The sequence below is a fragment of the Netta rufina genome (genome assembly GCF_964035555.1).
Source record: "Netta rufina genome assembly, chromosome: 1".
NCBI classification, from domain to species: Eukaryota; Metazoa; Chordata; class Aves; order Anseriformes; family Anatidae; genus Netta; species Netta rufina.
In genome coordinates this window covers 122,022,828-122,163,731 of record NC_140123.1, presented here as the reverse complement: position 1 = coordinate 122,163,731, position 140,904 = coordinate 122,022,828, and the positions used below count along the sequence as shown (strand labels likewise).

General features: G+C 47.1%; 5 protein-coding genes across 7 annotated transcripts in view; 2 read left to right on the top strand and 3 right to left on the bottom strand.

Moving 5' to 3' along the window:
• Positions 1 to 28,450, top strand: part of CASQ2 (calsequestrin 2) — a 28,541-nt gene extending 91 nt beyond the window's left edge. Inside the window, exons 1-11 of the mRNA XM_084304084.1 lie at positions 1 to 539; positions 12,857 to 12,941; positions 14,147 to 14,247; positions 15,891 to 16,002; positions 16,499 to 16,572; positions 17,381 to 17,511; positions 20,447 to 20,492; positions 22,926 to 22,980; positions 23,501 to 23,601; positions 23,866 to 23,940; positions 26,406 to 28,450. The exon at positions 1 to 539 is cut by the window's left edge and continues 91 nt beyond it. Coding sequence (XP_084160210.1) covers positions 306 to 539; positions 12,857 to 12,941; positions 14,147 to 14,247; positions 15,891 to 16,002; positions 16,499 to 16,572; positions 17,381 to 17,511; positions 20,447 to 20,492; positions 22,926 to 22,980; positions 23,501 to 23,601; positions 23,866 to 23,940; positions 26,406 to 26,609 — 1,218 coding nt within the window. The 5' untranslated portion in view covers positions 1 to 305 and the 3' untranslated portion in view covers positions 26,610 to 28,450. The remainder of the gene's footprint in view (positions 540 to 12,856; positions 12,942 to 14,146; positions 14,248 to 15,890; positions 16,003 to 16,498; positions 16,573 to 17,380; positions 17,512 to 20,446; positions 20,493 to 22,925; positions 22,981 to 23,500; positions 23,602 to 23,865; positions 23,941 to 26,405) is intronic.
• A 5,549-nt stretch (positions 28,451 to 33,999) lies between these two features.
• Positions 34,000 to 72,668, bottom strand: VANGL1 (VANGL planar cell polarity protein 1). The gene is made up of 8 exons (XM_084296029.1): positions 72,607 to 72,668; positions 66,843 to 67,136; positions 65,158 to 65,284; positions 61,804 to 62,411; positions 46,741 to 46,874; positions 43,661 to 43,793; positions 41,386 to 41,620; positions 34,000 to 41,013 (listed from the first exon to the last, which is right to left on the bottom strand). The coding sequence occupies exons 2-8, from the start codon at positions 66,923 to 66,925 to the stop codon at positions 40,753 to 40,755; spliced, it is 1,581 nt and encodes a 526-aa protein (XP_084152155.1). The 5' UTR covers positions 66,926 to 67,136; positions 72,607 to 72,668; the 3' UTR covers positions 34,000 to 40,752.
• A 6,299-nt stretch (positions 72,669 to 78,967) lies between these two features.
• CHD1L (chromodomain helicase DNA binding protein 1 like) lies at positions 78,968 to 100,772 on the bottom strand. Of its 2 annotated transcripts, XM_084306344.1 has the most exons (23): positions 100,657 to 100,772; positions 99,795 to 99,907; positions 98,897 to 99,003; positions 97,506 to 97,620; positions 96,015 to 96,046; positions 94,389 to 94,470; positions 92,949 to 93,111; positions 92,459 to 92,614; positions 91,284 to 91,376; positions 90,721 to 90,817; positions 89,287 to 89,360; positions 88,117 to 88,227; positions 86,542 to 86,656; positions 85,932 to 86,085; positions 84,682 to 84,847; positions 83,255 to 83,400; positions 82,746 to 82,909; positions 82,215 to 82,423; positions 81,519 to 81,617; positions 80,701 to 80,771; positions 80,330 to 80,444; positions 79,975 to 80,083; positions 78,968 to 79,322 (listed from the first exon to the last, which is right to left on the bottom strand). In XM_084306344.1, the coding sequence occupies exons 2-23, from the start codon at positions 99,816 to 99,818 to the stop codon at positions 79,244 to 79,246; spliced, it is 2,481 nt and encodes an 826-aa protein (XP_084162470.1). In that variant the 5' UTR covers positions 99,819 to 99,907; positions 100,657 to 100,772; the 3' UTR covers positions 78,968 to 79,243. The 2 variants fall into 2 exon arrangements, 1 of the variants encoding a protein (XP_084162470.1); XR_014619341.1 differs by lacking the exons at positions 78,968 to 79,322; positions 79,975 to 80,083; positions 80,330 to 80,444 and having other exon boundaries at positions 80,751 to 80,771; positions 82,147 to 82,423.
• A 97-nt stretch (positions 100,773 to 100,869) lies between these two features.
• LOC311212106 (uncharacterized protein) lies at positions 100,870 to 115,835 on the top strand. The gene is made up of 20 exons (XM_084291236.1): positions 100,870 to 101,038; positions 101,132 to 101,188; positions 102,603 to 102,640; positions 103,908 to 104,048; positions 104,934 to 104,996; positions 106,144 to 106,264; positions 106,703 to 106,795; positions 107,642 to 107,802; positions 108,411 to 108,496; positions 108,701 to 108,784; positions 109,441 to 109,503; positions 109,645 to 109,722; positions 109,814 to 109,902; positions 110,599 to 110,635; positions 111,459 to 111,607; positions 112,068 to 112,130; positions 112,439 to 112,514; positions 113,106 to 113,190; positions 113,360 to 113,447; positions 113,953 to 115,835. Exons 1-20 carry the CDS (start codon positions 100,886 to 100,888, stop codon positions 114,061 to 114,063), a joined length of 1,836 nt encoding a protein of 611 aa, XP_084147362.1. The 5' UTR covers positions 100,870 to 100,885; the 3' UTR covers positions 114,064 to 115,835.
• A 533-nt stretch (positions 115,836 to 116,368) lies between these two features.
• Positions 116,369 to 135,175, bottom strand: TMEM39A (transmembrane protein 39A). Of its 2 annotated transcripts, none has more exons than XM_084286921.1 (9): positions 134,837 to 135,175; positions 124,432 to 124,622; positions 122,914 to 123,136; positions 121,428 to 121,511; positions 119,935 to 120,077; positions 119,136 to 119,484; positions 118,144 to 118,331; positions 117,501 to 117,621; positions 116,369 to 117,011 (listed from the first exon to the last, which is right to left on the bottom strand). In XM_084286921.1, the coding sequence occupies exons 2-9, from the start codon at positions 124,542 to 124,544 to the stop codon at positions 116,778 to 116,780; spliced, it is 1,455 nt and encodes a 484-aa protein (XP_084143047.1). In that variant the 5' UTR covers positions 124,545 to 124,622; positions 134,837 to 135,175; the 3' UTR covers positions 116,369 to 116,777. The 2 variants fall into 2 exon arrangements, with proteins under 2 accessions (XP_084143047.1, XP_084143048.1); XM_084286922.1 differs by lacking the exon at positions 134,837 to 135,175 and adding an exon at positions 126,935 to 127,056.
• Between the last annotated feature and the right edge of the window lie 5,729 nt (positions 135,176 to 140,904).

The following is a 140,904-nucleotide window of genomic DNA, read 5'->3' as shown; positions in this document are numbered from 1 at the left end:
ATTTTTAGCCTGAAACAACTGCTTCCTAAAAATGGAGTTCCTAATGACACGGGAGCCGGACACAGCTATGTAAGGTATCCAGGGCTTGGCCTGACAGCTTCTCCTGTCTGTCTTTGTTGTGAGCCCAGGACAGCAAAGTTTGCTGCTTCCCAACTGCCTTGCAGAGTTTGGACTGAACACTAGGAAGGCAGCAGAAAGAGAAACTCGGTTCAAACTTCCCCTGGAGCCCTCGGCCTCCTTCTCTTTCCAAAGGAAGAAGGAGAGAGACCTTTGCCTGCCCTCCGCTGCACTCCCAGGGCTCCCCCATGAAGGCGACTTGCTGGATTTTGGCAGGCTTTTGCCTGCTTTTCTGCTGCAAGGCAGAAGAGGGACTGAATTTCCCCACCTATGATGGGAAAGACCGAGTGATCGACCTGAACGAGAAGAACTACAAGCAGGCCCTGAAGAAGTACGACATGCTCTGCCTGCTCTTCCACGAGCCCGTGAGCTCCGACAAGGTCTCCCAGAAGCAGTTCCAGATGACGGAGATGGTCCTGGAGGTAAGCACCGCTGCGTGTCCCCCAAGGGTCAATGCCACAGCGTGCTCTGAGCTGTGGAGAGGAGCCACGGGACAGGGCAGTTGGAGAGTCTGGGGGGGGTCACCCAAAGCTCTGGGTTTGAGTTAGCCCCTGAGCTCTGTGAAGCACAGGGAAAAGCCTCTGTTGTGCTCTTCTGAGTTGTTTGCTGGGAAATAGACTTTCTGAATCGTGCGTCAGAAACCCACAAAAATCGAGTAACCTTGCAAACCTCAGCAGCATGAACTCAGCCCAGCTGAGCTTTTCCAAATCTCAGCACAGGTCTGGGTACACAGCAAGAAATGTTTAGGTCCTTTCTCCTTCTATGCAAGCTAGAAATCCCCTTGCTTTCTGGATGCATTCCTGTTTCCTATCCCACCAGGAACGATCAGCCAAGAAGCCCTGCCAAACTGTGCTGCAAATGGGTGTCCCAGCTCCCCATCTCATAAGCTCCCCATTGGCGCAGCATTAAATTGCTTTTTGTTTTTCTGACACTTGGTTGCCTGCTTGGAATAAGTCTGTGGCTGCTTGTTAATACAGCCATTCACTTCTGTGCTGGAGAAGGAGAAAAAAAAACAAGAAAAAAAAAAGTTGTTAATTCTTTGGTGAAAGAACGATTAATTATCCCCAGTAAAATAAATCACATTAAAAATACAAAATAGATTCATAGCATTCTTTCTTGTAGTGTGGCTGTAATCTAGGGAATTACACAGCAGTAAACCTAGATGGCTAGGTGTTGATTTCCTACCAGGAGCTTAGAAATATTCCCTCAGCTAAAAGGCACATTTGAGAAGAAAGTGAGAACTGCAGAAGAAACACATGAGCATTGTCAGACCCAGAGAAAAAATGCATTGCTCCCCTGTAATTATAGTAAACGTGAATTAGATAATATGCCCTCTGAGAGCTAGGACCTGAGAAAGTCCGAGGCAAAGTTCAAGGTCTACTGACCTCCTGAGCAAGCTTCACAGCAAGAAAGATTCAGAAACTAACCAGGTTTTACTCACCTGTCAGGAAACAGTTACTTGCTCCAGGTGAGTGATCAAATAACACTTGGCAAAGAAAAAATAACCCTGGAACTCCAGCTGAAAAGTTCACAGTTGGTGGTATAACCACATTGTTATTTAATAGGATAGCTATTTTGTGCGAGAGGGATGGCAAGCATTTACTAAGTGCATATTTATAGAAACCTGACAGAAGCAGGTATTGACTGTGCACTGCTGGCTGTACTCCCCGTGACACCTACAGCCCAGTTCACAATCGACCATATCAAGGGTGCAATGGCCACAACACAACATAGGTTAAAGCCTTTATTTTGCTGGGTTTGATTCAGCAGTGAATACATTGACTTAGGACTCTGGTGATTTGGTTTCCAATCGCCTCTCTGCCGTGGGCTTCTTATGTGACCTTGGGCAAGAGATAGAGGATTAGATCCGCAGCAGACTTTGTGTAATTGTAGTGCTGCTGTCCACTAATGCTCAGCTACGAGCTAACTGTGGCACAGAACACCCTGCACTTGTGGCTCTGACCTCAAAACTTCCCCAGCACTTGCGGTGCTGATTCAGTGCATGTCTCAAAGTTTCAGTTTCCCCTGGACAGGGAACAGCTGCAGCAATCTCATAGCCTGCTATGCAGAGAAAATCCAGCACAGGACACAGCCCAGCGAGGTGTTGGTGCTCCCAATTTCTGTATTAACTCAGCCATGGCAGCAAGCTGGGTTTTAACCTGTTCCTTCTCTGAGAGCATTCAAACCTTACCTCCCTCACCTCAAACCATAAGTTTTGTGCAGTGGGGATCACTCTCCATCTCCCCTGCCTGTGGTAGGATGTCTTTCTGGAGCATCTCATGTGTTTTCACCTTATTATATTAAGGATTTAATGTCTGACTGACAGCAAGATGTGCTGCTTCCACAGCCTGGAAAACTCTATGTCCTTAGCTTCCCTGCCATAAAATGTCACTGATCTCCATCATTAGGAATAATAGGGACCCTTCATCCAACACACAGCCAGGTGTGGAGCTGGGCAAAGATCTGAGTTAGGTGTCTAAGAGTTGTGACCTCCTATTGCCTGATGCACACAGGTATGTGTGTACACAGGAGAGAATGGACTTCACGGACGTTAAATCCTGTAAACTCCAAAATTGTCCAACCTCTCTGTTTCTCCCACACGCACTTTATAAGAAAATCAAAATTCAAAAGACCAAAGGCCTTAAAAAAATATCTTAATGCCAAAAAAAGAACAGGAGAGATCCAGCGCCCAGGTCCCTCCACATTTGCTAGGAGAAACTCTCAGATGTGCCCGGATAGTAGACAACATGGTACGTTGTCAAAGCAAGCAGGATTCCCAGCAGTGCCTGCCAGTTCCTTCACTCTAGACCAAGACACTGGTTTAGGCTTCAGCACATGAAAAAAAGCCCCAGCTACAAAGCACCCAGGAAGGGATGGGCATAGATAACACCCTTTCAAACCAGGAACAAACTGTTCCTTGACCATGAGCATGGTTTCATTAAAATATGTGGCTCGTGGTCAGCAACAAGGCCTGACGGGGGCTTCTTGCATGCATGAGGAGTCCCTGGGTCTCTGGTAGCTAACAGGGCTTGAGCTCACATGGCAGACTTTCCTTATTTTAGGGCACTGCAGTCTCTTCCCTTCCAAGTCCCCGCTCTTCATGAAGCTTGCAATTATTTAATTACGTCAGAGATCCACACCTCTGGAAAACTTGGCTGGAAAGAGCCAAGAGCTTGAAAAATCATTCAGGAAGGCAAACCAGGAAGGCAGAGAGAAGAGAATCACAAGGGTCTCATTTTCTTAGGGAAACTGGCTGAAAACCTGACAGCACATGAGTTAAGCACATGCTTAAGGACTCAATCAAGCCTTATCTATGAGCAGCAGGATGAGGAGAAAGCGATACAGTAGGAAACATTTCCTTCCCATGACAAAAGCCCAGTGTGCAGGACTGACTGACACTGTCAAAAGGTCTGGGTGCACAGCAGATATCCCCAGAAAAAGGGATGTCATCGTTACACTGATGTTAGGGCAGGACAGCACACGACATCTTCAGCTCCCCGCACCCAGTCATACTGGGATCCATCACTGGATTCCTGCACAGCCCAGGTTGCCTTTCCAGTTTGGAAAGGCAGTGAAGATGAAGACCATCAGCTGGCCTGGCAGCTCCTGCTGGATATTTCCTGGTGAGGACAGGGCTTGGGGATAACCAAGCCCCTGTGAGAGCACCACCAGTAGCTTTTTTGGACCATCCTTTGCAAATGGCAGCAGCTCCACAGATGGCAGTGTCAGCCCCTCAGGCCCAGGTGGGAAGGCTGGGGCTGTTGGGTTAGTCCACCAGGAAAACAGTCAAAGCAATGGCTGGAGATGCAGCTGCCTACTGCTGAGTAGCCAGGGCAGAAAAATGTTGGGAAGGGATTGTAATACACCAGCAATCTAGGACAGAGATGCGTGAGCATGGCTGTTTCACAGCTCAGGCTAAGGAGCTCTTATCCTCCTTTGCCTTCCTTTCTCCTGCCCCACTCCCCGTCCCACTCAGGACAATGCCAGAGGTTGGATCAGGCAGTCCTGAAGCTAGCAGTAGCTGTTCCTACTTTGTGGCAATGTTTCTAAGAGTCCTGCATGCCTGTGAGGTGAGCACAGTGAAGAAGCAGATGACACACAGACAGACACAAAGCTTCATAATGAAGATATAACAGACAATTGAGAAAGAAACAAACAAAAATACTAATTGTCCTAAAATCTCTCAGCTTTAATAGATGGCAAAAGAGGACAAGAACAAAGGAGTGTAGCTTAGAAATACCCGTTCTGCTATTATTCTTCTCTGTAGCTCTCCTACCATAATTCCTCCTGCCCCATACCACCACTTCTCAGACCTTCTCCCCTCTCCCTCTCATCTCTGAACCCTTCCTAAATACTAGCATAGCTTTACTTTCCAGTGGGCCAGATTCAGCCTCTAGGAGTCATGTAACGAGAATAATGAGCACCATGCTTAGGGGCTTTCCTTTTGCATATGAGAAGCTCTCTCCAGTAACTGAGGTCGTCTTAGGGCATAGCAGGCTGCATGTGATGCAGGATGCCATCCCCATTACACTCTCCTCCACTGAAACTTGCTCAGATCTTGCTCCCCTGGATCGTTCTTCCCTTGTCATGTGTATGCATATATACATCCTTTAAGAAAAACGAAATCAGTCAAGCCCAAATATTTTAGGCCCATCCATTGAAATAGTGTCCCTGGGCTGAAATGCCATGGGGAATTGCCCTAGCACAAATCAGTCTGCTCAGAGGTAGGACAAGAGGGATGTGGTGTTTCCCCATCCAGATCAGCTCTAGCAGCTGCCTGACCTCTGGCGATAAATGGCAGAACAAAGTGAAACCCCATAATGTATTTGGCCAATTCTGTAATACAAAAAAATCCTCCTGTGAGCCTGGTGATATGAGTCCATGAGGTTGCATTGCATCCCTCTCCCAGTGCCCAAGAAGGGTCAGTAACTACTTGTGTTGTGAGAGGGACAGATAGATTCTGAATTCAATAAAAGACCAGGGTTAGAGTGGGTATGAGGTCTAATTCACTTAAATTCAATTTCTTTGAAAACGCTTATGTTCATGAGACAATCAATGCCTAACTACAGTTTTCTGGGCTGGTTAGACACTTTACACAGGACATGCTCATTGAGTGCCACAGAGTGCCTGTGTCCCGATAGAGCAAGTCCTCAGGGTGAGGGATGAGACACACCTGGGTGGAGAAATACATGCAGGAGCCTACAGCACGAGTACCTTGTACATACCTGTAATAAAAGAGGTGCTTTGGTTTCCATAGCTACTAAAGCACTGGTTTCCACTGCAGATAATCTAATGCAAAAAATAAGGGAGGAAGAGAGAGAAAAGGAAAAAGTGTTCACTGATTACTTTGCCCTTTGAGACTATAAAAGTAGGTCTCGGTTCATCAGCCGAGAAAGGGAGCTGATTTTTAGCAGCAGCACTAGGAGGATTTCACTCACTGACATGCCAGTCACAGAAGTGAGTTACAGAGAGCTCCCCATTTTGTAGATGGGCACATTGACAGCCAAGGGCAAGTAGGTGACTTGGTCTTTCTGTAAAACAGTGGTAGAAACAATTTTGAAGACTACTTTACCTGTTATTGCTTCGTTTCGTTCCTTAAAGGCCCTCCATCAGTTCTCATCAGTGAGTTTGGACTGGCTGTACGAGCAGCTTCTAGCATAAGACCTCATAAGTGGCCATGCCACTCTTTGGAAGTCACTATTCATAGCCACAGTGATCAAAGCTATACAAATACCACCTGGAGGCATGGCAGACCCCTGTGAGCTTGGGCTCACCTGCTGACACAACGCAAAGCCAAGTCTGCCATGCAAGTCCTTAAGCCATTTGGAGACTCCTTCCAGGTCAGCCCTCCATTCAGAAACACAAGTGCTCAAGAGATGAGGAAAAACTTTGAAAAACCCATCATCCTAGGTCTCAGTCATCCTGCCACACCAGTCAAGTTCCCCCCAAAAAAGTGCCTGTGGGGGTTTCCAGTGCGTTTCTGATTCCCAGGAGGCAGGATCCCACTCCTATATAATAAGGCACCTTTGTCCTATCCTTGTGTGTTGTAAGTGGGGGCCTCAAAAGGCCTAGCCTGAGCTCACATTCACCCACACAGTGGGTGTGTGGTGTTTATTGTCATCATTTCACGTTGTCTGCCCCAGACCTTGACATTTCTCAGGAGCCCACCTGTGGCTGGGGCAGCTGCTGCCCTGCAAGGCAAAGCGGGTGCCCTGATCCACGCTGCTCTGGCTCACACTGGCCTCTCTCCACAGCTCGGTCTGCCAGTGCCCTTCATCTAAAACCAAGCTAATCAGAGCCTGCAACTGCCCTTCATTCATGCCTGAGGTTCACTGGTGGGGAGAATGGAAAGGAGATAGGATAATTTTCTTTAATGTCCCAAGAGGGAGGAGAGCTATTTCAGCACAAAGCCCGAGGACAAATGGTCTATGAATAAACTAAGTCTGGAAACTAGGAAGCTCCTAATCACTAGGGGAAGGAGCCAAGGGGATAACAGCCCTGTGAATTTTAAGAGGACATTGACCAGTTTATGACAGAGATTGGGTAAGCTGGTCCAAGGTCTGGTGACTACAGGTGTCCTGTCGAGGCCTCTGTCCTTAAATAACAGGCACCCAGGTAAAGAATTGGTGGTGGCCTAGGAAAGAACTGACTTAGCAAGGTCCAAGTCCTCCTTTCTTTATTTCCTTCGCACTCTGGGATTTACCTAGATAGAAAACCTTGCCCGAGGAAATGGAGCAAGCAGCAGCACTGCAGATCCGAGGCTGTCCCCCCCTGTCGTAGCGCTCTGGGACAGGCAGTGCAGGCTCTGCTGATGGGGCTCATTCCTCTGCGCTTGCTGGCACGGGCCAGCTGCAGTACATGATACCTCCTCTTTCTGGGAACTCAGTCCTGCCCTGGCAGCAGCCAGCTAGCAGATCCCTGACACCAGGTGACGTCCCGGGGAGGGGAAGGGGCTGCGCATTGAGCACGCTTCCCTCCTGCAGCACCCGCTGGAAGGAGCTGTTTGGTGCCCTGCATATGCCTGATGAACCCAACCCTCACTTTCAGAGCAGCCTCTCTGACAACAAGGCAGTCACCGCCTCACTTTTGTGACAGACAGCCCCCAAATTGCCCCTCCTGTCTCTGTTTTGCCACAGGGGGCTTGGTGGGGTGGCCCCCGGGCGCTGATCCAGGCCCACCAGCAGGAGAGCCGGGGTCACCACATGCACGCCCGCACACTCAGGGCTGTCCTCGGCGTGCAAAGCTGCCCAGCCGAGTCGGCAAAGCACCTGTGAAGCGGTGCCAGCAGCGCTGGCTGGCAGCAGAGGCAGGTGGCCCCTGCCCCGTGGGTGCTCGGTGCCGCCGGCATCGTCCCCGGGTATCTCGGGGGGCTGCGCTGCGGCCTACAGCCGGCTAAAATTAGGGATGCCCGGGTGCGGATAAAAATACAGCCCTCGCTATGTGAAACCTTCAGGGAGGCGGCCAAAGAGCACATCATATGCCTGGCCGGGCTGAGTGGCCGCGTGGCAATTAAAGGCCTGGGGCAGCGTTCTTGGAGCGCTACCTGCGAAGGCCACCTCCCGTGCAGGGCCTCTGCAGGAATGACCTTTGGGTGATCCATATTTGGGGACTTGCCTTTTAGTCGGAGAAGCAGCGACCCCCTGAGAGGGATGGTTTGGCAATAAACAGCCTCCACAGGCTGCCCTGGTGGTGGAAAAGGGCAAGAAGGTGGCACACACTCACTCTCTCACAGCCCTGCTGCCATTTCCTGCAGCAGCAATTTCTCAGGAGTCTTCTGCCCCTCCTCTTTGACCACCACGATGCTCCAGGACCTGTCATTCACCAGCCTGAATTTTGCAGGGACCTGAAATTTTGCTGCTGAGGGATGCAGGGTGATGCTGCAGGGAACAACACAGCATTAGGAAGGAGGGAGATCCCTCTGCTTTCTTTCAGAGTGCCCACTGGCTTGCACAACTGGGAAGCCAACCATAACATGAAGGTGTGAGTCCTGCATAAGACATCCAAGCCACTGCAGACATACCCTAGATTCTTGCCATCTCCTCCTGTTTCTGAGAACAGAAGTATTACTGTTTTGAGATATAAAGTCATCAGCAGCCTCAGCACCAGCATCTTCACATCAACCAGGTTCTTCACATCAACATAAACTGCAGCTTTAAAGAGAACAGGGGAGAAAGAGCAGAAAGTGGAAAGGAGGATGCATTGCTTGAGGGACCTTCCCTCATCATCTCCTGTTCCTTTCCTCCTTGCATTGTTGGAATTTATCTTTTCCACCACTGCCAGCTTGGGAAACAGAAATCTCCCAGTGCTTAGGAGAAGCTTACTCCCAACAGCTCTCATAGATACCCAGATCTGTGTGCCTGGGCTGCTGGGGAAGGTCAGCCTTGCTTCTTGTGGGAGCACCAGACATGTGCTTTTAAAGTTAGAATGAAAATCCAGGCCAGAAAGACATAATGTCATTCCATAATGAAAAACTGTCCATGCTGGGACACCAATCCCTTCTACTTGTATTTGTAACCCTCTCTGACGGATTTTTTCTGCCATTTGACAGCCAAAACCAACACCAAATGCAAGGTTCGGCACAATCCCTGTTGTCTGCAGATGAAAGAGGATCGTGGCCAGACAACCTGTCACATTTATAGTGGTGGCACTTCTGCTGCTCTGTAGCCAAAAATTTCAGAAGGACCCTGTGAGCCTAATTAAATCTTCTGAAAGCTTCCCATCACCATACACCTAAGTTCAGATGGATGTTGTAGGTATGAAGCTGAGATGTTAAAGTGGGGAGTTGTTTCTTTCCAACCCCATTATTCAGACTGACAGTCCCTGCTGACACTAGCCAAGACAAGGTGCTGCTTGCTTACTTGGTGGTCCTCAGGCATCAAGTAGGGCTGGCACCTCTCAAAGATCCCAAAGAGCTGTGCCGTCCCTTATGCTTACCCAAATGAAGGCTGCCTGTTACCTGAGGGAAGCAGGAGAAAGGAAGAGTGCTCTCAAATTCACACCTCCTATTCCTGAGGATGCACGGGACAGAGCTTGTGGTCCCATGGCTAGAAAGTGTGCATTGCACAGGCTTCATGCACATGAGAGAAAGTCTGCAAAATGCGTGGAATATGAGCTTACAAACCCCTGCCATCCTTACTGATGCTCTAAGCCAGGTTTGCTTTCCCCAAAACTCCTGCTGTACCTCAGGGACTGTATAACCAGTTAGGTCCAGCTCTTCTGGGGCAGTTTCTCCCTTCCACCTCCCCATGCAGCTGTTGAAACTACGTTACTCGCTGTAGAGACTGACACAAAGGCAGGGGCTCTGGCTGGACAAGACTTCAAGCAACATGGATTTAAAAGGAGGAGAAGGAAAGGGAGAAGGAGGAGGAGGGGGAGGAGGAGGTGGTGGTGGAGGAGGAGCTGTGTTCTTACATTACAGCCACCTCCCTCCCACGGTTCCGAGCCAAAAGGATTGTCAAGATTAGAAACATTATCTGCATTCAAATCCCACTAGCATTATGGAATCAGAAAATACTGTAAGGGGATACATAAATGCTTGATACTGTAATGAGGAGGGGGCAACCAGCCAAGCTGCTGTGCCTCTGGCACACTCTCTATTTTGCTGCCTGATGAGGTTCAAATGTAGGTATGAGAATGCACACACACCTAGGCACTGGTCAGACTTCCCTGCCCCACTGGAAAGCAGCAAGGGCAGGAGCGAGGTCCTGCCCCCATGTAGCTGGCACTTGAAAATGCCACCGTAGGCACTGGCACCCTGCAAAGGTCCCCTGCCTCCAGGCGCTGCCACAGTGGAAAGAGCTGCAGCGAGTCTCATGTTGCAAAAAGATTTCCCCAGTGCAGGACCCCAGCACTCCGCGGATGAGCACAGCCTGTACCGCTTTGCCTCCTTATCTCGTTAGCACAAAAGCCCAAACGAAGGGGGCAGGCTGCCCGCAGAGCTCGCAGCTCCCTCCCCGCAGCCACACGTACGCACTGCACACTCTGATCTATGCACACCCATCTTCTCTTGGGGTGAGCCTCCTCAGAGGGACACCTCCAAACGTGCCTACAGAAGAGTCGTCCTGTCATCCACATTTTCTAGACACATTTCCCCTTCCCAGCAAGCTCACATACATGCCCCTGAAGAGCCACCTTGCATACGCTGCACGTTTGCATACGCTGCTCCTGATCCAAGATTCCTCTTTTGCAAACATGCCTCACTCCCCACTCATGCCTGACCACTTGTCTGTAGCAGGTGTTGCAGCCTCACATGATGAAGGCACATATCTGAGCTTCTTCAAACACCCCCAAGAAACTCTAACCATCTCCTGCTTGCAGCAGTCAAGAGCTATCGGGATCAAACTGCTTGTACGAACATAGATATAAGTAAGTAGCCAGTGAGCTTGGAGCTAGATCAAGTGTGTTTAATGACTAGACAGTTTTCTTTCCTTGGTCCTTCCCTATTTTACTTCTGATCACAGCATGGCCAGAGACTCAAGCTTTGACTGAGGAACCTCTTGCTGCTCTACACAACTGCTTCAGCACAGAGAGTGACTGACAATGTCCCCTAAAGCTGCTGGCTCCATCCCTTTTTCCAGTAAAGGCACAAATACCCATAAAAGAGAACAAAAAGCAACTTCTCCCACTACTACCTGCTTGCATATATCTAGAGAGCTCACAAGAGGGGTCCATCTCTTGCTGCTTTATCAGGTTATCTGCTGCTCCCAGGTGTTGTAACACGTCAGGCCACGGCCTGAGCCAGGAGGTGGGGCACCAGAACTGGTAAGACCAATGTTTTGGTGCATGAAATACAGACTCTGCTCTGTAGAGATCAAGAGCCCTGAACATGCAAGCCTCACCTTTATTTCAACCTGGTAAAGCTGTGTGCTTCCTCCATAACGCGGAGCACCCCCTAAAGACAACAGGCCACGTGGCTACAGGGAGATAAAGGCTGCGGTAATTGCATGTTGCTGTTCCTTGATGAAGATCTGAAAGGAAGATGTGGGTATCCACTGCTGCAGGGGACATCCTCTGGAGAAAGAGGCTGTGATGCTCTAATTGATGGCTGATGGAGAACGTCTTTCTGGAGGGCTTTGGAAGAGGCCTGAGGACGTGTATTTGTTGAATGTTTGTTGAACCATGTTCTCCACATAAAGGTTGTCTCCCTTCACATGAGCAAAGTCCCTGAGCCTAGAGTGTCTGTTGTCTTCCCCAGAATTTTGGTGAAGGGCTGAGCACTGCCAGCGTGGGGAGCTGCCCCGTGGCTTTTGCTCCTTGATGCACTGGATCGCTGCTCACTCTTGCCACAGCCGGCTGCAGGCAGGGGTTATTTATAGTGGGGGAGCCAAGGGGACACGTGGCCACAGGTGCTGTGGCACCAGGTGACATTCAGATCAGCTTTGAGGCCAGAGGGGAGTACCAAAATGGCCCCTGGAGGAGGGCACTGCTCATAAATCAGCCTGCCACCTCTCTGGGAGCCACTTTTCTGCTGCCATCTCCAGCTTTCTGTGGCTGAGAAGAGGTAGAGACATTCCAGAGGCTTCCGACCCCTCTTCCCCATCCCCAAATCCAGCAGGGTTTTGTGAGGGTGATGGGGCAGCAGCATGCTCCCCAAGGTAGGAGACATAGTGGGGATGGCAAGGAAGGCCGTCAGCATCGGAGGCATCAACGGAGAGGCAGGGGAAGAGGAGGAGGGGGTGCTACAGCTGCTTGGTGGTCTCAGGATGATGTTACCACCCTGGCAGGTGCCTGTGGCAGGGCTAAAGGAGCCATCCACTCGCTTCCCAGGGCGGCCACATGTCCCAGGAGCCTGGGTGGAATTCGCAGGGTCCTGCCGCGGGGCACTTGCAGCGCTTCTCTCCTTTCCTCAGATATCTATTTTCACGAATCAGGCAGGAACTTGATATCGTCGAGAGGCCCCTTCATCAAAAATGATGGGAGCAGAGCAGCAGTTTCCAAAGCTGCGAGGAGACAAACACGAGTGTGGCTGGGATTAGCCTGGTTTCCTAAGGAAACCGGGCAAAAATAGGGACCTGGCACAGGGGGCTGGCTGAAGCCAGGGCAGGAGATGTGGCTTAGGGTATTTCACAGCAGAATGGACTGCCTTGGCTGGCAGCTCAGCCATGCTGCTTTATTGCTCTGCTCTTACCCTCTGACTTGCCCACAGGTCAACACAAGCCAGAGCATTTAAACACCACTGGGTTTGGGTTTCTTTGCAGGGGGATAGCAAGAAAAGCAATATGGGACTGACATGGGGAGAAAGGAGATGTGGGGTAAGGCCATGAGCACCTGGCAGTGCAGCACCACTTTGTTTTTGCAAGGCCAGGGAGTATTTACCACCAAATCATGCACAATCATTGCAGTGCCCTGGCTTGGAGCACTCCCAGAGCTAAAATAATCTGCAGTGCCCATGTGTCATGGGTGCAGGTTTTTCTCCCAGCCATGCCCACTGCTTTGGTGTCCCCATTGCAGCTGGTAGCACTTTCCCAATGCCCAAGCGTGAAAGAGCAGCTGGCAGCACGTGGTCTCACCAGCAAGCTCGGTGCTGCGACACAGTGGGAAGAAATCCAACCCGTGTGACCTCCAGGCAGCCTTATCTCAGCAAAGAGGCAGCATGTGATGCATGCCACCCATCGGCACCGCCTGGAAGCAAAATATGGGTCACTTGTGCCTGCTGTGCCACTCTGGCAGGGCACAATGCCCTTTAGCTACCCTGTGGTGTTCATGCTGCTAATGCTGGGCTCTGGTTCCTCTCCCACAGCTGGCAGCTCAGGTCCTGGAGCCCAGGAGCATTGGGTTTGGGATGGTGGACTCCAAGAAGGATGCCAAACTTGCCAAAAAGCTAGGTGAGTCCCATGTTTGATATGTCTGGAACAGCTTGGGAAGAGTACAGGAGGGATGCCTGCTGGGAGAGGAATGGTTGGAGAGCTGCCAGGCAGAGAAGGACCTGGGAGTGATGGTGGATAGTCGGCTGAATATGAGCCAGCAGTGTGCTCAGGTGGCCAAGAAGGCCAACGGCATCCTGGCTTGTATCAGGAACAGCGTGACCAGCAGGGCTAGGGAGGTGATCGTCCCCCTGTACTCAGCTCTGGTGAGGCTGCACCTCGAGTACTGTGTTCAGTTTTGGGCCCCTCGCTACAAGAAGGACATCGAGGTGCTTGAGCGGGTGCAGAGAAGGGCGACGAAGCTGGTGAGGGGCCTGGAGAACAAGTCCTACGAGGAGCGGCTGAGGGAGCTGGGCTTGTTCAGCCTGGAGAAGAGGAGGCTCAGGGGCGACCTTATCGCTCTCTATAGGTACCTCAAGGGAGGCTGTAGCGAGGTGGGGGTTGGTCTGTTCTCTCACGTGCCTGGTGACAGGACAAGGGGGAATGGGCTTAAGTTGCGCCAGGGGAGTTTTAGGTTAGATGTTAGGAAGAACTTCTTTACCGAAAGGGTTGTTAGGCATTGGAACAGGCTGCCCAGGGAAGTGGTGGAGTCACCATCCCTGGAAGTCTTTAAAAGACGTTTAGATGTAGAGCTTAGGGATATGGTTTAGTGGGGACTGTTAGCGTTAGGTCAGAGGTTGGACTCGATGATCTTGAGGTCTCTTCCAACCTAGAAATTCTGTAATTCTGTGATATGCCAGCCTGAGAAGCCAGCCCAATCCTTGTCACCAAGATGGAGAGGGTGATGGTGGCAACTGCATAATACCTGGGGAGGATTTTTTGAGTTTAAAACCCTATTTGGCTTCCTGGTCACTTTTTACATTCACAGAGTTGAGTCTTCTCTAGGCAGAGAGCACGGCCCACACAGAGATCCATTTTCTGTGTAGTGACAGGTTGGTCAAATTTGGGGTGGTAGAGCAAGCTCAGGCTGAGGTCTGTCCCTCATGCCATGACCCACCAGCCAGGAAATTGCCAGGATTATTTCTGACTGGACCAGCTCAGACATCAGGCAACTGCATTTTCCCAGGAGGGGTTGCCAGAGTAATCAGCAAGATGCTCCATGGTAAAAAGAGTGATGTTGTTAGTGATGTGTTGTCCTCATGACGTTTTCTGTCTCCTTCTTTCAGGCTTGGTTGAAGAGGGAAGCCTCTACGTCTTTAAGGAGGAGCGGTTGATTGAATTTGATGGGGAGCTGGCCACAGATGTCTTGGTGGAATTCCTCTTGGATGTAAGCACAGATAAGCTCAGAGCTAGACAAAGCTTCTCAAAGAAGACCTTGAAAATACTCAACTTTGCTAAAAAACAGAGGTTATTTTTATTTGAAACTCCATCCCTGTATGCTGCACACTGGCATACAAATTATATTCGCCAACTTCCCAAATAATCATCCAACCATGAGTTGCCAGAAAAGCCAATATCTTTATACCCCACCAACCACTTACATCTTAAAGACACTTTGCTCCCTTTCCTGTTAGTGGAGTATTCGGTTGCTTGACTAGGGAGCTAGTGCCCCACCTCAGTTAGCAAGCTGGCATGCAAACCCTTTGACATTTGCAAAATCCTTCACTCTTTTCTAAGAGCAGAAAATAAGAGTCATTTTCAAAAACCGTAAAAGAAGTAACATTCCCATAGAACAACTAAAAATAGCTCAATTAATTGAAAAAAAAAAAAATGCTGCAAACTACTTGCCCATTTCTGGAACCAACAATACAAACAATGCAGCATGCTGCTGCCTCTTCAGCAAGCTTACTGAAGTGCACTACCAAAAACTAGAGGAGAACAAGACTGGGGAAGAGAAACAGCTCCCTAGGACCCCAGCTCCCCTTCAGCAATGAGTTTGTGGCTGCACACATTAGGTGTGATGGGCAAAGCACATGCAGGTGGCCTCAGGGACCTCAGTAGGGTCTCTCCGTCCCCACTGATGAGGTGTGCAGTGTAAGGCACTTTGTGAGGCTCTGTTGGCTGTGCTTTGTGGTGTGCTGCTGATGAATCACGTTCTGTGAACAAAGGGGGAGAGCAAGGATTTCTGTTTGTGTGTTTTCCACACGAGGGAAAACACCTAGAAAAGCAGGGTAATAACAGCAAATGCATCTGCAGTGCCTGGGCAGCCTGATCTCAAAGGAAAACAAACCCAGTGGGTCTCTACAGGCTTTACCATGGCCTGCATGCATGTTTTTCTAGTGAAGCCACACCTGTTTTATACCAGTGTTGCCTGGCAAAAGTATAATCTGACCAAATCCTTTTACCAGCAGTGGTTATTTAAGAAACAAAGTTAGGCCTAACGATATGGCAGATTGATCTTCCACCTTCCTCATCAAAAGTGTGATGTATCTGGGGACAAAGCGCAAGTTTAACTCCTTCTGAATAGGTGGATCAGCATGGAAAATATACTTTTAGACTTTCCACTGCTCCAAAACATCATTTGGCCACCTTTTTAATATTTTCCAAAAGCATGTTCTTTGTAATCATCTTTTCCAGCAAATGACACTTAAAAACAAATATATCCATCATTCATAGAAGCCCACAGTCCCCATACCAGCCCCTTTCAACTGTTATCCCTTCTTCTCAGCCTCTCCAAAGCCAGCTGCAATTGCTACCCCTTCTCTCTCATCACAGCAGTCCCTCAACATCTATTTGGGTTACCCTGACCTCTTTCAGCGTCCCTCACGTTGTACCAGCCTGTGCAGTGAACCTACTAAGCTCCCTCTGAAGGTGACCTGTGAAGGTGACCTATGTCTCTTGGTTCCTTGCATTAAGGCAAAGAGCAAGCAGAGAAAATTGGTGACTTCTTCCGTAGTCTGCTAGTGACACAGTGTGACAGTCACAGGTTGGTGCTGGAAATCATGATATCAAATGCATTTGTCGTGGCAGCTGCTAGAAGACCCCGTGGAGATCATAAACAGCAAGCTGGAGCTTCAGGCCTTTGACCAAATTGACGAGGAAATCAAACTCATTGGCTACTTCAAAGGAGAAGACTCTGAACGTAAGATGCATGTGCCCCTTGGGGGACTTGGAGCCTTGTTGGGGGCAATGGAGGGTTCTTGGTTCCTGCTCATGAACATTAAGGGCATGAGATGCCACAGTACAACAGTTGCTGGAGGATGAGATGTACGTTAAGTGCCATCTTGATAAATGTAAAGCAGCAGCAAGCAGGACAACTTTGGGCAGCCTGGCGCCAATGCTGGAGCACCTCCTTCCTTTTCCAAGGATTTTTTTGCTGATTGCAGTCCCTGATCTGTGTGGCACGCTGGGATCTGTAGTTTTCCTGATCCCTGTGGGACTGCACAGAGCATGTCCCATTTGCTGCACATGAAATGGTTCTTGTTTGTAAACCCTGGAAGGGTGGAAGAAACACAGTGCTGTCATCTGCTGTATCTTGTAATACTTTATAATTGCTCTTCCCTTGTGGCTTCTGCGCTGATCAGAGTGAGACCAGCTGTCTATGACATCTTTTCTTCATTCCCTTTTTCACTTTCCAGATTACAAGGCATTTGAGGAAGCTGCTGAACACTTCCAGCCCTACATCAAATTCTTTGCCACCTTTGACAAAGGGGTAAGCATCCACAGACCTCACCACAGGAGCTCACAGCCTCCTTTCTGCATGGCTCAGAGTCTTTCAGTTAGAAAGGTCTAGGCTCTGAAGTAAGAAGTTAAGAGCAAACCTTCCCTAAATCTCTGGGTGTTGTGTTTTGGGTGCACTGGTGCAAAGAATGAGAGGATGTGGTCCTGGGAGTCCCGCTGATACCCTGCTTGAACAGGGTGGTTGGGCCAAATGACCTCCAGAGGTCCCTTCCAACCTCGCTGTTCTGTGAATTTGTGGTATAAATGGGATATGCTCAAATAGGGGTCATCCAAAAAAAAAATGGAACAAGAGGCATAAGGTGCAAGCAGATCCCGTGTTTATCACAAAGCCTTGCTCTTCCTTTAACTTCCACATCTACCACTTACATGGTGTTTACCAGAGGCTCAGGATGTTCCCAGACTTAGTATCTGGCTCCAGCTCCTCATTTTAAGCATTCCTCTGACTTGTGGTATTTGTGTCTGCTTTTTGGGTTTGGCCCTGTTCCAAGACAAAAGGCCATTTCTGCAGTACAATGTCAGATCCATAACCAGCTCCATTAGGCTCGTGAGACTTGGACTCTGGCCTTGCTCTGCCCCAGTGCTCAACACTAGTAGTGCAAAAAGCATCAGTGGTTTTTATAGCAAGGAAAGATTCGTTTGTGTTTTGCTGGCTACCCCTAAGAGTTCAAGCTATGAGAGAGAGAAAACACCTTGACCTCAGCTCTGCCACCAGCAGAGGCTCTGGGTGGGCCAGGGGGCACCTCAGGCTGACTCACCTGTGGCCATCTGCCCTGCAACAGGTCGCCAAGAAGCTAGGCCTGAAGATGAACGAGGTGGACTTCTATGAACCGTTCATGGATGAGCCTGTTCACATCCCTGATAAACCTTACACGGAAGAGGAGCTGGTTGAATTCGTGAAGGAGCACAAAAGGTTCGTAGCATGCATGAGAAGCGAGCAAAGGTGTCCATCATCACAGGCTTGACCCTCCAGGGCAGCCCTTCTCAGTAAAAATGAGGATAAGCACCACCTTTTGGCTGTTTGCTGACCCACACTTGAGATTTTGATGGGTCTTTCTACTTCCTAATCCCACATAAACACACAGAGTTAAATATAAGGGCACAGCTACCTGTGAAGTACTGGACTTTTGCACCCTTAAAAAATACAAGGGATCAGAAAAGAACTAAAGAAAAACAGGGCCATTGATGCTGCTGGGACACCATAAGTAGGGAGATTTGTATTCACACACATACACAGGGTTTAGACAGGAGCTTGTGTCTTGAATCTGCAACTTGGAGACAGATCTCTGCCTTTTATTATTATTATTATTATTTTTTTTTTTTTTTTTAAAGATATGAAGGGGTCCTCTATTTCCCATGTACTCTCAGGTCACTTTGCTGACCTCCTGGACTTCTTGACCTCAGCCCTTCCCATCTTCTTTCCCAAGCTGTTTCTGTCAAGGAGCAGCAGCATCAGGAGGCTGATTAAACGCAGTCAGCTAAATGCTAGCCTAATAAGGCAAGCTCTCCATCAGCACAGAACTGCAGTAAAAACTCCCCATATCTTACATTTCTTGAGATGCTACGTTGCACTCGGTAAGAGCCATTTATTTTGTCAGTGCCGAGGCTCAGAAGGGAATTTAACGGAATCTCAAGAAATTGGATGCCTGCTCAGGTTAGAATCCCTTGATTACCTGTGCAAAATGCTGGGGGTGGACCAGCATTTTGGGGGACACCCCATTTTGGTGTAGCGACATGGGGCTGAGTTCTGCTTCCTGAAGTCACCTACAATGCATTTACTTTGCTCTCTTTAGCACAGGGGAGCAACTGGTGTAAATGTGGAGAAACTCCACAGATATCAATATATATTGGCATGCTCAAAGTCCTTTACGCCAAGCTTCCTTCCTCCAAGACCTTCCCCCAGAAAATGGCTAGAGAAAACATCTGAAAAGCCACGTACAAGTACATTAATATGCATTCATTCACCATAATCTCTAGTTTCTGACAAAGAGCAATGAGGATGCTTTCTGGGTCAAAAATTGTATCCCTGACTTTGCGCTTAGTGGCTATTTCTTTGATTTTTATAGTCATTTTTTTTTAACCTCATTTCTAGTTTGATGCTGAAAGTATCCAATTGTAATGGGTTCCACAGGTGAACTATGCATTGTATCATATGAGTATTCCTCTTTGTTCACTTTATACCTGTTACCTAATAATTTCACTGTATGCCTGTTAGATCTTGTGTTATGAGGAACAACCACTAACTATTCCCTCTTTCAATTCTTTTTATCATTCCTGACTTTTTACAGTCACTTCTTTAGTCACCTATTTTTCAACACAATGAGGTCTCCTTCAGTTAATCTCCATGAAACAGAGGCCATTCCATACCTTTGTTTACCACTACCACGTTTCCACTTACCTGTTTTAGTTGTCCTGTATCACTTCTGCAATTAAATGGTTCGAAACACAATCATTTCAGTGTGGGGATGCATAGTGGAGTTGTCCATTGCCATGCCAATATGATGTGTTTTGCTCTTCAGCTGCTTCCTAACCATTTGCAAACTTCTTTTTGCCTTTTGCCTTTGGAGCTGCTGATTTCTCAATTTGTGACACCTGGGCCTCTTCGCTGAGAGGCAATAATTGATGATAACTAATTTAGAGCCCGTTGCTGCACCTGTACAATCAGGGTTGTTTTTCTGCAAGTGCGTTACTTCCTATATGTCTATCCATCATGCAGACGCTCAAGTCTCAGGAGACACCTCTGTAACTCCTCACCGTCAGGCCTGGTGTTGGCCGTCTGAGTAATTGGATATGATAAGCAAATGCTGTCATCTTCCTATTTCCCAGCTTTTTCAGATTATGTAAAAATATGTTATGCATATGATCATGTCAAAGCATATGCTATGAATCTTAATTGGCTCCTCAGAGCCCTTAGGAACCTCTAAAAATGTGAATCTCCACTGCTCTGGTAGCGAGGCAAACCAAAGCGACAGGTAACGCATCTCCTTGATGCCACCTCATCCTGGCCATATGCTGCCACTCCCTTTACCAATTTGTCCTAGGCCCTCATCGACTGACACTTCTTTTTTGGGGCTGGTCTGCCACAAAGAGCTGCTTTGCTGGGGGAACCTCCCTGGACACTGATGCCACAGTCAGCAGAGCTGCAAAAGGCCACTTGTACTTGTCTGCTATGGGCTCGTGTCCCTTGGGTGCTCACCTCTCAACCTGCTAGGCTTTCTGACAGGCTTCCTGCTTTGGATATGTCCAAAAATATTTACTATTCCTTTTTCTCATCTGGTTTGAACTACTTCTCCAAAAAATTGCTCTGGTTGGTCTTGCAATTTAAATGTTCATTCCATTGGATATTATGATATAATTCTTCTTGCCAGAGGTTATTTTTTGCTTCAGCAGAGTCTGGGGGGATTTTTATGATGGAATTAAGCTGGGTTGAAACTAACAGAAGAAGGGAACAAGGCCCCATAGGGAAAAAAAAAAGAGTGTGAACAGCCCGGGGACTGCAAAACAAAAGTGAATGGGCCAGCTCACGCTCTCAGCATAGACAGAACAATCTGCCATGTGTGGCACTGATTCCCCCAGCGTGCCCCAGCACAGAGAGGCGTCTCATCTTCCCGAGTACAAATAACGTCTGCACTGACTCGAGAGGGGGCAAGGGCAGGGTTTTATCACCATGCATGAAAGCAGAAGTTGACCTACTCTGCCCCCAGGCTCACGCTCAGAATGTGATGGCTTACAGTTCTGATTCCAGCCACTGATCAGATGTGCCATGGTGACCTTGACCTTGACACCAACAGTGTTGTGTGTGACAGTGCTAGACGTGTCCTCAAAGAGCCTTTTTGTCTTCTTTTCAGAGCCACCTTGCGGAAGCTGCGTCCAGAAGACATGTTTGAGACGTGGGTAAGCACATGTGCGTGCGGAGCCTTGCATCCCCTGCTTGTTTCCAGCAAGAAACAAACCCATTCTGGCTACCGAACCACATCTCTAAAGCTCCAGCCTCTGGATAGGCAAAAAATAAACAAACAAACAAACAATAGTAATAAAATTTTTTCCAGCATCATAAACAGTTAATTCCCAAGACCCAACTATTCTCTCCAAGAAATGGAAGACCAGAAGCTGGTCTCAGTTAAGTAACTACTCCAGCCTCCCCAAAAGGTATCTGTTGTTGAGTATCTCTGAAGCAACCAAGGAATACAGATGCAGAGCACCGTCGGGAAGGATTATCTAATGGGCATCAGTGATGGTGGTGGAGCGACCATGGTGGCCTTCTCACTGGGGGAGTTACGGAGATTGTACCGAATGGATGACTCATGGAAGTTGTGCTGGAGCAGCTGTACAATTCAAAATGCAAGCGAGGGCAGGCAATTCAGCTAATTATATAGATTGCAAAGCAAATCATCTGTTGATTGCTCTTCTCACAGCGTGGGAAAGCTGCAAGTCAGCGGTCATGAAGAACTAAGTAGCAGTTTGGAAAAGATAGCATGCACAGGTCTCTCCTGGTCTGCAAAGTAGGGGAAGAGGGATGGGGTCAGAATTAAAGAAAAATTGTGTATTACAAATTATTCCTTTGCTGTGAATGAATAAGATGTTAATAGCCATTTAGGGAACTTTAACTGTCAGCTGAATGCTGGAAAAAAATTTTAAAAAAAAAAAAAAAGCTGAGCAGGTGCTTTATAGATGTTAGAGTAGTTGCAGTCATTCCTCCAAAAATCTCAGTACAGCAGTTTTAACAGCATTCAATATATAACACGAAATGCCATGGGACTCAGAAGCACCAAAAACCCTGGGAATCTTTAATACAACAAGGCCAGAGGTAATAAAACTGTATCAGGAGTTATGAGTCACTAAGGCGTGATAGGTTTTCATTTGTTTTGAAATACAGAATCTGTGTAGAACATGGCTTCCTAGATCCATTGAAGTCCCTCAAAGTTATTTTCGTGGGCTTCAGTGGGACCCAAATTTCACAGGCAGTGATTTTGATTTCATACTGAATACATTCTAAAATAACCTCCAGACAAGTATGAATTGTCAGTGGTGGGATATTTGCTTGAAAAACAGCCTGGGAATACAGAGCTCGCCTCTGCTACAAGCAGGAGACTTGCATCAACATCACAACAGGCTGGGTTCTGGTCTTGATGCAAGTTCAGAGAATCACCAGTGGCCTCACTGGAGTTACTCCAGCTTTACTTGCTGCATTGGAGGTCAGAAAATAGGTATATTAGATAACAATATATATATACTTATATATATATATCGGTTTTATATATATTTGTATTTTTCTGTCTGACAGTGCTGCTGGTAAATATGGAGAAAAAGCAACTCTATAGATTTTGCCAGCTGTAAGTGGCCTGAATCCCAAAGTAAATCTGCCCAGAATGCTCCTGTGAAAACATATTCCCCAAAGACACTAGCAAAGGCCCAACACCTGCTATTGTTTTTAAAGATAATGTTTTCCACTTAATCTTTCAGTGTTGTTTTTTTTTTTTTTCTCTCAGTTTTTGATGGTGGCTTTGTCACCTCTGGGCTCAGAATGGAAAAGAAATTAGCATTTAGATGGGAATTTCTTCTCGCATTAAAACCAATTGAAATGGAAACCAGGACCAGCAGCGGGTGAGGAACGCGAAGCCGTTCCGTGGGAGATGACATTCATAGCAGGCGGATGATGAAGCAGCCGGCAGATCGATTGGCCTTTGCCAATATCATTACCCATTGCTCACGTGTCTCATGGAGAGAAGCAGCCTCCCAGGCTGTCATTTCTATTCCCAATTCGTTTTAGCCTCAGATTGAGCCTCCCACTCAATGCCCTTCTCTGTTCAGAGACCCTCACATAAAGCAGAGACCCTTCCCTACCCAAATGATGCCAAATAAGCCACCTCACCTCCCATAATGGGAGGGAACATCCTTCACAGGCCCTGAAGGAGGATGTTTTGGGGCTGAGTGTGATGGGGAGATATTTGTTGTCCCAGAAGCAGTTGCAAATTGACGAGGTAAGGTGACCTTGGGCATGGTGGGTGAGCCCCTATTGCCATGCTCGTGGGTCCTCAACATTCTCTGCAAGCAAGGATTTGCCCCACACCATCAGAAGCAATCTCGCTTTTGCCATCACAGTGCCCACCTCATTTTTAGTCATGGCACTTCAGCAATGCTACCCAAATAACCTGGTTCAGTGCCTGCTGCTTTCACAACCCAGCCTCACCTCGGCTCCCATTTCTGGTGTCCCAGCGGGGCCTCCTTTTGTGACTGTGTGTTCGAAGGTATCCCACCACTCTTCGTCTCCAGAAACCACCCTGTCCTCTCTCTCTGGCCCATCAATAACAGTTTTGTTGTTTGCAGGAGGATGACATGGAAGGAATCCATATCGTGGCCTTTGCTGAAGAAGATGATCCAGGTAGGAGGCTATTTTCCTCCTCGCACGACTCCCACAACTCCTACAACCAGCAAGGAAGTTTAGGCCTGGGCACCGAGATCTGTCCGTGACCCTGAGTCTGTCTTGCTGTGTGAACTGGGAACGTGCTGAGGGCTGTTTTTGTCACATGCATGCAGGAAACCCGTGAGCACTGGTTCCTGAAGAGCCGTGGAATCGGTGATTCTCAATGCCATCAGCGTGCCGAAAAGCTTCGGCCTCGCAGGGGCTCAGCTCCTCCCTTGCCACAAGAAAACACTGACAGTGTTCCACTCCGTGGAGGGATTATGAGGCTTAATTCATGCGTAACTAATTTCAATACCCGAGGAGGATGCTCCAAATTAAAAGCCTTATTATCAGAAGAAAAGGCAGGGAGACAGCATTTTAATGAGAATTATAAACAACTCCTGCGTTCACAGAGGGCGAGGGAAGTCAAAAAAAAACACAAGCAAAAGTAGCTGGGTGTTTGTGGGAGAGGGCTGCAGAGGTTTTTCTGTCATTTCAGACGGCTTTGAGTTCCTGGAAATCCTGAAGCAGGTTGCCAGGGACAACACCGATAATCCCGACCTGAGCATTGTGTGGATTGACCCCGACGACTTTCCTCTGGTGAGTGGCAGGGGCTGGTTTCCTTCCTTGGTTTGGTGCCTGGATGTGTGCACTCACAGGAGCGCAGGAATCGCCCCAGCCCGTGCACAGGCTGCAAAGGAAGGGACGCAGGGCTAGGGGCGATCACTGGGAGCTGCTCATTTGGGTGGCCTCTCTCCCCTCCTGCCTCCATGTGTGGTCCCCTCCCCATGGGTTGTCCAGCTGAATTTAGACAAAGGGGTATTGCAAAGGTCCTGGTCTGAGTTTTGTTTCTCGCTCCCGCAGCTGATCACTTACTGGGAGAAGACCTTCAAGATTGACCTGTTCAGGCCACAGATCGGCGTGGTGAACGTCACAGACGTGAGTATCATCTGTCCAAAAATCTGGCAATCCCAACATTAGAATGCTCAAAATGCTGGGGCCCAAGGCAGAAAACAGATCTGCTGACATCAGTAGGATTTCTGCCAAGTTCAAGGAGACCAGGCTTTTTCCCTGAGGAAGAAGCATCAGGACCACCTCATCCCTTTTTCAAGTGGAGCTCTAACATCTCCAACGTTGGGGTTTCAGTCTGAGCATGTTTCTGCTGCTGAGCTGCACACAACACACTTCTGCCAAGGACAGGAGTGTCCTTCCTGTGGCCTGAGCTTCAGGGCTTTGCCAGGTTTCAGTTTCCAGGTCTCACATTTCTACCCTGTCCTGCAGCACGCACCTTTGTCCATGCTGCTCTGATTGAACCTGGCTGGGTTTGTGGAGGAAAAGTCATGCTTAGAGCAGAGAACTGGGGAAAAAGGAGGGTGTTTTTGCAGCAGAAGCAGAAAGGCACAGCTTGTGTGTAGGAGGGAAAGATGGTCCCCAACAGATGATGGGGAGCAACCTCACAGATCAAAAATGAATAAATAAATGCACAGCTGTGATAAGAATATGACATAAACTGGTAACAGAGGGATCCTGCTGGGGTGAAGAGGCTGTACTAGGGTTTGTCCAGGCCGTCCTTCGTCTCAGCCACCACTGTGCAGGAGGAGGTGCTGGAGGGACTGGGGTGGGAGGAGGAGACGTGTCCACCTCCCCATCTGCCTTCAAGCTGGTCTGATGTCAGGTTGCCTGTGCACAGTGGCAGGGAAGGCAAAGCAATGGTGTTTTAAAGAAAGCAAAGGCCCTGTATCTTGCCCATCCTGTTGAAGGGAATGAGAAGGAGGTGCTCATGTTGGCTTAGGAGCTACAGAGTAGGTGCAATGCTGGCTGGATGTGCCTGGAGTTTAGAGCAGCATCTGTTGGACCATTGGGCAGACAAAGAAAAAGGAAGAGAGCCAAGGTAGCATCTGTCACCTACCATCATGAGATAGAGGGACAGACAAGCCAGAAATTGAGCCCAAGTCTTCCATTTTTTTGTCTATATTACTAGCCCGTGATATATCTCTCTGCTGTATTTACTGCAGTTGGCTGTGTTTAAGTCACGTCAAAGTGACATTAAACAGCTATCAATGGAAATTCATGAAAGCAGGACTGTCAGCAGCAAGAGAATCATTTACAAAGCAGTAATAGGCAGGAACATATGCCTTATTATCTGACAGCCACTAAGAGACCTGTAGAAACTCATACTTTATCTAGATTTGATATAGTAAACGTTTCAGATTGTTGATTATAGTATTTGCAGGTTTTACTTCTTTCCTCTTAAGTCTGTTTTCCATTCCTCAAGAGAGAGATTTAAGAAAGTTCTAGGTTGGCTGGTGATATCTAAAACAAACACTGAGCTCATTTCGCTATTTCAGTGTTACATCACTGCTTTCAGCGGAGTTACACAGGTACAAAGTGAGGCTTACACAGCAGAGAACAAATAAACACTCCTGTTGGCTTCAGTGGACATAACCCTTCTGACCCCATCACTTCTCTAAAAACCTGCCAATGCAAACAGCAGAGCTCCCAGAGGCCCCCACTGGCCCCGGCACATTGTTGTGGCTCAGGACTAGTGCCATGACACGCTGCAGAATATTGCTGCTCTTTTTGCAGAGGATCTTCTCTAGATGCAATGGGCCCACTCCTCTCCAGTTTGTCTGAACGTGTCCCATTTTGCCACAGGAACAGTCCTGGGGTCAGGGACAAGGTCATTTGCACGAAGTAAGAGCTGCATGCTCAGTTTAAGGAGGAAAATATTGTAGAAGAAACACAGCATAAGAAAAGCCCTTGCTTTTGCAACATCAAATGCTGTATGAGGTAACCTGACAGCGCCTCTGTGAAACAGGAGGCTGATCCTGTCTCACAGAGAGGGGACAGCAAAGAGAAAAAGGCTTACTCAGGTGTTTGCCCAAGGAACCTCTAGCAAAACAGAGAGAAAATCTTTCATTTCCAGGTCTCAGAGATAATCTAAGCCGTGCTTCCTGTCCCTGGCTAATAGCTGCAATTAGACAGCACATTCTTACTCCATTTTAGACGTGTTGTTACTGAACTCCCCACTTCACCCTTTCAGTTTATGGAAGCAATTCAGACAGCTGGAAAAAAAAAGACTGGGGGGTGGGCATAGTCCAGGTAAAGACCCATAGTCCAGCTCTTGCTGACAGGTGTAAGCAGTGCAGGAGCAGGAGCAGGCATCAGGCACACAACACAGGGTGAACAACACCATGCTCTCCTCTAAACCCATCAAAGAGTCCCACTGCTCGCAGTCAGATGCAATGGCACGTTGTGGGGGAGCGGTAATTTTGGCAGAGAGATATTGTGGCTGGTCCTGCCCACAGGCAGCAGGGAGGGAGCTAATGGCACCACCATCCCTGCATCCTACCCGCAGCCCAGTCCTTCCCACCACAGTAGCAACGAATCTGATCTCTTTGCAGGCTGACAGCGTCTGGATGGAGATCAGAGACGATGACGACCTGCCCTCGGCCGAGGAGCTGGAGGACTGGATAGAGGACGTGCTTTCTGGGAAGATAAATACTGAAGACGATGACGACGATGATGATGACGATGATGACGACGACGATGATGACGACGACGATGACGACGATGATGATGACGACGACGATGATGACGACGACTAATTGTGACTCTGTACAGTTTGACTTGTGGGGGCTGAGAGGCCTCCCCCCGCGGCAGGTCCCTCTGTTGGAAGACCTGTGTTTGAGCGTCAGCAAGCACCGCCTGCTCCTCCTTTCCCCCCTGCCCTGCTCTCCCCACCCTTGCTGGGACCCCCGGCCTGATTCTCAGCGGTGCTGAGCCACCAGGACTGCCCCCGCGGCGGGTGGCACCGGCAGGCAGCCAGCACCGCTGTAAATCATGCCTCCTTAGGAAGGACAATAGGAATCTGCAGGGAACCTGCCCCAGCGCCCAGAAAGTGCCCGCCTGCTCGCTGCCAGAGGAACACAGGGAGCCTATTTGCATTTTCTGTGCTCATTGGCCCCGTGTGTACATCCAGAGACCAAGTCTCACTCCAAGACATAGGGAAGGTCACTGTAAAGTTCAGCCCTTTTATTAAACAAAATGCCCTTTGCAGCTATTCTGCCAAGACCACCGACTCTTGCAAGTTCTGCTGCAGGACACCGTAGCTACTCATTAACATGCTAGGAGCAGCAAAAAGGTTTGGGAGAGGAGGAAGGTTTTAGGGACACTAGTTAATTTTTAGTGAGTCCATAAAACAACAGGATACTCCTGTATCAAGCAAAAGGCAGGGCAGGCCTTGTGATATAGGACATCACATCTTGGAGGTTCTTGAACTTGGAAGTTTTTGAATGCTGGAAAGGCTGATTCAGGCCTGAGCTCAAACTCTGGAGGCTGAAGACCACAGCACTGAACCAAAACATTGGTTCTTAAACTCAGAGAAACACCAGAGCACACCCCAGGCCAGTTCCAAACTTCTTCAGCCAGGTCTGTGCTGGGGCCACCTTCCCTTTCAGGTGAGCTTCACCTGGATTAAAGGTGGTTCACGAGATAGCATACTCCTGCCCATGGAATCATTCTGAGGGGCTCACCCTGAAGCCCCCAGTTCCTCACAACCTTCCAAGCTTTAGCTGACTTTTAACTTAAATTCCACAATAGCATCTTTTCCCATGACTAAGCTGCTAGGATGGAACACATCCATCCAACCACATTAGATGCTATGAGCAGTGAAAGCATTCGGGCTGTTTGGTCTTTACATATTCACTTGCAAAGTCGCTCCCTGCTTAGAGGCTGAGATGTCCCATGGTAGCCTGTGAGAAGCTCTTTTTACTGCAGACTGAGGAGATCAAGGCGTCATTTCAAAGCCAAGGGTGTCGCACACAAAGCAACTCAGTCCTAGCGAGTGCAGCTCCATCCATGTGCAGGTCACTTCAACAGTTAGGTCTCCCTGCTTCCCCATGCCAGCAGATTTCAATTGTCTTAGCTTATTAGGTTTGACAATAGTGCAATGAATGGAGAGCTTGGAGATAGCTTTATCTTTATAAATACATTTATAAATATATTTTCCAGTCATTCAGACTCGTTAGCAAAGATAGGGTACACATGTCCTCTCTCGAAACAGACAAAAAAACATTGATCTGGTCTTTCTTATGCTGACTCATGTCAGAGATAAGTGATGTTAGTGGAAATAACAGCGCAAGGGGCAGGAGAATCAGAGCTTACTATATGAATGCGAATTAGCCTGATGAGAAACAAGGTTTACACACCATATATTTCCTTTACTGGATGAACTGCAAAGCAAGATTTTATAGATTTTTTTTTTTTTTTTTTTTTCCTGCCTGTTGGTCAGTCTTTTTGTCTCTCTCCTTCTCTCTATACATGAGCTGAAATAGAAATTGGAAATTACTGGTATAAAAAGGCTGACGTACTGATATACTTCTCCATGTGCCACGTCCCATTGGTGGAAGGTGCCAGCATGAACAACACGCAGCTACATATCTGTGTATCTCTATGCATATGAATTAATACCATGCTGACGTGGAAGATGACTGTAGGCCATGCTACCTCCTCACTGAAGATCAAACAGTCAAACAGCACTTCTGAGGCACAATCTGTTAGATAATAGACAGGACAGCAAAGCCCCAGGTCAGCTATTATATGTTTGCCCTTTCTTGCTTCTATACGATGCATAAACACTGCCTGGAAGCCTCAAGCCAAGTGTGTTTGGGAGTGTTCACACTGGCATTGAGAACAACTCAGGCCCATCCCAGAGGACCTGGTGGATAGAGTCTTTTGGAAGGCTTGAAATTCAGCTTGCTCTCAGTGTAGAGGTCCCCTCCTCCATGTACCAGCCTTCTGCTCTTCCCTTTAAACCATTTCAACCAGGGGCTTGCTGGAGGACCCCAGCTTAGAGAGAGGGGGAGCAAGCCAGACTCATGGACTCGTTTATGCACATAGGTAGGAAACAAGAACAGGCTAAACTGGCAGTTTAGTAGTCTTGGTCTGTGATTAAAGGACAAATGCTGCTTATGTTGCTCCCCTGAGAAGAGTTCATGCTTATCTTTACCCTGGGGCTATTCTCAGGAGTAAAGTGTGCAAGATTTCATCCTGCACACGGTAACTTCTTTAGCAGCCTACAAAGGCCCTGCAGCTCCAGGTCAGCCATTGCAAAGTCCCATCACTGCCTATAAACATGAAGATTAAATGAAGAATCACTCTATTGCCTTTCCCAACTGGCACGTTCCCTGGACATCCCAAATGCCTGTGTGCTTTCCATATAATACCTCTCCTACCACATGGGATGCACTTCTAGTCTGATACACCCTGCACATATCAGATACTCAGAGGGCATAATTTTGAAGAGACAGACCCTGCAAATAGCACTGCAGATGTGTTCAGGTGCACAGGTGTTTCGCAGGCACACACATGTTTCAGTGCATCAAGCAACAGAGCTTTGGGGAAAAAAATAATTTAATTGTACTTAGGCTTATACAGCTGCTAGAAAGTCTGAGCTCATACTACAGCTGATAGGCTGGTGTTGGTGATTTATGGAAAATTTCCCTTGAGTTACGAGAGAAAGGGCTGCCACTCATATGGCTGCCACTCTTCATGGGCCCCCCTTTCTCTCTTCCCTTCAACCCGTTACAGTTTCTTCTAGTTCTTTTTGTCCACAAAGAGGATCACTTCATCTTCTACTTACAAAGCCAGAAGTGCCCAATCCTCTTGACTCCCTTCTTTTGGGATAAACCCATGAAAAGTTAAAAGGTGTTGCAGAAGGGGGAGGATTGCAGCACTGAAGGAGCAGCAGGCAGCAAAATCTCTCCCCTTTGCCCCTAGCACCCACATTTGCAGTGACTGAACCACTGAACAAGGCAAGGCCCCCACGAAGGAAATGGCAACTTGAATTTGAGTGTCTTCCTCGCAGGGACAGGTAAGCTACCCAGGTGTTGTGGGTTATGTCTGATGAGGTGGGGGCAGCTCTGCACAAAACCCCTAAAATATTTCAGTTTCCCAATATATGACCAGTGAAAACAGCTTGCTTGCCAGCACACTGGCACCAGCAGACTCCTCCATCATGTGATGGCTACACCCAGAGCACTGGGAGGTACTGGTGGGCAATGGTGCATTTTTGCACACAGCTGGGGACCAGGCTGACTTGCTCCTTAGGAAGTGCAAGATCACTCATGTGAAATGAGAGTCCCTCCCTCCTGGTCCCAGGGAAAAGGCTCCTTTGCTGTTGAACACATGGCAAACTCAGGAGTGGGGAGGTCCCTGGGCATAGGTACTCCTGGGCTGTTCTGACAAAAGTACATACAGCCACAGCATGTCAGTAGCAAAGGCCAGTACATTTGGATGAGGAACCAGAAAAAACAAACAAACAAACAAACAAACAAACAAAAACTTCTTTATTTAAAAAAAAAGTGTGTTTGTGCACGTGGGCAGCACTGAGCATTTCTGCAGGCAACTCTGTTAAATCTTTCCCTGTCTTAACAAACAGTTCTTAATTGTTCTTATTAAAAAAAAAAATTAAAAAAAGTTCTTTAGCTTTAATTAGATATTTATGCTAACTGGATCGTAATACATATAATGAAATACACCCTCATCCAACTGAGACTGCTTCAGGCTGATCAGTCACTTCCAAGTACCCAAACCCTTGCCTTACCAGCCCCCATGATGGTGAGGACCCTTCCCAAGAAACACATGGCAAGAACATGAATTTGTATGCTGCCTCCTGAGACGTGGGAGGGTGCTGGATGGGCTGTACCAGTGGACCATGAACCACCACCAGACATGAACCATCAAGGAATAATGGCTTTAAAGTAAAAGAGGGTAGATTTAAATTAGTTATAATGAGGAAAATCTTCACAACGGGGGTGGTGAGACACTGGCACAGGCTGCCCGGAGAAGCTGCAGATGCCCCATCCCTGGAGGTGTTCAAGGCCAGGCTGATGGGGCTTGGAGCAACCTGGTGAAGTGGAAGGTGTCCCTGCACTGCTGGCTGCAGTGACACAACTGTGAGCATCAAACAGCTTCGAGGTGTCCCTCCGCTCCTCAGCTGCTCAGTTCTTGTCCTTTCGTTGTCACTCCTCTGCTAAACAAGGTCTGAGCTATTAACAATCAAGGGAGAGGGCAGCCTGACAAAAAATACAGACCAGATCTGTGGTGCGGAAGCACAGAGGAGAAAGCTTCTTGCTTTGAAACAGACATGAGGACATGTTGGAGAGGCTCTGCGAACCAGAACTTGCTCTGAGCCAGTGTCAGCCCCTTGGGAAACAACTCCAGAAGGAGAGGACAAGGGAGGCACACTGGAAGTCACAGGCTCCTTCGTATTCTAGAGGCCAGCAGTTTTGCTGGTGTTTCTGAGAACAGGGGTGGTGAGTCTCCAATGCTGTCAAACCAGACCTCTTGGCTGTTTCCCATCCCTGAACAGGTGGGTACCAGCTGCTTCTCTGTGTCTGTCCACACACCCTATCTAAGAAATGATTTGGGGATTCATTACCGTGGCCAAACAAAAAACACTGCCTTTGTATTCCCAGGGATACAATTAATTAGACAGGAACGTAGCACTTCCTGGCTGCCAAAGTCTTGCAGTCCTGTGAAAATGGGGTAGGTTTACATCTGGATCTCTCTCTGCTCCAGCAAAGCTTTGGCTTTGAGGAAACCTCACGCAGCCAGTCAGACAATGATGCCTGGATATGGGGGTGGCAAAGCATCTAGGCCCTCAGGGGCAAAGCAAGCTGCATCCTGGTGAAATGCCTAGCCACTTCTACACCTCGGGCAAATATCTGCAGTGTGCAGGACAATGACACCTGCTAGACACTGGAAGTGACCGAGCTCAGCAAGATGTGCAATTAACCCCAGTTATGAGGCTGCACGAGTAAAACTGAGTACTGAGACCCAAGACTTGTGTGGCACCCACTGTGCTGCAGCTTCCTCTGCCCATGATCCAATTCCCTACCCTTGGTACCACTGACATCGCGCCCTCCTGGCCCAGTCCTCATCCAGGAAAATGTTCCCTGCCAGATCTAAAAAGTGCAAAACTCTTAAAAAATAATAAAACGATTAAAAAAAAAATAAATTACTCTGCTACTCCAGCTGAGCTCCAGAAGAGCAGCAAAGCTTTGTGCACAAGAAATAAACCTTGAGTGTTAAACAAATCAGACTTTGCTCGAGGGATTATCACATACTTCAGCAGCAGCTGGAAAGACAACTACCTGCCCGAGAAGACCGGCAGCTGTCCTGACTGTGCCCTTTGTCATCTGTGGGTGGCAAATGACTCGAATGGCCATAGGCAACCTCCTCTACTTGTGCTCAGAGGAGAATTTACCCGAATCGAGTCCCTCCATCAGTCACATAGGTAAAGATGAAATGATGCTTGACCAGAGATATTGGCCTGGTGTTGGATTTTGCTCTAAAATTCAATCCAATGTGTCAAAGCCCCACTCCTGCTAGTGATGAAGGAAAAGAGGTTGCCGAGTGACAAAAGTAACTACAAGTTTGAAGAACGTTTTAGTCCCCACAAAATGAAATCACTGAAGGAATTTGCAAAGCTTCCCACAGTCTAGTTACTGAATTACTAAACCAGTTTCTCCCAAACACTTACAAAGCAAAATTATAATCAAGCGTAGGATCTGGTATTATGAGAACTCAAGAATGAGCTTTTACAAAATAGAAGCTAAAAGATTCACAGATCTGTTTCACATCTGTGGTGCAGATATAATCAGCGCCTTCTTGTTCCCTCTTTTAAAGCGTGCCCACATCATCTGACTTGTGCTGAGGGGAGGTCCAAAGAGCTAAGAAATTCTGAGTGTCTCTTAACACTTCCACAGAGGCTGAATCAAATGCGTTTTGTCAAGAACTCCCTTCCCTCCGCTTGTATGGAGCTATTATTCGTGTTATGTTTTCGAGTATTAAAAAGAAAGGAAAAAAAAAAAAAAAAAGACAGAGAGAGAAAGAAAGAAAACCAAGACTGTAGAAGTCCAAGCATTCGGAAGCCTGATTTTCACCTTTGGAAAATCAGACAGAAAATGTTGCAGTTTACAGAGCAGCTTTATGCCTAGAGCAATCTATGGTGTCTCTGTTTTTAAAATCATACCTTCATGTTCCTAAGGATGCTGGAGGGAAGAAACACACCCTGTTCTCCAAGGTCTCCTCTACCAACTTCGCACTGCCTCCTCCTTGTCTCATTGTCTCTCTTGAGGCTTTGCTCCTTCCTCCATATTTTGCTCCACAGACAAGGTGGCCACACTAAGGTATCCTAAATGCACTTAAACAAGTTGTCTCCCTTCTTGTTGTGCTAAAGCATACAGAGTGCTGCCCACACAGAGCCCAAAAATGATTGTTCACTTTGTCTTGGCCGTGGCCCCACCAGCTAAGAGCCATTCTGCTCCTCCTGCGGGCAGGACTCACGGGCTCAGGGAGGCAGGCAGGTGGCAGCACGGCTTCCCCGGGCTATTTGAGCTGGGACCAGAGCAAACCAAGCCATACAGAGAAGTGATCTTCTTCACCCTGTTCAGCTCTCCAGATTTTGAGGGGCAAGGAAGATCAGCTCTATGTTTTGGAGGTGGATGGCAGTCTTGGAGTGGGCTCCAACTTGACCCCAGACCACCGTATAAACACTGGTGTGAAAAAAGAAACCTTCTCCAAGTGTATTTTGGAGGGGCACAGGGAGATGGGGAAGAAACTGGGAAACAGCTTTCTTTCTGCTGGAGGTACTCTCCATTTTACTAACAACACGCAAGCTGACAGCAGGGCTGCAAAACTTGTTGGAGCATTTCAAAGCAGCCAGAGTAACTTGGCTGATAATGATTTATGCGTATGCAATCACCACACCGAACTATCCCTACCTCCATCTGCGAACACGTTGTGTTCGCTGCTCCCTCTCCTCTCAGCACCGACTGGCTCGGCAGCGCACGGATGCTCACATGAAAAGGGATCAGACACCTCTGCCCCCATGGATTAATTGTCAGCACCGGAAAGGGCTGCGACCTTAGCCCATCACCTTCCCGGTCCAACACAAACGCAGGAGCGGTGTTGAAAGATAAATCAAAGCCTTCAGCTTGGCCAACTCCCAGCGTGCCTGCCCCTCCTGCCCGCTGTTGTGACACACGGCATCCTGCTCAGAGATCCCCTTCCCCTCCCACCACCCCGGTGCCCCTGGCTTGCTGCACTCTCTTGCCCTGGTGGCCTTCATGTTTAATCCCTCCCTTCATCTCCTAGGAGTTCAGAGCTGGGTCTGGGACCGTGGCACCGATGCACAGCACTGGTAGAAGCTGTTTTGAGGTTTGGAGTCCTGCTCACCTCCGCAGCTAGATGTTTCATCCAACTATTTACTTAGCTAATGCTATTGCATGTCGAGGCATTGCTAGTGCCTCACGCAAGACTCTGGAGCCAGATAAGTGACAAAACCCTTTCTTAACCCATTTGTTATACCCAGACTGCACGCAGCCCCTTTGCCCTGTCCTTTTCCACCAAATTCTCCAAAGCTGATGTTCCTTTACCATCCATAACTGTGAGGCCCATCACCTACCGTGGTCAGTAGGCCTTTTTACGTACTAGGCCACGCTTTGGCTACCAGCCCTGCTCGGCATCAAAGACTTTACCCCAGTAGTTGTTGCCGTGCTGCCTCAGGTAGACAAAGCCTTCTGCTCTAGAAAGAGGGCTGCAGAGGAGGCTTCTCCTTCCCAAGTGACCCCGGTCTGGCATCTCCCTCAGGGGCAAGGTGCTTACCTCATGTTCAACACACCCCATTCCTTCGAGCCTTGTCTACTAGTCGGTGCCTCCTTCCCCATCTTGTCAGAGGTTTGGGTGGGTGAATACTTGCCCTCCTATTGCACCCGAGACTCCCTCACACCTCAGAGACCCTTGCAACTCCCGCGAGAGATTTGGCCAAACCAAAACAGCTCCCTCAGCTCTAATTTCTGCTGAGCTGCACACCACAGCCCCTTATGATTCAGATTCCCGAGCTCTGGGTGAAAGCCAAGGGAACTGGTCCCTCTAGCAAAGCCTGTTCCTTCCCTCAGCTTCCACAGGCCAGGGTAGGAGAGAAAGCACAACCAACAGCAGCAACCAGCTGCTGGTTTGGTATCAGCACTGAGCCGCAAATTAAACGGAGCCCGCTGAACTCAAAGACAAACTCGAGACAAAATTTTCAAGGCTACCCACCACGGGCACCCGAGGGTGATAGCGGCGTTATTCCCCCCTTTCTCTGCCCATTTCGGGGAGCTGCCCTGCAGGAGGGCCAGGCCAGGACACCGGTGCTGGGCACTGCCAGGATAAAGGGACAGGGATCAAAAGTGAAGAGATCACAGGAGGGCAGGAGGCAGGATCGAGCACACCCCCATCCCACCCTTCCTGCTTCCTCCCAGGCTTTGGTTTGCCGCCGTGTAGCCCAGATAGACTCATCTCCCCTCTGAGCAGAGAATTACCCGTTTGGATGTTTCTCTCCACCAGTGTTTATACCCATACTGCTTATCTCAACAACCACTGGGCTGTTTTTCACCACTCTGCAGCATCCTGTGGATTTTTCCATGGCATGGAGAAGACCTGCTTTGTGGGGCACAGCAAAGAGACCAGGCACTACCCCCCATGGAAATGTGCTGTCCTGAGGAGCAAGGTACCAAAGACCTCCAAGGGAAGGCGGCCACCATGCCAAGCTTCCTCGGGCACAGTCTTTCTGAGCTCTTGGCACTTGGGGTACGGAAACTGGAGGTGGGGACAGCCGCATCCACGCGTGCTTTTGGGGCGAGAAGCCCGACAGTCATTTTTAGCAGAGCACAGGCTGACATCCACCGAAACGAGGAGCGCTGCTGGCTTTGCCCCGCCACTCCTCCACCCCACCGGGCCCAAACAAGGAGTTCAGGCATGAATCCCACACTTGGTAATTTGTGTGCAAACCAGCAAAGAATAGAGCAGGCAGAAAAACCTGTTCCAGCCCCATTCCCCCACCACCACACACACCCTCACCAGCTGTATTTACTCTCCATCATTTGAGATTTCAGGTGTTCAAAGCAGTCACCTACCGGTCCCATTTCGAGAGTGATAAATGAGCTTGCATTTTAGTGCAGCAGGGCAGATCAGAAGGGTCTCGGAGGAGGGTGACAAAAGACAGCTTCAAAAAGGTAAAACCACATGTTTGCAGGGCCCCTCCCGGGCGCAGCTAAGGAATGCTTGGAGGCCAGAACTACCACCTCTTTTTTTTTTTTTTTTTTCTTTTTTCTTCTTTTGGTCTGAAAGGATGAGAGGAAGGAGTGGGACAATCAAATCTGGTTTCAGTTTATTTCCAGAATTTTACTGTACAAAATATGCAAAGTGTAAAACAGTTTTATGTTTCAGTTTAAAAACAACAAAAACCCATCCAGCTATAACTTAAGAGAACCCAGCTTGGAACAGAACGACTTACTAGGCTAGACCCACAGTGCATTAATGTCACAGACACCAGGAATTTGCTTAAGTTCACGATTAGAAAAGAACAGAAAGACCATGTACCAACGCGGTTAAAGTCACATGTGCAAAGAGGAGGAAAAATAAAATTTAAAAAAAAAAAAAAAAAAAGAAAGAAATGCTGGTTAGTGTCTATTGATTAGAAAACCTTGGCAAAACCCATCTTACTATACACAGTTTGTGTAGAAAAAAGAGTATTACACAGTGATCCAAAAAGGGCGCGGGATGAGAGTCGGTTCACTCCCCTCCTCCCCAAGACACGATAATGCTGAATCAAAGAAACAGGCACAGAAGAGTGTAAGATCCCTTCACAGGCGGGTCCCTGCGGGCGCTGAGCCTCAGCATCCCCGTGTGCAGGCAGGGGATGCTCCCAAGCCCCTTAGGCGCTGGTGCAAGGTGCCCACGGAAGCAGCCGTGGGGAAGGATTGCCCCTCTGGCAGAGCACAGCCGCAGCGGGGCTGCGAGGCGGCACGAGGGCAAACCCACAGCCTCTCGGAGGGAAGCAGACAGGCAGCTAAAAGCGCTGGTGCTGGGGGGGACCCGGTGCAGGAGAAACCCACCGAGATCCACGCCAGCCCCAGGGTAGTCAGAAGCAGCAGCTTTTGGTCACCATCGATCTGAGGCGGCAGCCCGAACGCAGAAGGATGCATATTCCTGCAGGAGACTTCAAGGCTCAAAGCCCTTTTTTTTTAGGAGAACAGGATTTTTTTAAATCTTCTTTTTTATTTTTTTATAAAAAAAACGGTTTGATCCCAAGAGTGCTTCCTTCTTCACACAGTTTAAACACCGAACCACCAAGCCTAGCTTGAGGCTTTAGACATGTATAATGCATACACCTATAAGGGAACAAGCCACATACACACACAAGCTGAATGAGAAAACAGACATCTGCACAAACGTCTCAGGAACCTCCCACATGGAAGGGCAGGGCAGAGCTAAGCACAACTGAACAGCAGAGCCTGGGACCAGACTACAGCATTTTTTCCGAAAGACTGCAAGGATTTTTGATTTACCATTAAAAAAGGGTAGATTTACAAGGTTTTGTAAGCAAGATGAAATTGGCCTGAGTAGGTTTCCACATTTAGCATAGCACAGATCTTTCCACTTCCCTCAGTAACGAATGCTGGAACAAGCACATCTCAAACAAGCCTTTTACAAGGTACTTAACGCACGGCCAGTTTTAGAAACTGCTTCTCCCCAGCTTTTGGCACGCTTGGGAGCAGCCGATTCCCTAGGCTTTGTGTGGAGCATCCCAAAGGAAAAGGGAAAAAGCTCCTTTAGCATTGGGATTTGTTCAGAACTCCCCCAAACGTGTGTTTCCTAAGGAGATGTCCCCAAGCTCCAAACCATGGCCCAGCACTTCCCACCCCACTCTTCACTCTTTATCCACGAGAGTCAGCCTTTGTGGAAACCCACTGCCATTTCCATCTGCTCTGAGGCAGCGGAAAGTCTTAGTTGCATCTGAGTTTTGGAAGATCTCAGCACGGTTTTGGATTTAGGCTGTAACAAATCTGAGTCTTTGAACTGTCCGAGCAGCATACTCAAGAGTCACAGGAAAAACAACACGGAAGAGAGGAGCGGGGCAACACCTCTCCTGGCTAGGCAACACGGCACCTTATCGAATGGGCTGGCCGTCAGTGGAAGATGTCCAGCATAAGGTTCTTCTCCATCAACTTCACCACAGACAGGGTCCTGATGCCTAAAAATCAATTCCCAGTCAGATTAAAGCATACAGGCTGGGACAGAGCAAGGAGAAGGACGTGCAAGGAGATGGTGCAGGACAGGAGAGGCATTGGGAGGGAAACAGCCTGCGCTTGGCTGGCAAACCCCACAGGCCTTATTTACGCTCAGCTCTTGGCAAGCTCTCCCGAAGTAAGGACTGCAGGATTTGGATCAGAGCTTCGTTCCCTGTGACTCGATTCTTACTCATTATCTGGCTATAAACAGAGTTAAACAAACCAGTCTGCTCTCACCGCTCAGGATTTTTATAAAGAGCCTGAGTTCCTGCAGACTTCACAGATCCATACGTGGATCTCAAAGCACTTCGCGACGAGCTGAGTTTAGCCTCACAACACCCCAGTGAGGTAGGTAACGATCGTGGTCCCTTGATTTCGCATGGGGAAGCGAAACAAGCCCCCAGACAGAAATCCAGAGAAATAAAATATTAAAAAAAATAATAATTTGGGAATACCCAGGAGTCCAGATTCCTTGTAGCACGTCCTCACCCCTGAACAGGCTGCAACTCTAGAGCAAGCAGGCCGTTGGAGAGGTGAAACTCCCTCCCTTCAGATTTTATCAGGCAGAGCATTCACACCGACACTGGGAAGAGCGTTTAATGCAAGAGCTGGCCCCTGCTGACAGCGTCCTTTGCAGTGACAGAGAGAGAAGGCAGCAGAGCAAGCACACGCTGCTTCCTTCTGGCTCTCCATGTGCAATGGATTTGACGCAATTAAGGATTAAGACACGAGTTTCCTGAGCAGATACCGTCAGACAACCCCCTCGCGGGGGGGGGAGGGAGAAGGGGTGGTGGAGGAAATCCTGGGAAAGGAAAGTTTTACAGAGAATTGCCTGAAACGAGGTGCTCCCGTTTTTCACGGCACGCCCAAGCCCCCGGCACGGTGCTTCTTGTTCTGGCTGCTCGCAGACGAGCCAATTCAGCCACAGGCAGTACCCTGAACACAAGCAGAAGTGCTCCGCAGTCTCCCTCCCAAGCTACTCCCAGTCTCTCCCACCCTGCCTGCTTATGCACATCTTAAGAGCCAGATACGTACATCTTTAGGAGAGCTGTATGTCATATACTATACACCCACCCAATTTTGAAAATGATGCACCCTCGCAGTGAAAGGCACTGGTTTTGTACCTCGCCGACACGGGAGCCCTTTGCATTAAGACATCTACATGGAAGGCAGGTCAGCTCCTGCTAGATACAGATATTTGCATGGCAAAAGGCTGGGCAGGGTGCGCTGAGCTGTTTCCACTCACACAGGTGAATCCATCACCACAGGGCTGGGAGGTTCTAGGAGGGACCTGGCTGAAGGGCGATGCTTTGTGCCAGCAACCAGACGCTGGCTTAAGCTCATCTTTCAGAGGAAAACTTTCAAAACCCCGCAAAACTCAGATGACAAAAGTCACACACAAAAGCTGCAATGACGGGCAAAGGCTTTCGAAACAAAACTGCAATTTTCAGAGCTACGAGTCGCACAAAAGCAGAGGAACAGCAGGCTGTCCCGGCACTGAGGAGAGACCCCCACGGCAGAGAAAGGCCAAGAAAGGTAGGCAGGTTTTCAACATTCAGACAGAGTTTGGTATTGCTCAGCTACAGCTGAGGGTGAGGAAGGAAGGACACGCTGCGGTGTTTGTAGATCTTCCCCTCCAAGGGGCTGGGGGTCTGTGATGTGTGAGAAGGAGCCGGCTACTTACCTACTCTGCCCCGGTGCAAACACGCAGCCCCTGCAGGTGTGAGAGGAAGAAGCAGTAAGGCAGACCCCGAGGGGACCGTGACTGGAGAAACACGTTTGGAAAGGCAGGCATAAAGGGACGGAAACGGGGAGCCTTGGGAGGGCCTGACAAAGGAGGGGGTAAGCAGGCGGGATGGAGCAGCTGAGAGAAAGAGAGCAAAAGGGAGCTGTGTCCTGCAGACCAGTTTCGCTAAAAAGCATCGCTAAAAAAAATTTTGTTTTGAAGAGCTGCAAGATGGGCTGAGCCACTTCGAGACAAGCAACTTCACAGAGGCTGAGAAACGGACGGCAAAATCATCCCACTGTGCTCACGCAGGTCCAGCACTGATAAGAGGGCACAGGGAGAATAGGAGGAAAAAAAAAAAAACACAAAAGTTTGTCTTAAGGTTCTGTGGCTCACAGAAGAAAAACCTCTCACACCCAGTCTTTGATACCTTCTCCTTCCTAAGTGGAAAGGAACTGCAAATACCACCTGTACAAGCAGATCTCTAGGGCGGAGAGGCGAGCAGCGGATTCTCAGCGATAGCTACAGGTAGCAGAGACACAAGAGCGCGCACACGGTGTAAGGCAGCATTCCAACAGAAATACAGACGTTGCAATTGTGCAGAGAAAGAGAGCGTGAGATTTACAATATGCCTGGAAAGGGGGGGAAAAAAAAATATAAAAAAAAAAATCTGTTCTGTCTCCAAGGCTGAGCTAACCGAGCCAAGTCACCCTGTTGCCTCTTAAGATATTTCTTTCTAGATAAGATATCCCAGCTCCCCCCACCCCTTTCCAAATAAAGTGCAGATGGTCAAATATTACTGGTCCATCATCTGCCAGTTTCAGTCAGCATTGGGGAAATTAAACCCAAAAGCACGATATTGAAAAAAAAAAAAATCCCCAAACAACCCACCCTCGAAATCCCTTAGACTGAAGTCTCGGACTGTAAGCGAAGGACAAATTTATGAGACTTAGGGTCTATGAACTCTTCTGAGAGTTTGATGAAGGGGATTTTCTTCACATTAGCAACAAGGCTGAAGTCCAAGCACTTGAGGACAAAAACAATCCCGTCTTGCAAGCCGCTTGTGACCGCTTCCTCGCTAACGAGCGTCCACTGCTTGGAGAACCAGCGATCCCTGTCGTACTGGAGGGTTGGGCCAGGGCTGAGGTAACGCTCCAGGAATGCCTAGCAAGAAAAGGAACACATTAGCACCAGGGGAACAGCAGCCCCACGACTCAACTCGGTCTGCTCTGTCACCTCTGTCTGCAGGATGGTGGCTGTTTTCAGGAGGGGGAGGCAGGACGCTGCGGGATATCAGAACAAACAGCTGATTATCTCACAGGCACTTTCAGCTAAGAAGATACAGGAGGTGCTTTATAGGAAACACCCTCTTCTCTTTAAGATCTGATGCAATCTCCAGCGTGCTGACTGTATCACTGACAGCAACCACATAGATCTCCTCTCACTTTCCCCAACAACTCTCTGCTCTGTGCGCGCACGCAGACCTGCTGTACCTTCATCCCTCCGTCCTGCACCAGCGTTAAAAGAGCTTGTTACCTTTGGTGTCATGTTGTTGGTGATGCAGAAGGACAAGTGCTGCAAGATGCTCTCCATGCTGTGGTACTGCTGCTGGCGGGTGGTGCGAAGGTACTTCTGCAGAGCTCTTGCCATGGAGGGGAAGATTGCCTGGGCTGCTTCTCGGGGGTCCATCATCTCTCCCGGCGCCTTCTGCTGTTCCTCTGCCTGGAGGCGTTTGATATGAGTGAAAGCCTCCTCTACTGCAACCACAAGCCTGCAGAAAGAAAACCAGGACGGCAAAAGTCACAAGAGGAGAGGTAGGATGGCTCTGTGGTTAAGGCAGAGCCTGGGAGTCAGGATTTACAAGCTCCTATTCCCATGTCTACCGCTGACTCACTGTCTGCCATCGGACAAGTTTCATAAAATGGTCTCTGCTGACAGCCTGTGAGGTAGACAGCAGCTTTCCTTTCCTCGCTCAAGCCATCCGAGGGTCATAAAGCAGGATTAAGACTTTAAAAGCCTGAGTGTCGTACTTGGTTCTGCCAACACAGCATAAACATCGGTTGCACGAACTGAACAAGAGACAGCTGCCCTCGCGGTGAACGCGCATCTTGGAAAGCAGCAGTTCCAGCACACAGTGCAGCAGCTTGAAGTCAGGAAGAGGCTGGCCATAAACTAGCATGACCCAGGACACAGAGTGCTGGAGGGCTCTCCCTGTGCTCCCAAGCTGGGGTCTGCTCTGATTTACACCAACCGGTACAGTCCTCGTGCCTCTGGGTGACTGCCCCGTAACTCTCCATCGAACGCTGATGAGATCCCCATCTTCATGGCTAAACTGCAGCCAAAGACATCTTCTACAAACCATTCCTGTCTTGGTACAAGTGAGCAAACACCAAGACTATGCCAGAAAAAGGCAAACATGCCAAAAAAAACGTCTGCAAGGTAGCCCAAAAGAATTTAACAAGCGAGGAACTATGCTGCAGTCAACAAGGAAAAGTGACAATAATGGAAAAGCCACCCAACAAAACTCTTTTGCTTCTCTAGACAGCGCTTGTTTCACACTGGATTTCCACTCAAGTCACCAATTACTGTCTACAATGTCCCCAGTACCCAAGCACCTTAAAGCTAGGAGAAACTGCCTCATGACAAGCAGAGGTATAGAGTGTTGCATTCAAACTACATGTGAAGAACACCATGAGAAGCCCTGACCCCTACGAATTTCAAATTGACTTGGGGGAAACTAGAAATTAGTTTCTAATCTCCTCATGTCCTGTTGTTGCAGCTCTGACCTTCCTTCTTTGAAACATCTGGCTTTCTAGTGACTGATGGCTTTCCTCCGACTAAGCAGCTGCTCAAACCAAACTCATGGAGCAAGGGAGATGTGCCCAAGTTCGGATGCTACACTGCACGGGAAGGAAAATTTAAGTTCCTATCACTCCAAGGCTGGAAGAGAGCCCAACAGACAGCGGCTAAGGAGCACAGGTCAGACCAAATCAGGCTATGGGGACGCACTGTGCCAGCACTTTCCCAACAGAATATAAACAAACTGCCAAACGAAAACACAAAACAAGCCAGCTCCTTCCAGTTACTGCACGTGCCTTCCCAACGCAGCTCAGTTCAAGGGGGCCTGCCTGTGAGCAACTTCCCTCGAACCATTCAGTGTGTTAACTACAAACTGTCATCAAGCTCCTGAAAAAACAGAGGCACGAACCATCTGCGGTCACCTCACCGAAGCGTTAACTCTGCAGCCTAAGTGTGACTGACAGAAAACATTATTTCCAAAATCAAACGCAGCCAGTTCTGGTCATGTCTTTCCTCCCCTGCTCGTTTAAAAAGGGCAGCCAAACTGCTTCTTTTTGTTGCCTGTAAGCCCAAATATTCTTTCTTCCCCTACAAAGAGGCGAGACCAAGTCTGTCCCTGGATTACTCGAGCTGAGATGACAAGCCTAAGCATGGGGGAAATAATGGGATTTCCTACAGCAAGTAACTATGGATTTGTCAAACACTGGACTGTTCCCTAATCCGTGACATTGCATTAGCTTATCTGGCATAATATACACGAGCTCTGCTTATGCATTTTCCTCAGATAACTCTAGTTGCAAGCTGTCACTGTCCCTCGTGCATCTGGGTTTCGTATGCTTGTGTTCTGCGACAGATTTACAGCCAGCCCCAGCCCTTCAGCAAAAACTCCCTCCCTCTCAGCAGGCTCAGCCAGCCCAACACAACCAGGTCTCTAACAAATGGTTCGGGCACCCAAAACTAAAAATGGTTCAGCAGTGCCCAAAAAACAATCCTGGGGAAGGAGCAGCTTTACCTCGCCCGACGTTTTTTAACTCGGCGCTCGTGGTCGGCCTCTTCGTAGTAGAGCTCGTTGTGGCTGGAGTCTCTGCGCCGGGCAGCAGCTGCGATCATGGCACGGGACTGCCCCGAGGCGTTGTTACCTGGGCCTTCCGCAGGGGAGGAAAAGGAGAAAAAAGAGACAAAAAGCGGGCATTACCGGCACAGAAGGCAGCTGGGGAAGACCAGCACCCCACAGCATCTGCCACAGGTGGTCTGCAGCTCCAGAAGCAGCAGGATCACCTTTAGACAAAGCACAGGGTTTTTCCGAAGGACAGACATGTCTGAGCAGCTGGCCTGCAATGGGTTAGGCTGGGGTCTGTGTGCACAACAGCTTCTTGAGGCACTCAGAGCAGCACCTGCCATCAGAGCTTCTGTTGCTGTTAACAGATCTTGCACAGCTACAGGAACAGGGAAGCTGCAAGCTGGGCTCTGCTACACCCCAAGAACTGACAGAGCTGTCTCTGCAGGACCTTAACCAGTGACCCTAAAATGCAGTAAAGGCCTAGGAAGCTCGCAGCTCTGGCTGTTTGGGCAGAGAGGAGACAGAAAGGGAGAAAAGGATGCCCCTGAAGGGTCTAGCAACCCTTCTATCCAATAGAGGATAAAAAGAAGCCTAAGACTGCCTCCAAACTATCAAGAGCTGCTTTTCCAACTGCTCTCAGAGCCCATTCTTACCTGGCAGTGCTTAAGGCCAATCAATTGCACAGACACGCTTAAAATTATCATGGTCATGCAAGGGCAGCTTTATTTTTTTTTATTTTTTCCCTAAAAAGCACAAACCAGTCTCCAAGAAAGAAGCCTGAAGTTCAACAGTGGGAAGGACAAGCATCTGAACAGATGGCTTCTTAAGAATCCAAACACTTTAGGCTTCGTTTGACAGCCCTGAAATGGAGGATACAACTCGAGGCAGACACCAGCTCCCAAATTTGGGTCAGAATTATTATATGCTTCATTGACTATGCCTGGTGATGGAAATTCAGGTTTTGAAGGTAAGCCTCCCCACTCTGTAGGAGAGAGATTACAGCAAGACGATTTTCCTTCCTGGCTGCTACAACATCAAATACAAAAGCTGCCAACAAATTAAGCTCCTTTAATAGCGTTACTCTCTTCACACAGAAGGTGTAAAAGACTGTCAGGATGCCAAGCTAAGCTGCAGCCAGAACTACACTACGCTCTTCTTTGCAAAGTGGATGGGAATGCTTGTAAAGAATATGCCTCTAAGCCTGAGATTTCCACGTCTGCAAAGGCAGAAAAGGTTGCACAAGGAACAGCCCAGGGATCCTGTACTGCACCAGAATGGAAAACGCAAGCTTTCAGGTCCTGGCAGGCTCACGAGCTTGACACTGAAGAGGCCCAGCCAGCCATTTCTGGAGCTTGCCGATAATTTCTTCTCTTCCAACAAATTTTGTGAGCTAACATCTCCTAAACTGCTGACGCTACTGGACTGGCAGTTTTTCCTCGAGGCTTGGGACGTCCCAGAAGCTGCCGCGGGAGCAGACACCCTGCCACCTCTTGAAGCGATGCTGCAATGCAGGAGAAGAGAAGCAAGCTGGTAACCAGAACAGCGTGTCCGGCAGCCTGGTTTGAATGGCGTGCAGACACCTTGGGAGCTGGCAGCCCTCACTTTCCTCACACGGGGCCTTGCTGAGAACGAGCAACTGGAATGCAAGGTTTCATTTTTAGAAAAATGCAGAGCAAGTCAGTTTACTTCCCCTTTCCAACTCAACTTGTTCTTTGCCACCTGCAAGCTTCTTCACTCCAGGCATCAGAGGAGACACAGAAAGCCCAACCCTCTCCCACTCTGCTGCTTCCCTTCACCTTTCATCTGCCAGAAATGAGAGATCTCACTGTAAGGATCTAAACCTTGATGAGTTCGTTTTATGGACTCAGAAGTGTTGCATTGGGTTTAAGGAAACACTGAGGATATAGAATTTGAAACTTCCGAAGGTATCAAATTGAAAATGAAATGCACTACACTGAAGCCTTGTTGAGGCAAAGGAAAAAAAACAAGACACATGATTCTGTGTGACAGATATCCTCCATATTTCGGTCGCCACATGCCAGACATAGAGCCACCCTGCCCAGCTAAGTCCCTTCAGTCCGTTCCTGCTCTAAAAACCTTTCCCCACTAACATATTCTGTGCAGAGCTGCTGCACAAGATGTGTCTTACCGCATCTTGTCACAGGGCTTCAGCCACGCTTCACTGCAAAAGCTGCCCTGTGCAACTTCAGCTCTTGCATCAAAGGAATCTGCACTTCGGCTGTGCTGCTCGGGCACACCCCGCTTATCAAGGCTAGCTTTTACTGATAGAGCTCCAGATTGTCCAATAATTAAGTCCAGTTTTTGCTGCTTTGAGTGTCCGCATGGATCCGCTCAGCCCTCCTCCCACGCACATCCCTCCAGCCTTGCAGAGAGCTTGCACCAGGCCTGCAGAGCAGCAACGCTCCACGGGGATGGTTATCAGGCTTGGCATTTCCCTGTGAACTGCTCAGCGTCAGGATGACTCGGAAGCACGGCCAAGCACAAGCCAGGCGTAGCTCATTTACTGCTAAGGCTGCAAGCCCGACGAGCTTTTCTTTCACTGTCAGCTGCTGCTCACACAGTTGCTTCTTCCTGCTTTGGTGCGAGCCTCCTTAACTTTCCTGGATGCTGCCCGTGGCAGCCCTGCAGTGAAGGACTGGGGAGCTGATCTGGGTTAAAAGTTGTGTTTATTGTACTAGCACAACCAAGGAGATGACCCAAGGGTGACAAGAAGCAGAGGCTGCCCAAAACCCGCAGCGGTGCCGAAAAGCGCTGTCAAGCCACACGATAATTAAGCCTGACCCAGAACTTGGCTCTTTTCACCTGGCAGAGACAAAAGCCTTATTGTGGGCTAAACACATCTGTAAAGGCATCTGGAACCAGCAAGCTCAGCGCTGTTAGGAGAGCTTCCAGCAAAAGACAGGGATTTGGCAAAGCAGGGAGGTGAAAATGTGAGCATAACAAAGCGCGCTGGCCAGCCCGGCCCTTCCCCAGCCCACCCATTCTCAGAGCCTACATTTCACCTCACCTACCATCAACGTTGTAGACTTTCAGGCCAGCCATGTGCTTGGCTGCACGGGATTTGGAGGCTGTTAGCAACGCCGGGTTGTAGACGGGGAAATCTCGGTAGTAATTTTCCAGAACCACCAGTGCAGCTCGCTGGATGCTAGGGGGAAAAAAAGAAAAAAAGAAAAAAAAAAAAAAGATAAACAAAATGCAATGAGGTCTTTTTTTCCTTTTGAAAAAAAGTTTTATGGAAGAAGAAATAGCCACGTTATTTGGAACGGGGTTGTCACACCCACAGCGTTGTGCAACACACAGAGTATTAAATACCGAGGCTCTCTCTAGGACCTAAAATTTCAGCTGAGATGCAAGCAATGCCTCTCCCCTCCCCTAAATATGAGGGTTATAGCCCTGAACAGGGACAGAGCTGAAAGGGAAGCATGGGGCTGCCTGCAGCATGGCAAAACACAGAGCAGGAGCGCTGTAGCTGGCTGGTGTGGATGGAGGGGCCAGCTCCGTGTGGATGCTTTTCCCTTTGAGTCATTTCCAGCCGCACCTTGCAGCTCCTCAGATCTCCTCCATCCAAGCTCTGACAAGAGCCCAATCTTTCTTTCCAGCTTTCGCAGCAAGATAAGATCGCTGCCTGAGGAGCGCAGCTGCCCCAGAATGAATTATCCCAGTATTGCCTGTTCAATCCCAAGGCAAGGCGCAGCATCAAGAGCGAATTTCCCCCCTCGGAAGGGAAACCTCTACATAAAAGGATGGCAGAAGGAAGCAAAACAGAAGGCACATCCCCAGCTGCAAAGGCCTAACCCAGAGGTATCTTCCTGTGCAAAATCGCTGAGATCACCTACTCACGGACCTGGAGGTTGCCCAAGCGCCCGCATTTAATTTCATTGTGAACCCACAGAAATTATAAAGGGAACTTGCCAGCGTATTTGTTGCCAGTTAATTGTGAAGCTCACACTTCCCAACAAAGGCTGTCATGAGGAAAGCAACCCGGTGTTCTCACACATGTTACAACACAGGAGAAAAAAAAAAAAAAAAAAAAAACAACACAGGAGGAGGATGGTAACGTGGGAAAACAGGCAGGAACAAATTAAGACCTAAATTCATTTCTCAGCCCTACCACTGATTCAACGCACGCTCCCGGAGGAGCAATTTAATTTCCCCGTGCCTTGTGCTAATATTAACTTCTGCATCACACCCCAGCAATTTCAACACACACACGCCCTCCGCCATCCCCACGCCGTGGCTGCCCCTCTCCCACCGATCAGTGAACGGAGCCCAGATGCCAACCCAGCCACGAGATTCTGGGAAAGAGGAACAGCTCCAGACTTGTTCGCTGTGTACCTTCCTCATCTACTGTTAGGGCACAGCGTCATTTATTTCGTTAGCTGTGTACCTTTAAGGTGATGAATCGGGCTTTTAAAGCAAATCCCATCTCCAGGACAGTTTTTTTTGGGGGTGTGTGCGTCTGTTGCACCTTAAAGGAGCTTTATTTTTCAGGTGCCAGCCCTAAATATCATCCCGCGTCAGGCTTGTTAAAAGCTACTCCATTTAAGCACTCGACTACTGATACGTAATAAAAAGCCACTGTTTAATCGAGGAAATAATCTTCCTTTAACAAAGGACTACAGACTGACAACCTCCACCCACAGCCAGCTTACTTCCCTCTGCCAAGCTTCTGCTTTCGGCTGTGGATTTGTTGCAGCTCAAAAACAAAAAGTTTCGTAAAAGAAGTCACGTGCCAGCGGCGCATATCCCGATTCTGACCGCATCCAAACATGACTGAGTTTTTCCATGCCCGCTTCCCAGGAAGAAAGGTAAAACTCAACAGAGATTTGCCTCGAAATAAAACATTGGGAGAACTACGACCAACTAAGAGCGAGAAGATAAACGTGACGATGGTTAAAGTCAGTGGCACACGCGTGTGTACCCAAAACCCAAACGCAACCAAGCTTCTACGTTGCAAAAAGCAGCTGCTGTTGCCCCGAAAATTAAAGCCCTGTTATTTTATCCTCGTGCAAACCCGGTGCGGGCTCGGTCCAGCTCCCTTTTAAAGAAGAATTAAAGAGAAGATGCCGCGGACGGGAAAATTAGAAGGGTGACCATAATTAGCGAGGGCCAGGCTGAATCAGAGCCTTCTGGGCTGCGTTGCTCAACCTTTTCGCCCCACATGAAGGGGAAGCCTCACCCCACAGAGCTCCACGTGGGCTCCACGTGGGAGCTGCGAAGCTGCGAGGACCCCAGAAGGGACAGAGATGCCCTCAGCATAGAGAAGGGGGGCTCAGGGTGGTTGGGTGACGTGACAGTGGGCATCCTGTTGGTTTTTTTTCTCTGCAGAAGCCACTCGGGAGGAGCTCAGCACCACGTCCGTTCGCTGCAGCAGATTCGGACTTCCCGTGCAGGCACGGATTGAAAAGAATGGGGAGGGGCAGGAGGAAAAAGGAACAGAAAGTTTCAATAGCACACCCTCTGCGCAGGGCAAGGACCCTCCTGATGTCCTGCAAAGGCAGCCCGGTGTGTTTTGGGCAAAGCTACAAAATACCAGAGCGCACAGAAGCGTAGCAGGACATGAAAAAGATTTTCATGCAACAGTTCAGGCTCTGAAAAACCTGTGACCTGACAAAGGACCCCTTGCACGAGCCAGCAGCCAAACAATTTTCCTCGTAGGCAGTTATCAGCCAACTCCTACGTTTTGTCAGGTTGCATTTTGTGCAGTTTGAGGGTGGTTTTTTTATTATTATTGTTATTACTCTCCTCCTGAAGAAGGCTGTGTCGCAGCACGCTGCCAGCAGGGAAAGCAAACAGGCAGATCCAGCAGCACCTCGGCGGCATTTGGCAGCAGAGCCCTTCGCAAACAGGGCTGAATTCACTTCGGCTGTGTCTCCAAGGAAGCAGAGGAGGGGACTGGGACACAAAGGCAGCAACAACTGCCGGTGTTTTCCCCTGTCGAAAGATAAGTCAGGAACGGTTCTGCTCGAATACTTGTTGCTACGTGGGATAACCTCGATACTCGGTGGCTCAGGAGGCATTTTGGCTTTGTATTTGTCTTCTGTGACGAACGACACCTGCTTCCTTACCTGGCTCTGAAAGCAAATCCCACAGCATCAGGGTTTAGGGGGAGCCAAGCATCCCAAACCCACAGGAAGAGGCAGAGAGGGCTGAGGGCAGAGCAAGCCCGGGGTTATTTCACCAACTGGTTCCCAACCCAGACTCGCCTCCTCCAAACAACATTTTTTTTTTTTTTTTTTAAGTGCTGCAAAACAGACACAGCATCAAAACAAGCCAGAAGTCTCCGGGCATGCTGAATACTTGCCGCAGCCAGTTGGGAAGCTTTGGCACCTCGAAGAGAAGCTGAGCAAGAATTGCACAAGGCGATCCTCCAGGCAGAGCCAGCTTTGCCTTGCAGGCTGGCTCCAGCCTACAGCTGCACCAAGCTCCTCTACAGCAGGAGATGCTCAAGTCTCATGCCCAGAAAGCTCAGAAAGCTTCTGCACCATCCCAAAAACACTCACTAGTCCCATCTCCCTCCTACCACAAGACCCTCTCTAGCAAGGTGTGAGGGGGCTGGCATTTTTTGCTGCCTTGCCCAACCTTGAAACAAGGCTCCCCAAAGGACCAAGGCCATGCAGAAGGGCTCTGCAGCCGTGCTTGAGCTCGATTTTGCCCTCTCCAGGAACTGGGGCGAGATCTCAGCAGAGACAGGGAACTGTGGCTGAACAAGCCGGGCAGAAAAATGCCTTTTGATCACTGTAACTACAACGGCATGGCGGCTCGGTACAGTCAGGAGAACGAGACCACAGCCCCTAGGAAGAGGAAAACCACATTTTCTTGTCAGGCAACCACAACTGAAGCCTCCACTCGGCTCAGGCAGGCAGGCGCAGTTCCTGCCCTCCCCAAAGCAGACACCGGGCTCCCAGGACGCAGCGGGTTTGTTTTAGATACCCAGCGTGCGGGAGGAGAACCTGCAAGATCGAGCCTCTGCAGGGCAGGGCACAAAACCCCAGGGCAGAAGGTCTCCCCTTTTCGGCCCTGAATGTCCCCCATTCAACCCAAACACCCTCCACGTTTCCTGAGGCAACACAGCGGCTTGTTGCTGGTGAAGCAGGGACCTTGACGCACAGATTTGCTGAATGAGATGGGGGGAAAGCAGGTTGTTTGCATTTTGGTTTTATTTTTCCTTTAGTAGCAGAGTAGCCAAAACCCTCCAAAGGCGAAAGAAAAGGACCTGCAAGTCTACTACAAACATTACCCTTATGTTCAAATCTTTTTATTAGGAAGAGAAGCTGTGAGCATGAAAATGGGAGTTTTTAGAGCAGAGGATTTCACAGCAGGGAATGACAAAAAATTAGAAAAAAAAAAGAGAGTCCACTCCTTTAAATGATATGACCCAAACAAGCTACTGATTTAATACCTCCCTGAAGAGCCCTATAAAAGTATTCCCAGGCCAGCCCTAAGGAGATGCTGCTACAGAAGTACAGAGCGTGAAGTTTTAGCGAGCAGCTATAAAAACCCAGTAAACCCACAGGCATGCTCCCATTGCAATTCTCCTTCTCGGAGACTTTCCAGCCTGATACTTTGCAGCGAACTGGTCTTTAGAGAACCAGCACACGGGATGACCATTTTTCCTCTGTCACCTTTACTGGTAAGCTTCAAATTTAGATGAATACGTTCCCTGCAGCTGCATTGCCCTAGCTTTCAGTGATGGCTGAACCTCCTCTCAGAGCTCAGGCTGGGTTTCAAATGGTTCCTTAGACACTGGCAGCCACGTGAAGTGCCCAAACAGCTCTCAAGCCACACGCATCCCTTCCCCTTTGATCAGACACAGCCTGTTCAAACCGATGAAGGTGCTGCCTTCGCATCTCAGGCCCAACCCGATGCCCCCTGAAGCTGGCAGAGGCTGAATTGAATCCCGAGAGCAGCAGCAGCTGGATCAAACCCCTCGCTGAGAACTGCTTTTGCTTTTTTTCCAAGCACGCTGCCAGCAGAGCAGGCAGGCTGCCTCCACGCGTGGGTTTGCAGAGCGGCGGGGCGTCCTCAAGGGAGCTAGTGAGAATACCAACTTGCTTATTTAGGGGAAAACGAAAAACAACTGCCGGCTGCTCACACCGAAGCAAAACCAAAGCCGTGAAAGGCTTCCTTTATCTACTGAGCAATTCGGCAGGTTGGGAAGGAGGGCAAGGAGAATAGAGCACAGAGAGGACAACTTAAACAAAAAGATGACTGGAGAAAGCTGCTGCTGAGCTGTCCCTACAAACCCGCACAGCATCACGGAGATGGGTTAGGGTATTAGAGATACAGGTGCTGAAAGACCACAGGCAAATCAGCTTCCCCAGGAACCTGTGGCTGTTGCAGCCCCAGCAGGCTCTGCTTGTCCATACCCAGCTCTACGTAGGCTTGTGACTGATGTCAGGACACTGAAGTTCATCTAAGGGTTTCCATAAAACTGCCACCACCACCAGAAGATACAGTCCTGCCTCTTCTCCTCTGCCCCACGTCACACCTTCTGCCACCTTTGTGCACCTGCAGCACCAGAAGGACAGTTCAAAAGAGTGCAGGAATCAAGCTGGACTAAATAATCCATGGAGACACACATACACAAACCATAAAATTAGATAGATAATATAAATACCAGCTCAGCCATTCAGATCCTGGTGCAACGAGGGGCAGGGTAAGGGAGGCACACGGTTGACAGGACAGTTTCTTGCAGCAGCATCAGTTTAAGCAGTGACTTGAAACTATGATCAAACATTTGTGTGAGTGAGGGTGAAGTGTTCTTTGATGTTGGTAAGCACAGAACACAGAGCTACCAGTACCTAACTCCGTTTGCATGAGCTTCTCAACTGTGCTTTTATCTCAGAAAATAATAGCAGGAATTTATCAAAAGACAGACAAACAAAAACCCAACTACGTTTGAAAACAACCCACAGATTTTTAAACTACAATTAATGTACATGCAATTTTCGAACTTTTTTTTATAATTATTTTTTTATTTTTATATATTTTTTAATTTAGTCCTCTTCCTTTCTCCTCTTTCCCCTTCACACCCATCAGGGTACGCTAGATAACAAATAGCATCAGCTCTTGAGCTGACAGCTCATTTTTGCAAAACATACATAAAGTATTTGAGGGAGGCTTGACCTCTTTGAAAGGTGTCTACACACCTGAAGTTACACTTAGCATTTAAGGAGTTTTGAACAGGTCTTAAGATACAGGAGGGACATGATCCTGACCCCCAGCTGTTCATGTTTGTTTAAAAAAAAAAAAAAAATCAACTCAAGTGAAGTGTTACCTTTTGAACACAGAAGCTGGGAGCAATACGAAGAACTCATCCTGCATCAAAGACTGACCCAGGCACTGCTTGCAGTGAGTGCCCCACTCCTAAAGCACCCAGACACCTTGCAGCACCTGGCACCCAGCACCCTGATTACTGCTTCCAGTGCCTGAGACTGGTGTATCTGTGGCAGCAATGTGTTTCTTCTCCCTATCACGCATGTAAACCATGCCTCTGATTAGCCTGAGCTTCTAAAATAAAAGTAAATACGCTGGAGCTGTCAGGCACAGCAAGAAGTTTGTAACAGCCCACATTTTCTGAAGATAATTTAAAGCCTGAGCATGCGACATAAAAGGGGAGCGTCTTCAGACATCTTGCAGATATTACTGAGGAATTCTGCAAGTTACATTAATAGTTGCAAAGTAACTAGGCTTTTTGTTTTGTTTTTTAAATGAAAGCTAAGAAATGCAGCTTTACTTCCAAGGAAGCAACAGAAAGAGAACATTCAAAGCTTCTTGCTGGCGGCAAAACTCCACTGCAGTAATGGGACTTTACATTTAGACGATGCTGCAATGAAAACGTAGTACCCAGCTCTTGCTCCAGAGGCAGCTTGGCAGTCTCTTAGAAAAGACACTCTCTTAGAAAAGAGGATCACCGCTTACTCCACCCCCAGCAGGGGACAGGATTAGTGTGGCCAGAGTGAAGTTTGTTATTCACATTAACACAGCAGCTTTAACTTCTTCTAGGATTTCTCTCACACAGTCTCAGAGCTGTTCTAAGAAACTACTCCTGGCTGAAGCAGGCAACCAAGCGGCATTACACAAGAAAGATAACTCAAGCTATGTTTTAAGCCTGGCATAAACACAATTTGACACAGGTTTAGTTAACCTGGCTCCTGAAACCAACTGATTTGGGACAGTTTGCTGAAGGAAGCTGCTATACCCGCACTGAGACATCACCGCTCCCTTTGTCCATGCATGGTGCACCCATCCAGATTCCTGTCCTGATGAGGCTCAATGTTATTTCCATGTGGGTCTGCATGGGCACTATCAGACCCTTGCACACCGAGGAGCATCAGCTCACCCAGAGTGCAGCCCAGCCCTCTCCTGCACAGAATCCCTTCCCTTCTGGCTTTTCCCAAACCTAAGCACCATAGTCTAAAGCCAGCACCCAGCTACCTTGCAAACACTGCTGAAGCTGTGTGGACGTGGTCCACGCTTCCAGGCTGAGCATCTCCAATCCAGCCCCAAAAGGATGCAGATTACCCTTTACTGGGACTTAGGGAACACAAACCAGAGTCAGCAGCCTTCACGCCTCAGCTAAAGTCCTTCCTTCTGCGACAGAAGCCTGTTCTGTCTGCCAGAATAGCTCCCCCAAAAACTTCAGCTGAAGTCCCTGCTTGAGCTAAACCGCACAAGGGGAGTCTAAGCACAGAGGTACATTTACATGGGTGCATACTGGAGGAAGAAATTAATTTATGAGTGCAAATACTGCCCTCGGTTTTGTGTCAAAGAATTTCTTTTATTACCACCCAGCTCCCTAGTAACTCCTCCTTATTCCTTCAGGGTAGGTAGCTTCCAGTTTTCTTAAACATCATTAGGGTTGTGCTGTGTGAGAACTGTAAATTCTCAATTTCTTCCACTTTTAACGAAAAACTAAGCCTCCTCCTTTCCCCCAAAGGGCACACAGCTCACTCCTTCGCAGAATATTTTTATTTCATCATTCACCACAAGAAATGGATGCTAAAGGTTGAGGGGGTGGATTTTTTTTTTTTCTTTTCTCCAGCATTTGAAGATAAAAGCATCTTCACGGCCACAAAATTTGTTCAGCAGCTTAGGGAGACCATCTGTCTCCGTGGGCGGTACACGCAGGCGACTTGGAGGGCACAGACAGCAGGGAAAAAGAAATTACACGGCAAAGCCTTTAAGTACAGGGTAGGTTGGGGTGGCTGCTGTCCTTCTGGGCACTGCTGGCTTCGAGAGACAAACCAACAAGAAGAAAAAGCCCTGCAGATGAAACCAAAAGGTATTTTCTCCACACCATCTCCCTCACAAGCTGCCGAGCAGCTCCGTGTGAGAGAGCGAGCGATACTGCGCTAGCCAAGGGGATTAATAATTGACCGCGGGCCCTTCACGTACAAGTACGCCTGTAAACTTTTTAAAGTATTAAGCATTCCAAAAATGTGAGAGTGCTTGGGGGTATAACAATCACCCCGTGCTACTACTGTAGTCACTGAGGCTTGGTGCTTTCACAGGGGAACACAAACGCTACCTGGGCCGCGGCCTACTGGGCCGCCTCCATGCTCCCCTCATAGAAACCCACAGCAGGGGCTGTGAGCACGCCCGGGATGTAAATGCAGCCTTGAAAAGCACAGCCCCTGAGTTTTGCGAGGATTCGTGTTTATATCGTTATTTTATTAGCGTGCCTGGGGCTCGGGAAATGTGATTCTGTAGGACCGCAGCAGCCCACAGGAGGTTCCCTGTGGAGAGATGCACACAAAAAAAAGGGAGCAACACAGCCCAGATCAAACAAGGGAGGAGAGAGAGGAGGCAAGATGACCGTGGGCACTTCAGTCCCTCGAGCTCTGGCATCTTTATCGAAATGAAGAAAAAGGCTGTGTGTAAAGCCACGCCTAAAGCCTTCTGGAAACCGTACGCAGAAAGACAAGAAGCTAAAAAAACATGCGCCTTTCAAGAAAAAACAGAGCCCTACCAGGCTTCACCACATCAGACATTCCCAGATGCATGATACACGCAGTCAGATATGTCGTGCATGCAGTCAGATACTGATGGTCCATCCTAGACTTTCACCCCCCTCCTAATGAGAAGCATCTGGCTCTCCTGGAGCCTGCTGTTCACTGCTGTCACAAATAAACATCCTCTAAATGAGGTGTTGCTCTGACCCAAGTAAGAAGTCCTAGCTGATCTTTGCTGACAACACGCCCCCCTCGTAAAACAGAGCGAGGCACCACTGCCATAACTCAGCCCGAGCATCAAAGGAGACTTCTCCTTGCTCTGCAGGGAGCAGAACGTGGTTCTGCAGAGCTTGCTGGAAAATTAACTCATTTCTACAATTTCACAACAAAACTCACTTCAGCAACTCAACTGGCACCCTCAGAAAAGATGGGTTGCAAAAAGGTGGCACCCTAGAAAAGCTGGGTTGCAAAAAGGTGGCTGTAAACACCCAGTTATGTGAAGTGCTGCCAAAGAGGAGAGACATTAGCTTGGAGGTTACAAGTCTGACACCTTTCAGTGCTAAAAAAGCTGCTCCAGAGCACACAGCTCAGTTTCTTCAAGAGCTTCTCACTTGCAGATGCGATTAACACCCATTTAGCCAGCTATCACAGAACTTCTTGGGAGGAGAGGGCACTTAGTGCTGGTGCTCATCAGGTTTGGTGAAAGGATGGGGAGGGAAACTCGAACAAATGCTCATCAGGGTGCTTTGTATGGATTTCAGGGCTGAGAAAATGCATTCAGGAAGGCGGCTAATTTCACACAGGCTCTGGCGACAGAACTGCTCTGCAAAGCAGCTTGTTTGTGGAACATGATGTTGTAGGAAGCTCCTGTAATCAAGGCAGCAGGACGGTTAATAAGATGTTTTACTACAGAACAAGGTAAAAGCCCATCAGCTCCATCTCTTTCATCACCGGCGTTTATCACTGTGAAAGATGGTGATGGTTGGAGAAATGCCACGGAGAAAAGAGGGTCAGTAATTCCTCTGGTCCCTGGGAAGGCAGACCTGCAAGCAGGGCAGAAGGGAGGAGCGCACAAGCCCGGACAGCATCCAGCAGGATTTATCAGGGCAGATACAGCTCTGCACCAACATACACAGATGACTGTTCTGCAGTCACACTTGACCACCCAATTGGAAACAGAAATAGCCCGCAAGTGCAGGGGATCAGTCGCAGTGGGAATAACCGATTTAATTAGATGCACATTATGAAGTTCCTTCACCAGAAGGCAGCATGGTTTCAGCAGTTCTTGCCCCAGGCAAGACGTGCGGCCTGCTAAACCCATGGTTAAGCCGATCCATTTCACCACACTGGAAAACAGAAACAAGAGGTGTCATACGCCACAGACGCCTTCCTTTTGGGGGGCAGAGAGATTTTAAGACAGCAAAGTCAAGAGAGAATTGTTGACAGAACTTCAGGCAGGAGACCTCCGTACAGTTCAAATCTTGACCAAGTGTTATTAATTGAAAAAAATTTCACCCTTAATAAGGGGAGGACTCATCTGAGCAACACCTATTTGTTGCAAAATCAGACGTGTAAGGCATATAAAAACAGGCTGTGGCCTGAAGATGCTTCTCCCCAGTCCTAAGCCCTCTATATGCTCTCTTACTAGGGAGCATGGCCCTGGTGGCACCAAGGGGCACACACAAAAGCTTGCTTATCAGATGAAATCAGTAAATACTGGCAGCCTAGAGATCAGTTTTACAAGCAGTAGGTTCAACAGACACTAGACTGCCAACCCAAAGCAGATGGATCAAAAGAGGCATCACCTCCCACCACACCATTCTGTTTCAGCTTTGTTTTGTGTTAAAGGTAAGGGTTCAAGCAGCACCTAAGAAACATGCTCTGCTGCTCCAGGTCAGCCAAGAGACAGGCTCCCCTTCCAAAACACTTTCATGCATCTTCTTTGTTTTGTGAGCATGTACAAGTCATATCTTCCTGAGGAATCTCGTGGCTAACTCCTGCAGGGAAGGTGCAGGCTCTTCGGAGACATACACCTGCTCTGAGGAAGCAGCTGCTTGGATTTTAAACCATGATTCAACAAAACACCTACACAAATACAGATGGAAAACACAGGGATGGGCAACACTAACAGACCTTTTCCACATGGAGCTACTATTTCTCCGTACCAAGCTTGTCTTGATTAGATGGACAAAGAACATCACCCAGCTCACAACAGCCTGCGGAAGCTGTATCCTGACTCCCAAGCTGTACGGCAGCCTCCCAGCTGGCTTCCCAACCCATCAGTTCGTAACAACAAGCTTACATGAAGAAGGACATTAAAAAAAAGGCAGACTGGAGCTCTCAGTAGTTCCTACAGATACATGAACTATCACAGATGTGCTTCTCATGTCCTTACCACAGGGATAAGAAAAAGGGAGGAGAAAGACCCACTCAAAGACACTTCTAACCTCAGAAAGCCATGCTTGCGCTGTAGCCCAACACACAGTCAGTGTGTAAGATCAGTAATTACCATGTGTGTTTGAAGCCATTCATTTTCCCGAGCTGTCTAGACTAGCAAAGCTCTAGGCTGGGGGAAGAACACTCACTGGAGAGGAAAGGAGTAAGCCCAGCACCCTCACTACAGAAGAGGAGGGCTTTCTCCAGCAACATCCTTCCTAGATTATTTCTCAACCATCCAGAAGGAACAGAACTTGTGGCTTACAGATGCCATCAATGTCCCTCCCTGTCAGGCTGCAAATCCAAGCCTCAGCTTACAACGCCATCAGCCTTTCAACAGGAAAGTTATCTCCTGTCACTCTTCCCCACCTTTGTTCCCCTTTGTTCTTGCTTTCAAAAGTCTCGCCAGCATCCCCACCCAACCTCTCTTGCATTTTTCCCAGGCTTTGCTTCCTTGCCTCTGCTCTCCTCCCTGCTCCTTGCCCACAGGTACCCCCGTAAAGCATTCCCCTGCCTGGCAGGGCAGCTCCTCCTGCCAGGAGGCAGCAGAGCAGTCAGTAAGCCAAGACTTGGCACCGTGTTCATGGGGACTCCACTTTAATTTTTACCTCCCCCTGCCAAACTCTGAGTCACTGCCAAAGGGAACGCGCATTTTGGCAGCCGAGCCTCCCAAAAGAAAAGTTAGAACCAAAGTGCTGGGGGTGGGACCAAGCCAGGCTATTAATAGGTTAATTATAACATGAATTTGGGGAACTACTCCCAAATACACTTACCCTCCCGGGCACAGGGCTCTCAAGGATGGTGTGGAATATCAAACTCTGCATATTCAGCTTCTTGGAGCTGGGAAGGATGGAAAATCCCATCTACCCTACCTCACAAAAACACAGTTTTCCAAAAGGGTGGCTGAGATGTTGATTTCTTCCCTTCTCCCCCATAAAGTTTCTTTTCCTCACACTTAAAAAGCAGCTCCCTCTGTCTCATCAGAAAAGACACAGAATTTGAAAGCTCACGCCTGTATTTAGAAAGATTGACACCCACAACTTTGCTATGGAAAAGATCCAGAGCTACTGCAAGGAGCAACGCCACACAAAGTTAGATGTCCCAAAAGCCTTCTCAATACCAGCCCCTTGAGAGCATCTTTTGGATGGGTAAAGCAGGCAGAATCCACGGGGAAGCAGGGACCAAACCTTTCAGACCTTTGGGAGCACAAAGATGACAAAAGGTCAGGCTGAGGCAACAGGGTTTTGATTTCAGGAGGCAGCCAGGTTTTTATACCTGTTGAAGCACGCTTCCTCCTTCCAGGTGGTAGCCCACAACCTATCTATGGCACCTTCAAAAGGGCTGGGGTGAGGCAAACATACATGGTGGTAAATGGGAAGAGCCCACGGGCAGCAACAAGCATTACACACATACTCCATCATAGCTCTGACCCTCTCTCCAGGATGCTCACGAGGCTGCTGCTTCTCCAGTCTTCCTGAACTACACTCACTGTCAACACGTGGCCTCCGGTCAGATCTGCACAGGTCTACCTTGATTTATTTCAGCAAAGACGTGAAGACAACACAGACACGTTATACAGCTGCCAGAAACTAAGGAAAAAGCAAGGCTACTTCACCGTTACTAGACGTGCTTGACAAGACTCTCCTGTAACACAAGGTGCTGAAGCATCCACATTCTGCACGGTTCGGATTCAATATGCCAGACAAAACTGCAATCAGCTTGCCAACAAATGAAAAGTTATTAATTTTTCATACATCTCAGGTTTCACCCTCGGTTTTACAAGTCCTTGCTGCCCTCGCAATCACCCAAGGCATTCCAAAACCTTGCTGCAAAGAGAAAACCTGAGAGAGCATTGTTTCTTACACGTGCTGTTCAGTATTTAGGTCTTGATTCTCAAGTAGATTTGTCTCCGATGGCAAGATTATTTGTGTGGTTAAAGGTAGACATGTAGACTTTGGCACAAGTAGGATCTTAATTCCTCTGAACATTGTAGGACAGGGTCTACAATATCACCAAGCAACCAAACCCTCTCAAACCAAGCACGCACTCGTGTGTACATACAGGTACATACATACAAAGACTGAATTTTCTGGGCTGAATCACCCATGTGAGAACTGCCCTGGCACACCCCAAGGCACACAACTGTAGTACAGGGGGGATCTTTGGTAGCTCTCTCCACCTCCCCAGTCTGAGAGGCCACCCTAGGTCTGTCACTTACCACAGAGGAATTTCTAAGATTAAAAAAAAGTAAACTCCACTGTGTTTTTTTAAACCTTCAAAGGTGATCTTTTTGTAAGTCAACGGGAAAGCTTCCGTTACAGAAAAGGGGCTCTGATTCCCATTTGCTGAGAAGGAAAATACAGCAGAGTCCAGACCCGGTTTGTTCACGAGATCACGGGTTCTCCCACTAAGGCAGGATCAGCATCCAGGAGTCGACTTCCAGACTTGAGCTTCAACCACTAAATCTGCTTCAAAGCAATTCCATCGCTAAGCTAATGGCTGCAGGAGACTGTTCCTACATCCACTTAAACAAGCAGACACTAATCTCTCCATCTGCAATAAATATGCATGCCGTAGGGGTCTGGACAAGATAAGCGGAACAGATGCCTCAGCGCGCGCACAGTCTGGGGAATCATCTTCAGAGCTCAGCTGCTGGCTCCACAGGGCACAGGAACTGTGAGATTTCTAGACACCTTCACAGGACACCGGAACCAAGGAGATTGAGACACCTGGCCTCTCTTGCACCTCTGCAGAGGGAAGCATTAATCCCAGTGGGAAGGCTGAAGCAGGCATGCATCAGACCTGCAGATATCGCACATCTCCCAAACACTCCCAACATCTGACCCAGCAGACTGATCAACACCAGTGAGAACAAGAGTAGGTACCACCATGATACAGAACCAACTCTGGAGAAGTACAGCACCACTAAAAAGAAAAAAAAAAAAAAAAAACAAACAGCAGCTTGCACCTACATGTGTCCCAGTATTCATTCTTATATGTCCAAACTGCTGGGAGTTTGGCCACATTAAGGCAACTGCTTCAGGAGTTTCCCCAGAGCCAACACAAAAATGCAGTCAACTCCCGATCTTAGAAAAGAGTCCCTGGCCACTGAAAGCACCCCAGGGTACTGCTATCTGTCTACACCCTTCAAGGCATCTCCCACCTGTCACAAAATCAGGTGTCAGAGCTCAAACACCTGAATGCAAGCATTTCAACCAGCTGTCAATGGCTCACACAGGAGCCGAGTGACAGTGCTCAATTCGACACAGGGGATGTTTATTCAGGTTCCTTCCACAGCTCTTGGCTGCACGGGGCAGTGAGGACACAGATGTTTTCTGCATTTTAGCACATTATATTGTCAAATGCTTTCCTCACACAAGGCCACTTCCTTCAGCCTCTGCCACATGAACGCAAGGGACTGGTTTGCCAGTCAGGAGGCTCTGAAGAGTGATGCTCTGCAGGGGGGCTCTCAAAATGACCCCTGGCCTGCACAACCAAAAAGCACAAACCAGCCTCAGCCACACAAGGAAGCCTCTCCCCATTCCTCCAGCGGAAGATTTGGAAACCTCGGGGGGAAGATTCGGGAACCAGAGGTACCACACAAACCAAAGCAGCTGGCGCTCTGCGCTGTGGCACAGCCACATTTATCCGCACCGCTGGATTTCAGCAGCGTGTACCTACCTCAAGTGCCCCAAGCTGTAGTATCGTGACTCTCCATCTGTTGACCGGACTACCTTGACAGTGAACATGGGCTGCAGCTGCCGTAGCTCCAGCAGCACGATGGCCAAGTAGTGAATGAAGAGCAGAGCGTCCACCAGGGACACCGCATACTGCACTATTCCTTGGTAGTTGGTGTCCTTCGAGTCCAAGATGCGAACGCCGTAAAAAAGCCAGTAGGAAAACACAAACAGGAAGATGAGGACCAACAAGAGGGCCCGAAACACAAACACCCTCGGGAGGTCTGCCTTGGGCTGGCGGAAGAACAGAGCCCAGGTCCCAATCAGGAGAATGAGGAGTTTGAACGCCACAGAGATGAACAGGCCCTCACAGACAGTACCACACGGCTCCAGATCATCCCGCCACAGGACCTGGGGTAACAGGATGAAGGCAATGGGGGTAAGGAAGACGAGGAGTCCGAGAACAGCTGCCACTGTTAAACCCAGGTAACGCTTGCAGTCCAACCCAACGCTGTCCTCCAGGTCCTTACTGATCCTGGCTATGTCCTCCTGGGAAATGCTGTGCTCGGAGGTGCCTGTGATCGCTGTTGTGGTCTCGCCCCAGTTGTCATCCTAAAGGAGAAAGAGAAAAAACATCAGTGAAACAATCACGTGATTTCTTCCACGTCTTTTATTATTTTTTATTTTTGGCCTGGAAAAGGATTGCTACAAGAAGCTTAAGTCTGCTAAGAAAAACCAACACCTCCAATATATTGAATAATCAACCCAGAAAATTACCAAAGTTTTTGGAAACAACAGCCCTATGTCCAAAACACTGACTATAAACACAAAGTGTTAAAAACCTGTAACTGTAGAGCAAGTAGCTCAACTTCCTACACCACTCAGTGTACCCCAGAGGCAGTTCTTCCAGCACATTTAACAAGCAATAGGACGTAACTCTTGGAAACTGCAGTAACCATCAGGTCCTACGTGCGAAACAAGGACTAGCACTTTCCCCACAAATTTTGTGGTACGAGTGCATTACAGAATCACCTGGAAGGGAAAGTTTCATGTCAGGTCAGCTGCAGTCATTACAATCAAAAACATGTTCACACGTTGTTTTTCCATCAGTAAGAGGAACAACTGCATTTCCAGCAAGTTCCTCTACCTTTTCCTTTTTTTTTTTTCTTCCTCTACAGTAGCACTGCCCTCAGTAGCTAACACGCTAATAAAAGCTTAGTTAAACCAAAAAAAATTAAGGGTGGTCAACGAGGATATTTGCAGGTATGGTGCTTTAAATTTGAGGATCACAGACTACAATATAGTCAAGCTTCAGATGACATCTTGTTTTTCCAAAAGCCTCATTTCTTCCCTAGCTTGTTTCAGAGGAGTTTGGCGAGCTAGGGCTGCCACCCACACCATCGTGCCTCCAATTGCTCCTTCCTGCTGCTGGCAAGACCAAAGAGCTATGCTGACACACACGGATTTGATTCACAGCTGCTGCTGAAGTGACTCGGTCAGGAGAAGACTCCTGATACCTCCTACAAACACCAAACAGCAGCGAAGCCTGTGTTTTATTGCCTGGCACCTGACGCCTTTGTAGCTGCAAGGCTCGTTCAGAAGTCCACGTTTTGCTCTTCCTTTCACCCTCCTGAGTCTATCTTTCTGCAGCCTGTGTCGTTAATAGGATTTACACCTTCTCCCAGACTTTGGCAGCTACGTGTGCTGATCTAAGCACTTTGCTTTAAAGAAATAGGCACAAGACATGATACCTATAGACATAAGAGTGCTGTAGAAATGTACAACTACAGGACTTCCTACGTATCAGAGCACTTTTAAACCATTATTCACCTCTTTAAAAGAGGTGCAGGAGACAGTCTTCAAGAATCCTTGGCAGAAGAGTGGACAGAGGCAGCAACATTACTATGAACAGCTCCAGTGATTTACCTCCTGATGCTCCTCAAGACACCAATACCTCCCTGCCTACTGCAGCAGGGCTTTGAGACAGACCAACCATAGTCAGGAACTTGAATTTATCTGAGTTTTGAGCCATTTCTCATCAAAACAGAAATATATCTGCATTGTAAGATGTCCTGAAAGGGAGCATAATCATATCACATCTTCCTTTTCGCCAGCGTCTCCAGTAAAGCGATCTAAGCATTTCAAGTATTTTATGCTTATGTATGAAATAGTTCTGCATAATTTCCCCCGTTTGATTGACAAGAAAGTGCACAATAGAGAAGGGATTGAAACATGACAGCAGCTTAAGGCTACAGCCCAGGAGAAAACAGGCAACTTCAGTCCCAGTCTACCACTTAAGAAAGCTCCTCCCATATGAAGTGGCACAAGCAGAAAAATCATGCATTTACAAGTCTAAATCTCAAGTGGTACAAAGCTGCTGAACGCAACCCAGGACATACAGGAGAGAACTCTTGTTCATGCATCAACTTATTCTTGTTTGACTTTGAACTGCACTGCGGAGGTCTGCATGAAAACAAGGGCTTAAAAATTCACCTGGACATTTATATGCATTCAAAGTAACAGCTCTGGAAAACAAACACTTGGTTACAAAATACATGGATGTACAGGGAGTAAGCCCACTTGCAGCTACACGAATACTGTTTTAAGTACTACCATACATAATCTGGGTGGAAACTGGGCATCGATATTACTTTTTTTTTTTTTTTTTAATTATTTTTTTAAAGTAGAGGTGAAGCCCCGCAGCCAAAAATTAACATACCAGAAGTCCAACCCAGAAGGCAATGAAACATCCTGCACTCTGTTTTGCAGCATCAGTGATTATTTGAAAACGAGAATGCACCTTCACATCAACTGCTTCAGCAGAGATTACTGGATCCATCCTAGATGCAATCTACACCCAGCATTTTTCCCTTCTTTACTTAATCCAGTGTTAACATACCAGCTTCACTGAGTTTTGGGCTTTTTCTCCCCTTCCCAGCAATTTCTCATTACCTTTACGCTTCTTGCCTCTCCTCCCCAGTGGGATCCTGGCCCTAACATTTTACACTATTACCCCAAGCAAATCCCATCTAAAGACAAAAGAGTACACGCAGGTGAAAGGATTGACCTGAATAATGCACGGTGAGGTGATGGAAACACACGTTTCTGTAGACCTTAGCAGATGGCACTCTTTGGAGACAGAGGTAGATTAGTGCCCCAGGGGTAGTCACATCAGCACTGGTGCTGTCAAAAATAATGCTCTCAGAAAGACAGAACTGATCAAGACCTGGGCTTAATGAGTGAATAAATGGTAGCCACAGGTCGTGGCAGCACATTAACAGCACGTGAGCAATGCTTTTTCCCCCCATACTCCTTTGCTCTGGTCCAGACTCCAGGTGTGCCTTCACTCCCTCCTTACCTGGCCCTCCTCTGTCCGAGAGGCATCATTCCCCAGCAGCGGCTCCGCAGGAGGTGCCTGGATAGTGACCGACTTCTCGGATCGGCTGCCGTCTTTGCTTCGTGGCGATTTGTGCCTGTCGCGACTCCTTTTCCAAAGGAGAGGAAACAAGAAAGTTAGCAGAGAGCACAGCCTGGAATTACACCACCTTGTACTCGCAGCAGGTGCCCTAAGCATTAGGTTATAGTTCCTGCTCGCTCATCTCTTGGTCAACATTGATTTCATTTGTTACCGAACAAGCTTCCAAAGCAGCAGTGACCTCGCCCAGAGCAGCCTACAGCCTGGTAGCTGGGACAGTTTAGCTTCTCAGACAGCCTTAGCTCCTGCAACGTGGAGTCTTGTCAGCTAAGACCTTCCTAACACCGCAGGACAACTGGTGAAGTTTGTTTCCACTGGTCAGCAGCCCCCAGCTAACCTCTTACAAAGAATATCAAGGGTAGCAGGGCAGTGCTTACTGCCAGAATACCCTTGTAAACCTCATGGCTTCTCATTTGAGAATATCTCAAGATATTCTCACCTATCCACCTATCTGCTCACCAGTATTTCCCCCTCCCTTCCTACCTGGAGAGGAAAGCAGCCTTTGCACCAGAGACCCTCACTGCACTGGCTTAAAGCTCAGGAGCATCAAAAATCCCAGCTCTTGCCACTGCATCTTTTTAGGGATTACCAGAGCCTAAAGGCTTCATGGGATGAGACTTTTCCCTGTTTGCAGTAAGAGGCTCTGGGATTGTGTATGTAGTTTTGGGAACTTCGAAGGCATCCTTCCACATTTTATTCTGAACTTCAAAGGACAATCTGCACCAGGGGGCTGCGGGTGTTATAGGAGAAGGGAGGAAAGGCAAATGAAATGTTTTACTCAAGAAACAGACTGCAAGCAAAAAGACTATTTTGTGGAAGAGCTCTTTTTCCAACCACACAGGATAATTGCTTCTGAAATGCAAAGTTATTTTGGACCAGCTCAGTCGTAAATTACAAAGATTGCAAATAGCACAGGCTTTGCATTTAAAACTAACGATGATGAAAAAAAAAACCAAAAAAAAAAAACAGTTTCCAAGTAATCAGATGTTTCAGAGCGAGATGGTTTTTGATGCCACTGAGCTACCAGGACAGAAAGAGGACTTGCTATTCAAGTTCAGAAAAGCCTGGCTTCTAATCCAATCAATGCTGATAGAGGGCTTGCTGTAGACTCAAGTACCACTCAAGTTCTGTTAAAAACCACCACCAACAAAGAGTCGCCAGGAGGATGGTGGGAAGAGAAAGGCAGCCTTGTTGTTACACAATAAAGAAATAGCATTAAAAAAGAAAACAAGTGGCAATATCACTCCAGGAAGTCTGACACATCTCTCCAGAGAACTCTACTTACCCCGCACACTTTAAGAGCAGAATTAAGTGATCTTTTCCTTCTGCTAGCGCTTCCCCAGTGTTGCTGGCCATACATGACCCCAGCGTGCGTGCAACAGTTTGAATGTCATTAAGCTAGTGGCATAATTGCTTCCTATCCTGTCACCTGGTTCCCCTTGAGGACTCTCCACACGCATCTTCCCTGGAGCTGGAGCATCAGTGATTTCATCCTGACTTATATTTTTTCCCCAGAGTACACATCCTAGCTTAGAGCAGCAAGTAATTAAAAATAAACACTTCCTTACCCTTGTCTGTGGGCTTTTTTGGAGTGACCTGAGTAGTGGGAGTATCCCGAATACGTTGATTCTGTATCCATTGCAGCAGACATCGGGGTCTGCACGGACGGCAGCACAGGTTTTTACTTAGAGACGGGTTCCTGGTGCTCCTGAGGTGGAGTCCGTGATAAAAGTGCTTTCCTGGGTACTCTTTGCTTCCCAGTCATCAGTGAAGCCTGGTCCGTGGGGACTCGAGGACGCTTCGCTTACCAGGAATCCTTCCAGATGGGGAGGAGGGAGGGTGCTCTGCTCCTCACGGTCGGCCTGCGGGAAGACAAACAGGCATGGAAATGCATGCTAAGCAAAGCAAAACAGTTTTCCTGCTGTGCTAATTCCCTCACCCTCTTCCAGCCGGCCACATGTCCCCAGCTCACAAGCTCATTCTGGCCGATCGCTCTCTTTTTTTGTCTGGAGAAACACACACATTTGCAGATCCTTAAACAAACTGATAACGTAGCCCTGATTTGCAAAGTCTAGCTCCTTCATCCAAAAATCTGCAAGAAACAGCATCAGGCACTTGATAAAGAAGGCTCAGCAGCCCAGAGGGAGAAATTCACCCCTTGGGAATTGCCAGAAAATAAATAATAATAATAAAAAAGGCTCAACTTCCACACCCCCTTTCTTCTCACCCCATTAATGCAGATCCCAAGCACCACCAGATGCAGAGTGACAGCTCTTCCTGGGGGAAGGGGCGGGTGACTACCCCAGCAGAAATGCTGAAAACGATCAGACCACCGTGTCTGAACCTGCTTTGTTTTCATAACTGCAAGGTGTGCCCGTTTTACAAGCATTAGTTACTCCACGATCGATGGCTCTTGCAAGCGCCTCCCTTTCTTTGCAACCTTCGCCTCCAAGAGCTAATTTGGGCTTGGAAGAATTGAAATTCATTAGAAGTTGGATCTATATATACACACGTATTAACCGTAGTGGTGAAAACTGATTAGAGATCCTCATCTGGCTTATATGGGCCAGCATTTCTGGCAGCATGGAAACGAAGCTTAAATCCCACCTGCGAAAGGCAGAAGATGGTTGTGCTTTTGGGGTCAAGAACAGGGTGGCATCCTAACAGCTCCCAGGAGTCACACGCCTGCTTTCCAACCCCATACCTTGTATTTGGTTTCCCAAATTCCTGCCCAGCCTGCTGCTAACTCCAGCCAACGCCAGCAGAACAGGGGGCTACAGCCACGCAGTAGTCACCGAGCAGGCAAAGGACTGCTTTAAATTAAATTAAATCCCTCAGTTACGCTCTGCTCACAGCACTTCCCAAAGCTGTTAGCAATAAAACCATCAGCCACTGCTTTCCACCCTCTCCCTTTCCCAGCAGAGAGGGACAACAGCAGCAGTTGGGCTTCGTCCTTGGCCTTCGTGGATGCGAATCCCCAGGCTGTAAGGGAATATGGTGCCTCAAGAAAGCTCCTTGAAGGCACCACAGAATCCAGGATGGGCAAATAAGGATGGAAACGTAAAGCCCGGATTTGGAAAGGGGGGGAACGAGGATGAATTCAGACTCCATAGGCAAAGGAAACACGAAGCCAAGGCACAGTTTGAAGCATCACATCATTACTGTAAGAGGAACAAAAATCCCCGAGCCAGGGACACATGATGCAACACATCAACGCCCCAGATCTGCGCACAGCCTGCAGCTCATGGCTCCAGCAGCTCAGAAAGGCTGATTTTTACCTCCATCCTGCTAGAAAACCTCGGATAAACCCCCTCTACAATACCCAAACCCTCCCACATACAAGAGGTGCTAACCCACTTACTGCTCGTGGCATTACCAGAGGCTCTCTGCGAGCAACCACTGCCTTCACAAACATACCCCACCGCGATATAGGAATGGGAAAAAAAACAAGGAGAGCTGCTGGTGCACATCATTACGGGTTACTCACTCTCCCCAGGCTCTGTGCTGGTGCGGGTGGCCCGTCTACCTGCAAGCAGATGAACCACAAGCAAGCAGCTCCCATTTGGCAGCGCCGGGCACCCAGGCACGGAGAGCAGGCTCGCAGCGAGACAGGAAGGTCGGGGCAGGCTGGATCACGCCAACTTTCATTTTCTGCGTAAACACGAGCAACGGTTTTGACATAGCTCTGCGAAAAGTCAACAGCAAGGCCCCCAGAAAAAACGTTCAGCCTCCTGGACGGCGGTCAAAAAGCGCCGCGATGAACTGGGGAACTCTGCACCACCTCCCGGTGATGCAGGGAGGGGACGGAAGACAAAGAGCAGGATAAATTGCATCCCCGTGTTGGAGCTCTGAGTGCCAGAGCCAGAAACCAGCCCTGGATTCGCCACCACCCCAGCAGCACCCACTGCTGAAGCCTGAGCAAAGCTGGCACGTGCCTTGGAGGTAGTACGACTATACCCAAACCGAGCAAAATCTGTTACCACCTCCACTGCTGAGCCACAAATCATCACCTTTCTTACCCTACCCCTCTGGGCAGGGACAACTGCACCGCCTAAAGCAGCAGCCCCATCAGTCGGGGCCTCATCCCTCCACAAACAAGCCTGAGTTGAGAGCCCCATTTAGCTCATGCAAACAGCTTCCCAAAAAGATCATCACATCTCACAGAAGGCACGGTCTGCCTGTTTGCAGATCTTCAGGTCCTGCACAAAAGCAAGCTCCTCCTTGAGGGCACGGCTGCAATATCCTTGGGTTTTTGGGGGAGAAGCCACCGTGAGTAGCTTCCACCTCCGCACCATGGCGCATTCCTCTCCAGTGAGCAAACAGCACCACTGGAGGAGAGGGGAAAAAATCACCTCTCTCCCCCCCTTGCCACACTTTTGTTCTGGATCCTTTCCGCGATCCATTTCGCATCACAGCCCCAAACTGCAAAACCAACAGCATGGTGAAGAGAAGCCCTCCTCCACTCAAACCACCACGCTGTGCAGCAGCACGCTGAGCCCTTTGCTCCCTGAAGGGCTGAGACACTCGCTTCACCTTCCCCTCGTTGACAGACGAAGGAAGGATGCTGCAGACCTCGTCCTACTGTGAGCCACTAAATGGGAAACAATACGAGAGGCCCCAGAGGAAATCCGGGGACCCTAGTCTGGCAAGACGGATGGATGGCCGCATCCTGCACGGCAGCGAGGAAATGTAGTTACCCCTGAGCGCTGTACAGATCGCTGTAATTACAGTTCCTACGCAGCTACACAACTCATTGTAACTCCCTCTTTTCATACGCTCATAAATCTCCCCCCAAAGTTCCTTTGAATTGCTATTTTCCACGCTGGGAGCCCAATCCCGCTTCCAATGAAGCTCGCCTTGTGATCATCTTCAAGGCAGCGCAGCTTGGCTCCCGGCCCAAGGGAAATTTAAAAAGAGCAAGTTACATCTTTAAATCAAAGCGGGCGAACGCAAACAAGAGCGCTCTTTTACATCCCAGGCTTTCCCAATGGGTTTCCCCCCCTGCGAAGCCGAGGCGAACAATTCCCCCATCGGCTCTGCTTTGAAAACCTTGCCCGCACAGCTCCGTTCCTACCTGGTGTAGGACTTGCAATCGCTTATGGTCTGTTTAGCAGTGGGTTCACGAAGTTACGTGTGCCTGGAAGTGCGATGCCACAGGAACTTTTTGCTGTTGAATTTCCCGAGCGGGCCCCGATCCAGCCATTTGATTTGTAAGCACAGGAGTTCACCCGCAGTGATCTGCTTGCGGAGCCAAGGCTTTCAGTTTTAACTGCCAATGAGCTCTCAAAAAAACAAAGTGTTTTTTTTTTTTTTTGAAAACGTGTTTTTCCAAAAGCTTTTTATTTATTTTTGCATGTCATTAAGTAAGGTTCGTTTTGGCCTTGAAATATGCAAACCGGGACCTTTACTCTATGGCAGCGGTTCTTGATTTGCAAGCCCCACATCCCAAAAAGAAATGTTTCGCAGTCAGCAAATTCAAGCCCTCCAGCAATACGCTCTCTTTTTCTTCACTGCTTCTCGCAGGCTTCTCAGAAACAGCTCACAAACCCCCGGGAATTTCCAGCCCCTCGGCTGAAAACCATCAGTCCGTGACACGGATACTTCAGAAAGCACGGTCACCGCTCACTGAAGCGATCCACCTGCACGTTGAATCACGCCGTGCCACAACACAGGTCTGAAAATTGAGCGAGGCTGTCCCAAAAACCACCCCAGCAAGCGGTGCTTCCCACCAGCAAAGCCCCAGCCTCCTCGCTACGCAGCTGATCCGCGACTTGGGAAGGTCTCTGCACGGGACCCATCAGTCAAGCACCTCCCGGGAGGATGTCCTCTGCCCGCTCCACAAACCACATCTGCGCTGTCCAACTTCGTGAAGCTCACCCGGCGTTCGAGCCCTCATCAATCATGCAGATTATACCTTGGGTTGCCAATCTGTCGGCGTGGTGAAAGCTTGCACTTCCTCGCTCGTACGTCTCCCATGCTGCTAGACCTTCAAACGCACCTCTCAATCCCGGAGCCGTGCAACGTGGTAGAAAATGTTGTTGCCTCACCCTCGTTGCTCCAGAGCACCCGAGACTGTGCGTAGGAACTGTTTTCAATACCGATGTTCAAAGCCCTACAAGCAATGAGGGCAAGATCTGCCCCGGGGCTATTGCTTCAGCCTCTGCCTATCCAAGCTGACGGTACCTGTACCTGATTTCCAAAGTTTATTTTTAGCCATAGCAGTTAGATGGAGAGATAACGCGAAAGGTTACAAATCACGAGAGGTTTCCCTAGTGAAAGCGCTCTCCTTTAGGAGACTGCCTGCGTTCCCACGTTTTCTATTTGGATTTAAAAATAAATAAATGAGTCTACAGACCCTGAGCAACCCCACAGCACACAACCCAGCGTTTCCCCGGTACGTACTCTGGTCTCCTCGTGGTGGTAAAGCCCTCCCTGGGTGCATATGCCTGTAACACATCAAAGGCCATCACGAATACCGATGCTGCTCACCAAAACCAAACGGCCAGTGGCAGCCACAAGGACTCCTGTATCTGGGTGAGCAGCACCAGGCACAGCTCAGGCATCTGCTCTCCCCCCCAGGCAGCCGGCCAGCGACCACGGGCAGCGAGCTCTTCGCCTGGGTGGCTCCCAGGCAGGCTGGAAACCCATCTAACGCCTCGGCTCGCAGGGAGAGCTCTCCGGGGAGGCTCTCTGCAAGGCTCGCTTGTTAATTTTGAAGCAGAAATGGTCAAGGGAGGTGCTGGCGGAGCCGATAGTGGTCTTGGAGTTGCGGCCAGCTGCAAAGCCAAACCCCAGAGGGGGACGAGAGCCAAGCACGTTCGCAGCCGAGTTGGCCGAAGCAATGCTGGAGCTGCCTTCCTCGGAGCTGGGACACCCCGGCGATGGGGTGTATGTGACACAACGTATACAAAACATCCCGATTTGCTCCTCTGGGCAGCACGGCTTAATGCATGAACTCCCCAGAGCTGCAAACACTCCGGGGCGAGGCGCTTTGACAGACCCAGGGCTGAGGAAAGCCCCGCCGTGACAGCCGGAGGGCTGCCAGCGGAGAGCTCAGCCTCTACCCTAAAAAACCTTCCTCCCAGCCCAGGTAAGAGCCCAAACCGGGACGGGTCGGGCTTGCAGAGGCTGTGCCGAGGGTGCCCTTAGGGGAACCAGCGGCTTTGCCCTCTGCCGGGCAGCACCCACCTCCTCCAGCCCTCATCCCCGCCCGCAGCACAGCCGCCGCCTCTCAGTGCCCACGATTTTGGGGCTCACCCTGCCAGGCTATGAGCCTCGCCACCTCCTCCCCTTCACCGACAGACGGACACACCGACGGACGGACAGACCGACCTGCCTCCCCCATGCCCGCTCCTCCTCCTCCTCCTCCTCCTCCTCCTCCGCCGCCTTCCCCCGGCGGCGGCCGCCGTTCGCCGCCGCTTTCCGCTTCCTGTGCCCGGCACCGCCCCGCAGCCCCGCCCCGGGCCGGCCCCGAGCCCTCCTCAGCCCTTAATAACGATTAATTGCGTCAATTAATTGCGAGGGATCCCCCTCCAGATCCCTATCCTGTGCCCGAGTTGCTGAGGAGCAGCCCGCCCCACAAAGGGCGCCGAGTGCCTCCTGTCAGACAGCTCCTGCGCTGCCTTCACGCGGCCCCTGTAGCTTAAATCTTCTGTATTTCCCTTCATATTTCCCATTTTTTTGCCAAAATAACGCCCTAACTTTGCTCGTGGCACCCGTCCCCTACTCACCGTCTAGCACGACGCTGCCTGGTTTCACCATTTCGGGCAGGCAGGAGTTGGAGGAACCATCCCCACATGGCTCTGGTGTGGCAGTCCCATTACCTCTGTACACCTTACCCACCCTATACCTGGCTGGAAGTGGCCAGTATCAAGCAATAGGCTCCATCTCGCCTTGTGTCTAAACTTGCCCGCGGCCCCGGCACCCTGCTGCATACCAGACGGTCGCCCTGCCCTGGAAAGTGTTTGACATCGAGCTGAGAGCATCACCGGGTGCTCCCAGCTGCCAAAACTTCACTATAGGGCAGCTTGCTTTCCTGCTCAGAGCAAGGGAACGTGACAAAAGGCAACAGGACAGAGTTTATTCAACCCATGTATCATGGACAGGGGAGAAACTCATGGTTTTATTGGTGTGGAGTGGGGAGGACAAGGGGGGATGCTGCCCGCCCTGACAGGGTATGGAAACTCGGGGAGTAAAACTTTGACACAGAGAAGGGGACTTTTTGAGATCTGAAAGATTCCTGAATACCAATTTCACTCCTGAATACTAGTTTTGTGGTTCAGAGCAGCAGGACTCATTGCAGTACCCGGAGGAAAGGAGATCGGTACGAGATCTCAGCTGGGGATGCATCTAGGCCCTGTCCAGACCCAGGAGGCACGAATACACTTCAGACCCTCTGCAACCTTCTCCCACACGCATCAAGCTTTTAAACAAAACACTGGCAAAGACAGGATACACTAAAGACAGGCTCAGAGGCAGATACTGAGGTGCTGTTACATGCTTATCTTTCATCATCTGTTTAAACCACTCAGACATGAGGAAACTTTTGGCATGAGTCAACCTACTTGTGCGGTAGGGTCATCGTTTAGAAATCTGTGAAGTGCTAAGCTACGTCAGCGTAGCGTATCACTACTGAATAGGCAGGATTAGAGGTGTTTGTTGCTAGTTTCCTGGTTGTTTGTTTTAAGAATACCCAGAGCAGATCTCAGACTCACAGGAGAATGGTTTAAGCTGGAATGGACTTTAGGAGATCATCTGGTCCAGTGTCCTCACTCAACACAGGGTCAACTAGAGCAGGTTGCTCAGGGTTGTGCCAAGTCAGAGTTTGAGTATCTCCAAGGATGGGGAGTCCACAGCCCCCCCGTGCAAGCTATTCCAGGGTTTGAACAGTAAAACATGCAACCAATGAAATGGACTAGTAAAAATGTTTTATGTTTAAATGGAATTCCATGTATTTCCCTCTGTGGCTGTTCCTTCTTTTCCTTTCACTGGGTTCCACTGAGAAGAATCTGGATCCATCTTCTTTATTCACATCAAGTATTTATACACATCAATACACATTTATATGCACCAATTCCCCTCTGAAACCTCTCTTTTCAAGGCTGGAAAATCCCAGCTCTCCCAGCCTCTCCTGGTGTGTCAGATGCTCCAGTCCTTTAACTATTTTAGTGGACCTAAGCCAGGCTCACTCCAGGACATCCATATCAAACAAACATGGTCTTTGGCCCAGGGTGTACGCTGTCTGCATGCAATGCAAGAAACCAGCACTGTTTAGATCCCATCTATTCTGACCTTTTCACATTCCTGCTAGCATAGTGGCCAGGGAATGTTTTAGGAAAGATCTGCATGTGGTCAAGTGCATGGACTCGCACTGCTTTGAAGAACGTTTACAGATGCATATGCAGAACAAGCAGATAAAGAGTTAAGACACGCACATGAAGCCAGGCTCACGCTTGGCCTGTTTCATGATGTGGCACACAGATGAAGGATATGACCTCAGGTTTTTCATCCCTTTCTGCAGCTGGCTTCCATGAGATCACAAACACCTCTTGATTTGCTCCAAATTTGCCTGTCTTCTCCCATTTAAAAATAAATAAATAAATAAAAGAATAATAATAAAAAAAAAAGCCTTATCACATGAATGCCAGTGCTACAACCTCAAGTTCATTGAAACAGGGGAAGAAGGATAGTAGATGCCTTTCATTTACTTCAGTGAATAAATAATTGCTCAGTAAAAACTGACACGTTTTCGAGTCGTACAAGAAGCAGCTACTGGCTTCCCTAACAGTCGTTTCAATTCTTTTCCCAACAGAAACATGACTCATGTTCTCATTTCATATAGATCCTTGAGGGGACTGTTTCTACCCATAACTTTGAAGAGACACTCAGAAAAATGCCAGTTAGTACAAGCAAGAACATTCCGTTTGAAAGATGAGGATCTGGATGATTTTTGTCCTCATCAAGTTTTCAGATTGTTCTATATTTCTTCCCACAAATGCAATTACCATCTGACCAAGGCTGAGATGGGCGGATAACAGAGTCCAGCACGTAAAACACACTGACTTAATCATGCAGGGAACTCAAAACGATATAGAGATCTGCTTGTTTAGAGGAAATACTCATTTGTAATTCTACTAATCCTGCTACTGCATTCCTCAGGCTTGTATCTTTCACTCTGAAAAGCATGTGTCAAACAGAAAACCAGGGAGAGATGTATTTTTGGTCACATTCATGCGGAACACGAGCGATCTTGGATCTGCTACAGGAGGCACTTTCTGGAATGTGGACGTTATCCCTTTTTATAACAAATCCCTTAGTGTTTTGAATCATTGTCTTACATCTTGATTTGCTGAGCACAGTTCATGACCAGCCAGCTATCCAATCAAATTAGCTTAATAAACATCCACTCTCTCTTCTAAAAGCATCTATTGTAAAGTGGAGGGAGTTTTTACACAACTTTAAGCATCAGGTTATGCTTTTAAGTCATATCTTTCCTCATGGTTTGTTCTTATTTTTAATTTCACAACCTTCAGTTTCACTTATTTTTAAATGAGTCCAATTATTTACCCTACTACTTTTCCACTAATCATTTTTGTGAGCCAAATTCTGCCTTGTTTGGAGACCCATGCAATACTTCTGTTAAGATATCTAGAGCAGCTTCTGCCTCAATTTTCTGTCACCTTGGAAACTACTCTTCCTTTTTCCCTTCCCAAAATCCAAACTCTTCCCCAGGACACAGAGAGGTATTCAGTGACAAAACAATCACAGATCTACACCCATCCATAAAACCCGTTTTTATGTTTTTTTTTTTTTCCCCTGCAGTTTCTTACTGCTTACTGAGTAAGATGAAAAGATCATAGGTAAGTTATAGGCCCTAGTTTCGTCACCTAAACCAGAATTTGTCTGCACAATGCTTTGAGAATCAGAGGCAGTGCCTCATCCCAGTAAGAAACATAGAATCACACAATATTCAAGTTGGAAAGGACCCACAAGGAACATCGAGTCCAACTCCTAGGTCCCCAAAGGGCGACCAAAACATAACAACAAAAATAAAATCTAATCATGTGTCTGAGAGAACATAAGCATGGGCTGAGCCAGTACAAGCACAAACATTAATGAGTTACTGCTCACTTTTATATGGCATCAGCTGAAGCCTCCAGCATGGGATGGAAAGTTTTTTCACTGAGAGACTGGATGCCCCCTTCAACGATCTGATGAAAGGTCTCAAATAGCCAATTTGAACTGTGCATGATCTTACTCTGTGCCACTGACCTCAATCAAGCAGCATACATCCGAAGTTTTAAGTAAATGTGCAACAATAGACGTGGACAAGGAGCCACATTTCATCTCTTGATGCCATAGAAAATCTTATTTAGAGGAAAAGGAAAGCCAGAAGGACATGGCTACAAAAGAACACCTTCCTTCCCTTTCGGGGTAGTTGCTGCTTAAAAAGGGAAAATGTGTAGTACTGCACAGCTGAAGAAACAGCATGACACAATTATTTTGCATAGCAACTTGCATAAAAGCTACTGAGTCCTTTATGGAATTAATTATCCAAAAGATGAGATTTCTGCCCAAATAAAGTGAAATGGTGGAGGGTAGCAAACACTACGAGAACTTGACTTGGCAGAGATCCTGCAAAAATCAGTTCAGGACTCAGCTGACATCTCACTTCTATTTCAAGGCAGATAGTGGCAAGACTTTCCCTTGGATTCAGTAGACTTAAAGAATATTGTTTAAAAATGAACAAAAAAAAAAAAAAAAAGCACCACACCAGAAGCATAGCCTAAGTAAATTTAAAAGGGAAAAAAATAAGGTAGATTTCATCAATACAAGTAAAGAGGAGTAGAAGCAAAGAGAGAACATCTTTTGCCTGACTTGCCCCTAATTTAGAGGGCTAGAGTCCACTGTGTACCATGACCTTTCCTCTGCACGTGCCAGGAAACTTGCAGCCCTCTGTGGACCTTATCTTAGAGGGTAAGGGACAGTAGCAGGCCGGTAATCAATCCCCTCTGTCCATTACAACTCTAGTCTGATGTGGCAGTGGGGCACACAGGACAGGGGCAGAGCCTCATCCTCTCATAGAAACAGAGGAAAGCCTCAAATAGGAATACCTGAGAAACGTGGTGGCAGATTCAGCACTTATAAAGGAGCTTCATTATATTCTGGGGGACCTCAGCCACGAGATGAGATGAGGACTCCATCTGCACGTGCATAGTGGCCAGAGAATTTGTAGATGGGCTGGGATTTGGCCACAGGCGTGCGTGTGGCTGAGAAACAAGCCTTCACACCGAGACACTTGAGAATTAAACCTTTTATAGAAGGGCAAGAAATATAAAGGAAAAGAGGAGGTGAAGGAACAGAGCCTCAAGTCTTCAGACTGAAATTACACGTTAAGTGTTCAGTGAGGCTGACAAAGAGAAGCACAACTGATCCTTTAATTCTGGCAAAAAGGTAATATTTTTCCAGGCTGGAGATCACTGCCCTGCTCTCTGAAAGCAGGATGAAGAGCAACTTGTACTGCTGCTGCTGATTAACAGTGCCACCAGCCGGCCAGCTGGAAGAGTGCCAGTTCACCTAACGAGGAAAACGAGGTAATGTACAGCTACTCACCACCTTTCACCCCAGAAAGTCTTCACAGTCAGCCTCTGATCCTGCAAGCCCTTTGCCAAATCCACAGAAGAAGCATAAATCCTCGGAGAAGCTGAAAGGTCTTACCCACAGAGGGCCAACGCAGCGCTAGCTTACAAAAGCTTCAGCAGGGTTAAAGGAGATAATGAATCAGTTGGGGTTTTCTAGAGGAGCTAAGAGGGAATGAGAGATTATCCAATTCAGAAAGGCCTCTAGAGTGGAGCATGCCAGTCAGCGTGACGATCTGTATCAAAAATCAGGCGTGATAATGTTAAAGTAACGAGATTGTGGATGAAAAGCGTGTTGGCAATTGGCTATTTAAAGACATACTTTCCATCACTTGTGGGATTATTTCCTTTTGGAAGCTCAACTTACTGATGAATCAAGTTTGGCACCTCCTTGTCTCTCTTTTTCCTTCTGGTCAAGGCACTTACTAGGAGAGCTACTGTTGCTTGGCTGTACCCTCTGTGCTAAAGCCAATAAATAGCACCAACAACACAAAGCCCAGGAAAGTTCTGTTGCAACAGAATAAAGCCAATGTCAAAAACTTTGCATTAAGATTTCTTTAAATTGAATCAAAGGGTCAGGGAACCTTTCAAACAGCTTTTTTCGGCTGCATTAAGGAACTGGTTTTGCCCAACAGCTGCAACAGTCAAAGAACTGCATAATGAAAAAGGAGTTGTGGGAGGAGGAAGGGTGTCATTTATAAAACCCTCCTCAAGTTTTGGCAGCCTTGCATGCCTTTGACAACAATTCTGGTCAAGATTCTGCTAGACCGTAAGCACATCATTACGTGGCTAAATTTTTATGCTTGAACAAATGCAAATTAATTGGGTTTCTGGGGAGCTGGGACAATATAAACAGTTTATACTGCACAGGTGTCATGCGACGTCGTTAATGCAGACAACTTCTTTACATCAAGACATTTATGTGTGCGTGTACACTGTCCCAGGAAATCATTAAAAGCTGACTGAACAAAAGTATAATGTGACAGGGGATGAAATCTGAAAGGGAGAAAAAAAAAAAAGCAGTTAAAGGGATATTGTTCCAAGTCATAGCAAGAACTTTAATGTAAGGGATAACAACTGACCGGTGATGAAAGTTTAATTTTCCATCTCCAAAACAGATTTAGGATTGAGCCAACATCCTCATCCAAATACTCTCTGAACTAGTCTGATTCCAATCCAGAGCCAAGGACAGTATATAAATGTTCTGACCAATAAAATAAGAGAGACAGAGACAAGTAACAACTGCGCAAGCCACGCTTCTGAAGTGGATGCATACATGATGTTAAAAAGATCCTCGTTTTTTGTGCACGTTTCTCAAAATTATTGCCTCTTCATGGCTTTGAGACTGTTGTTGAAGATGAAGAGGGCTGTGAAGCAGAGGAAAACCCTTTATTCCGAGGGAAGTAGTATCTAATAAAAAGTGTCAAGGAAATGCTGTGGAATGCCAGACATGTCCACCAAGAGATTCACCAAGCAAAAAGGCAGAAGGCCCTATGTACTCTTGTTTTTCTGTCAGATTTTTGATGTCACAGCATTGCTGACAATGGCACTACAGAAATGCATGTCTTCCCAGAGAAATGACAAAACAGAACCTCCTTGTAACTGCCTAATTCCTTTCCTGGAAGGTGAAAGCTATTTTGTTACGAGAGCTTGTCCCAACACACACCAGCTCCCATGTTTCACCAAGGAAGCAAGTGATAACTTGCTTGGAACATGTAATGTTGTTTTTTTCCCCCCACGTCCTTAGTTTTTCTACTTTGAGTCACTTCTGTTAAAGTTTCAGTCATCTCCTCCACGGATGTGGCATATAGAGTTACGTTGATGGCTGCCAACAGAATATGAGCATCTGTTTCCAGAAAGTTCTGTCAGACGTACATTAATCGATCACTATCACCTCAGACAGTAAGTCCTTACTGTGTAATGAGTACCTGAATGACAGCAAAGTCAGATAAACCAAGTTTTTAGCTGGACTGAGGCATGTTTTCCTTGTCCTCACCAAGAGAATTAGGGGATCATTCCAATATTAGACTTTGAACCACTAAAGCACACTCCAAAAGGATACATGAGAGTGGGGATGCCCCGTGCTGCCAAATATTTCCGGATGAGGCGCTCGGTACCATACCAGTTGAAACCTCTTGTCGCATACCCAATACGTGGAAGATGTACTGATGCTGAGGAGTGAAGAGAGGGCACGGTCTATTAGGAAAAGATACACTCACAGAAAGCAGTCTAGATAAAGAGTTCAAGCTGCCCAACAAGAATAGAAAGCATATTTTGGAATACAACATACACATGGAGATCTCACTTTTCCTTCACTTCAGAAAAAGTAACACAGGACAGGTGGAAATTGGTCATCTTCTCTAGGTGCAATCACACGTGTAAAGGAGGATTCACTATTCTACCACACGAACACTTACCATTCCTTTTCTTAGCTGCAAAATAAATCTTCTTCAGGCCCTTTTCCAGAGCAGACAGCTTAATGCCAGACAAGTTGTTGGATCGATCTCGATGCTGAGCTACAATCAAGGCCAACTAAGGAGAAAAAACACAAAAACTGAAACGGAGTCTATACGCAGTCGTATGAGATAAAGTGATAGCTGCTGGAAAGCTGCATTATTAATTATTAGCTTTCATAAACTCAAAAAAATCTCATCTTCTCTAACGTTTAACTGCCACTGAGTCATGTTTAGTATTCAGTGCCACTATTATTGGGAAAAAGACCCAAGTTCATTACACACAACTTCGAAATATGGACAGAACAACACAAAAAGGAGTTTCTCATTCTCACCAAGTCCTGTCCTTTTTCCCTGGATTTTTTATCATCAATGGGGAATAACAAGGTTCCTCCTAAATGCAGGTCTGTCCAGAAAACAAGAACAGAACAACAAGAAAAAAAAATCAGCCCTGAAAAGTCAACGGTAAGTGAACACAGCAGACAAATATTTCACTGTCATGTCTTGCGTTACTCTTCTTTGCTTTATCTCCTCATGCTGGTTTCAGCAGTCTGTCAGTCACTTTAAGTGCCCACAGAAGCAAGGCAGATATTACCTGCCCCGACACACGCAGACACACTCCTCGCTCAAAGACCACAAATGGAAAGACAAACACTGGAACAAGAATAAAGCATCTACTCGGAAATTATAAAAAACAGCAGATCCCCCTACAGCAAGATGTGCATTCTTCACCAGCTGCAGGTAGCTCAAAACTGCTAATACATGCTCGGGAGAAGATTAATGTTTAGAGGGAACAAAAGGCCTCACTGGATACTGACTGAGATGGCTTTCATCCTACTTAAAAGCATTTTGACAGAAGACATGGGGCTCTGCCTCATATTGTGAAAAACATCCCCTGGATAATGAACGAGTTGTTTAGTGATTCTGTTTTTTTGGTAATTTGCCGAATGGATCAGAATGACCAACCCCTGTGCAGAGTTCTCACGCTCCCAAGACAAGTCAAAACACCCTCTGCGTTGCTACTTTCAGAGGTAAATATTTAGAAAAAGAGGAAAAAATTTGACCATCAAGGTATTCAGTCTCCTCACTCCTGCAACATCAGTGGGATTTAAACTCGTAAGTATCTTGGCCTAAGGTCATGTTTTAATCTTACCTTTCATCTTTCCTGCCATCTCGTATACTTTTCTTGGCTGATCAGAACGAGTCTCCAGAGCTGTAAACAAACCACCCCTTCCCCAGCGGCCGGAGTCATCTAGAATGCAATGACAAGTTAGGCTCCTTTTAGAAACTGAAGCGAAGAGCACCCTTGCAGGAAAGGGACCTGCTCTGGCCAAATGCAACAAATGCCCATCAAAAACAGCTATGGGAACCACACATGAACTGAAGTCACACATGAACAGAGCACAAATCCTAGAGAATAAACCATAAGCATCGAGGAAAAACAAACTTATCACAGTTCCCTGAAAAACGTTACAGGGATAATTCCTTCTTACTGCCCACTACAGATGCTTAACCAAGCAGTGATCATGGTAGTGGGCATACAGAACTATCAGTACCCTCATAACAGATGCATGCTCTCCCTGGATACGTCCCTGACTTGTGCCCTGGGTTTCCCACAAATAGATGCTTGTCATTTGTGGGCTTTTATTTTCAGTTGGCATTTCCACTTTAAACACGAGTTTTTGTGCTAATTTTAACAGAAGCCAAAGCAGCTTATAATGTTCTGCTATAGCCCTGGGGTCAAAGAGCTGCTCTGATACTGATTCAGGAGGAACTCTAACCTGATTTTTTTCCTCAGCTTTAGTGTCTTAACAGAGGTCCTGTGCATTTCTATTGTCATAAGTCCCACCTAGGCAGTGGACAATGATGGCATCCTCCTCTTCTGCTTTGGGGTGGGTGACATCTCCCATGACATACTTGATACAGTTTAGGTCCACATCTCTGTAATCTAAATCCACGTTCAGCCCAGACTCTCCTTCTTCAGACTCTTCTTCAGAATCGCTTTCCTCTGAAGGGAGACAGGAAGAAGTGTAATGATTTGACTCCCACCAGGCCATCCTATAACAAAACAAGAGAAGACCATGTTCAATGAAAAAAAAATTCAAAGGCAGGTGGTTAACTCCTCGTTTTAAAAGATTGCAGCAAAACACAGGAGACACCAACTAGTATTCCCTCTGCTGCCCTCCTCTATTTTAGACAGGAACCAAGGTTACCCTCTCATGAGGGTGGTCTGTGTCCATTTCGTAATCATCTCCTTCCCATATTGTCATCCCCACCTGCCAGAGTGGATGCAGACCACGATTTTGTTTTGGGCAATCAGATACACTTTTCCAGAGCATAGACACCAGATTAAAAGTAGCTGATGCAGTGCAAGCCATACTTTTTCATGTGTTCTGCCTCTGCTTTTGCCTTCCTTCTTTCCTCCATAAGCCTTGCTCTCTTTGCTGCTGCTTCTTGGCGCTTCTTCCTCCTAGCCTCCAGCTCCTCCGTGCTCAGCAAGTGTTTCCTCCTGGTCGACTGCTCCCGGAGGCCTGAGAGAAGGGCCTGGAGAAAGTATCACACAAAAAGAATGTTAACCTCAAACCCATGTCTGGTTACATACTCCTTTCCCGTTTGTCTACCTACCCACAGGTCTTAACCATCAAATCCCAGTAGTCACGTAAATACGTGGTTTTGTGACATGAATTTATATTAGTGCCCTGAACGTTATATCTCTGATCCATCTTCAGAACTGATGAATTGTCCAACCTTCTGATTCAAGAGCCTTACTACATTGGCATCCAAACCTTTTAACATGTTTTCTGCAAGCTGTAGATAAAGAGTTGAAACCACCAGCCTCATTTTCCACAATTAAGAGCATCATATGCCCTGTCATGTCTTTTGCCTTACGTTTGTTTTGTTGCGGAGAGCTCTCCCCTCCATAGTGGTCTCTTCGGTCAAGGCTTTCTGAAGATCCAAAAGCTGATCAAATGCTTTTTTGTCTTCTCTGCTGGGTTCCTTTGAATAATCTTTGCCTTCATATACATACATGTGATCTTTAAAAATAATGAAAAAACATAAAAAGGAATGGAAAGCCACTCACATCTGAATACATATAGTGAGATCAAAAGAAAACAGGCTTCTCTGTGACACTATTCTACCCTCAGTAGAAAAAAGACAGTTACTGTCATCATTACTTTTTTTGTATAGTCAGTGTCAGCATCATTTTGAATCTAGACTTACGTCCTCAGACAAGAGCTTTCCAGTTAACTCATTTTTTCCTATTTCAGCCAATTAACTGTTTAAAGTTGTTGCTCCATCACTGTTCTCTTTGGTCACTCCACTTCTACCAGCAGTGAATCTGTTTAGCTTTACAACTCACGTAAACGGATTGCAAACTTCTCCTTTAGAGTTTGCAAACAAAATAAAAGCACAGAACTGGCAATCCAGAGTTACTGCTCATCGGGTGAGCTGTTTTCCCAGTAACTATTACACAGGATGGTATCACTGCTCTTCTTTAAGTACCAACAGAAAATACCACTCTTAGCTAACTCTCAGCAAAGAATTGCTTCTTGCTGGCAACTGCTACAGAATGGACAATACCTATCCTGCAGGGCCACATTTCTGCTTTGGTCACAGATCTGTGCTACTGTGTACTCAAAACAAAGTCAGCCTGTCTCATTATGACACAAGAGGGAAAGTTTCCTTAGAATTTATTCTCGTGTAATATGGGGTTATGGAGAAGTGATCACAGTTATGTGACATTTGGATTGGAAGGTAGAGTTCTAAAGACAAAATAGGTTTGTTCTAGTTGTTTAGACTCCATGGCTCTGCATTTCTTATCTCTTATTTTGAACTCTTTAAGGTCACTTAAACTTGTGATTTTCATGGCCAGTAACCTTTAGTACGGAGACAACTATGTAACACATGCTATATGGTCTTTCCTTAAGTCACTGCTGTGTCTCTAAAACTGTAATTCTGTCATAAGGGCTCTCTGGGGGAATAACAGCAGTTGTAATTTGAATACTTTCCCTTTTCTGAGGTCTCAAAATATTTGAATCTCAGTAAGGAATTCAGTCCCCCCCAGCCACCAAACTGGGGAAAGTATTGTAACCATTATCTTACAGATAGGCAAACAACAACACAAGAAGAAAAAGACAAATAAAGGCTCCGAAATAAAGACCACGGATAAGCCACAAACAAAATCCAGGTCACTTGTTTAATTACAAGTCCACTTTTCTTCTTGTTACCTCAAAAATGCAACTCCAGCCTAGTGGATGTTCTCTACTAGCATTCAAGTGTCACTCATTACATAGGTATTTAGATTCTTAACTTACTCTCTGTATCCTCCTCTTCATTCTCTTCCTCGCGTGGCAGGACAACATCCGTTATCCACTTCCCTTCCTTTGTCTCTCCAAGGATGTTTTCTAGCTCCACATCTTGAATAGTGCTCCCTTCAGAGGACAGCAATTTATCCAAGCCAAATTTCAGGATTTCACTCAGCTTTAACAAAGAGAAGGGAAGTCCATTATTAAAATATCCTAATTCCATGCCAATCCCAGTGTTTTGAGCTTCTGAGACAGAAATACAAAGGTTGTAAGAGTGGAAGAATCTAATCCTTTGTGTTACCTGTCCAAATACTTAAGTTTTAACACGCTTAGTTCTCCTAATACCTGATGAGACAGGCCTCTACAGAATATCTCCCTCAAACATTCTCATCCAAGCTCGAAAGGTCATTTTTCTCCGCAGGCTAAACAATAAAACAGCATTATGCTGATGGCATTCAAGCAGCTTTTCCTCAGAGCCAAAAGGTCCAGGCCTGTTGGCTGCGGGGAGGGGAAGAATTTATATCCCACAAAAATTAACGGAGGGAAAAATATCAGCGTGGAATTTCCTATTGGCTCAGTTCCACTTCTCCCATGGAAATTGTAATTGCTGAGATAAATGCTGATGGAGGGGTAGAGCGTGGCGGGGGGAAAAGATGCACTAATTCCAAACCTTTCCTAGGTTAAGCTGCATACAGGGGAATACATTCCCCCTGATCTCACTTTGCTTGATGTTTTCAACCCAAGTTCTCAGCCCAAACCTCAGCTTTCAGGTCGGAATTATAAATCACGCCCTGACTCCTGAGACATTTTATTTGCCAAGAGGTCAACAGAAGGTTGAGCAAGTTTCAGACTAGCAACCAAAAGCTGACAAAGTGCTCATTATCAGCTCTGTTTTTGAGAGAGAAGCAACAGAGACGGATACGTTCCTAGAAACAATGAGTCAGCTTCCACTTTATACCCGTTATGATTAAAAATATACACGTAGTACAAGAGAGGTTCTGCCTTCCCCTCTTCACCAAGAAAACACACACCTTTTACACATTAGATGCACCTCAAAATTCTACGAACTGTCTTCAAATCTCAAATCATGTCTGGACCTAGAATATAATTTTGGTTCCTTGGACACATCTGTCATGTCAACACAAATCTCCCCCAAAATATAAGTGCTTTAACAGGTTCATATCATACAAAATTCAAGAAACACCCTGGCATTTCCAGACATTACTGGAGTCAAACTGAGGGTTATTGTTCTATTTTACCTGTAAATCTGCTGCTCCTTGAGGCTTGGGTACTCCCAGAGCAAACTGGCCTCCTTCTACAATGGCATTTGTCAGCCGAAGCTTGGAAGCAGCTCTTCGGTAGATTATTTCTTCAATTGTATCTCGCCCAATCAAGCGGATAATTTTTACAGGCCTTCAAAAGTTCAAGAAAATTCTTATTATTTTCTTTTTTTTTTTTTTTTTTTTTTTTTTTTTGAGGTGCACTAAAGCTGTTAAGCTCTTTGCTTGCATGGAACTCTGTCTAACCCAATCTTTTGTTAGGGACAAAAAGGCAAGAGCAAAATGAACAAAGGCAGTCAGAAGAAATTTAATGCTGAAACAACTACTTCTTGACACAAGACCAGTGCTCACTGCAAGAGCACAGGAAATGCTCCACATTCCCTCCCCTCCTTCAAATCTACAAAGCTTGCACCCTAGACACGTGACAAGGACAAGACTGCATGAAAAAAGCAAAGACATGAGATATTCTCTGATCTTTCTCTGACATTTAATCTATTGTCCTTTAAGCCTCCTTTCTAATGGATAGGAAAAGAATTACTGAAAAACCGAGAGATTCAGCAACCACACAAGAAGTAGCAACGTTTCTCACTTGTGCTGCCCAATCCGGTGAGCTCTTGCTATTGCTTGCAAGTCGTTTTGTGGGTTAAAATCACTGTCAGCAAAAATAACGGTATCTGCTGCTGTCAGGTTCATGCCAACTCCACCTGTGAACAAAGAAGATCACAAAATATGTCACCAGCAGAAAATAAAGGTGCCGCTGGAGAATTTACGCTGTGCAAGGTTCTGTCAGATCTGATCAACTACATCAAATTTGATCCATCTCTCAACCCCAAGCCTGAGTCTCACAGTAATCCAGAGATTGGATAAACCTAGTATTTCTATACTTAGCTGTGATTCTAGCTTTCTGCAAAAAAAATAAGAAAATAAATAAAATAAATAGTACTGTGCATTGTAAAGGGAAAAAAAAAAAAGAAAAGAGGAGGAGGAGAGGAGAAGATAGGATGCAAGTGAACCAATGCAAAGGAGATTGGTTGTTAAGACTAATGACCACACACATTATTTAGCTGGAAGGAAAACTTCTGCAGCGAGGACTGCCTTCACTGAGGCTACAAAAGACTGCCCAAGTCATTACTTGGCTGCAGCATAGAGGCTACTGGCAAAACTGACAGCTGAAACAGCGAAAAACACCATGCCCAACTACAGAATAACCAGGGCCTAGGTATTTACATGAGTTAAAAAGTTTCTGAGGTCAGAATTTGGGCTCTTGTGGAATGAAAGGAAAATAAAATACATTTTTTTGTTGTTGTTTTTGTTTGTTTTTAATATCTGACTATAGCATTTAGCATACCATAGCCAAAGAGGGGAAACCTGTTGAAGTACATTCCTTCCCGCTCATGCCAAGCAATTCACAATAATCAGAATATCCCTGCAAGTGGAGACAGTTGTGCACCTGAAGATCTCTGCCCATAACATAACGAGGCTGGAAATACTGCTGGCACAGCAGTTTCCAGCTGGATACAAGATGCCTTGGCCACAGCGCTGTGCAGTAAGAAGCAACTTAACCTAGACTGAGTCTGACGTTTGAGCTCAAGCAGTGTTGATCCTCTCTTGGGATGAGGGTGCTTGTCTGAATCGATACAGGGAGGTCTGAAACTGTGTAGAAGATCCGGATCTGCCTGAAGAACTGAACAGATGGCAGTCCCATGGCGTTCTTTGCAGTCTCTGGATGGTAAAAGGCTCTCAGTTGAGCCTGTCTGACAGCTAGAGAGCACATCCATGTTCAGGAAACCCAAGAAGCAATTCCACCAGCTTACCTAAAGGAAGTCTATTCCTGCCTAAAGTCTGGCGCTTGCAGAAATAAAATGCTGGTGAGATTCCCTGAGCTTAACCTGGCACAGGAACAGGCATAGGGCTTAGAAAAAAAAAAAAAAGTAACTCAAACGAGTGCAACATGAAAAGTATCTTGGCATCAGCTGCTGAAAGGAAAGCACAGAAACCAGATGTCCTAGGTGAGAAACCCAAGTTCAGGATGTGTCAAGTCTCCCTCAAAAATCCCCCATATGAACAGGGGCTGCAGGACTCAGAACACCCTGAATTCTTGCCAGAAAGAACAAAAGAAGAGTGCAGGAGCAAGACAGGGGTTGTCTCTTCCTTACTTACTTACCTGCTCTGGTGCTCAGCAGGAAGACAAAGATGGGCTGTTGACCGAAGTTCTTGATGGCAAGGTGTCTCTCTTCACCCCTGACAGACCCGTCCAGCCTCTCGTAGCTGTAGCCTTATCAAAACAAGCAAAATTTATGTTTCTGAAATTCTGTCTATGCTCTCATTTGCTTAGCTCATTCTCCATAGGCTCACTGACTTTTTTACGCCAAATCCTCCTGCCTTGATTTGAATTTTATTCGCTTCGACCCCTTTGTTCTTTTCCAGTTAAACCTTGTATAAACTGAAATAGTGACCCTGGCTTCCATATTCAGCTAAATTACTCTTTGTCAACAGTCAATCTGAAGCAGAAATTCTTAGCAGTTGATTTACTGTGTGGAAACTAGACGGGAAAATTCAAAAGGCAAATTAAAAGAACATTAGCACAAAGTCCCATTGCAGACTTTGTTGTGCTGGCTGTTGGCCCCACAATACAGGCCAACAACCATCAGATCTTCCTTAAACAAACTCCCTCCTGCCTTCAGTGTGTGCTTTCCTGTGAGCAAGCAGTATGGGATATGGCCTTCGACTTGGCTTTCTATTGCATTATTAGCTGTCCAAAACCATAAACACCAAACAAAAGCCTCTTTCATGGGAAATCCAAGTAGGCATGGAGCCATGTGGACTGAAACAAAAGAAAAGGTCCCAAGAACACTTTGGTAACCTTGCCAAAGCAGGCACGTTGGGGCCCCACTGCCAACAACTGTTTTAATCAAAAACTAATTTCCTGGTATGAATGTGGCACATTTTGTGTTCTGTACTGGACAAACTGAACCGAGAGTTACTGCCTTTAGTGTAAATACTTCAGGATTCAGGTATATAATTGAAGATAGGTATGTAATGAAACTTGGCTACCCTGACATCTCTTAGCTCCATTTTATCAAGGAACCAAAGCTGAAGCTACTTTGAAGAACAACACTGAAGTGCAAGTTCATTACAGGCAGGTAGCACAGCAAAGAGTGAAACTCAGCTCCTTCCAACTCACAAACTGCGGATGTAACTTAGGATATCTACTAAGAAGCAATAAATCCCCATCACAGCCCCTTCTCCACCCCAGGCAGGTCAGCCCAGAGGAACAGTGTATGGCAGAGATCATTCGGGTAAGCCCTCTGCTGCCAAAGTGCACAGACCGTACCTCTATAATCCATGTAGTCCTGCAGAATGTCAAGCAGCTGAGTCATCTGAGAAAACAGCAAGACACGATGGCCACTGGAAGAAGAATGTGAGACGTCACGGGCTTCAACGTACTGCGACAGCATTTCACAGAGCAGCAGAGGGGCTAGAAAAGCTTAACCAGCCGCTGTTACACAGCAAGGACTCGCCACCACTGCACGCCAAGGCTCACAGAGTCACTGCCAATTCCCTCACCACGTTTTCGGCCCCACATCCAGATGTAATCAGTCAGCCTCACTTGCCATGGCTGAATACAGCCCGGTGAGGGCCCAAAGAATCCTGTCTAAAAGGATCCTCAGCTTCAACATGAGGTCTTCCTCACCACATGACCCGCCACGCCAGACTGTTCTCAAATGACATACCCCAAGTATCTTAAATGCTGCAAAAATATGGTATCGGCATCTCTGTGACACCACAGCATTTACTCCTCCATCTATGACCCTCAAAGATTACACACAACTGCAGACAGCATTTAAGTGGGAAATCAACCCTCATCCCTTCCAGCTCTGGGCCTCAGATGGTGATAAAAGAGTGCTGTGTTTAAATCAGGCTTCAGTCAAACAGAACACGGACGTTTTCAAGTCCAGAAGTTGCACAGGGCTGTCTGCGTGGCCAAGGGAGAGGGGCATCTACTCACAGCATGCCCTCCACTCCCACATCAGAGCTTTGTAGGGTCTGTTGAAGCCCTGTGCTTTAGGGAGTAGTGAGAGGGAAACTGCAGCCCAATTATGAGAGCAGACAGAATCTGTGTATCATGCAGGAGGCACCAATTCACAGACTTCACAAGAACACAGACTGTGGTTTGATTTGTCTCCCGTCTGAGAGCTGGAGGGAAATACCCAATGGCTTTGGGTTCCAGGTTCTGAAGTCACCAGAGGTAAAGATCAGAAGTGCTGAATACTGTTCTCAAAGCTGAAATTTCAGCTTCTTCTTGGGTTTCAGTCCACTTAAATTTTCTTCTCATGCTCACTACGCATTCTGCCTTCTGGGCTAATAGAGGCAAGGTAGTGCAAAGGAACAGAACTGATGCTGCACTGGAAGTTACTCTCAGGAAACCCAATCAAACCATATATGCTGAAAACCATGTCAGATGTATGTTCTCCCACGTTCCCAGGATAAATTTGGCATTAATTAGAACATGCGAGAGAGACAGTGAAATGTTTCGAGAAATACTTAAAGGGTAGATACAAAAATCTTTGAGATTCCTCTACAGTCCGAAATGCAGCTCTTTATAAGGAAATGACTTCCTTGTGGTACTCAGCAGCACGCATGAAACAGGGCACTGCTTGAGTTGTGGTGAATAGTCTGCACAATCTATGGCTACCTAAAACAATTCTTCTTCATTTACCTTTTCTCCCTGTTTCAATCCCACCTTCCTCACCCCATCATGACATACCCAGCATACAAGAAGGAAAGGAGTTTATCCAACAGACACAGCTTGCCACTGGCTTCAACAATGTGGTCTCCAATCTCAAAGGGCTCTGGCTCGACACCTGGAACAGAAAGGAGTTTCAGAGGTAGACCTAATACCCTATGAGTATCAACTCAGTGGTCAAGCTCTAAGTGTCTGCACTGCCAACTGCTGCCAAGCAGACCCCCAGGATGTTTGTTTGAAAAGTGAATGGTCTTTGTCTATAAAGAACGCCCTCGATACTTTAGGAAGTACTTGATTAAATTAAATATGATTTCGTTGTTTAGATGCAAGAAATCAAGTGGAGAACTAAAGTAAAAAAAAAAAAAAAAAAAAAAGAGGTTTCACAGGCCCCTTTATTCCTCGTCGCTGATGAGCTGTCATGTGTTGGAACTGGTCACAAACTCACAGCTGGTTCTGATCCAAGTACAATGTTGTTTACTACTTCCTTCTAACACATTGCCAAGCAATTATAGAAAACCAATGTGTACACAAAAAAAAATATTGGATTTCTTTCTATTTCAAAAGAGAGAAGAGTGTTTTCTTACCGTTGAAAAGATACGGGTGGGCGACACACTTCCGAAGCTGACTTAAGACATTCTGAAGTGTTACTTTCTTGCCTGTTTCACTTTCAAATGCATCTGAAACAAAAAAAAAAAACACAGAAAAAAGAAGAGAGCAGGAAAACCCACATGTCACTACTGTGTGACTGAGAACACCTGAACACTGCTCTACACTGCTTCAGCACAGAAGTAACACTGCATAACTTTTGCATTTGGATTTCCATCTCAAGATTAACATACTTGTTTTCATGAGCCAAATTAAATTTTCCTCACTTTTTTTTTTTTTGATCAAACCTTTAGAAATAAGACCCTGATGAAAACTCCTCCACCTCGTCAAAATCCCTGGATCTTTTTGGACTCCCTAGAAATTGTCAGTGACATTGTTCTAAAAGTACATTATAGATAAAGAAATAATCAGAAATAGTGAAAGTGATTTGGTGCAGTTCATCGGAATTTTCAACAAAGTAATACAGCACAGTGAAGACTTCCAGGAAGTTAATAGAGAATGTATATTTGTGAGGGGAAAGCAGAGAGATACGCACATAGGCTGACTTTAGAAGAAGAAGATTGAGCTTGCATGGTGGCTCCTTGCAGCACCAGGCATTAGCCCTAGAAGAACAAAGGCTCTCCATCCCACCAGTTATATTTTCCATACAGCACAAAAGGACCAGCAAACCATATGATGTAGTATGCATTGATGAAAGAGGAGGATTTCAGAGACAAGCAAATAACCTTTGCTCTCATACCTCAGGTTGCTTCGTTACAGCTAGTTTGTATACCAAGTGCCAAGGAGCGAGCTGTTATGGTAAGGGTCTGTGGCTGCATCACATGTTTTCCTAAGAAACTCAAATCTACATCCAGTAGTTTTCAATATGCCATATGGCATCTGTATTACTATTGGAAAATCTGTAGAGATCCACAGATCTAAAATGTCCTACATAACCTTTTTGTTTGAACACAAAAACAAGAGGCAGGAACAGGCTTACCTGGTAATAACGTTTTTAATTATACGCTGACCCAAAGCAGAATCCTGAAGCTAACCCTCCCTAGTCCTGCCAAAACCCATCTCTGGATCCATATGTCTCCTATTTCATGGTTTTAACTTGTGATGAATCAAACAGCCCCCAAATCAAGTGATAGGGTACAAAACCCTCACTTACCTAGATCTTTCATCAAAATAGCTTTGTAGTACTTCCTCTGCAGAGCTGACATGCCATGGTACAGAACCACTTCCACCTTTTTCGGAAGCTCTGCAGCCACCTCAGACTTGACTCTTCGAAGCAAAAATGGCTGCAGAAGATTGTGTAATTCTTTGGCTATTCAGAAACAGGGAAAAAAAGAGATTACTGAATTAAGCATAAGTAATTTATGCAGTACCTTCACAACTATACTTCCAAAATAAACGTACAAAGGAACCTTATATCTATTAATGAAATGGTTTAAGCCTGATTTTACAGACAAAGCAAAAGACAGCTGCACACCTGATGTATTTAAGAACTACATTAAGATAAGCAACCGTTACTTTTATTTGCTTCATTTTAAAGCTAGCCAGCCTTAAAAAAAATGCAAATAAAGGGGATACAACATGCTTGCCTCCCAGTCAAGATAACGGCTGGTTCTGATTCAAGTACAGCATTGCTTATTAATTACCTGTCTCACTCTCCTTTTCAATTGCCTGGTAACACTCCACAAATGCTTTCACTTCTTCCCTAGGAAAAACGTCAGGTTCAATAAAGCTGAGTAAGGCGTACAGTTCTTGGAGGCTGTTCTGGATTGGTGTGCCCGTGAGTAGCACGCTGAAGCCTACAGAGAACTGAAAGAACCAGGAGCAAAACAAAATGATTAGGAGATGGTATCTGAAAATGAAAAGTTACTTAATGTGCAACTCCACCCACACCGCTTTTATGCTTGACCTCAAGATGAGAGGTGGCACATAAATGCCTGTAGAACGCTGCAAACTTCTGCCAAACCCATCCAACATATGGTATGGTAAAACAGCTCCACCAAACTGAGTAGGATAGCATCAATGCAAGGAAAATGGCATAGCAAAACAAGAACAAAGTGCAAAAGCGACATAATTAAAATTCCCACATCCCTGCTTCTTACAGTCAAATACTGCATACTCAGTGTTAAGTAATTAGAGTTGACTAGAAAATGCTGCCAGAATAGGCCAGTGAAATGAAACCGCAAAAGATCACATCCATTTGTATTTTCTGACTAACTCTGACAGTGTCATTATCTGGCCCATGTTGCTTACAGTAACCTTTGTAAAGGTACTTGGGGAATATGGTTGCCTTTGAAAAAATACAAATCTTTTCTTAAGTTTAGTAATAGAAAATACATTAGAAGAGCTAAGGTGAATCACTTCTACTTCTTTTCAACTATAACCAAAACTCCTGAAATACAGCCATCATGAAAAATACATTCAGAAGATAAGACTTTCAGGAATCTAATTTAAAAAAATATTTATGAAAGTATTGTATTTCATTGCTGCTGCTGCCAGTCCAGACCTAATGTCCATGCTTCACTGCCATGACAAGAATCCTTCACAGAGACATCCATTTCATTCATGAGAAAGCAGGGGTGCTTTCTCACCTGGGACGGCCCAAGGGAAGTTAGAGCATTTCTACTAATTTCAATAAACAATGGTGGCTCCATTAAGTGAGACAATGGAAGTCAGCAGGTCATGACTCAGGGTCCTACCAACTAGACAAGGTTGGAGATATCCTCTTTGTCACTTTATAATGTCCTGCCTCGGTCAGACTTCTATTGCTTCAGTAGCACAGCTGTGGTTCAGTGCTACACGTGGTTTCTTTACATTTTGTGGTCTCTCAAATTGCTCCAACTTGTCAAGAGCAAACATGAGTCAGAATAAGAGACAAGCTCCAAATACTTCCCATGTCCACACAGGGCCAACATGATAGGCCCTTGTCTGTCTGCCACTAAATATGGGAATCTGTTCACCAGTTCTGATGGAAAATGGTTGTGGCCCAGAGCTTAATAAAATACACAGAGGAAGAAATGGAGAATATGTATCCTATTGTGAAGAGAAAAATCTTCAGATGCTAAAAGATGGATGAGTTATTTTACCTCAGAAAGTGTCTTGTAAAGCAGAGAGCTCTGATTTTTCAGTCTGTGAGCTTCGTCTACAACCAAGGCAGCCCAGTTAAAACTGTGAACAAACAAAGCAGCATCTTCAGTTAGGTGCAGACAAATCACTACTGTCAGTGCAAAAAGACTGAAATAAGTGGTGCCTCTACTTGGCTGAACTCAGGATGCTCTCACACCATGAACCACATGCAAGAATCACAAGAGGGGTGGGAGGGTGGAAAGAATTCACAGCTTTTCAAGAGCCAACACAGCTTCTTAGCTCTAGCCTGGATGAGTTTTCCTGAAATCATAACTGGAGTAAATTCACTTGAATTTGTTGTTTCTCTCTCCACCCTCCATTTCTGTGGGAAATGATATAAGCACAAGATCCCCATAGCTCTTTTTTTTTTCCCCTTGATTCTTCCTTTTGCTATTTAAGGGTGGATCTCCACTGCCAGGAGAGTCAAATGTCCCTACAGGCTCAGCAACTGAAGCGCAGAGAGGATGTTGCAGTGTGAAGCATGGCAGAAGTTCAGGTGCAGTCTGACCCCTCCATGTACTACATTAGAGTAGGGCTTTTGCTCCACTTATTTTTATTGTTATTCTGCTTGTAAGGAGCGGTGGCCATAGGGTCTAACTCTGACCCACCTTTACAATGCGTTCCAAGACCTACACAGGACAAGGCACAGCTTATTAGCAGCTACCTTTTTCAGAAGGAATAATAGAAGGAAAAAATGCTGAGTGACACCACTTTGACATTATGTGCTACCCTTGAAACCTGTAAATTGCACTGGATTTTGTAAATTCTGTAAATTGCAGCTTCTACCATGTGTTCACCCAGCACAACCTCCTGTTTCCAGTAATGGCCAAGGCAGGTGCTCTGCAGAAAAACAACAAGCTGCCCTCAGTGGGCCTGGTTACTGCTGAGATCCAAAATTGTCTTGTGGGGGCTGCTGGATTTCTGCTCCTACAAAAGATCCCGAGTTATCCGTGGTATCTGACTGCCCCCAGCTTTTGTCACAGCACGTACCACTATCACAAGGCATTTATGCCGTTCTAAAAAAATATGAACATTCCTCCCCATTTCATGTGCCTGTAAAATCCTGCATGACCATGACAGTGCTTCCTACAGGCTGAATGTAAGCTGTAGAATGAGTCTTGCTAGAAAGCACAATGCTCTGTAAGCCCTCCGCAGCTCTGACTGGTGGCAAGAGGCAATAAATTTCAGGATATGGTATTAGCACAAGTACCACGGTATAATGCAGGTCAATTTAAATAAATTTTCATCTAATGCCTTTATAATCTGAAGCTTTTGAAGATTGCCTCTGCTCTAAACGCCTATCTTCTGGACTGATATTTAATATCCTGCTATAAGCTGCTATATATCATGTTATTCTGAGTTAACTGGCTTGAGAATTGTCCTTGGCAGAAGTTCAGACACATCTTAACTGACATTAAGGATCCTTCACTGAAACGTGGTACAGGCAAAGCTCTAATCATAACTCAAGAGCATCTTTGGATCTCATGGTACAAGCGTAGGATCTCGCACACAAATAAACATTCGCTTCAGAAATCTCTGACAGACTTGCAGAATTAAATTTGAAAAATAATTAAAACCAGACTCACAGTTTGAGAAATGCTGCATCTTTCAGACAAATCTGCAACGAAAGGAAATGAATCGTTACTTATGACTTAAGTTAACACATCAGTTACAACAGATCATCTTTTATGTCTACTTGTGAACTATGGCGAAATACAGCAGAGTGGAATGAAGTCAGTTACTACCTAAGGAAAGTAACACGACAGCTTTTGTAACCGCGAGCTGTTGTGACCCTACATTTTAAAGCCTCTCTGGCAAAGCACCAGCAGTAAAACCTTGGAGAATTAATGGAAATTTACAGACTTCATAAACGCTCTTCAAGTCTGTAAAGATTGTTCATATCCTTCTCACTCTAAGAAAACACTGTGCACCTTTAGCATTACAATCTAACTCTAAGCAAACACATGCTTCAGAGGATTAATCTGACCTGCTAATATCCTTAAATGCTCACATTGTTTGCCCAACTTCAGATTCAAAGAGGAAGAGAAATCGTGTCACTTAAGAGAAATCTTTTAAAAGCACAGAATTTTATCGTCAGAAAAACAGAGATGAGAAAAACACTAGCTAATGAATATCTCCATATAGTTGATCATTTTGTCAGGCTTGGTTCAGTACGAGCACCTCCACCTATCACATTCAGGACTTTATCACTGCAGTCCTGCTTGTGCAGCGTGAAAACAGAGGCAGGCTGAGAGAAATCAGCACAGGTCACAGCTCCCAGAGGAAGAAAAAGGTAAAATACTTGGAGAGGGAAAGCAAGAAGTCAAAGGGAAAAGGAGATCAGAGAGGAAGAAAAATCTGTAAGATGCTTTTTCATTTAATTTCAAATTGGTTGGTGTGTTTGTTAAGAGACTTTTAAAGCAAAATTGAAGTACTGATATGAACTAACACCTGAGTGGGACTGATCCATCAGAGAAAAGTTAAGCTTTTTTTCCCACTTCACACAACGGAGCACCAGGCCATGCAGAGTCTAAAGCAGCGAACAAGGAAGCAACCCTACTGGGTCAGTCTAGATCAGGACAGGGCCTTCACCAGAGAGTCCTGACCAGATTCAACCCAAAGCCCTGTCAATTATAATAGAAACCTTATCATATTACAGTCCAAGAATGAGAGTTTTATCTGAGGAGGGCATGCTGAAGAGGGTACGAACACAGGCAAGCTCTTTCAAAGTGTTCCTGATTAATAGAATCTTAATAAATATCACACATGTACATTTCCATTAAATACTGAATGTCTGTAAGGAAACATAGAAAGGCAACGCAGCTGCCACATAGCAATAGTTAAGGGTGTTTCTGTTTTCTTTACTCAAGCTGTGATACAGCTGGGGTTAAATTAGATTATCTTAGGGACATGAAAACTGCAGCAACTTATCTAAGTGGAGAAGTGGGTTACAGATTAGAGAATCACTGAGGAAGATCAGAGATGAGTAAAGAGAACAAGAGCTGAGCTGTACAATGGAATGGAAAAGGCAAGGAGAAACCCGAGCCCTCCTTTCAAGTGACAAAGACACCGTGTACCTCGTATGTTGTTAAGAGCGCATGGAAGTGAGATTGCTCTTTCAGATTCTGCTGCAGCTTGGGTCGTTCCTCCTTGTTGCCTACATATGTCACGAAGGAGAGACCTGGAGCAAACCTGTTGTCAAGAGAAAGATAGCAAAAAAAAAAAAAAGTGAGACAAACTAATTATTTCATGTTTAAGATCCTGGACCCCATTATCAAACTTGGATAGCACAGAGATAATGAGAACCTCCTATTCAAACACCTTACCCTCCTGTGATACACGGCTGGTCTCAGCTCTTGAACCTCCCCCCTTCCTGATTAACTTGAATCTCAGCCTGGAACCCCGGCTGCTGGTTTGGTTTGGACAAGTCCCATATAAACTGCTTTCTCCTAGCTCTCAGTGTTCAGCACAGATGATGGAAAACCAGTCTCATGGTCTATCTGCTATTCTGAACTGAAAAAGCTTGTGAAAAGCAGGTGAACGAACACAGTTTCTCCAGCTGGAGCCAAATAATTGATTCACAGGCAGTTAAAAGAAAGGTAAACAATGTCTGCAGCAAATAATTCCAAGTCAAGACCTCAAAAAAATCTATCCCTCATAGTGAAAAAGAAGATAAAACCAATTCTATGGAAGATGAGTTGGGTCTGTAAAATTCTTCCTCACTTGATTGCACCACTAATACCTGCCTAGTGTTCCCCCTGGATAGCTGTTCACCATTGATGTTAACCACTTGATTATATTAAGTGATGTGCTTTTCCCCAACTATTCCAGCTGCAAGTCTACCCAAATCAGGCCAGCTCAGTTCAAAATTTAACCTCAATGAGTTCAGATTCTGACACAGCATTTCTCAACAACCATGCAGAAATGCATGTGTTCTGATATTTAACTTTCAGCACCTCTTCTTAAAAGCAATGTTAAGGCTCCAGCTTAAAACATACAGATTCTGGGCACAGCAAATGTGCTATCAGCCCAGACACTGTACCTCAGCGAAGATGGGTTACATGCACAGATGTAATGTATTTTAGATGCATGTGAGCATGCCAAGAAACACTATTCAGCAGGGGTCTTACCTTTCATCATACAGAATCCTGGCTGTCTTCAGCAGATTTTGCCTAAGAGAGGCTGAGCATGGGGGGATTGGGTTAGAAAACAAAAAACAAGCAGCTAGTGGTGGCATTTGTACTGCAAGTCATCCACTGCTTTAAGATGGATGAATTCATGTACATCACAGCATCATAAGGGCAATGCATCAAATACAAGCGGTGTTTGCATTGATTTATTGTTTTGGTAGCTTCCCTTTCTACTTTTATTCCTTTTGAAAGAAAAGAAATTCTTAGACTGAACATATTTGAAGAGTCTTTATAATTTTTCATGCAAGAATATGAGTGGGTCAACTGCTGAAACTTACCTCTCCAGTTCCTCCTTCCAGTTGCTCAGAACGGACAGAGGACACAGGATCAGAAATCTCTCTTTGTTCGTTACTTTTTTTGTCAAATAAAGAAGTAGAGAAATAGTCTAGAAGGCAAGGGAACGCATTTTTTTTTACTAACAAGAAAATGTCTGAACATGCATAAACTGTCTCCTCCTTGAATTTTGTAGCTGATTCCTACAGGGTCACTAGCAGGGAACGAAGATAATACCAAACAAGACCCGGCATCAATGCCATAAAAGCTTAGGGCCTAAAACATGACCTCAGTATTTGGAACCCTTTTTCCAAAGACCTTTCTCCCACAGTCACAGAGAAGATCTACTATATATCACTTTCTGAAACTAGCAGTTTGTTATTAAGGACTCGTTGAACACCATCAGCTGAACTAAAGCACAAACACTCATTCTCCAATGAAACTGAATCCCATTTAAAAACTTATTAAAAAAAAAAAAAGCAAAAACAAAAAAATAAACAAAAAAAACTCTGAAAAAATTATCTGTACTCAACTTTAATCCACCTGTTGAGAAACTCAAAAATCACCTTGCTGCAGCTGCATCAAAACTGTATCATTGCCTCCATACTGACTGTATTACCTGTTAATTCCGCACACACTATGAATTATACATACATATGTCCGTGTAAAATGACCACTCATCTTTCTACAACCCTCCCCAGAGTATTTTTTTGGAGTGTTACTCAGGTCCTAATAGGGGTTTTAAGTGATTCGGGAACAAAAGAAAGAGCTCTGACTTTTGTGTAAGGACTTCAGGATGTGGCTGCTTAACTGACCAATCATTTGGTGCTTTTCTTCATTGTGCAGAAACACTGGCTAAAAAGTTGGGCAGAACTCATTTTTCAGAAGAAGAAGGTGACACACCTGACAAGTCTTCCCGAGACCCATCTCATCGCCGAGGATACAGCCATGCTGGACCTTGTAGCATCGCACCAGCCAGTTTACGCCTTCTATTTGATATGGACGAAGCTTAATGCCTGGAAATAAAAGAAATGTGTTAAGGTTACATAGCCATCCAATACACTGTCACAGCTTGAAGCCACCACAAACAGGTCCTGCACAGCCTGGACCTTCTGCCAACTAACTGCCTTATAGAAAAGGCATGCAAGTTTTCAGCAGGTGCTGTTTTCTCCTGCAGCATAGCAGAGACACTGATGTTACAGTAAATTCATTCATTTCAGCCATATTCAGGAGCTTGTATGCATAAAAATGCCCCCAAGTCATTGGAAAGGCCTGCACGAGGAACCTAATCTTTTAATTAAGCTGCCACTCTGCATGCCTGGAAGGCAGCTTCACTTTCAGCTCTGGCCACTTTTTTTAAATATGCAAGTGCTACTTTCAGGGACGTTCTTTAAGCTACTAGTTTGGAAATATTTGTTAACAAACTAGTAATAGTATAATAATCCCATTACAACAAGGTGCTTTCCAGCTTGAGCTAGGGCAGATCCCAAGCACAGATGGCTGCGGCTAGCACCACTGCAGAGCAAGCCTTATTACCGGGCACGGTGTATCAAAACAAACACAAAATGAGTCAAATTGGAATCTTCACGACCTTTTTCTTACACATGGACTTAAGTACTGAAGTTAACGATGCTGCACCACAGCTTTACCCTGAGGAAATGTAAGAGCAGGGTGAGCGCGCAGGGGCAGGAATAACTCACCAGCCCTCAGGGACCAGAAAACCCATTCGGCAGACGAATGCCGGCACCAAGCCCCTCGCACTGACCTGTGAGGCCCCACCGATAAACCTCCTCCTCTTTCTTCTCCTCCTTTTCCTCCTCCACACCGAGCCCCGCATCCCTCTCCCCGTCAGGGAGCTGAGGCGCCGGGCAGAGCCGCGACATGGCGGCACCCCACAGGCGGGGCGAGCCCCGGGGGGCCGGCTGCGGGCGGGACGAGCCCCGAGCACCGCCCCACGGCTTCAGCAAGGAGCCGGCTGCCGGGGAAGGGCAGCGATGGCGCTGCTACCACTGATCTTGGTTCCCCTCACGGTGCTGCCCGCTGTCCTGTATCTATGCTGCGGGAGGCGGCACACGGGCAGCGCCGCCGCCGTGCTGCAGCGCCGGGAGCCGGGGCGGCCGGCAGCCCGCAGCCCTCCGCGGGACACCGTGAGCTGAGGGGGTGTGGGGAGAGCCGGGGCTGGGCGGGTGAGCGGTGGGGGAAGCGGGTCCCGGAGCTGATTTCTCGCCTCCTCTCTGCAGTGGGCTCCCCGGCTGTGCGGCTTCTGGCTGCGCCTCTTCAGCCATGCGGTCAACACGGTGAGTCGGGGCGCGGGCACGGCCGCCGGGGCACAAAATGTCCGCCGCCGCCCGGCTGGGGTAGCGGGGCTGTGACAGCACGGGGAGGGCTGGGTGTAAGGATAGAAACACGTTTTGTAAGGGATTCCTTACGGGGACGCTTATCTCTGCGTGTTTTGGGGTGCCTCGTGGCCCCTAGGTGTGGTGGGGTGCTGTGTGCGCGGAGCTGCTCTCTGAAGAGAAATTCTTTTTCTCTGAAGAGAAATATCTCCTTCCTCCTGCAGTGACCGGTGGCGTTGTCCTCTCTGGGACGGCCGGGTTTGGCTGTCCCTGATGCTCCTCAGCTTTTAATTTCGTGACGGTGTTGGGGTTACAGGCAGAAGTCCTGTGTCTGTAGCGTGACTTGTCCCAGAGCGTGGCAGCAGGTTGGGCCTGGACTGAACGCTAGCAGCAGGCTGTGCCCTCATTGCTGAGAATACAGCGGGCTTATCTCATGGGCAATTTGTTCCAGGATATGGTAACCAGAATATCTTCCGATCTTTTGCTTTGTGGCCGCATCTGCTGTGTGACCCTGGGCTGGTTTCCTTTCCTGACATACACCCCTTGGAGGGGGGAGAAACATACGTTCCCCACCTCCTCATACAGGTGCTTACTGTTGCGGATTACAGCAGATGTAGGTTTAGGAGCGATGCCTTTCCAAAAAGAGGCTGTAATTTCTACACAATTTGTGAAGCAATATGTCACTTCGTGGATGTAGGAATGTGTACCTTGCTTCAGACTTGCACTGAGTACCGGAGCCACACTCCTTTCGAGTGTTTTGGAAGTCCATTCTTCAGCTATTAAGGCACGCTAGAACAAGGCTGATAACCCTGGGGCTGCTGGCATGGCTATATTGGGAAGTGAGGTATTCAGAGAGTGTTTCCAGCTGCCTGCTACCATGGAGCCTCTACATTTCTCATGCTTTTCCAGTTTGTTTACTGCAGGAGCTGACCAAGTGTCTTCCACAGGGCAGCTGAGTACATACGGTGACAGGAAAGGTGCTGACAAGGGGAATAAATGAAATAATAATAAGCTTCTGCCCCATCCAACATTTGTATGCCCAGAGCATGAAGAAATTAACTGTTGAGAGCTATATAGGTGCCTTTTAACAGTGCTGCAGCCTGCAGGTGCAGGCTTTCTGGGGCTGAGTTGGGGAAGGACAAATCCATGTCCCTGCAGAGATGCAGGAGAGCCAGGAGAATACAGTCCTTACAATCCTGTAAGTGTCAGAGGAGGATAGAAAGCATTTCGGACCGAGCTTATGGCCTGAAATACAAGTGCATGCTCTAGGGTGTTCTGCAGCAATTGTGAGCATATTCAGCGTTCATTGTCTTGTGGGGAGGATGCTCAGGTCAAAGCTGTGGCCAACCAGTGTTTCTGCTTACGTTTCTTCTAGGCTTTTGGACAGTTCTTGTTACTGCCGTTATTAGTAAGGTAAGTGGGGAGTTTTATTTCCTACTGTGCTTCTTTGTTTCTTTTTTTTTTTTTTTTTTCAAAGGCGCTTGCATTGCATACATATTACAGGTTACCTGAGATTACCTTTTCAAAGAGAGAAGCAGCATAATTTGAGTGAAGAATGAGTAAGATTGTTTCACAGATCTGGTTTGCTAGATTTTTATTATTTTTTTAACTACTCTGATTTGAGTGACCCTCTACATGAAGAAATTATCCCCTTTTCACACTCAGGCAGGTGCACAGGAACTGAATTCACCAGATTGTCTCTTTGCTTTTCTAAGCTCTTGCTAAAGAGCAGTCTGTCTTTCAAAGCTTGTGGTTTCGCAAATCTGTAGTGTGTACCAGCAGCAGTGGGAAAATAATAGTAGTGAGAAAATGAAGTCGAACATGAAGTTCAGAGTTTTTAATATGTTCTTTTTAAAGACATTCATTGTTCCTGAGTAACCTTTTATTCTTTCCTCTCACGTATGTTTTTATTTAGAAACTGTGCTTGCAAGTGTACTTTGCACTACAAGCCAGTACTCAGGAATCTCACGCCCTCCCTTGGCTTACATATATAATTTGCTAGGTCATCTGTGCAGATCCCAGGGCTTTGAGAAATGTGTTGAATGCACTTGGTACTCCCTGAATTTTTACTTTGGGTATGAGCCTTTTAAGTAAAGCAAACCCAGACAAGTGTCACTGCTGTTATGCAGTAGATCATTCCTTGGTATCTGTGACATGGTCTGGGTTTCTATGCTTCACTCATGTGTACTCCAAGCCCTGAACTCATGCAGATTCAACCCCTGTCACATTTGGTTACAAACAAGCTATGTTGAGGCAGGTCACGGAAAAGTCTGCAGAAGTGCTGGTTTTAACAGGGTAGTGCTTGAATGTATGATGCAGACTACCTTCTTTTCTTTCTTTTTCTTTCCGTTTATGTCTTTTTTTGTCTGTGGGTGATGTATCTAATTAGAGCAAATGGGAAAACTTTCACTGTTTCTTTCCCAGCTTGGGTTTATGGAGGCTGGCTGGCCTTACGTCAAGAGGTAGGAGGCTCTATTAAGCAAGCAGAATAGATTGGGAGCTGTCTTCAGCAAGGGTTTAGAAAGGTGTGAAAGATTATCTTCTAACTGTTGCAACTCCCTGCTGTGGGAGCAGACTGCTACAACAAAATGTTCTTGGGTAAAGTTCACTTTGAACAGTCTGGAGAAATTAGTCATGGTGGAGCTTGCAAACTCTAGCAGCAGCTCTCTCTCTCTTTCAGGATGCACAACTTGTCTCTAATGCGTTCTCTTGACATTTGTGAAGATCCCACGTTTATCCCGGAGGTTGCTGCGGAGGTTACAGAAGACAAATCTGAGGCTAAGAGCACTTTGGATATTGTGAAACAGCTGATAGACGCAAGGTGAGTACGTGATGTTTAAGAGTGGAGTGGAAGAACACACGTGTTGTCATAATATTAGTCAGAAAGTGTCAGTAATCTGGATTAAAAATTCTTTCCATGTCACGGTACTTTACAAAACAAATAGCGCTGCCAGCCACCTCTTCGTTTGTAACTTACAAATCACCAGTAGTTGCATGCAATGTGAAGCTTCTGCTAGCTTCAGGAAGCCTGCTTGGCTCTGCTTGCACTATGAGAGTGGATATATTTAGTGGTTGGCCAGTCAATGCATGCATCCCTTAAGTGAATTTGCAGGTGTGCTGTTTCTTGCCTGCAAGGAATCTCAAACAGAAAACAGCAGTTGCTGGGAGGAGAAAAGAAACACAGGGTACAAAGCAAACAACCCACAAGAAATTACTCTTTGCTACTTAGGGAAAGCCTGTTTAGCTTCTTCGCTGTGGCCTGTGCTTGATTAAATCTCACCAGATTAGGGATGAAATGTTACTGAGGCTCACGTGTCACACTGAGGTCTGATGCTGAGATGGGGGCAGCTGGACTGCTATGAATGCTCTCCCCATCTGGTTTTGTTCTTAGCTGTGGGCCTGTCTAGGAGTTACTGAAGATGTCTACGAGCTGTGCTTCACCAGCATCTCAGAGTAGATTCTCTGGATATATTTGAGCTTTTAGTAACACTGAGCTTGCTTCCCGCTTGAGTTCTTAAGCTAGAGCACAGAAAAATGCTCAGTTCCAAGGAGTCTGACAGTGCGAGCTAAAATCCTTAGAAAACCAGTCCCAATGATGACCTGGAAGCTGGCAATTCCCAACTTGTGCTGGATTCTGCAGGTGTAAACAGAGGTGGCTCTGATAGTTCACAGTTGCTTTTTCAATCCTTTTTTTTTTTTTTTGCAGGCCCGATTCTGCCAGCAGCGGGTTCAGCTTCAAAGGGATCAAAGACTACCTGGACTGCTACCGGTAGGTGAAGGAACAACTGTCTCGCTTGTTCCTCTGCCGTGGGCTGCTGCTGCACCACAAGCTCACAGCCATCTCCCTGTTAAAATTGTCCTTAAGGTACTGCTGTTTGGCATCATCCTTTCCAGTCCTTTCCCTCTAATAGAATAACAAAGGAAAGCCAACTGGGAGAGCTGGCACAGCTCTTACAAGCGCTGCAAGGATATTTAAGTACTGTTTGTCTTGGCTTATCGCTGGTCTCCTCTGGGAGAGATTTCTCCATACCTTGTTTGCCTAAACAAGTGAGTGAGACGGTGAGGAAGGTTTGTATGGATGATGCAAGCTGCACATACTGTGGGTATCTGAAGAACCCCTTGACTCCCCAGCTGCTTGTGTTCCTGTGAGCAGTTTGGCTGCGTTCTCCCAGTCCTTGTGTCCAGCTCGGGAGCAGCTGGAAGCCCATCCTTGACTCTGAGGTTCTGTGAGCTTGTTGGCTGCTCAGTACCTCCTGGTTGCCTTTGGGACGTGCGCCAGATCTGAAGTGCTCAGATAAATCCTGCTGCGCTCCTGGCACGTGTTCCTCAGGGGCCAGCCCTGCCAGTCGGCTGTGGCCTTGGAGCAAAGGGCTGACGCTGCAGCCTGGTGTTACAGCTGAATCCTGACTGGGAGGCTTCAGTGCCAGCCAGAGACGGATCTGTTCATGGGGTAACATTAACAGAGAGGCCTTCCCTCCCTCCTGGCAAAGGTGGGTTATGACAGTGCTGCTCTGAGACCCTTCTCTGTTAAGGGAAGCCTGTATAAGATTGGCTGTCCCCTTGTTTAAGCTCATGGTACAGGCAGTTTCATAACCTTGGGCTTTGAAGAGCTTGAAGGCTCTCTGTAAAGTCCTTCCCTGCTTATCTTGTGTTTCAAGAACATCCGAGCAAGTCTCCCAGCTCCTGCCCCTACTCTGAGGGTGGGAGGGGTGTTGTGGAGGAAGCTCTCCTCTGAGGGAAGGGTGTCTCCTCTCGTGATGGTGTCAACTGTGTAGAAATCATCACCGCACGCAGATTCTTATCTAGTTGCTGGTTAAGGCTGGGACAGGTGCTGCCTTGCTGCCTGACAGACAAACCCTGCGCGTGGGTGTGGTGTGGGGGGCCTGGTAACGAAGATCCCAACTTCTGTCCTGTAGGAGCGGGAAGCTGACGCCGTCTCAGGTGGCAAAGAACATCATTGCCACGCTGGAGGACTGCGACAAATCCACGCCCCCACTCAGAGCGATAGTGCAATGGGACCGGGAACAGATAATGCTGGTAACGTCCTCCTCGGGTAGCAAAGGGGCCTCTGCCACCCCAAGAGTGGTAGCACCCATTAGAAAGGACAGAGGCTCTTCTGATATGTTGCACAGAAAAAAAAAAAAAATCTTTTTTTGCTTCTTTCTTGTGTTGGGGACTAAAAAAAAGTTTGCTTCCCTTCCTGCAAAGCGAGTTAGCATTAAGGCAATCTGTTTGCTACTGGGCTCCTATTTTTAAACCAGGATTTGTGTGCTTCTGCGGCCTTGTCGCTTCCAAGCAGTAAATGCTTCCCCCATCTGCATGCCATGGAAGAAAAAAGAAACCTTTATCATTTGGCTTGCGAGCAGCCTGACAAAGCCATTTGTGGTATCTGTTCTGATATGGGTAATGACTTTCAGTTCAACTCTCTCTGCCTACTGATCTAACATACAACTTTTTTTTTTCCCCGCTGTGCAGATGGCTGAGGCCTCCACTGCTCGTTACAGGAATAAATGCACCCTGTCTCACCTAGACGGCATCCCAGTGTGCCTGAAAGAAGAGTTCAAAGTGGTGAGTTTCCTTGTCTAGCTGTCAGGTCATGCAGCGAGTGGTCAACCTGGACAGCTTGCTGCAAGAAGGTTTTAAGGCCAACTCCTCAGCATAAGCCCGTGAATGCTTTTGTAATAAGGGTCAGTATATGGGTTTGTAATGAGTAGGATTAACGAGTTTTGCCATTCGATGACAGATCTCAGGCATGACAGATGTTTTCCATATCGTGGACTGATCTCTTCAATCCACAGGGAGCAGAGGGTGGGGGTGGGAAACAGTCCCTCTGCTGACAAGATGAGAATGTTCAAAAACACCTGTAGCAGTGGGCGTAACTGGCCGGATTTCTCAGTCACTCCCTCTGCTCCGCTGGCAAAGCATCCCTCTCTCCTTACCTTCAAGGACACGTTTGTATCAGAAATATGAAAGTTACTCTGAAAGTCCTCACCCACAGCAGGGTTGTGCTTGCAGCTTAGCAGCAGTTACTACTAAATAACTCCTGGAGATGCTGTCAAGCTGTCCTGGACTCAGCACATAAGTGTTGAAGAGTACTTAGCACACCCTGAAAATGAATTCATCTGGTCTTTTGGCATCCATGTAATGTCGGTTCCTTGCTTCAAAGCACTGCAGGATTGAAACGCTGCAGCTCCTTCCATAGAATGTGAGAGGAAGCCAATATTGAAGGGTTAAGAGTCCCTTGCAACAGGAACCAACACAGGAAAAGATGAAGATTGAGACTTCCTAGCTCTAACTTACTTCAGTGATGTCTGAGATCTGTTGTGGGGGTGAAGTGTGCACGTGAAGCATGCACGCATGCCTGCCTGCCATACCGAGGTTTTAGGATGAATAATAAGGTGTCTTCTTGCTAAGGTACCTTACCATCACCGAGTGGGAACAGTGTATCTCGGGACTGAGCCTGAAACAGAAGATGCTACTGTGGCCAAGAAGCTGCGAGAGGCTGGAGCTATCATTATTGGAGTTTCAAACATGCATGAACTAGGGACTGGAACGACTGGATGCAACCCTAATAGGTAAAATTCCCTTCCTTCTCTCTCTCCCTCTCTTCTCAGACCTAACAGTCTGTCCAGAACTGCCAGGGAAGGGTACAAAAACAGGGCAGACATGTAAGAATAAAACTGACTGAAACACCCCGTGCAGGAAGAACCCTGGGGGTATGAAAACAAAGTAGATGTTTTCATCTACCTGTAGAAAGGTAAGAGGAAACCAAAGGTAAGAGAGGATTCAAGTCACGTCTGCTGAGTAAAGAGTTGTCTTTCCAAAGCCTTGTGTGCATGGAGGTGTAAATGTTTACAGGATGAGCAGCAGACAAAAGCAGTGACATAAAACAAGTAACCAGCAACCTAATGAGCAGTCACAAAAATGGCTAATGGCCAAGAACAATGAGAAAAGGTACAATCAGCTCAGGAGAACATAGCATTTTTATTTCCTAGCTAAAACAAGCCCACTGTCACTTACTTCTGCGAATTTTCCAGCTATAGCAAGCGTAGCACTATCTGAGATGGACTGGTGTCTCTTTAGTAAGAAATCTGAATCCCTGCACTGTTTCTAGATCTCTTCCCGCCCTGTAACACACTTAATCCTTCCTAGGAGAAGATTCAATACTATTTGTCTACCTCAGGTACCACAAGATCCCCAGGAATCCCTACAAGCCCAACCACTTCACAGGTGGGAGCTCCAGTGGGTCAGCAGCAGCTGTAGCAGCAGGTAGGTGGCCCTAACTTGAGCTTGGGGGTGGTGGGAGGCAAGTCCTGAGCCTCAAGCCTTCAGATTTCACGAAGGGTTTAGAGGCTGGAGGGAATTTGTGGCTGAACAGAGAGCTCTCTGTGCTGCCTTGGCTACAGCTGCTGGTAGAATGGACGGGGCAGCACAACGTGTCTCTGATCGCGGCCCCATGTGTGTATTTTGTAGGTCTCTGCCCCGTGGGCATTGGCACAGATGGAGGCGGCTCTGTGAGGATTCCTGCTTCGTTCTGTGGCGTGGTGGGGCTGAAAGGTAGTGCCCTTTAATCTGTGGGTGCAAGTCTTTACTGCATCAGGTAGGATGCCACAAACAAGTCGGGCACAATCCATCAATTCCTGCCTTATAAAACCCAACTGGAGAAGCTCTGGACTGTAACACCTTGAGAGTCACGCAGGCTGGAGTGGCAGAGTGGAAATGTTCTCAGTACTGACCATTGAAGAGATGTTCAGGAAAAAAATAGCTTCTGTGTGTGACTCAAATGCTAGACAAAACTCGTGTGCTGCTTCTCTTCCTACCCACTTATCCCTCTTCTGCCTCCCTCCTCTGCTGGGAGGTGCTCGTGGCGTAGCTGGGTATCTGTAGTGAGCTAGAGAAAGCAGCTTCACCCAAGATGGATTCCCGTTACCTTGATTATATGGAGGGGTTGACGCTGCTCTGATTTGTATCTGGTAAGTTAGACCCGGTAATGGGCTTGCGTCAAACCAGCACGTAGCCATTCTCTTGGTAACCTTGCTCCTGAAGAAAAAGGTATTGAAAGATTGGTGACTAGGCTGTGAAATCGCTGGCAGAAAAGCGTCTGGCAGGGGCGTGCTGCTGACTGTCTCGGTGGGGTGGGGCAGAGCTCTCAGATTCAGATATTCCCAGTGATTGCTCGTGTCTAACTACCTGCCCTTTTCTTTTCTCTCCAGGTACGTTTGGGCGGATCAGCTGTCACGGCAGCTACCCACTCTCCTACTCCACAGTCAGTGCAGGTAAGAGGACTCGTGCCCCCCTCCAGGGACCTCGCTGTGTGGTGTTGTCGCTGGGGAGGCAGTCTGGACCTACGTAGGACCTCGGGAGGAGGGTCCTATTTACTCCCTGTCACGTTTTCTTAACCGATATCTCTTTTAAAGGCCCCATCTGTACCTCAGTGGCAGATGCAGCCATTGTTTACAGTATCCTTGCTGAACCAGATCCACTCTATCCGTACGGTAGGTGAGCGCTCTCCTCCCTGAACCCAGGTGCTCTGCCTTCCTGCAGGCATCCTAGCTAAAAGGAGGAACTCTCGCTTGCTCCCTGCAGGACTAAAGCAACCCAAAGCAACCCTGTCAGATATGTGTGCTCCCGACCTGAAAGGCTTAAAACTGGGAGTGGACTGGACGTTTTTTAAGGTGCCTGTTCTGTCTCTTTCTTCCTGATGCTTTGCAAAATGGAATTTGGAAGGAATTCAGTGCGTTCAATGTTCTCTTACCTTTTCTCACATGAACTTCTTGTATTTAGCTCCGTAGTTCGAGGGGAATATGGTTTAGGTAAAAGCACCCACTGTGATAACTTTTTCCTAAGGCAGCCTTTTGAGTAAAAGTCTGTTGGAGGTACAAGGAAAGGTAAAGACTGTACAGTTCATGGCCGCCATATACTTCCTCCTGCTGCTGTTTCTATTGAAAGGGATGCTTCTGAATTGTTTCCAAAAGGCAATTGGTTTAAAAACAAACAGGGAAAATCAGCATATCCATTTGGTGACAGTGGTGTAGCCGTTGAGTAGTGTTTTGTCATCCCAATGTAGAAACTGGGCTTGCAAGCTAATACCGCTTGGCAATTGTAATGCAGCTTCATAAATATGCCCAAGATTTCTTCCCTAGAGGAAAACAAGGATGGCTTTGCCCCAATGTTGAGGAGAAACATCATCATCTTTAGAAAAGGAGACCTTTCCTTTTCCTTAGGGCACGCCTTGCAAGCTGTCCTCTTGGAGCAGGTAGCCAAAGGTGGTTGTGGAAAGCTCCACGAGGACCAAAGTCCCATGAGGGTGCTCACCAAGGAGAGGAGGGAGGTGACTAAAGTCTGCTCAGTTCTTTCCTCTTGTTCTCTAGGCATGTGATGCAGAAGTCCTGACCATCTGTGAGAAAGGTAAAGAGCAAAAATCTCTTAATCTGCATGAAGTTGTGTGTTCCCTCTGTGTGAGGCATTAAAGAGATCTGTCCTGAAGTCCTTGAAGGCAGATGTTTGAAGAGGTCTGGCTGTACAGACAGTGGTAGCTTTGTATTGGGGAAGCCCCCCTGACTGCTGAGGGTTAAAAAGCTCAACAGTTGTAGGCTTGTCAGGTTACAATGGAAGAATGCAGTTCAGTGTGCTAAGCCTCTGTCTGTGTATAAAAGCAGATCCTGTGCTCAGTAATAGTTACTCTGCAAGCTTTCGTGGTAAAAGACTTAAGGGAGGGACTTGTTTCACAAAGTTATATTCAGTGAGAAAGACAGGGCTGGGATTTTATGATGTATCCAGTCCTCTGAAATCAGCCAAATGGTGCCTTCAGCGTGGCTTTGTTAGATTGCATACTGAGGAAAACTGAACTGGGTGATGTGGGGGGAACAGATGACAATGTCCGTCATAACAGCAAGCCTCCTGTGCAGTGGGGCTGAGATAGGTCACAGAAGTGTTATCAGTCCCTCTTTACTGTCTGGGTTAATTGCGGGCTAAAGGGAGGAGAGGAACTTGCCAAAAATGTAGTTGGTAAGTTAGGAACTGATCTACAAACCCCTACCTCTGCCCTGTTGGAGCGCTGAGATGTGATTAGGGCTAAGACTTACCTGGCACAGCAATCTGCATGCAGCATGAGGCACTGAAGATATTTGCCTTGTAATAGCCAGTAGGGTCTCTGACTTCTCAAGGAGATTCTCGTTCCTTCTGTGAAGTCTAACGAATGTTGTTTGTGCTTCACCTGTTCTGTGCTCAGCTGTGGAGTACCTGAAGAGTTTGGGAGCCAGCGTGGTGGAAGTGTCTCTTCCAGAGATGGAGGAAGTGAAAATAGCGCATGTGATCTGCATTCTGAGTGAGATGAGGGACATGCTGCAGCCTGACTTCAACAAACATTTCCAGGAAATGGTACGTAGCAGCAGCTTGGATCAATGGCAGGAGTTACCATGGCTGATGCAGAACAAGGGTCTCATGGCAGCGAGAAACTTGGGGCTCTCCTGCTTTTTCTACAACAATCCACCTGTGAGATGACTGCTGATACAGGAGAGTAGACCTGGAAGAAAACTCCTGGGTATCACACTCAGTTTCTTGCTGTTGTTGATTAAACACATCTGAGGCCCCTCAAACTGTTATGGCCATGGTAAAACTCTTCCTGTCAACATGGAAGACTATTAAAGCACACAGACATCTGAACTGCAGTTCCTAGGAAGACACTTAAGCTTGACAGCAGACTGACTAAGGTGGGAAAGGTGGGGAGAAAAGAGGAAGTCTGGAAGATTCTGTCTTTCTTCATACTTGCCTAAGGCAAGAAGATGTGATTAGCAATCCTGTTGCAAGGAGAGCCAGTGACTGATGTTTTCTCTTTCAGAACTTGGAGACGCGGGCTACCCTAGCCTTGGCTTCCCAGTTTACAGCTCTGGATTACATTACGGTGAGGAACAAACTGGTGCAGGCATGAAGGGGAGGCATCTAGTGAAATTGCAAAGGTGGGGTAGGTAGTTCTCTTAGCCTCCCCATACAAGTGGAAAGATACCAGCCAGCTGTACTGCTCTGCGGGGAAAACATGCAAAATAGTGGGGCACCTGGACTGGCATGCTGCAGGTTGATTCCAAAATGCGGGAAGGATGTTCTCTTTCGCAAAGCCATGGGCTCTGGTGGGCAGAGGCAGTGCAGTCATCACCGAACTTTGGCCTCGTGAACCAAGAGGGCCTGGTCAGACAGTGGTCTCTCTGCTTGCAGGCAAACCGACAGAGAACTCGCAGCATGAGGTTTTTGCGAGAGATCTTCACCACCGTGAACTGCATCCTTACACCAGGTATTGACAGCCTTGGCCAAAGAGCTGCTCCCTGCCCGTTGTGGTGCGTTTTGAGAACAGCCACTCCGTTAACTCTTCCTCCCCAGTTCTAAGAGCGTGATTTTTGTGCAGAGACTTGACTCTGCCTCAGGCCTCCAGAAGAACGTGGGGCCTGGTTGGAATGACTGCTGTGCGTCTCTGTTCTTGCTGCCTGTATCCGAGGCAGTCAGAAAACTCCCTTTTGGTAGTTGAAACATGAGGTGCAGAACCAGCAGGGTTGCAAAGGAGGGACTAGACATCATACTTGTGTATGGAGAACTAGAAAACTGACAGCTCAGTTCATAAATCCCAACAACTTCATTGTGTTTTGGGGGAGGGAGTTTGCATTACTAATCTAGATCAAACATGGCATTAAGGAACTGAGCTGCTCCTTGGAGATTGCCCACAGCCTGACTTTTCCTTTGCTCTTTGAGCACTGGAACAGCTTGCCTAGAAAGGCTGTGGAATCTCCACCCTCCGATGTGATCCTGGGCAGCTTGCTCTAGCTGAGCTGGAGTCGGACAAGATGCCCTCCAGAGATCCAACCTCAACCATTCTGTGATTCCTCCACAGCTGTTGCTTCCACTGCCCCGAGAATCCACGAATCTGACCTCCTGACTGGCAGCAACGACACTTCATTCATAGTTCAGTCCATGAGGTAAGAAGAGTTGCTGTTTGCACTGTGAAAATGGAGACTTGTGAACAGATGGGCACTGGGTGCACTAATTCTCAGAGGTCAGGACGGATCAATTCTCTCTGCTCCCACCGCAAAGGGCAACTTTACTGCTGCCCCAAGGCAGGAATGTTAATGACAGCTTTTCTCCCAGGTTCATGCAGCTTGCTAACTTGACTGGGATTCCAGGCCTCGTGGTCCCCGTTGGTTATTCTACTGTTGGGCTTCCTATCAGCCTCCAGGTAAGCATTGGCTCTTTGTGAATGCTGGGTCACAAAATCCCCAGGTGGCTCTGCCCTGAGCCACTACAACCAGGTTCATCCTGTTCCACACAGCACAATTGAGGAGTTGCCAGGTACTAGGGAGGAATTTTTAACTTCTGTAACTCACTTCTGAATGCCAGATGGACTCTTCAGGGTTGCGGACAAAGATTTATCTTTTTCCCTGTCCACTTGCATCTGTACCCATTATTTATCGTTTCTTTCCTCTCTTTCCCTTTCAGTTCTGTAGTTTAAGTCCTTTCTTGCTCTTCTTTTAAAACGGGTCCCGTGTAAAAGAAAGTTCTTTACATCTTAATTAAGTCATTGAGCTGCCTTTTTCCCAAATGCAGTGATGCCATATTTGCTGGGGTAAAAGTGAGAAACATCCTTTTGGGGCTGTTGGGAAATAATTTTTAGCCGTTTTCCTGGTCTTTCAATCACTGTGTGTGACGATGCTGCTCTTCTTTCTGTCTCTCTCATCTTCCAGGTCATGGGAAAATGGTGGGATGAAGCTGTTCTTCTGAGGATTGGCCTGAAGCTAGAGCAATTTCGTAACCAGACCAAGAAACCATCCATTTATTATGACATCCTCGCATGATGGAGTGACCGAGATGGGGAATAAGTCTTTACCCCCCCAGCCCCTTCCCACCCCTGTAGTTTTGACCTGGCCAAGTACTACGTGGACTTGTTTTCAGTGCTCATCTGAATGAGGTTTAGTGGCAGGCTCAGCTGAGGAATGGGGAGAAGCACTGACTGGAGCAGGCGCTGATGCTGAGTAGACATCAGTTCTGCTCCCTGTTCAGCACTGGATTGCCCAGTTCATACTGGGGAGACAAACTGTGCTCGCTAGTTCCTCACTGTGTTTTTGCCAACGGGGGAAGTTACAAATATCTTCTGCAACTTCTTTCCATGTCAGGGTCCTACGTAAAGATGGAAGACAGCTACGGCACTGTGAGTGAGCAGGTGATAGTGCTGTGTGGGGAAAGCCACAACCTCTAGGCCTCACAGAACGCCTCCTGCTCCAGGATATAACAAAAGCACTGTTTTAAGAAGGAGAGGCAGCTTCCCTTAAGAGCTAAGCTCCTTTGGAATGAGGAAGATATTAATGCAGCTGCAGTTAGGAAGAGTGGGGTAAGCCCCTTACTTAAGCTAGCCCCTTAGAGCAGAAAAGAAGGCACTGTGAACCTTTAAGGTCAGCCTGTTCTGCAGAGCTCACTGCAATCCCACCTACCTTCAACCCTTAAGTGCAAGGGGAGGAAAAAGCAGAGCATGGAAACTCATTATCTCTGCCCTGAAGCCCTGGTTCAGGATTCTGGCATCCTGTTGCACCGCTGACAAACGTGTCTGTTCCCCAAGCTACGACTTGGAGAGCCTTTTCTCTCCCGCTGGTTACTTAAGTGTAAGCCTACTGCCATTCAGGTGTCCCACTGGAAAAAGCAACCCAGGAATACTGTGAAACAGCTGAGAGAGGTGCTGAGAGGGTGAAATGTAAGTGGCACTAAGAGCAGAAGTGCTACTGAGCTATGGTGAGAGTAGCTCACTATTCAGTACTCAGGGCACAGGAAAGGTGTTGCACAAAGCCACATGCAGCACAGAGCCTGCTCTAGGTAAGAAGCCAACTCATCCCAAGCTGTACTTCCAGAAATAAGATAGAAAAAAGATGAGATTGCATGACATCACAGCAGGAAAAGCTGGAGAAGGCTCTGCTTATTCAAGAGTTGTCCCAAAAGCCACAGTAGTTTCACTGACAGGCCCAAGTACCCGTGTCCTGCTTGCACCACCATGGCCACATCAAAGAGAAGACCTATAAGTAACTAAAGCTAAACATTTAGGTTAGTTTTGGAATACCTCCAGGTTAATACTCCGAGGCATCTCCTGTTGTCAACCTCATTGACTATCAGAGAAGAAAAACACCTTTGCTTGTGATCAGGTTCTGGGAGTTCTTACAGACAGGAACAGAAAAGCAGTAGATTCTTAGCTTGGAAGGAAAGAAGGAACCAGAAAGTAGTTGCAGTTTCTCCCAACCTCATTACAGTTGTTTTTTTTAGTTAATATACATATCCACTCTTTAAACAGAGCTAGCACTTTACTAATGGCTAAAGGGTCCAGTCAGATAACACCTGAGTGGAGGAATGTTGCATAACCTTAAATACTTGAGTCAAAGCAGCAAGATCAGCTGTTAGCAGCGTCCACAGTTAAATTAATGACATGGTTGATAATTTTATCTTCAAGTCCTTTGTGATATTACCACAACTGTTATTAGAGCCTACTGTAGTTCAACTTTATGAAGAACGGTGTTTAAAAGAAAAATATTTCCTCTACTATTAATAACTTATTAAATGCTCTAAAAACCTGAGAGTGAAACACTGCTGCAATGCATCGTGTGGCAATAGGGGACTTGGTAAGTGTCTGACAAGAAGAAATTTCTTCCAGGAACACTGAAGGAAGTGTCTGAATCTTCCCTAATTTGATGCAGTTACTCAAGGGCAAACAGATAGTGGTAACAAAAATATATATTAAATTATAATCCTGCTAGATTAAGCTATTTCAAATCCCTTTCTAACTGATACACTACCTCAAAATTAAAATTCCAAGATTTAGTTCATTTTCCAGGAGGAATGAGGAAGCTTAAGTTGCTAGGTAGAGGGACAGGAGCTAAAGCAAAGAGATTATTTAAAAATACAAACAAACAACAAAAAACCTGTATCCTGCTAGCTCTGGGAAGAAAAGGGAAGTGAAAGCTTTTGCTGACTGTCAATAATTTAGTCTGTTTTTTCAGCACATTGCTTCTTCCCTTTCTCTAAATTGGTTTAACTGGTGCAAGTCTTCCCTGGTAGTGAGGTTTCTAGGTAAACTGCTCATACTGGTGAAAGGCCCCTGTTTCCTTTTTCCCCTAGCTCTTCACTTACTGAAGTTTTAGAGGAGACCAGTTCCTAATTAACAGCAGCTCCGTCCCCACAGTGTGCAATAGCAAGGCAATCGTGTGAGCAAAGCAGACACAGTGACCACACACACAAACAGTCCTGTTGCTTCACATAGATATATGTATGGGTATAGATATACGGTATATACACACTGATTTTTTTTATATATATATATATATATAAAATAACACCTTGTTTATAAAGCGACATTTAATTGCCACCAGTTCCCTTCCCACCCCACAAAAACAACAGTATACAAAATATAAAATATTTTAAATATTTATAAACGCCGCAAGAAAAAAATAGAACTGTACGAAAATATTTTTTTCTGAGGTTCCCTTCCCCGCCCAGGGGCACGGGAAGGGGAAAGGGTACACGTTGGGCAGGCCTAGTGTGCCTTCAGTCCATAGTTGTTAAGTGGATAGGAATATGCCCTGCCTAATACTATCCGGTCCCGGAGGAGCTTAAATAAGACATAATAATTGCAGAAAAGGATGAGGGCCATGGAGAGGGTATGGTTCCACTTCTCGGAGCGCAGCAGTGAGTAGAGCTGGTAGCAGACCACGCTGCCTTCGATGAGGATCAGCAGGTTGAGCAGCCGTAATGGACGGTGAAAAAGGAACTGCGGGGAAACAGGTAAAAAAAGCACGGATTTCTGTAAGTTTTTTGTGATGTTAGTGGGGAGGGGTGCGTGTGTAATACTGTCTGGTGCCACTGAGCTAGACAGAAGGGATGTTTGTATTCCAAGCACCACTAGCTGCTACTTAGGGAAAGCAGCATAAGACAGGAGGAATGTAAAGTGTCATTTTCCTTGAGAAGGAGAGGACTGGTGAAATAACCAGCTGAGATGCTTTCCCATTTCCCCAGAGGATGCTCTGTTAAGTAGAACCTCTTAAAAATATGCTTATGCCTGATGAGAGAGCTGCATCACCACACTGAGAAAAGCACTGATGAGGCAGCCATTACTTCCCTTCTGATGCTGCAATGGGAAAACTTCTGCTGAGAACAGGCAACAGACAGCTGCCCAGCCTCAAACTCTGTTCTGCTGCGGCTATGTTTAAACCTCTCCTCCCTCCCACCACCACGACACGCCGAGAGGAGAGATACTTGCATAAAAGCGGGCATGGGACACGTCTGAAGGCACTGCTACATTGTAAGGCCCAACTGCTTTATACAGGCATCGGCTACGTCGCACCAGTACTCCTTGTGGCCATATTGTGTTCTCTGACCAGCTGCGGGGAAAAAGTGCCAGAGCGTTAGCATCGGAGGGACAGCACCAAGGAGGAAATGCTCAGCTCACTGAAGAGGGGTTCAAAGGAAGGGCCAGCACCTTGAAAAATGCCAAAGAGGGATGCTAGAGGGATGTATCCCAGCTTCCATCGGAACAACACGGAGGTGAGGATATTACAAGCTCACCAGGACTTAGACTGAGCAGCGAAGAAATGGCTCCCCATGCAAGAACCTGGCCTACTACATTGGAGGGGGACACCTCTGCCTCTGATAAAGCTACTGCTCCAGTGGCCCAGAGGAATTATTACAGCGTTTGTTTCTGGGAAGGAACCAGCACTTTACCAGGAGCTTGGACAGCTTTCTAGAGCAGACATCTCTGTGTCTTGGGAACAGAAAGATCAGCAGACCTGTGTCTACAATCCCTGGTGCTATGGGGAGTGGAAAAGCTTGCTAAGTAAGTAAGTATCAGCAGTGCTGTATCTACTGGAACGTCTCATCCCCTTGCTTCCCATCCCCACACTTACATGTGCTGTGGAGCGTTGCTGTAGGAGCCGTGTTCTAGCTTCTGCCACTTGCCGAGGTGGGCAGCCGATCTGTGGAGCAGGTCGCAATACTTGGGAGGCAGCAGCTGAGTGGTGAGCATGACGAAGGCGTTGATCCACACCATGATGAGGTGCTCACAAGACCACCGCATGTCGTAGTACTGGGTGCTCTGCAAAGAGAGCGGACGAGAGCTTGGCACGCTGCTGTCACTAGGCAGAGGAGGGGATGACAAGGGGACGTACTGCGTGTGCATCCAGCAGACCCACACCACACATTACAGGCATGCGCTTTTGGACCGGTGATTTCAGAGGGTTACAGCTTAGGAAATGCTCGAGGCTCCCTTCTCCTCGACCCGAAGGAGAAAGGGTGGGGGTTTGATGATGTTGCAGCTTGGTGCCTCTCCTCCTCCGGCAGCAGGGAACAGGAGGGGCTGCTTTCCACAGAGCTGCCTCAGGAGCACCAGGACTGCTACGTGGATTGTGGAGCCCTACCCGGTTCACTACACCAACTAGAGCTCGTTCGCATTAGAATATGACAAAAAAATACAACCCCCACACCGACACGGGGTTCTCAGATTTAGGTTCCTAGTTGGCTGCTTTCTAACAGGCTAAACACCAAAGCCTCTGATCCAAGCGCTCGAAACCCAGGACGTTGGATCTGAGACAAGCAACAACGCGTGCCCTTTTTCTAGGAAGACGACAGCTACTCATCTGCCTAGGACAGGGGATGGGGAGAAGGGGGGTTAGTAAGTGGGGTGATGGGACTGGAGGTGCATCACATTTATGGCAATACCTATCCGCCAACCAGGAGCAGTACTAGTGCCCTCCGGATGCAGCCATGCTCCGCTATCCGGGCTGCCAAAGGGGAGACAGAGAAAAGGGGAATTAACCAGGAATCCGGCCTGGCAGCAATTCACACAACATTCAGAAGGAGGCGGCGGGCAGGGGCGCGGAGAGAACCAGCCAAGAGCTACCTTGACAAAACACAGTGGCAGGAAGGCCACGTAGTAGGCACTGAAGAGAGAGTTGAAGAGAACTTCCTTGATCCTGCGGTTGAAGTCTGCTTTTAGGCACTCCACCTCATTGCGGATGAGATCTGGGGAAAGGGGGCAGCTGTGGGTAGGGATAGACGTAGGATTATTGAACTGTTCTCTCAAGGATTCCCACAGAAGCGAGAGGAAATCTTTGGGTTTGACCAGGCTGCTGACAGCTGAAGCCCCATCGTCCACCATCTGATCCTGTACCAAGTAACCACAGTCCGCAGGTAGGGGCTGTGCTCTGCTGTCCTGGTGGAAGCAGCACAGAGGAACGTAGACACCAAACCTGCAGGGAGAAAAAAGGAAGAAAGACGGGATGAAATGACAGCCAAACCAACATGAAGCAGCATCCTCCTTCTCCACAAATGTTGGCCCTTATGAGAGGGACACCACGTAGGAACCCTCACTCCAGAAGAAGTGGGCAACTCTTCTTCACTTAAGCAGTTTGACACCGCAGCCTTGAAAGCTGCAGAGATGTTTCTTGATATCCTAGCCGTGGAACTTGTCATCCCAGTGGAAACAGCAAATAGCACGCTGCAGGCAATTTGCTTCATAGGGTCAGCACCACCTCCCCTAGACGTTCCCATTTCCCCTTTATTCTTAAGGCGGCTTTTTTTGTCTGCCTGTGTCTTGGGGGCAGATTATAGCCAGCATCTTTGGTTCCCACAGCAGCTTGTGCCACCCCGAGGCAGCTATGCTCCCCCCTGCCCTACAAATAAGAGGTATTGCTACTCACGGGTAGCCCAGGAAGAGAAGATTGAGCACAGAATGGCTGCGGAAGAGGTTGACCAGAGTCCAGCAGAGCACCCATCCACAGAGGGTGAGCAGCACCAGGCGCACCATGTAGTGAATCACTGACGTCGCACCCACCTGAGAGGCCTGCAAATAAAGAAGAAACGTTCAGCAGCCACGTGGCACGAGTGCTAGGACGTGAGCACACGGGGTGCCTGTGGAGAGGGAGCAGGAAGAAAGTGCCACGAGGCACTGGAAGAGGGATGACTGCCCTCTTCCTCCTAGAAGAGGAAGACTGACTCTCTCTTACAAAGGTGAAACCGCTTGATGTCATGTTTGGGAGAATCCACGAGATCCAAAAAAAACACAAGTTCTAGGGCATGGTTAAAATAGGGCCCTTTAAAAATCAGAGCTGTAAAGTAAAATATATTTTTACTCAGGTTCTTTAATGCTCTGATGATATTCCAAGATAGCCTGCAACACATTTCCTCCTGCTATTTCCTTTACAAAGACCAGATCTCGGCATTCATTTTCCTAAAGAACTGGTTATCACAATTCTCAGCTGAGCAAAGAGACGGTGCACTTTGGCAATCCTCAAACCAGGATTTCCACCATTCCCTCTTCTGCATGTACAGGCTACAGTTTAGTGAGGAGGCACCACCTTCAAAAGGACAGCGAGGAAGCTTGGTCCAGTCTTCAAAGGGGAGAAGGCAAACTGAACTATGGAAAGATTCTCAGTGATTATAGCCAATAGATGGGATGTGCAAGAACCCGCGTGGAAGGTTTCAAAGCAGCAGTTTCAGTCTGTGGAAGGTTTTATGGAGTAAAAATGAAAATGGTAGGAATCAAAAATGAAAATGGCAGAAATCAGAGATGAACGAACTGGGAATCCATCTTTATTCACCCGTTTAACAGCACTTAACTGTTAGGAGTTTTTGTACTTAAAACTTGTTGCTTGATCTGGAGTAGTATTAACTGTTTCAGTGGAGCTTCCCTTTTCCTCCAAAGAACTTTTCCCAAACATATCCTTGGTGTGGTTCTGCTCCCACAAAGATAGAGCGCGTCTCAAAATCTAAGCTCACGCAGAGTTATTGGGTAACCAGGACAAGGAAAAGCAGTTCTACCAGCTATTTCTATTTCACTTTAGTATACACAGACATCCTCCTTCTGACATTTCCCCTCTAATCTCCTTGTTCACTTTTCTAGGCTTGGCTAACCTCCCTAGTTGCCTTTCTCCTACCTGACTTGCAGGGATAGAGAAGCAAGCAGGATCATTCCATCTCCTAGCTGCAAAGAGGACAGAGCTACCCAATACTGAAGGACATGAATGGGCTCAAAAAAAGACCCCAGTCCCCCAAAATCTTAGTCTTTCACACCCAGACTTGTTCTGGAGGGAGAAAAGCTCCAGCTACCCAACTCTCAGAACTTCCTAGGACTGTGGATGATCACGCTCTGCAATCAGCCCTATGGGCAGGAGGGGGAACACTGAAAGGTTACCTCAGAGATGAGGGCCCACACCAGCCTCCGCGCCAGCATCACTGTGATGAACGCCGCCAGGTGGTAGTCAATGAGGTGGAAATTCTGAAGGAGGAAAGAGAAAAGGTCTTCACCAGGGGAACGGAGCCCAAAACCACCCAGCTGGGGTGGGACTGGAAAGCTGGCTGCTGAGAGCATTAGGATCACATTTCGCTAAATCTCTCTATCAGGGGTGAGAGAGAAGGGAGAAAACTGAGTAACACAGAAACATCTCCACAATCAAGGTCTCCCCCACATGTTGTAGGTCACTTCCCATGGAGGAATTTCTACTAAAAAAAAAAAAAAAAAAAAGGGAAAAAAAAAAAGCCACCCTTCAAGGCAGGTATTTCTGGGGTCAAAGAGCACTCTAGGACCAGGATCCTACTGTGGAGAACAATCTCCAAGTTCTCAAGGGAAAAGTCACCAGCCACAAAAAGGCAACCAAACATAAGTCTGGAGTGCTGCATACCAGCTCACTTTAGCCTCTGGTCTCTGAAACAGGCTGTAGTGACCACCAGTGCTCCCTGATGATCAAGTTGATGTGGGAAATGCTGTCTTGACAGGCCGTAGATCTGTACTGGAAGTTATTGTTGGTTCTGGCTGCATGAAGTTAGATGCAGCTCCTGGAACCCTTAATTTCTTTTTTTCAGTGAAGCTGTGTTCTGGCTAGAACGGTCAGCAGAGTGAATACTGTCTGGAACCTGAAGGACATTTTGGGTATACGAGAATGTTCACCTTCTAGGAACAAGCACAAGTCGATATGTTTTCAGGTAGGGAGTCTAAAACAGAAAGCTTTTTCTTCAAAGAAAGCCGTGCCCAGCCTTGGGTAGCTGCATTTGCAGCTAACAGCTGGATAACTAGAACACCAGCACCACCTGTTGGTATAGTTACCCAAGGAACTGCCTCATGCTTCAAGGACACCATATAGGTTTCAGAACATGCAGACAAGGTTTGCTGACTCGGGTACAGCTCACTGCCAGGTCGCACAGCTTATTGGGCCAGGAAGACTGCAGCTAAGGAGTCTGGATGGCCTACGTAAGGTGAGGATCTGACCCCCTCCCCAACTCCTCTGCTGTTGACCCGTTGGGAGATAACTCATGCAAACTTCCCTCATCCTTTCTCTTAAGCTCTGTTGTTTCCTCTGGTAGGAGGCACCCACAGCAGCACGTAGGCTCCTGTAGGTTCAGCTCCATTTCAAAACCCAGCAGCTAGCTTGGCCATGCAAGTGTCCGCAAGAAATTTCCACTGAAGAAGCCCTGCTGACACCTTTCTCTCTTTCTCTTACCTTCTACCTATTTTTTCCCCTATAAAATGAGGGATGACATGGGCCTGGTTGATCTGAGCACGTGCAAAGTCCTTTTCACCCCCTTCTATCAAAGGCTTGGTGACTCCTGAGCTGAAGAAGCATGAAAAGCAGCTGTGTAATGACAAAGCACAAGGGAAGGATGGCGTTTGCTGGGGAACTCACCAGGGAGGTGCAGGACGCAGGGTGATTGTACGGGTACCACCAGACAGTCTTGTAGATGTTGATGTACTGAATGAAGAGGGCTACCAGCAGGTAGATGAAGAACAGGAATTCAAAGAGCAGGCTCCCGTCTAAAGGTAGCTCAGGGATCCGGCAGTGACGTACAGGCTCTGGAGTAATCAGCGCTGTGATCGGAGGCGCGGAGAGGCTGATGGCACTACCATTCCTAGAGCAGACAGACACCACTCACTCGGTAAACATTCTACGTTGTCTCCACTGTTTTCCAGGACAGGGAGTGCTTAGGGTTGTGATTTTGGGACTGGGCATTGCTGGAGCGCAGACGGTATCAGTCTTGCACTCATGCTACTGGCGCAAGACTGGTGGTGAGCTTTGTCTTCCTCTTAACACAAACAAAACCCTTATCCAGTGTTTTCTGCACACAACTGATAGATTGGTCTACCAGAGGTGCCCGGCTCTATTTCAGGCGAGTTGCAGAGGGAAGACCAGAGGTACAATGAGGAAGAAAACTTCAAGCAAAACCATGAGATGCTGCAGCAGCATCCAGTTCACCCCATGACAGAAGCACACGGCCTCTTTCTCCAGTACTGCAAAGTGCCCATCGCCTTTCTCTGCACAGCTCCTCTCTTAAAGAGAGGTAACAAAAAACACAATGGAGGAGTTCAGCCACTGCCTCGAGGCTGACCTCTCAAGTGCCTTCACACTTCTAACCTATCCTTCGAAGGAGGCTAGGACAGTTAAAAGCTCTTGCAGGCTACACTGGTGGAGAAAAATCAAATGTAAACTATGCTGTCTGAAACTGAGATAAGCAACACTCCCCTAGGACCTTACAGCACTGACGCCGTGGTCTCAACAGTCACCTCTTCCTCAAATATCTCGGACTGCCATCCGTCCACATACTGACTGAGAAGTCCTAAATGCCAAAGCTAAATGGCTTCAATCTCTCTACTCTGCAAGAATGACCCTGTCTCACGTAGATCAGGGCCTCAATATGCAGCAAGTGGTTTCTCTAGCCTGCTGACTTCTGTAGGAGAGGAAATAACACTGGGCCTTTTAACCTTATGCTAAATGCAGAGCTATAAATGTCGCTGCATGTTCCTTTTTCAAGCCCCAACTTCCCCAGCACATGGAGATTAGTTTTGTCAACCGTTTCATGTGGATGCAACAGTGCTAAAACAGAGTATAAGACATCCTCCTGCCCTTTCTTTCTATCATGCAGAGGAGGACTCACAGCTGAGCTCTGACATGTCGCAGTTATTTCCTGTGGTATTGCAGGCAACCGAGTAATAGAGTAAACGAGTAAAAGGCTCATAATCTGCTAGGATTCGCTGCTCTGCAAACTGCTGCAGGGAAAGACAAAACAAGTTCTGTGCGACCGCAGCCTCACTTCCACGAGCTTCCCCGTGGGGCAGATTTTAACCATTGAGCAGAGCTCAGAGGGGATGGTCCCAGCTTTTAACATCCCAGCCACGGGTGTCTCGGTGATCCTACCTCTGTCCTCACCTGTTTCTCAAACCAGTACCGTTTCCACAGCTCCCACCGACCAGAGTCTGGAGAGAAGGCAAAGCTGAACGGCTTAGCTGCTGCCGGCTGGGTCCCCTCCTTCCACCGGGCATGACCAGGAACCAGTCCGCTTCCAGTGCCTCCAGCAGGCTGTGCCCCGTGACCCAGACAATCCTGACGCCTTCCCAGGTCTGCAAAGGAAGCAGAAACATCACTAAAGCTGCAAGCTACTGGTGACATGGTTCACACCCCGGCCAAACGAGTTCACGCAAAAGGAAGCCACACACAGAGGCAGGACCTTGTTGTAAAGCTGGGACGCCCGTCACCACTCCGAAGCACTCTGGCATTTCTACAGCACCAGATCGGTGCCTGCATGCTCAGAACAGGCTCCACTGACACCGTGTCGTTAAACAGTTTCTGCTTAAATCAACCCCCTGTAGCAATTCCTGTTGGCTGGGAAGCTCTACCGAGCGTCTCCAGGGCACGCAGCAGCAAGTATGGGAAGAACCCTCTCTGTAAATATTTGTTTCTTTTGAATGAAGCATTTAAATCCATCAGTACTTTAAAATGAACTGTATGAGAGAGACTGGGCAACTCAGAGTATCAGTAGGATGGATTGTCTGGCAAAGACTTTACCAATTCCCATGTGCTTTTGCATTTATTTCATTGATCTCACACATGGCACTACAGGGATTTCAGCAGTTACCTAAGTTTCTGATGGCTACCAGGCTGGTAAGGGACTGACAAGTTAAATTTGAGCACAAATCCTGGAAGTAATTCCTGGTGAGCATGCTGGACACACAGAATCAAGACCGAGAGGGCACCTCATGACAAAGATGTCATTGTGTCTGCATTTCTGGAGACTACTCAGGTGCCCTTTTGGCAAAACATCGTAGCCAGAGCCAACCCAGGATCTATTCCCACCTTCTGGGAAACCCTGGATCCAGCTTTGAAATGTACAGGTGGGACCTAACATCTGCTTAAAACTCAGTTATCACCTCCTTTCAAATCTTGAGAAATCATGGCAGGCAGAAATGCCAGAAAGCTTGCGGAATGAGTCATATCACTGTCACCATGAACACTGTGCAGAACTATCCAAAAGGAAAAAAAAAGCAAACAATCCAAAAAAATCCCACCTCCCCCCCAAAGAATTTGCTTTTGTTTTCAAGTTTCCCCAGCTTCAGCTCTACTCCAACAGCCAATTCTCAAAGTTGCATCAAAAAACAGATAAGGCGTTACTAAAGATGAATGCTTTGCACATACCCACGTGAAGGTCACTTGCAAAGAAAAAAAAGTAAAACAGAGATATTGGAGGAAAAAAAATGGCATTGTGAAATTGCATGAAAGGGGAGGGTAAACACTGGATGGTTTAGGTTTGAAGGAAGATAAAATGTATTTTGCCAGGCTTTGAAACTCTCACTGTAATTCCGAAGAAGACACAACAGAGAACTGAGTACTGCTTTACCTTTCTAGTCAATAATTTGAAGCTTACAGAGGAGCTTCGCTAGGATGTTACAGAGTTTTAATTTCAGGCATTAAATATAAACAGAAGAAAATTCTCCTGCATGCACAAGATGAGCAGGGGCAGCAAGAGACAATGAAGAACTCATTTAGGGCATCCAGATACTTTATGTAAGTGGCTAAGGAGAAGAAAAAAAAAAAAAAAAAGGAGCCACTTTCAAAGCCATATGAAGTCAAATTAAAACTATTACAGGAAGCTGAAACAATTGATCTAATCCAACCTATGGGATATTTATGATAACGGATGCAATAGCCCGAAGTCAGTGTTCGAACCAGAGGTATTAGAGTTAGCGGAAGGTATTTTATGCCACGCTCAACGATCCACGTAAATAATTCAAGAGCTCTCATTCACACCATCCCCATTAGTATGCCTCACATGCTTACCAACGTAAACACTCGGACACCGAGGGATCGAACTCCCACCCGCTGGTTTGGCAAACCAGTAAAATGCTAGTTTCTACCAGCAAAAATGAGTGCCTGTAGGAAAGGGCCCTCCTTAATGTCAGTGCAGCGTATCCTAAATGCCCTCGAATACTTCCTTTTGCATTGATCTATTACCATATGGACTGGGCTAATGCCTGAGCGCAGTTACTCGAGCCAGGCTTCAAAAAGCTTGACTTTGCTAGGGTCTGATCAATTTAGGAGGGTGTCTGTTAGAGCAAAACCTGCCCAAGGAACCTTTCTTTTTTCGTTTTTGTTTTGTAAAACTAGGCACACAAAACCAAAGCTCCCTAGACCAAGTTAAACAACATGTTAAGATCAGAGATGAGTTTGCCTCCAAGCCTGCGTTTGTGGCTTTGAACCAATCCTTTTTGAGGAGGGAAGACACGGGGAAAAGAAGTTTTTATAGTTCTCAATTATTAAATCAAGGCATGATTCGATTGTGAAATTTATGCATGAAGCATCCATGACCTTTTACTCCATTAGATAAGATTCCTGCGTGCACCGAAGTCATTACAAGTTCTCATAAAGACCCACACACCTACAAGACTCCTTTCTCTGCTTGTAGGGTCCCCATCCCGCAGCTACCCGTCCGCACTCACTTTATGCACAGTTTCAGGCACAGAGAGTGAGTGGCAGTAGATAAAAGCTTTTCCTGTCAAGACTCTTCAGTCCATCGATTCGATTCCGCGTGGTTCTTCCCAGTTCACCTTAATTTCCCTTCGAATGATCTCATGTATTTGCAGTGCCTTCATCCTCAGCATCACCAGGACAGGAACTGCCCTGCTCCCGAGATCTCTCTAGGGCAGATATGGGCATCATGAAAGGGCACATGAAAGATTTGGGGGAAAATTTGGCAGAAGCTAGCAGGCCTGTCCACGTAGGTGGAAAGAAAACGGGTATGGACGGCTTGGAGTCCTAGAGGGACTGCTCCCTTCAAGCCATACTCACGAAGAGCCAGGCAGATGAGTTATCCAGCAGTTCGGAGGTGAAAGAGCACGCAGCCCTCCCCGCTCCCCAGGGCCCATCACTCGGTCGCATTCCTCCATCAGCAGCTGTCTAAACAGTACTTCCAAGGGACAAACCAGAAGAGAGCCAGTGACTCATCAGAACGAAAAATCTGCCTCGCTCCCCGTCTCTCTGCTGGAAACGCTGCGACACGTAGCCAGTTATTTCGACGGCGTTAATGCTTTTTAATTGGAGAGAACTCCCAGCCTCCAATCCTCTCGGGAAGCTTGCTGTACCGAGGCCTGAGAACTGTCAGAGCTTCAAAAGAAACAAAAAACAAAAACCACCACACTCAAGAAGCTTTCCTTGGCTCCAGAAGTCCTACAAGCAGATGCTCTCATGAGCAGGAAGGGAAACGTGGCCACCCTTGCTCGAAGTGAAGCAGCCTGAGACCACCACGGGTCTCTTGTTGCGACTCTCCACCTTGATCCGAGCGGCCTGCAGCCTGCCTAAAGAAGCAGGTTACACCGTGGGGTGAGGCACCCCATCGCCCCTGCGGCTGTGAGGGAGGAAGGCTTTCAGCATCGCTGCTGGAGCTCCCTCCCCGTGGCAAACGGCACCACTGGGAGCACCGACTTCTGCCTCGTTCCTCTTCAGAGGCGCCTGTCCTGAAAACGAAACCAAAGGACGGCCTGAACGAGCTGCAGGGCTCGCTTCTAGCCTACGAAGGCACAGGATCATTTAGGCTCCTGGCTCACCACGATCTGCTTGAAAGCCTCTGTCCCTGCACTGCTGCAGAGCAGCACGGCCAGTACTGTAAACTTTGGAGGCTACTGGTGGCCACAAGCCACCCACAGGTAACAACAACTCCTAACAACAACTCCCTGTGTCCCAGACAGTGGCTTATTTATAAAAGCTTGCCCGCGAGGCTGCAGAGACAGTTGCTAGCCCCTGGTGAAACCATTTGTGAAAGGATGGGAGGAGGAAAAGGGGACAGGATTCTCTAAGCACTAGGGCTGAATGCATACCGTAACAATCGTGACTCTTAGTTAGCAGACAAATAGCTCTTTCTCCTCTCCAGCCAGTCTCCAAAGCTGAAACAACACATGTAAAAAGGTCTCTTGGGTTACAGAGATCCCCCTTCTTCAAGTAGCTGGGCCTGGTTAACCTAATCCCAAACTTGCATTCGTCCAACAATCCTAATGCCTTCGCAAATTATTACTGAATTCACATTACATTCAAGTTTTCTTTGGAATTGCCACGAGTCCTAGTTATTATGGCTCAAGTTTACATCTTCTTGGTGCGACAATTTTATTTCCTTCTAGTTTTTAAATAAAACCGTCGCGACAGATGGAAGAACTTAGAGCTGGCAGCCTATTCACCCAACGCACCGCAATCGATCAATAAATCAGTCAATAAATAAATAAAAATCAAGAACGGGAACGGTGATGCCCACGCTTCGGTCACGAGGCCACCTTGTCGGTGCGGCAGATGTGACGCGGCTGAAGGGGAGATGCTGCAAAACTTCTGTGGCAGCACCGGCCAGGTTCAGGCATGAAAAAGCATTTGGTTGTCGTGACGATTTCAGGAGGAAATAACCGATAAGTTATCAGATGGAAAGCCAAATATTTGGCTTGTGCCGAGGCCCCCCAGCGCTAGGCAAACAGAACCTTTCAACCGGGGCTGGCTGGGGAGGCGCACACCTGCCAGCTGGCCCGGAGCAGGGAGGCCAAACCGGTTAGGAGCAAGGTCTCCCAAGTCAGCACATTTTCCGTGCCCTCACGCTGCAGCCAGCACCCGGGAGCAGCAGATTAAGGAGGAGACTCGGGACGGACGGACACAGAAAGCCCCTAAAGCAGAGGCAAGGGTCAGGCCCCGGAAGCAGCGAGCAGGGCTGTGAATCAGCGCCGTCAGGTGATGCAGGAGCGAGGCTCATTTTTGCTCAGTGACTAAGAACCAAGAGCCGCCCTTGTAATAACAAAACCGACCGGCGCGATCGAGTTAGCGTGGGCTTTTTCGATGCAGCAGAGCTCTGGCTGGAAAGGATGAAGAGGATCCATCCATCAGTCCTCCACACGCACGCCAAAAACGACGGGTAGAAGCAGCAAGAAAAAGGAATGATTTCGCAATCTGCACGTGTACTGCAGTGACTGGCTTCAGGCGTCCTCAGCGACGCAGGCTACAGCTAGGCAGAAAGACAAGGTGAAGGTAGCACTTGCCTCTTGCAGCAGTCACAGTGCTTCAAATACCCACTGAGAAAAACAGGAGCGGGAAAGAAAAGTTTTCCAGGGAGTGTGTGCAGCATGCTCAGTTTAGATCGCTTTGTGGACCTACTCTTCAAGAATGGAAGGTGGATTTAAGCCCTTAGTAGTCTAGACCAAGAGAATTACCCTAGAGATTGAAAAGAAATTTTTTAAAAATGGCCAGGGATCTCCAACCCAAATGCTACATTCCTTAGAAATCCCCTCAAATACCTTACTTCATGGGGTGTGAGGGAGATTTCCAGAGGCATGCAGGAGACGAGTCCTACTCCAAATATAGATGAACTCGAAATCCTTGCAAATTGGACGAAAGAAGACGCACACGCTAAGCGCCCTCAATGAACCGCTGGCTACAAGGGAGCAAGAACAAAGCTGCGATTCATGCAGTAATAAAATAATACCTCATAACCATGTAATTACCCTGTGCAATTAAGTGCTGCAGGATGTCAAAGCAAACAGCTTACTAAGACCTTAATGAAAGACTACAATAATTTTATGAATGAAGACAAGTGGAGTAACATTCAAAACAACCAACAACAACAACAAAAAACCACCGTGGTCCTCAGGGCTGATCAAACAAGGGGCAAATAATACACTTCTCAGCAGGACAACTGTATCGCACAGTTAGCGAGATCTTTTCTTTGGCCTCCTTTGATGTACGCGGCAATAATCCCAGCCCAACACTGGATTTTGGAATAAAGAAAGCATTTGCTTCTTATACGAAAGCACGGCAGAATTTCAAAGTTGATATTTTCCAGCGCCAGCTGGAAATGCAGTCCTGACGAGTTGGATCATGGTCTATTTCGGTCTTACAGTTCCCATGCTTCCCAATTGTATGGGGAAAAGGACAGCGATTCCCATCTCATACAGAGCTGGCAGGAGTTGCTAAGCTAGACATATGGTTCTCAAAGGCAACTTTGCATTGTCATCTGAAAGCTCCAGAGAGTTTAAGCTTCAGATCCAAAGCAGGGTTTGGGCATGTAACACCACAAGTTTAAGCTCCAGTTCCACACGCCTAGCACAGATAGAAACTAAAGCTCACTTTAGAAACCCGTTTCCTGTATTTTTTCCCCCATAACAAACCAACTACTGGAAGATCAATGGGCTTACCAGGTATTTAGGCACTTCGTGCATCACTGGTGGGGAGGCAGATTAATATACGGCCAGCTTTGAGCCCGACTACCACTGCAGGACAAGGGATGCTGCTATTCAGAGCCTGGGAATCACCAAACAGTGAGGATGAGGTTTTGGAGACACCCCAGGCAACACCACAAAGGCTGTCTGGTAATACAACCCATCAGCACACACTCTTAGGCACTTCTTGCACCAAATTCCTTCGCCAAGCACCACACGCCAGCGCAGCACTACCAAGACGCTGCCCTCTGTTATGCAGTGCCACACAAAGCAACTGGGAAAATTTTGGCGATTTTGGCTTTTTGGCATGGAGATTTTATTTTCTAGCTGATCTGGACAAACACCCAGCCAAACAGACAACCCTGGGGGAGGAGGGTGGGTGGGAGAACCAACTTTTGCCTTAAGAACCCACTTTTTAACGTTCAGCCAAGCAAGCCACCAAAAATCTGCATTTTCTTCCAAATCCTCAATGCGTACACATGGTCTAATGGCACAAGCACAGGGTTTCAAGCCGGGAACTCTGCTTTTTAATCTCTTCTCTTCAACTGACTTGCAGGGAAGTTGTTTTTACTGGTTCAGGCCTCATTTCCTTATCCCAAAAGGGATAAACACTCGGGCAAGTATTTCTCCTCCCAGGGGGTCTCTGTATGTAGTAGTGAATATATTTTTATAGTATTATTTTAGAACTTTTGACAAGCTTTTTTTTAAACAAACAGAAGCAGCTTTCCTGCTGGTTTTGCTTCGCTGCCAGCCCCTATGTTTAATTTAATGGAGATCAGCCACGATGACGAGCCACGGGGAGTCACTAGGATTTTTCTATTTTGTCCTCACACAGCTAAAAATAAGGCAGGCATCTGCCACCCGTAGCAAGGAGTTTGAAGATATGGAGTAGAACACAAGAAAGAAACACTCTGCAAACTCATTTCACGTTTTTTTTTTTTTTTCCTAACAGCATCTAACGTTACTTTTACTGGTACTATGTACAGGCGTGCCTCCCTATACCCCATCAACATTCAGCTAGCAGATCCCACGGAGGCCCAGGGGCTCCTCTCTGCATTCAGATCAGCTGGGCATTTCTTGAGCCTTACCCCAGGTCATCGGACTGGAATTCCTACTGGAAAGTATCAGCGGACAAAAAGGCCTTAATACGTCCCTGACACCGTGGAGAAGCGGAATTCTGCATAAACCAAAATTCGCACAAATCATAATTCTGCAAATAAAACGTACGACACATCAACTCCCCTCTGCTTCCATCTGAAATAACACATCCAGGGAATATTTGAGCCGTTTCAGACGGCCCGGTCATGCAATTTCCCCACAGAACAGTAAGGATATTTGGATATTCAATTCAATTTCCATTAGAGTGGTAGGCAGCACTCAGAACATCATATGACCATTTGCAGAGCAACTCATCTAGCAAACCAGGAAAATAAAATAGGATACATTAATCCCTGATATAATTAATTACACCAAGACCAATATAGCAGTCTGAATTTGCATGCACGCCCCCTTCGAAGCATTACTGGGCTGCAGAAGTCTATTGATAATTTTGCCTTAAACCAAACGTTTCAAACCAGTCAGCACACGTGGATGCTGCTGCACCACGTTAGCCAGCAGAGCTTTTCTGACCAGGTTGCATAATATTCACTTCCCACCAGAAGTCTCGTTTTCCGCTTGCAACATGCTCAGTCCAAAAAGTCAAAAAAAAAAAATAAAAATGTTGGAAATGACCCTCATACGAACACATCCCAAAAAGAATGGCAGGAAAACTTTCAGGCAAGTTCGTGACAGCTCATGAATGATTTGGCCAAGTCACACAGCAACTAGAGGTTTACCTCTGGTTTTAAAACAGCACCTGCTAGAAATTCTCCTGCTTATCTGATTGTGATATGGCTAGAAAAAAATGAAATAAAGTTTCCGTCACCACAAGAGACCCACTGTGGTTAGGTAACAACGAAGAGAAGAGTGCTAACTTCATGACACCACCGCTTACCATGAAAAGCCAAACTCTGCAGCCAGGAATGCTCCAGCATTCAGAATACTGAGATAGCAAAGAAAAGGGATCACTGAATAAAAAGGAAGGCTCACTGTCATAATTTTGTATCTTACTTACAGTTTCTTATGCATAAAACAGCACCACAGTGTTGTTGCTAAACTGTATCAGCTCTCCAACTGAATGGTAGTGCCAGGAGAACAAAAGTTGGGCCTCAAAAAGGAAAACTTATATTAAATAGCAGAATATTGTGTTGTAGAGCTAAGTAGGACAGATCAAGTAAAACAAAGTCTAACGATCCCAAGCATTTCAGTAGATTCTGCAAACCAGATTCAGTCCTCCTCTGTATTTCTCTGTCTATAAACACACCAGGACCTAAATTTCATAACGAACAAACAAAAGAATGGTTGGAAGTCAGTAAAATTTGTAAAACTTAGTTTTCTAATAGCAAACAAATTCAATTAACTCTCTAAACAGAGATGAAATGGTTTTCACAAGTGCTGAAAACACATTCCTCTTTGTATTGACAAAAACTGAAAACTAAAACTGAACCACATACTTGTAATGTTAACTGTCAGGAGGAAAGAAAATAAAGAAAACAAACAAACAAAACCCCTTTTCCCAGGATTTAATTATACTGAGGCACACAGAAAGCACTGAGACTGAGGAGTTGTATGGTCTCAGACTCAGTACTATCTTGTTGCTTTGCCCCATATCCATCTTCAGGAGCTCTAACACCTAAATTCCCAGACCTTCTGATAATCGGGTCTCAAATGAGTGTGAGTAGGTCTGCCAAGAGACAGCCAGAATGAGTCTGTGTACAGGAGGTACACAGACACTCTGTGGTCTTAAAATGTGGAGTACACATTACAGTGGATGCAGCTAACTGGCCAAGTTACATTACCTGAGCACCTCTGTCCCTCCATATAAATCAGGCCTGGATAGCATTCCTGCCCTACGTGCTGGTTTGCACCGCAAAACCAGAGTCAAAGATGGTTGAGAACAGAAACAAAGAGTGGCTGCATCCCCGCCTGAAGAAGTCCCTGTCTGAGAAGGTGCAACAAGGAGGTTCAGCACAGCTCACAGAGAGGTTGGCGCTGCCTGACCACCACTTAGGCGTCACTGGGCCCAGGTTTTACCAGCAGAGCATCCTCAAGTGCGATGCCACGCGCCCCAGCTGAAGGAGTCTGCACTCCAGGGAGGCGGCTGGAAGGAGAAAGAAGCATCAGAAACAAAGTCATGCCAGAACCAGAAGTGCCACGAGGTAAGCAAAGGGGCAGACTATGGGTTAAAGGGCTGGTGTCCTGCTCTGCCCTCAACATCTGGTGAAACCAGAGCCGAGCCATCCCAGTCCCATACCACCGTGTCCCTCTCACAGAAAATCCTTCCTGCTCACAGCTAGTTAACAGACTCGAGCTGGTTACAGAGAGGATGCCTTGCCTCCAAAAGCTTTACAACTCACCGCTGTGGAGTCCAGACATCTTAATCTTTCACTTACAGCCGTGACAGATGCCAGTGATGCTGGGTACCTATTAATCACCGCCAAAAAGCACGCACAGGAGTGATCATACACCGCAAACAGAACTACCTGCGTTTCACCTAAATACTGATGTATTAAAGGGAATGGTGAAAGAGCTACCTCATGTAACGAGGCCTAGCTCCCACCCTACGAAGTGGAGGATGTGTTTTCTTCGCTGTGCAAGCAGGACCGGCGACAGCAGCAGGCACAGATGGTCGCCCTGGGCACGACGGCTCTCCTGCGGCCGCTTACGCTTCCTCAGACCTCAGAGGGGATGGCCTCGGTGCTTGGCCTCGGTGCCTGGCCTCCCACGGGGCGCTGCTGTGTCACACAGCCCTCTCGGGGCTGCTCGCTTCACAGCAACCCTCTAAAAACCCACAGCAACCCCACAGGAGACCCCTGTCCCCACAACACACCCAAGACCCCGCTTGGGAGCCCAGACACACCGCCGAGGCCTCGGGAAACGTCTAAAAAGGCACACCCCGGCTCCAACCACCTCAACTTTTCATCAGAGAGAGGCAAAACAGACATAAAAACCCTTCATCACACCCCCACCCCACGGAGGGGCTTCACCTGCGGGGTACTCACACATCCAAGCACGGCTCGGACATCGGCCGGCAGCGGCGGCCCGGCGGCGCTGCCCCCTCACCCGCGGCGCCCCGGGCCGCCGAGGGGGGATGAAGAAGAAGAAGAGGAAGAGGAGAAGGAGAAGGAGGAGGAGGAGGAGGAGGACGAGGAGGAGGCGGCAGCGGGGGGCACCCCGCGGGCTCGCCCCTCCTGCCGCCGTGCGGCCCCACCTCGCGGGGAAGGGAAGGGAAGGAAGGGAAGAAGGAGGGAAGGAAGGGAAAAAGGGAGGCTGGGCGGCCCGGCTCGGCTCGGCTCGGCCCCGCAGCTGCCCGGGGAGACGTGGCAGGGAGTGAGGGCTGATGCTCTCATCACACGGCGACAGGCGGCGGCAGGCAGCAGGCACCGGAGGCGGCGGCGGCGGCCGGCCCATGGAGGGCATGGCGCCGCGGGGGCGGGGCGGCAGCGCCGCGCCGCCATCTTAGGGGTGGCCGCAGCCCGGCGCGGTGCTGCCCTCAGCCCTCATGGCAGCCCCTCCGTGCTCCTCAGGGGGCTGGGAAGGGGAGCACGACTAAGGGAGGAGTCGGGAGGTAGGGTGAGGGGGGTAAGGAAAGGGTAGAAATGGAAATAAAGAAGTGAAATAGCCCCCTCAGGCAGAGCACTGTTTCTCAAGTGATGCACCGGGAGCCCCAAAGCCACCCGTTTCTTATGTACCTCAGTTTTTATTGTTCAACGTGGTATTAATGGGTAGGGAATGCCCTTTGTCCTGGCTGTGTCCCCTCAGAGCTGCTCACCCGCAATGGCAGAGGGGCAGAGTCTTGATGCTGTGTAAGCACTGCTTGGCGACGGCCAAAATATCGGTGTGTTTCCAACAGCTTCAGTCACGAACCCCCAAAATGGCCCTACGTGGACTTCACAAAGAAAGCTAACTCTATCCCAGCCAGGCCCAATTCACCTTAACAGTTCAGTTACCACACAAGTCAAATACAACACAGCGAAGTGAACTGTGCAACTCAAAACTAGTGCTCAGCACTGCTGCCACTTCAACCTCATCCCCTATTTTTCCAACCTCATGCATCATCTGCACCCTCGCCAGACTCACAGAAGAGTCTTCAGGGGAGACACTCCCTTCGTTTTTTGCCATGCCAAGTACCTTTTTGTTGCTACGGGATCACAAGTAACAATAAATCCAGAAAGCTCGATGTTTTGCACCACGAGATGCCAAAATAAATAAATAAATAAAGTTCACTGCTTCGTTACAGATAGCAAGATCTGTTTATCCCATGACTGAACATCGACAGTCTCACCGAACAGCTGCCAGTGCCACTCTGGGAGGAGGTGTGCTGCAGGTGCCTAACTGGGGCAGATCAGGACTGCCTGAATACTGCAAAACTCAGGGCACCAACAGACCCATAGAGCAAACAGTGAGGAAACATCGGGCACTATTTGCTGTAGCCACCAAGTGGCAGCAAACACTCAAAGGTTGGTGGTTGGTTGACATAAAACCAACCAAAGACTTGAGCAGCACTCAGAACTAGACTTCTAGGCCCTCTCATAGATGTTATCCCACTCTCTACTCAATAATGCTTGTATTTAGAAAAAGAAATCGTTTGGTATAAAGTATAAATTTTTTAACTGTCAAAATAAACATCATTCTTTCCTTTTCAGTAATTTGTGGCACACTTTTGAATGGCTAGGATGCACTACAGCTGGCTTTGGCCTAGAATTCTTGTCTGGTTGTCTACCCTACATGAGAGCCATAGACAAATCTGCATGGGGATGCCCCATCTAAAAGATTTCCCCTGAGAACCTGGTAACTCTGGCTAGGCTTGTCTACAATAAATAGCACAGAGATGGCCTGGACAACAGCTTCTCCCCCTGCCCTTTCCTCCCTTCTGTTTTACTTTTACAATGATGATCTGGAAGGGACTCTAAGTCTCATTCGCTTATAAGCGTGGCTGGGCTTGTTTCTGATACAAATTTCTCCCTCATTCCCTGCCAACATATCAGGGTCCCTCAAGCATTCAGTCTCCTCCCATTAACCTCGGCAACATCTCCAAATAATTTCTATCTATGTGAACTAGACCACAGGTGCTGCATTCTCCATAGGCTGCATATGCCTGCCTCACCTCCCTCACACCTCGAGGGTGCTTAGCCATAGGAAGCCACAGAAATGACCACAGAACATCCCAGTTCTACCAGCAGACTTTGGACATAGTCTACGTGTCTGTACCTCTGAAATACACACCTTGTAATAGAAAATCTGCTGTAGAGTTCTACTGTTCTTGATCAGCTGAAAAAGAAATTGAACCTAAAATGTGTAAACTCCCCCAAAATAAACTGTTCTTAGCCTCAGTTCTCTAAGACCTGAGGTTCCTGCTGCAACAGAAAGCTGTTATTTACATAAAATATGTCCAGGAGATATTAGCTGATGGAGCCATGCAGTATGGCATGGTGATGCAAGAAACAGAGGTCTGTGCTAATTTGACAAGGGGGCAATTTATTCTCAGCTACAAATCTGAACATCGGTTTAAGTCTGGATACATGCAGAAGAATCTTATAGCCACTCTGCATTTTGACTCAAGGATATAATGGATATATTAAGGTTAACATACACTCCCTCCCCAGCTTACTACTTATTAATGGTCATGGATATAGAATTCAATTAAACAGTGTGGAGACTAGAGTGCCTCATCTGTCTTTCATGAAAAGTAGGAGTCCAGGAAAATTGCAGAATGAGGATTTATTCCCATCAATCCTCGGTAACTCCTTTTCAGATAATCCTTGCAAAGACCTGTCAAGGTCTTTGTGGCCAGTCCATCACTGAATCCATAGGAGAGAACTGTCACCATTTGGGTCCTTGCTCTCCCCCTGTTTGAAAGGAAACTACTATCCAGACTGAGCTAAGGCAACTAGCACTGAGGAATAAGGAACATCCACAGCCAAGCAGAGTATGAAAGATGAGAGTATCCCTGTTAAATCTTGTGAAATCTCCTTCACCAGTTTTAGCTGATCTTTGAACAGGACTTTATCATGCAAAACACCAGATTACAATTGTGAAGAGCCCAAGAAAGTACAGAGGCCCATGTTCCAAAAGTTCCATGTTCCATGTTCCATGTTCCTCTTTCATAAGAAAAGAAGCGCCTCTTGCTAGAGGGACTTCTGTAAATGCCAGAGGGATTTCTGTAAAACACTCACATAGAATAACCATTCCACCACTTTCCCCAGTGGCCAGTACACCGGCAAACAATAGTGGTATAAAATTCAGACTTTGTACACTCTCAGTCAGTATCCAATATGATTTAGCTTGTCTTTACCTCTCTTTCTGTTTTTTCCTAACTCTTGTTTGCCTTCTGATGTTTCAGGTTACTGCCCTTTTCATCTCCTCCTCACTTCTGCGATGTTTTGTCCCTTTTTTCTTGCCATCTCTTAAAAGACCTAAATCCTTTCTATCAGTCACTTTCCTCCTGTTCAGTTCTCACTGATTTAACTCTTTCCTTTTTCATTTTACCATACACCCCCCCTACCTTTTTATTCCAGGGCTATTGCCTCACAATCTGTGGGACACAAATGGGTGTGACCCCGAATGGGAGATCACACCCATTTCAACTGTAAATTGCAATTTAAAATTTTACGATGGGATACAGCCATTATTTAATTCAGTGCGTCAAAGCCTAGCCTCAGCGATGTAACTGCTGTCTCGTGTAGGCACACCCAGACAAGGCTGGATACCACTAACAGTGTAGATGTAGCAACACGAAATTCATCATGAACCAGTTATTTGAATGCCCACCTGTTACTGGGATGACTTACGAAGCCCATTCTAAACTCCTTGCTGCTGTCAACACGCTGTTATCAGCCACTGACCCACTTTAAAGTTAGCTCTGTTTTGTCTACTTGTACAACTGTGACAATGAAGTCACTGCCAGGACAAATTTCCGTGGAAGTTATTTTGTGCTGCTAAACATTTGGAAGATAATTAGTGTGCACTAGGATTGGACTCCAAGTTTTAAAATAGGTTGTAGCTGATTAAGCCACTGAAAAGTGGAGCAAAGAACTCTGAATTTAACACAACATGAAAGATGTTATAGAAAGCACTAGTGTCATGGAGTTTGCAAGTCACTCATTCAAAACGCTTGAGATGAAACTTCTTCTGATACCCACAAAAGCATTAATTGGATTTTGTGAGCTAAACACTGCCTGGGAAGTCACATCTCCCTTCCAACCTTTCTTTGTATGCAAAAGCTGCATACGAAAGAGAGTTTACTGCTGCTGTTCACCTTTCAAGGCCACATGGTACAAGGCAAATAGCTTTCCTCCAAAGGACTTATCAGGAAAAAGGCTTGTTTTAAACTGTGAGAGTCAAGAATAGAGACAAAAAGAAAGGCTGTTTTCACACTTTCTGTGAGGAATAGAGTCTGGTGTTGACACTGTATCTGCGTGCAAAAAAACAGCGCTTCTGTACATCTTCTGCAAGTTGTATTATGGAACAATTTTAGTTTAGATCATTGATGCTGTATGAATGGGAAACTAACCTGCATGGCTTTAAAATCTCCTCTTGCTCAGCAAATAGCAATGCTAATGGAAACAGACCGAAATGACCTATATTCTGATTCTGTTTGCTCAGAAATTCCAATACTTCTATTATGCTGCATTAAGATAAACTACATCCAGGATTGCCTCACCGGTATTTTTTTAGTAGCATTAAGAACCGTCTGTTATGGATTTGTTTTCTGAGGGAAACTGTTTATGCTGTGCTAAGGAAACTGATGAAGTATCAGGTTTTCTGTCTGATATCATTATCTTTTCCCAGAAAGGAAAAAAAAACCTCATTCATCACCTCAACGTAATAAAGTTATTCAACATGCCATATACTATTCTTCTCCAAACTGTAGATGTAGCATTCTACTGACAAAAACTACTAGTAAATTTACAGATAATTATTTATGGGATGGAATTATTTCCACAACTAATGATCTCTGGTCTTTCCCAAATATTTCAAAAATATCACTTTACACTTTGAAAACTAAGTCACTGAAACATTCGCAAATTTATAGCCTATACTACATTTGCATGTGGTGTGGTGCCCAGTGATGCTTGCCATGTATTTTGGGTAGCATAAATTCAGTTCTTGTCATACTTTCCAAGTGGAATTCAAATTACCAGCTAAAGATCTCACCTGGGACAAAATGACTTTTTGAGATAGGGGAAAATGTAAAGTTTTGCTTAATAGAAGATAAAAGTTAGATCACTGAAGGGGTCTCTGACTCAGTTGCTATGAGATCCATGAGAGGAATTTATTTTCTGGGACAAACATAACACTTAGTCAGAAGAAAGAAACCTGACTAAATAAAGTTTGGCAAACTTTATTTACTCGAGTACTGTGTTCAGTTTTGGGCCCCTCGCTACAAGAAGGACATGGAGGTGCTTGAGCGGGTACAGAGAAGGGCAACGAAGCTCGTGAGGGGCCTGGAGAACAAGTCCTACGAGGAGCGGCTGAGGGAGCTGGGCTTGTTCAGCCTGGAGAAGAGGAGGCTCAGGGGCGACCTTATCGCTCTCTATGGGTACCTCAAGGGAGGCTGTAGCGAGGTGGGGGTTGGTCTGTTCTCCCACGTGCCTGGTGACAGGACGAGGGGGAATGGGCTTAAGTTGAGCCAGGGGAGTTTTAGGTTAAATGTTAGGAAGAACTTCTTCACTGAAAGGGTTGTGAGGCACTGGAACAGGCTGCCCAGGGAAGTGGTGGAGTCACCATCCCTGGAAGTCTTCAAAAGACATTTAGATGTAGAGCTTAGGGAAATGGTTTAGTGGGGACTGTTAGCGTTAGGTCAGAGGTTGGACTCGATGATCTTGAGGTCTCTTCCAACCTAGAAAATTCTGTAATTCTGTGAAATAGTAAATTTGCCAGATGGAGGGCTTTTGGGGGAAAACACGCAGAGGAACTTTTGTAAAAGTGTACTCATAGAAGTGCTCGTATCAATTTAACATAATGGTCCATGTGCCATAAACTGAATTAATTGCTGTTCTCGGTGTATTTGGTTCCCACATCTCCCACAATGCCCTCACTGCAATAGTACAACTTTTCCTGCACATCC

Coding starts and splice junctions, on each gene's coding strand:
- CHD1L (XM_084306344.1), bottom strand. CDS start 99,818: ATGGGTCTCGGGAAGACTTGTCAG. Junction 80,445..80,700: donor GGGAAAAAGGACAGGACTTG/GTGAGAATGAGA, acceptor TTTTCTCCTTAG/TTGGCCTTGATTGTAGCTCA. Junction 80,084..80,329: donor TGCAGCTAAGAAAAGGAATG/GTAAGTGTTCGT, acceptor TTCACTCCTCAG/CATCAGTACATCTTCCACGT.
- LOC311212106 (XM_084291236.1), top strand. CDS start 100,886: ATGGCGCTGCTACCACTGATCTTGGTTCCCCTCACGGTGCTGCCCGCT. Junction 104,049..104,933: donor AAACAGCTGATAGACGCAAG/GTGAGTACGTGA, acceptor TTTTTTTTGCAG/GCCCGATTCTGCCAGCAGCG. Junction 104,997..106,143: donor GACTACCTGGACTGCTACCG/GTAGGTGAAGGA, acceptor TCTGTCCTGTAG/GAGCGGGAAGCTGACGCCGT.
- TMEM39A (XM_084286921.1), bottom strand. CDS start 124,544: ATGCCCGGTGGAAGGAGGGGACCCAGCCGGCAGCAGCTAAGCCGTTCA. Junction 119,485..119,934: donor CTTCTCTTCCTGGGCTACCC/GTGAGTAGCAAT, acceptor TTCTCCCTGCAG/GTTTGGTGTCTACGTTCCTC. Junction 117,012..117,500: donor TGTCCCATGCCCGCTTTTAT/GCAAGTATCTCT, acceptor GTTTCCCCGCAG/TTCCTTTTTCACCGTCCATT.
- VANGL1 (XM_084296029.1), bottom strand. CDS start 66,925: ATGTCTGCTGCAATGGATACAGAATCAACGTATTCGGGATACTCCCAC. Junction 46,875..61,803: donor TACAGCTTGGGGCACTTGAG/GTAGGTACACGC, acceptor TTTTCCCCCTAG/CATCCAGCGAGCTGCACTGG. Junction 41,014..41,385: donor CCAACAACATGACACCAAAG/GTAACAAGCTCT, acceptor TTTTCTTGCTAG/GCATTCCTGGAGCGTTACCT.